The following is a 144,179-nucleotide window of genomic DNA, read 5'->3' as shown; positions in this document are numbered from 1 at the left end:
AGATCTTTTCCAAAAAAAAACTCTTTATTTCTCTTCACACTTGCATTAAATGTCTTGTCTTTGACAATCATTCACCCTCTTTTATCAGTAAGTTTATATTTTTCTAAGATTTCAGATAATTTGATAACTTCATGGACAGCTATCTTGCTCTCGTTTAATACTGAAATTTGAGCTCTAAAAATAGTGCTCAATGCAGGGCTTTTTTTCTGCTCTATTTTCAACATTAGCAAAAGTTAAAACCCACTCTAATGTGTAAACATGTCGTCGACACTATGCTAAACTACCGAATGTGAAAATTGGCTTTTTTTCAGGAGAGACAAAGCAATTTTTTCTCCACCTGACATGTGTAGTTAATTTAAAAGTCTTTATTTTATGCATAACTTGGAGTGTAAAAATATCGTTTGAAATAGTTATAACCAGTAGGTAGCCTTTTTTGAGTACTACGACAAACCATCGAATCTGGAAAACGTGATTCATGATTTTTCACTTTTGTTAATTTAGCATGGTGCCGACAATGTGCATCTAATAAATAAAACAAATACCTGAAGTTTTAGAAATATTGCAAATTTTACACATATACACCAAAAGCTGTAGTTGGGTGGAATGCCCTTCCCGGAAACATTAGGTTTATTACTGTAAAAATAATGCAAACTTAAAGCAAATTAAATATGCCCAAAAAATAAAACTGGCATAAGTAAACTAAACTGACCGTTTTGACCTAACAAAAATATCAAACCATGACATCAATCCAAGAAAAAGGTGAATTCCACCACATATTTTTTCCAACTACAGCACTGCACACACACCCACATATACATGTGTATACATATATATATATAGATAGATAGATAGAGAGAGAGAGATGTTCACTGAATTTCGAAGCCAAGGAGAAGTTCACCTTGTATTGAAGTCAGTTTTAAAAGGCTTCACAACGCGGTGAACTTCTGGTTTTTTTTTTATATATATATATATATACGAAGACATATACTGCGTTTCGAAGCCAGTTTTAAACGATTGCGCTGTATAAAGCGTTTAGAAACCAAATGAGTAAAATAATTCTGAATTATTGTTTTATAGTCAGGAGGAAATATATTGTTACATTTACAATGTTAATTTTGCTAATATTACTCACTGCGGAATCAAAACACTACATAAAGTTATACAGAGGCGCATCAGTTAATGTAATCGCTTTAATAAAATGGCACATTATTATACTCACAGAATAGACCATGCGTTGACTTTTAATTTTTTTGGTGAGGTAGTATCGAATTTGCCCGAAAAACCCGAAGACGTGTCATATTTGATAAGGTACAGTGAAATAAATTCACATGATAAATTAATACGACCCATGGTTTAATGTACAGTAAAACCCCTCCTAACGGACACTCCTCTTATGCGGACAATTTTTAATTCCCCAGTTCCACTGCAAACAACATTATTAAACCCGTCCTCGGACACAAAAAATTGTACCGTTGACAAGAAGGTTCTAATGACATCTCTTGGTTAAAATAACGAGACATTTGAGAACTAAGGAAAAATCTGCAGAACGTCAGCATAAAAAGTGGGGGGGGGGGTCAAGAAGGTTACATTTAATTGACTTTTTGCATTTATTTTCCTTTTTTTTTTTTTTTTTTTTTTTTTGATATTATTACTCGCATAAACGATGCTCTACAGCAATTACAAGAAATTGCATACAAGAAATTACAAGAAGATGGCATATTTAATTCCACAGTTCAAAATATAATGTTAATGTCATCCTTGGTCTACTTTTTTACTATTTTACCAACCATTTTTGTTAAAAACCTTTTGAAACATAAAATATATTTATAGAATTAGTTTCCTTTCAAAAGGATTGAAAAGAAAAGGTTTTTAAGCTTAAACTGTATTTAGATTCTTTTAGTTTAAATAAAGAATATTCTACGAAACATGCTTAAAAAAAGACATCAAAATTTGATTTGGGTTGGAAAAATTATATAAAAGACTGCATGAAATAAAAAATAGATGAATACATTTACTGAATTCTCATAATAGGGTAAGTTTATGGAAAACAGGAGTCTGGAAAAAAATGTCAAATTTTATAAAGTTTTGGAACATTGAATTTAAATGTGTATTTAAAATGTTAACAACTTTGAGGAGTTTGCATTTTTTTGAACTTCAGAACATTTTCTTTCTAACAAAACCTTAGACTTTAAGTATATAGAGTAGGTCAGGCCGAAAAACACTTGTTTATATCGCTACTTTAATAGTGCGGAAAACTTATTGCTGGGTAAAATATGTTTTTGATTGAATAATATGTTCTGCCCTCACATCCCATTAGAATTTTGGAAGTTATAGTCAAAAAGAAAAATTTTTTCTCAGTATTTAGGAAATAATTATTTCTTAATATTGCTATTGCAATAGTGCAGAAAAGGTTTCTACTTAGTTTTGTGGTCGTGTCCAGAGATTTGAACAGAAGTTCAAGTCAGATAAAATTTATCTCAACGTATATGAACAGTTTTTTATTCATCCAAACATATCAAAACTAGTTTCGTATGGAATTTAACAAAGACCATTGCTTTATTTTTGGGGTTTATAGCATAACGCTGCAAATACGTAATATACAGTTACACTCGAAGCATGATTTTTACCCCTAAAATTTCAAAATGCAATCATTAATTTTTGTCTGAGTGTTTCCTTGGTTTGTTTCCCCGGACTTTCAGTCGTTTCCCTTTGGGGCCTCCTTAGGAAGATGGGGGCCTAGTTGGCCTGTACAATAATCAGACCCTGCCCCCATGAAGGGAAAGAAAAGGGATATGTGTTAGCAAGTTTCTGATAAAAAGTTATACATTTAATGATTGCGCATTAAGTTAAAGTTAGATTTAAGTTTTAACCTGGCTTTACGCAGTGCTATGTAATTACTCTTCATTCCCTTTTTAATATGGGATCCTCCAAACCACTCCTCTTCCTCTTGTTAATGTTACCAAAGATCGTCTACAAACCTCGTTTTAAAAAATAACCTGTAAAAGCTTCCAGGGGAGGATCCCCCAGCTCTCATTTTCGCCAACATCATTCATGATCGGCCTGAATTTTATTTTAAACGCTTGAGCTTCAAAATGCTTCTGGGGAGAACTCCTCCCTCTCTAACACCATTGAAAGTCTTCAAGAATTATGTTTCTGGAGCTTCAATTTCGAAAAATTGTTGGTCCTCTAAAAGTTACTCATGAGTCATGGATTGCCTACATTTGCAATTTAAAGAGTTCAATTTTTAAAAAAAAGTGAGAATGGACCTCAGAATGTTTACAACCCCTAACTTTACCAAAGATAGTCTAAACTGCATTTTTAAGTCTATAAATTAGAAAAAATTCCTTGGATGGGCCTTTGAAGCTCTCCTCCCCTTAACATCAGCCTTTTTAGAGCTACAATTTTGGGGGGAGAGCTCCAAACCTCTTCTCCTCTACCATTACCAAAGATAATTAGAATGCATCTTTAGGACTGCAAATTAGAAAAATTTCTTGGTGTCGGCCCTCAAATTTTTCCTCCACATTCATCACGAAAAGATCGCACATTAAACTGCATTTTTGGCTCTATAAAGGCAAAAAAAAAAAAAGAAATCCACCAGAGAAACCCTGAACCTCCCTGTTCTTAACATTATTGGGGATAATGTTTGCATTTTTAAGGTTTCAATTTCAAAAAATGAGCTGGGGAGGAGGCGCACCCGAGCCCTTAATATTACGAAGGACAGTGAAAATGCAATTCTAAGATTACAAATCAGAAAAATTTCCTTAGATTTGCCCTCAAATCTCTCCTCCCTCAACAACATCAAAGATCGTTTAAAACTGCATTCTTAGATCTAATATTTCAAAAAATAGACGGGAGCGCCACTGAACCTCTTATCCCCTAACATTACCAAAGAACGTTTAAAACGAGTTTTTTATGACTACAAATTCGAAAATTTTCCGGCGGAGAAACCCTTAGACCCCCTTTACTTCAGAGCTTATATTCTACTTACGATTGGTTCATATCAGCTTCCTCTTAAATCAGAAATCCTATACAGTTGTCTCAGAATACAGTACTGATTACAGGAATACCACTTTGAGGCAACAATATATGCACATGTTTGTTAAGAAAAGAGTAAAATTATTGGGTAGGTTTCAACCTTCATGTGAAACTTGCATCGCCTAATGAAAATTCCTTAAAAAATGATCTAGTTAAAGGTGGGCTATATTAATATTTGTAAAATTCAAAAATTTTCCAAAGCCCTGCTTTTTTCCAAATGACCCTCCCCGAGAATTATGTCTGGATCCGCCCCTGCTATAAATGATACATAAAAATGAAGATAAACTGCCCTTTTTTTTTCAAAACGTACGTAACTACTTAAATATGCACCTTCTGCACTAGCACAACAAAGAGATACACAATGAATATTTATTGAGAAAAAAATACTGGACCATAAGAGGAAAAATATTGCAATGTACGAAAAACGGTAAAAAAATAGATTTTTGTTTAATTTCACGAAAATGAACGGTTTATTCGAGCAGAAAAAACTGTAAAGGAATGCGACCAGTTAATCATAAAGGTATGTGAAAAGAGTGTTAAATGGAAGCATTTGAGTGGTTTTAGAACAAGAATTTTAAACATTTGTATTTTCAGAAATATTTTTGGAAATTGTAATTTTTTGCCTTTTTTTCAAACTTTCAAACTCATTTCCCGGTATCTGAACCTCTTTTTCATAACTAATACTAGAAATGAATTTCTTGGGCCCAAATACAGTGCATCCTAAATGTGCAAGTCAAAGTTCAAAAAAAATTTTCAATGACATACCCTACTTGTGACGTCATAAAGACCACGCCTTGTTTGAAAAATCGGACATTTAAAAAAAATGTAAAAATTAAACTTTTTGAAAATAAAAGTTTTTCCTCGATCCATGCTATTTTTTTTTTCAGTTACTAAAAGTAGTACTTTTAACTGATAGAAACAATCACATTAAGAAAATTTACTTTTTTTGTAGAAGACACTTTTATTTAATGAAATAAAAGTCAATAACGCATTGAAAATACTATGAAAAAATGCAAAAAAAAAAAAAAGGCTCTTCTCAGGAAAAAACAAATTCCTAAAATTCCAAGATTTCAGAATAAACAAAAGCTTAGATAGCAAATTTCTATCATTAGCTAAAAATGGAACAACGTTTAAAAGCACAAAAAGGATAAGAAGTTTTTAAAAACGCAGACATGTTTCGGAGGCAATAGCCTCCTTCCTCAGTGCGAAATGAACAAGTGGATGAATCAAGGTCAAGGGAGAGTTTAAATGCGTAACCAGAAAAACATTGACCAATCAGCTATCAGGGAGTCTGAGGCAAAATATGACGTATTTAAACATGTAAGATTGAATAAGATTGGAGAAAAATGTGGAACAGCAAAAGACTCATTGCAAAGATTATTTAAGTTTTTATGAATGTAAAAGGATTCCAGAAAATCTAATTCACCTACTGTTGTAGGTCTGCAAATTATCTTGGCTTCCGAAAAGAGAAAATTGTGCCCTGTGTCCAGGGCCGGATTTGGAAGTGTAGAGCCCCGGGGCAACGAAGGAGTGGAGGCCCCTAATCAGGGTTCAAAAAGATCATCATATTTTCGAAAATATCCGATACTTTGACATGTATCCGAATACTTTGATATAGTATATGTATATATCTGATATTTGCGACCAGTGAAAGTTAGGATATTTTGTAAAAATTTTATTGTGGGGGCCCCTTTGTTGTGGAGGCCCTAGGGCAGTAGCCCTGAATGCCCTCCCTTAAATCCGGCCCTGCCTGTGTCCCAACAATGTTTAGCAATTGAAGATTTGTTCAGTTCCTGTTTTTTAACGTGGTTTTCATGTTCTTTCAAACGAAATTTAAGTGAACGCATTGTCTGTCCCACGTAACCGATATTACATTGACAAGGAATGTGATATATGCCCCACTGATCAAGTGGTTGGATTGGGTCCTACAGTTTGGAAAAAGAAAGTTTATTTATGGGTCTGTAAATTACGCAAAAGTCAAATTTACTGAGAATTCCAGAAATACGAAAAGAAATGTGTGGATAAAATGGTAAAACCACAAAAAAAACCACATTAAAAAATAGGAACCGAACAAATCTTCAATTGTTAAACATTGTTGGGACACAGGGCACAATTTTCTCTTTTCAGAAGCCAAGGTCATTTGCAGACCTACAACAGTAGGTGAATTAGATTTTCTGGAATCCTTTTACATTCATAAAAACTTAAATAATCTTTGCAATGAGTCTTTTGCTGTTCCACATTTTTCTCCAATCTTATTCAATCTTACATGTTTAAATACATCATATTTTGCCTCAGCACTCGCTGATAGCTGATTGGTCAATGTTTTTCCAGTTACGCATTTAAACTCTCCCTTGACCTTGATACATCCACTTGTTCATTTCGTACTGAGGAAGAAGGCTATTGCCTCCGAAACATGCCTGAGTTTTTAAAAACTTTTTATCCTTTTTGTGCTTTTAAACGTTGTTCCATTTTTAGCTAATTTACCTTGCACAAAGCTATCGCTTTTCAAAGTTCTATCATATTTGTAAGCAATAAAGAAAAAATAGTCAGCAATATATAGAGGGAGGGTGGTTCAAAGTGGGTAGGTTTTCGAAGAACGCTGCAAAATTGTAGTTTTTGGATTTTTATCACCACAACAATTTCGGTTTTATTTAGCAGGGTTCTTGAACTTCAAAATAAAAAGTGATTTTTGTGTTATTTCAAACCCAATGTTTATTTATTATCAAACATCACAAACACTTGAAAAACCTGCTTTGCCCTACCAGGGGGTCGGCCCAAAGCTGGTTAGCTTAACGAATTGTGATTTGGTACATTTTCCAATCAAAGATGAAGTCATAAATGATTGACTAGCTACCTGCCATTATTAAAAAAAAGTTGTACTTATTTTTTACACATTTGTTTATAAAACATGAAGAAATAACTGATTGAATTAACAGACTAAATAATTGCCATCCTAAAAAATAACTTTTTAAAGTTATACTAATCATATTGAAATAGAAAATCTAAGTCAGCACATGTGTCAAGAAATTAAAAATAAATATATGGTTAAATCCTATACCTGCTTTGCCTGAAGGCACGTTTTTTTTTTACTCCAATGATTATTACCTTAAATTTAAAAAAAAACAAAATGACAATCGTAGTTTGTAGGTGGATGGTATCAGATTAACATAATTTTATTGGAAATAAAAAAAATAAGCTGGTCTTTGACTAAACAAAAAGTTATTTTTTTTTAGAAATGTATTTTTTTTTTTTAAGCCTGGTTGCGCCATACCACTTCACTGCTGCTTCACTGGGACTGATTAAAACTCAAGGGTGTTCGGGTAAATACGACATACGTATACATCACCGCTTGCATGCCATAGGGGGAGGGGCAGACGAATTTCTACCTGCTTTGGGCTACCAACCCGCTTTGGGCCACCCCCTTCAATGTGTTTACTTAGCAACGACGAAAGTGTTCATGTAGAGATGCTATAATTCAACCTATTTAATCCAACATTATTCGTCCCATTTTATTTGCTGCAAATAGTTTTTATCAGTTTTGAATTCACATTTTGAACCACATGGACGTATGTAACCTTCTACATGTACGGTATACTTAACAGTCAACAAACCATGAAATCTATACCTTCTAAGTAGTGCTTAATGCGGGACCTAATAAAAATCTCGGAGAACATACTAGTGGATTAATGGATATTTCTATCACCGATTACTATAGTTAATGAAGACTTGAAAACAAATAATTGTGAATGTTTTGAATTGCTTGCAATCTTCCAACATATGTAATTTGTAATATTTCTCTTATTTACATTTCGTTTTCCTGATTTATTTGAAATAATACTTGTCAGTTTAGTATTTTGAAGAGAAGTTGTGGTGTTCCCAAAGGCGTTGGGCCCTGTGTGATTGTTGTGATTGTATAGTTTGCACCTCCCAACCTATGAGTCTTAAATTAGTAGCACTTTAGGGATAGTATAATCTGAACATTACTTTTTTCTTCAACAAGATGTTTTTGCTGCCAAAAGCAAATTGTATAACAATAATATAACAGTGATGTTGCCTTAAATAATAGAGACAAGTTGTTGAAATGTTTATTAAGGAATTTAATTTTCCACATTTTGAGTGTGATATTTTGAAAACATTTTGTACAAAGTAAAAATTTCAAGTTGTTTAATTTCGTACTCTCCAAAACGTTAGTATATCCCAATAATACAAATTCCTTGCTATTACATTGATTCAAACTAACTGCTCCATCTAAAAAGAATAAATAAGATGTAATTGTAACACAGTTAGCAATGTATACTAAAAATATACACGTTTTTCTTCATTTTTTCCTAGGTCAAAATTCATCAGCTGGCAGTACTGCTCAATCAGTTGATGTAAAAGAAAAAGTCAAGCAAATATAAAAAATACTTCTGCTTGTTTTGTAGAAAGCTAGTTGACCACTTTCCAAGACTAAACATAAAGAAGAAACTGACATGAAGACCATTATGTCGCTGGAGGCCAGATCCAAAGATGGAAAAGATCTTATTTCAAAACTAAGAGGAGAAGGAGCTGTCATCTATAATTCCTCACCTGAATTGAATCAAGGTAGTTTGATTGTTGCACGGAGATGGAAGCAATCTAAAACGGACGAAAGCTTAGCACCTTGCACTCGCTTAGAAAAAACTATTTGTGGTGGCATTACTGCACATGCACAGGAGAAAAGGTTCCTAGAAATTTACAAGCGATGTCCGAGGGTGTGAAAATGATTTATAATGAGAAGAAATTATGCAAAAGATTGAAACTTGAAATTTTACCAGACATGGTAAAAGATCAAGTTCATTCCCATGTAATGAAGGTTAACACAATATTAGACTATGGAAATTTTTTATGCAACAGATACAAATTAGACAAACACTTGAACAACATGATTCGAACTAAATTAAGGCAATTAGCAAAATTGACCCTTGAAATGATAAATATTGACAATGATATTATCTCTCTTATCGATGCCTTTAATGCGAAATACTACGAATACTTCATTGAAGACGTAAATGGAGAGCAATATCGCTTTCCATCACTGGTCGTCGATATTGGGAGAGCAATGAAATTAGTTGCCGATCGGCAAATCATTGAATGCAGCAAAGTAAATGACAGAGAAAGGAAACAAGAAATAGAAAATTTGGCTTCATGTTTATAAACATGATTATTATCATAACATCGGAAAAACCGCTTTAAATGCCATTCAAAAAAGAAAATGGGGTAAAACTCAGTTAGTTCCACTAATGGAAGATATTATACAATTAAACCAATATTTGGGAAAATATATAAAAGACGCCGAAGTGTTTTAATCGAAAATTTTAATCTAGAAGCGTTTAACTCATTCAACAAGGGGCTTATGTCACAAATTCAAATCTTTAATCGCAAAAGAGCGGGAGAAATATAGCTTTTTGAAACAAAAGACTGTGAAAATAGGCACAATATTCAAAAAGATTCTTTATATTATGAAACACTCATGGTTTCAGAAAAATAATAGCAGGGAAAAACATGCACGTCGAGACAAGCGGGAAATTGCGTTTAAAACCGGCATCCATGCTGTTAAGCTTAAGCAAATTGAATTAATCCAATTAGTTTTAAAGCACAGATTAGATGCTGGAGTTGAATCAACAAACAAGTACGTGTTTGGGAAAAAATGGATGTTTTAAAGCTTATGCTGCTTTAAAAGAAATAGCATATGCTTCTGATGCCGAACAACCAGATCTTCTCGGTACTCTTTTGCGAAAACACATTGCAACAACAGCAAAAGCACTAAATTTCACCGAAAATGACATGACCAATCTGGCAGCTTTTCTTGGTCACGATATAAAAACACACAGAAAGTTCTATAGATTTCCCAATGAAGCAAACCATTTAGCAAAAATTTCCAGACTGCTGATGGCAGTTGATGATGGGACAATTGACCAATTTCATGGTAAATCGCTGGATGAAATCAATGTCAACGTGGTGATGGGAGAAGATCCTGCAAGCAAAGAGGAAAATGTTGATCAAGGAGATTCTGATGAAGATTTGGATGATCCTGAAGCAACAGCTAGTATAGCAACATTTTTAAGAATATTTTGCCATCACGAGCATCAGGAGCAAGAAAAGCGAAAAAACCAAAGGAAACTTCTGTTTCATTTGATCCAAATGCTTCAAGCTGCAGTTACATTAGCACAACTCAAACATTGCCCCCTCAAACATCACACACCAGAAAGCAGAAAATAAAAAGTAATCACGAAAAAATCATGGTCCACACCAGAAAGACGTAAGGCAAGAGATATTTTTTAAAAAATATTTACAATCCAGAATGGCTCCCTGCTCCCAATGGAATGCAAAGAAGCAATTAAAAAAAAACAAAGAGGTTACAAGAAATAATCACGAATCAAGTAAAAGGATGGATACATAGTGAACGCAAAAGATTAATGAAGAAAGACAATATTTAAAAACATAGCCAATCATTTATACAAAATTTTAATCTGGTTTCTGTCTTATTTTCTGAATTCTGAAAAAGATTAGCTCCAATGCCGAAACATGGGACAATCTTTTGTAAATGTGTACATTATCTATGTTCTTATTTGTTGCCTAATATTATTCACTTAAAATTTTTGTTTATTTTTCATTTTGAATTGTTCTTAAATTTATGTATTTGTATTGTCTGTATTTCAAGGATTTACTCTTTTGTTTCTTTTAAATTATTCTATTGTTCTGCTATGTCTCAATATCATGAAAAAAAAGGTGTTTTTTTTTTTTTTTAAACATTTATTTTATATTTGATTTTAAACGTACATAATTCATTTACAATGTTCCACACACCTCTTTTTGCAACATAGGCTACTTAAAACTGCTGTTGCAATTTAAGTTTTTTTTCCTAACCTTAAACTGTACTCATTACATAAAACTACAAATAAGTTTTAATTGTGGATTTTTGTCTTGCAAAATGATATTGTGTTCCACTTCTATTTTAAAAATAACTCTTTCCTTCTGAAAAAAAATGTACTCATAAAAACATAAAAAAATGCGGTTATACATTTCTTCTTTCGGCTGGAAAAAAAAAGACAACACAAAAATTTTGTCATTATCATTAATTTATGCTTTTTTTTCCCCACTTGTGCATATACAGTAATTGTAACGGTCCTATAAATCCACTTAAAGTAAAATCTGGTATGTGTGGCCGTTTTCTGTATTATTATTTGGAAAAAGTATATGTCGTTTATTTCTCAAAATTCTAATTTTTTTCTCTGCTGGAACTAGTGCTCGTGGTTAAGAAAACTGCTTATATGCTGTTTAAGGGACCGAAATTGAAAATTTATAAAATTATAAAAACATTTTCTGAAATCAGGGAAAATTTGTAGACATTTTTTCTGACATAATTCAAAATCTTTTTTTTTTCTTTTCAGCATTGTGTAAGTTTAACAGCTGCGTCACCAATTAGAAACAGTGATCATATTGAAATACACCCCCAGCTCAGTCATTTTCAGCCGAGGACAGCAGTTTTGTGCTTATTAGCACTCACCAGCCTGGCATAGGAAAGTGACTGAGCTGGAGATGGAAAACCTCTTAAGGAAGCCAAGAGTGCAGAAACAAACTGGTAGCTAATATAGAATTAGCAGACCAGACGAGTGACCGAAGAAATGGTTCGGTTCAACTCGAAGATTGAACGCGAGACAAGGTATATTCAGTAAATTACCGCCCATTAGCCAGGGCTAAAGCAGAAATACGTGAAATACACCGCCAGCTCAGTCATTTCCAGCCGAGGACTGCAGTTTCGTCCTTGTTTGCACTCTTGGCTTCCTTAAGAGGTTTTCCATCTCCAGCTAAGTCACTTTCCTATGCCGGGCTAATGAGTGCTAATAAGCACGAAACTGCAGTCCTCGGCTGGTAATGACTGAGCTGGCGGTGTATTTCACGTATTTCTGCTTTAACCCTGGCTAATGGGCGGTAGGTAATTTACTGAAGTGATCATATTGGTTCCTTTTTGATGTTTTCATACTTTGTTAAAGATTGAATAAATAAAATTTCTTTTTATGCTTGTTAAAACAAGATTTGAGTTTCAAAACTGAATTTGTAGTTCAAACATATTTATTTTAAAAAATCAAATTTTTAATTGTTGGATTCCGCTTCGTAATACATGCATATTTCTGATCACCCAAGGAAAAAACTGCAAATGAAGAATGAAACTGAATTTCTTAAAATTTTAAAAAGTCAAAACACAAAAAAAGTTATAATGCATATTTATTGCCATTGACTGATTGTGCATGTCAAGAACATAGCATAATATTCCTTAACTGTGGAATTTTTACTAAATAAATATTTATTTATTGTTTTGCTCAAGAAGCAAAGTTCAATATCCAATTTTGAAAAATATCTGCAATTAGGCGTTTTGATGAACGTAAGGTCTCTGTAAGTCTTGAAACACATGTCTAGAAGAACCTTTTAAATTTGTTTTTTGAACGTTGCTTATAATGCTTTATTTCCTGCTTAAAGAGTTTTATTTTTGTTTATTTATTGATTTTTTTAAATGTTATTTTGAAAATTAAAAGGGTGAACTTACTTTTCTTCCTAGTCAACATTTTAATGAAATCTTGGAATAAATTTTTATTTGGTTCATCAGAGGGAACAAAGTTACGAAGTAACGGACCATTGCTATATCTTCTTCCAATTTTATAAAGACAAGTTTCTTCATTCTCTTAAACTGTTTTTGTCTATCCAAATTAAAACCGTACTAATTTTAAACTTGTATCCAAGAACAATTCTAAGTATTTTTTGCACGTGTCTTGGCATTCATATTTCGTAATAATCAAACAAACTTTTTTAATTAGCATTCTAAATTTTAATCACAAGATATCAATCTCGATTACGATACTTTAGTTTAATACCGTAAAGTAATATTTAAACTTTTATAAAATTCATCAAGTTTATTCATCAAGTTTTTTCACAAACTGCTCTTTTGAAGCTATGTACGACCTAGCTAAATTTTGAAAAACTTTAATTTGGCAATTCCGCAATATAGGATATATGTACAATTATTTTTGAAAGAATAATATTCATCTAAAAATTAAAATCGAAAAGCTTTAAAAAATACTCACTTTTGATTTCCAAATGGCATCAATCAAAGATTTTACATCTTTTTCTAATGATTGGAAAGAAGTTTTTGAATCATAAGACTGATGACGGCTACATTGTAAATTATCAAATGACACGATGAGAGTTGAAATAAGACTTGAAGTTCTTACATGAGGGGTCAGCTGAAAATTGAAAATCAATAGCTTTATCATTTTGTTGAACTGAAATAATTTTATAAATAGCAAATATTAGGTGAGAGGGGAGGGGGGCAAATGGTGAGGAAAAATAATTTTGTACAAACAATGAAACACGGCAACAACTGGGATTCATTTATATATATCTTATTTACAGGGTTATTATAATTAAAGTTCCACTTTCAAAATGCTGTAAAAAATAAAACCACTGGTCAGAATGACCTCAAATTTGAATGGAATATTATCAAAGAAGGGGGAAAACGTATGGCAGAAGAAAAATTAATAGTTGGAATTTTTAGCAATAGATGGCGCTGCAAGTGTCAGAATTCATAAATCAAAACACCTGTCATGCACACGAGTCATTGAAGTTATAAAAACGCCAAATACACGTTTGTTTTCCTCATTTTGCATCTGAGAAGTTCACTATGACTGTCACAATGAAAGACCTGGCCATCCCGATCCCTGATCTTAACCCGTGTGACTTCTGGGTATGGGGCTATCTGAAGGCTGTTGTGTTCAGTGCTCTGATTGCAAACTTTGCTGAGCTGAAGGCATGCATCGCGCAACACATTCTAACCGTGACCCGGAAACACTTCAATCAGTCGTAGAACATGCTGTTTCTCGATTTCAACTTGTTACAGAAAACGAGGTACATCACACTGAACATCTTTTGCGCTAGTCTCACGAAAATTAAAGACCGATTTGATTTTTACTGATGCTTTTTATGCGGTTTTCGGCCTCAGGACAATTAAAAACCGATTTTTCTCATCCGATGTGATATGACCTTGCCGTGTTGAATGGGCTTACTTAACTAAGTATCACACCTGTACCCTCGTGCACACTCTAAGTAGTACGGCGTTTTAACGTATAGTTTACACCTTAGGTAATATTTTATGATTTATTTGTCATTTGTAGTCGACCACTATTAAATTATGATGCTTACAGCGCCATCTGTTGCTAAAAATTTTAACTATTTATTTTCTTCTGCCATCAAGTTCCCCCCTTCTTTGATAATATTCTGTTGAAGTTTGACGTCATTCTGACCAGCGGTTTTATTTTTACAGCGTTTTGAAAGTGGAACTTTAATTATAATCACCCTGTATATATGTTTAAAAAAATTAAGTGGCTTCAAGAATTTTGAAAGTGTCAAAATGTTTGTTTAACATAAAAATTAAAAGCTTTTTTTTTATTTAACAAGCTTTTTTTAATATTTTTTACGAAGAAAAACTACCAAATACGATTCTGTTTCTCCACTGTACACTGACTCGTAGTATGATGCCAAGAATTACTATGAAGCAGAATAGAAGGCGCACTTGGGATTACTGAAATGTAAATAAGAGTTGAGGGCAGCCAACAGGATTTTTTTTTTAATGGTTTGAGGGGGGGGGGGGGGGGGCGTAAGGCAGTATTTTGCCCATGGGCATGGTTGAGTTCTCAGCGGATTTGGAGAAAGGTGGGACGAGGCATGCCGAAATGAGTCAAATTCAGCTCCTTGCGACAGCAAACATCCTGGTTCTTATGTTTCTGTAACATATTACTTGAGATAATTTTTTGTGACTCACATGTTTCATATACTGCTGTTTATTTAATCCTGAATGCTGTATTTTGGGAATTCTTTTGTATTGCTTTCTTTTATCTTACTTCTGCATATTTTTAATCTGTTTAGCCCAAAAAAAAAAGAACTACACTACTATTCCTTTTCGTTTTCTGCACTACTTGTAACTGAAAAAAAAGTTGGTGTATTGGGAAATCTATAGCTTTTTTTTTCTTTTAAACTTAAAATAGTTGCTCTTACAAAGTTAGAACAATGCTGTAAAACTGTACAATCTAGTGCTAAATTTCAGAGACTGAAAAGGACAAATGAAATGCCTTTATTTAAGGCCTTTATTTAATTGTTCTTGAGTCCTTGAAAATAATTAGATCAGTCTTTGAAATTCCTAAGCAAAGTGTACTTCAATTTTATTTGTTATCAAGTGCATAAATTATGAATTGTCCCAATGGGCAGCATGTTACTCTCTTGTTACCCCTTTTCCAAATCCGTACACCATTTCTTTTAAAGCATTTTTTACTATTGATCATTTTGTATTTAATTCATTGTTGTATTTGTGGGTGGGTTAGAGGCGTAATCAAAAACGCCTCCAACCGACTCCAAACCGACAGCCGATGTAAGCAAATAACAATGTATAATCAACTCTTCTCCCTTGCTTTTTTTCTCTGAGTACTGCTGTCATTGATTTGTCAACCCCAAAACAATTTTTAGTGTATTATCATAATTTGCAAAAGAGTATGTTTGCGTATTTTTCCTGAGAATTTTGTAGTTCCAATTATCCCTTATAAGGCTTTAAATGCAGAATTTTAAATCCATTTTATAAAAACTTCCTCCGGGGAAAACCCCCAGACTCCCTAAAATTGAAAATATTCTATACTCCACTTAAAATGGATACCATTTCCCCTTTTAAGTTAAATTCAAAAGGACAGCAAGCAACACAAAACAGAAAAAAGTAAGGCATGACCTTACGTATAGCAGGGAAAAAAAAACAATATAGAAGGGGGGGTGCTTAAAAAATATCCTTTTTTGCCACCGACAGAAAAGCTGTCTGGACTACAAAAGAGACCCAAACCTAAAATAGCTTTGGGACATGTTAAGTCTAAATCCAGCCTTGATTGCAACTAATATTACTCAAAAAAAAAAGAAAACAATCCTGCCCCCCCCCCCTCCAGAACTCAGTTTTAAATCAGCCTATGTCCAGCATCCCATGGGTGCAAGACCTTCCGTCTCAGGACGAATTTCCGTCTTGGACAAAATTTCCGAGACGGAGGTCGGGACGGAAATAAATTCGCTGACTTTCTTTAAGTTTTTACTTAAAAAAGAAAATTTGAGTGTTTGAAAAATATGCTTTAATATATTACTGGACCGTTCATAACCACGAATTTACATCGGTTCCTTTCTCTCGGTTTTCCGCCATGGGCTTGTTTTGTTTGCAACGTGCTTTTGGAGGAGTGGCTTTTCGACTGGAGCCGTTTGTCTTTTTTTAGGTATAGCTGTGTTATTTCAAACTCACTGCATTGCAGAACGAGGAGTTGCTCGCTATTCTTCCTGATTTTTCGAAATAATTGGCTCTAATTGAAAACTTAGCCTTTTCTTATGCTATTTTCGATCATCTTTTCGTTTTTTTTTTCATTTGCGCGTGTTTTTTTTTGCAAACTTTACGCGCATTTATGAAAGCTATGTACGCTCTTAAAATGTCTTAAGAGTTGAATCTAAACCACCGAATGAGAGTGATTGCTGACTAGATGAAATGTTTTCGCCACAACAAAGGGCATCCGCATACCAGATAAAACGTAAACTCAGGGATTTTTTATACTTTAATGAAATTGGGATTTTTGGAAATAATTGAGGAAAACTTTCAAGCTGGTTGGAAACACCGATGAGCAACCATTCCTGCATTTTTGACAAAGACTTGAGGAATCACTAAATTCCAATGTCATTGAATCTAATACTCGCTAGAATAGAAATATGGGGAGGGGGAGAGAAAGGAAAGGAGAAAAATAAAGGCAGCACGAGTTTGTGAAAAAAACGCTGCTCTTGCAAAGAGGGTAAGTCCGCAAATTGACCCACGATACTGAGGTCTTAAAACGTTTATATTTTGGACAATCTGAGAGGAGGGGGGGGGGGGGGCTACTCAAGGACTCCAGCATAAAATATCGAAAATGAATTGAAAACCATTTTTGAAGCTCGGAGTGGTTCGATATTTCTCCTCTGCAAAACTCTTAAAAATTTAAAAGTCAAAAAGTTTTAGGCTCTCTTTAATGATGTAAAAGTGGGGAGGGGGAAGTTTAAAAAAAAATCAAACTGGAGTCTTAAAAACACTAATTTAGGCAATCTTTGGTGAATTTATGATATAAGGTTTTGGTGTTCTAATATGAAAATGTTTTGTATCTGATGTATTAAAACTATTTGAGGCTATACTTAAATGACTTAAGTGAAAGGGCATTTGGGACTCTCTCCCTGAAAGTGTTTGTAATTGAAGTCTTAGAACTTTTAGGCTGTTTTTGGCAATGTCAAGAGGGAGGGAGGGGGCTCTCTTTGGGCGAAATTCTGAAACTGGAGTCTTAAAAGCGCAACTTTAGACCGTCTTTAGGTTCGGGGTTCCTCTTCCCCAAAAAATATTCAAAGCTGAAGTATTCGAAACTCAGCTTTAGGTAATCTTAGGAAAACTGAAGAAGAGGGAATTGGAAGCCTTTATCTCAATAAATTTATAATTTAAATTCTTAAATCCTCGGTGATGAAAAGTGGAAACCGCAAATTGAAGTCAAATTTAGTGAACTTAGGGGAAGGAGTTCGGGGGGGGGGGGGGGGTCTCTTCCCGAAAATTTCTCCGTGCTGAAGTATTGAAATGTTATTTTGGCTATTTTTGAGTGAGTTAAGAGTTAGAGAATTCAGGGGCCTTTCTCGAAACATTTTCAAAATTGAGATCTTAAAACTTTGGGTTGTCTATGGCGATGTGTGGAGGGGAGTTGCTTTCTCAATGGAAAAATAAATCTTAAACAAAAACTTACACTGCGTTTAGTAAACACAATGGAAGGGGGGGGGGGGGTATTCCGCACCCCAGCCCGAAATATTTCCATTTCTGAAATTTTTAGAGCTTTGTTTTGGGCTATGTTTGGATGACTTAAGGGGAAGGGTGTTGGAAGATTCTTTCAAAAAGTTTCCGAAATCAAAGTATTAAAACTTTTTAGGCGGTCATAAGTCATGTTTGTAGGTAAAGGGGGGGTACTATTCCTACAAAAAAAAAAAATTAGGAACTGAAGCCTTAAAAAATTGAAATTTAGGACATTTGTAGTGAACTCAGAGCGAAAATATTTTGATGCTGAAATATTTAAAGCGCCACTTTAGGCTATATTTGAGTGCCTTAAGAGGGATGCGATTCGGGGACCCTGCCTGGGGTTAGGATTCAGTTCCCCTATTACATTTTTTTAATTAATGAATATTGGAAAGGGTACCTTGTTCAAAAAATATATCTACTTCACTGAAGCTTTTTTTTATTGCTAATTTCACCACCTGGTATCTTATAAAAGAATTGTTTTTCAAATGAAGACTGTGGGGGGAATGGTGCCAGTTCATTATCATTAGTCGCCCATACCCTTCCCACACCTTTCCTTCTTTTGTGCTTTGTTGGCGCTACCTTGGGTAGACTTTCCGATCAGAACTGATTTATGTTGCAAAAGTGAAAATCTTATGTCCTAAGCGATTTTATTGCTGCAATAAAAATGTTTACGATCGATAAAAAAACTATTGGTGGGGAGCTCCGAACGCTTTTACCCCTAACATTATCCAACATCGTCTAAAATTTCGTTTTTTGAACTTCAATTTCGAAATATTGCCGAAGGAGGGTTCCTGAACTCCATCCCTTCAATAGTGCATTCAAAAGGGAGTACAAACCTTATGAAAGATGGAGTACAATTTCGTTTTTAAAGCTACAATTTCGGGGAGAGCCCAGAGCGCCTCCCCCCCTCTTTCCCCAATATTTTTTGAAGGTTGCCCAATGTTGTGATTTTCGGAGTATCAGTTTGAAATAATTGATATAAGAGTCCCTGAACCCCTCCTTTCCCGGAACTTTATCAAAATGGCCTACCATAGCGTTTTTTGGACTCAAATTTGGAAAAATGTCTGGGGGAGAGCCCCCAGACCCCCCCCCTTATTGCCGGATATTAGGTTTTTTGGAATTATGATGCCAAAACGCTTAAATACTGCAATTTAAAGGATTAAATTTTAAATCAAACACAAATTCAAAAACTGGCATTATTAAAATCTACAACATTTATACACAAATTTTTCCTTAAGCCCGCATGCGGGCGGGGGAGGGGGGTGTTGGGCTGAAAATATTTTCCGTCTTGAACACATCACCATACTTGCACCCATGCAGCACCCCCAGAGGTATCGTTTCACTTGGAGGATTTTGTGGCCACAAGCATATTTAATGTCCCCCAGTCACCATTAATGAAGATGGTTTTAAAAACAACTGATGAAGATGTAAATCCTATAAGATACGTATATAAAGAAAAAAATTTCCCCGTGTTTCAGGACTGGAGGTATAAAAACTGAGCCATATGCAGAGGGTTTATTTTTCAAATAAATTCTAACTACATTTAACGATTTAGGGACAAAAGAATTTTTCAAGTAGTAAGAAAAGAAATTTTTTACTATCTGAACTTGGAGAAAAATACAGAATTCATAAGAAAGCAAGCACTTATATCTGAACACAAGGTAGTTAAAGAAAATTATTTCACCCATTTTTCTGTATGAAAAAACTTAAGGCATAAAAATCGAAATTATTCTTGGAAGTAATGCCCTGAATAAAAACTTAGTCCACAATGTCAACTTTTAATATCATAAATTCAACACAATTACAAATCAGTAGCACAATCAAATAGAATACATGAAACCAAAAAAAAAATCCATTGAATATTTTAGGAACTTTAAACTCATGCATACATAAGGAGCAGAAATATTCTACATAAAACATCCTTCCTGTCCGCAGGGTCAAAATAATTCACCTGTGACAGTCGTAAATTACCCTTTAGTCTTACTTCCACCAGTAGTTCTTTATGATATATAGTGACCACCGCATATTTGAATAATGTTTGTCTTAAACAGTTTTGATTCAATAAAGCAAGAATGTACAAATATTTTTTAAGCATGGAATTCTACAGACAGTTTAAGCGATCCTGATTTAATTTTCAGTTAAACAAGATAATGTATCATTAAAAGCATGCTGTTTATTCAAAATGGTCATTCTTTGGTTTTCCAAAAAAATTATCGTATAACAGTACAAAAAAAGCAATGACAAAACTCAGATTTTAACTTATCTGCTTCGAGAAAATGCATCTACTATTGATAGCTAACAATGGGTAGTAAGTAAGTCAGCCCATTCTAATTTCAATGTCATAAAAAATACCTATAGTCCCCAAGAATTTGCATCTTGTTGTTTCAGTGTTTTACGCTCCAAAAACAAGACTGGAGAAGGTTCCATTGAAACTATGGTCTCTCTCCGTCTCACTGATTTTGTTCAACTTTTCCCAAGAGAATTAACCCTAAAAGTGTGTAACACCCTACTTCCCCCCCACTTTTCACTATTTACAAAAAGAAAAAAACCCTTATTTTACTTAAAGAAAGCAAAAAAAAAAAAATGCGCTGATGCACCAAGTGTTTGTGGGAAACAATTAGTCGCTTAACCGTTGATTCATTCAAGCTGCATGTTTGATTCAAATATCTAGCAGCTTTTCAATATTAAAGTTAGATTTTGTTCTGTCTTTGAGGATTTGATTCATTTAAAGCAGCTGATTCAAATAACCACTGGTTCAATTAACCCGCGCTCATTGTGTTTTAAGCAAAATCTTGTAGCCTTCTTTGGTTTGTAACAGGCTTGGAGTAATCGCCGATTACGTAATCGTAATCTGCGTAATCGATTACATTTTTGTATAATTGTAATCATAATCATAATCTGTCAATGGGACACTCGTAATCTTGTAATCGTAATTTTAATCAAGTGTTTCTTGCATATTAGTAATTGTAATCTAAGTTTAGATAATCGTAATTTTGGTACCATAATCGTGTAATCTCGACTTGCTGAAAGTGAAAACTTTCAAGTTGCGTTTCTACAATGCTATGCAGACGATAGGATCTGTACTGAGGAAAAAATAAGACTTCAATAGAAATGTACAAAGGACTAGACAGCAGAGCCTTTAGGCCCTGCTGTTAAAAGGGCTCGTTCGTGAAGGGTCATAAACATGCCGCATCTTAAATGGGTTTTTGTACCCTGTAGGTGTCATTGACAGGAACGCGTCCCCAAGTTGGATTGGTCCATCAATTTTCCTTTTCATCTGTGAATGACAGACAAACAAGCCCTCCTTGGAAAGAGAACAATATCAACAGTTGCTGTACGAACACATGTTTTTCGTTCCGACAAAGTTCTACAAAAACAGTTTTATGCCTTTGGTGTTTTTTTTTTTTTTTTTTTACCTTTCATTGGCGGAAGAGGAGGAATTTTGTCAAAAGAAGAGCGAATTTGGATTTGCACTTCAGTGCTCATTCACACGCACTATCTTAGCGGTTCTTTGATTTTTGTGATGACATCACTCTGGTAAGTGATTCTTCAAAATATTTTCACATCTAATTTAATCTTAAATTTATGCTTTATATTTCAATGCTGATACTTTTTAATAGGTATATAAGAGAAAAAAAGTTTGCATTTAAAGAATTTAAAAACATTTGTTTTAACCTTTGTAAAAACATTTGCTTTTGAAAAATATCATTATAAAATGCTTATGCATGTGGGGGAAAAAATAATGCCTCGAAAATCATAGCATAATTTATTATACTCATTTTTTACTTTTTAAAGTGCTTTACAATTATATTGCTTTAAGAGTGTTCAAGCACTATCTTGAGGACCTCCTGACCAAAAATTTGCAATACTCTAATACGACAGTAAAAAAACTGTTGTCAGCACTAACTTCTAGAATGAGTCACTATGAAGAATCGGAAGCATTTCAATTGGCTTCATTTTTAGACCCAAGGCTCAAATGCAACTGGTACGATTCAAGCACAAAAAATAAAATAAAAGAAATTATCGAGGAAGAAATAATGTCTAACAAAGACTCATAACATTTGCACTGAATCAGAAGATAAGGGACACAAAAGATGTGTCACCAAAACAGCCTGCAAAAAAAAAGGGAAATTGTTCGCATTTTTAGAAAAACCAGCCAGCACTTACAAAAATAATAATTCTTTAATACAGGAGAAAATCGAAAGCGAAATAAATGCGTATGAAACTAGCGTACCAAATGGGCATAATATTGATCCCCTATAATACTGGGGATCCAATATTCATGTATACCCATTACTGAGCAAAATTGCTCCCAAGTACTTGTCAATTTGTGCATCATCTGCACCTGTTGAGCGGTTATTCAGTATTGCCTGAAAGTTTTATACCTTACAGAGAATGAGGATGAAACATGATACATTTAAAGCATTGGTATTATTAAAATGCAATAAAAAAATTGTCTTGATTGCAGTATTTATTTTGAACATTTATTTTCCTATCATTTATTTATACTATTTGAATATATTTTAATACTATGCATGTTTTGCAAAATTAAATACATAGGGTTTTTTTTCTTTTTTTCAAAAATAGGTTGAATTAAATAATATTATAGCAAATTGTAGAGAATTAGAATGTAGAAATATAGTACATAAATTTTAGGAAACTGTATTGGTTGCATGAAAAATAATAATGAAAATTTAAATCATGTACAAAATGCATTATAATGTGGCAAGTCATTTGGATATGGGACACCTAATTACCTGTGCAGGATATATGGTCAAAATAGTTATGTAGCATTTAAAAGCACAATCAAAGATCATAATTTTTTAACTATGACATTGTTGCCGCAGAATAATAATAAGAATAATATAGTATATGTGTGCATGTATTTTCCTCTCACGAGTCTGTAATCGTAATCGGCACATCGTAATTGTAATCGATTACATTTTTGACATAATCTAATCGTTGCTGTAATCGTAATTACGTTTTGGCAGAGGATTATAATCGTAATCATAATTGTAAAATCCTATTTTTCAAGCTGGGGTAATCGATAATCGTAATCGATTACATTTTCTCGTAATCAACTCCAAGCCTGGTTTGTAACATACGAATGGTTTTCTTCATTGGTGGTTTGAAACGTCTTATTACACCCAGGTGAGCATGTTTCAAAAACATTTTACACTTATTTTTCGGATGCTAAATGTTCGTTGTCAAACGATCAGAGGTGCGGGGGCGGTAGCTAGGTATTGATAGAACGTAGAAAACTTAATTTACAAGCCAAATTAATCCAAAAAAAAAAATTTCATGGGGAAGAATTTCATACATCTTCATTTCATACATCATCATGATCCAGGACCGTCAGAGAAGTATCTCTTGTTCTTTTGAAACAGGTTTTTTAATTTTTTTATTTTTTGCCTTCCCCCCCCCCCCCCCCCCAGTAATTCTCAAACATTCTCAATACATGAGCATCAGAGCATAATTGAATCAGCTCCTCTTTTTTTTCCTAAGGGGAAGCAAGAGATTTCTCTCTTTATTTTAGTTTCTCAAAATTATAAACAAACAAGAGTTTCCAGCTTTAATTTTAAAAAATCGACATTAGAAATATTAAATATTCAATGCTAAAAAATTGAACCCTTAAAAATTTCAAGCAAATATAGCTAACACTTCAAAATTTCACTAATTTGATTACATGAACAAATACAAATACAAAAGTGACGACCAGCAACAGGCTCTGGGCCCAGCTAGACTGGTCCTAATCAATTTACAATCCCCAGTGAAGATCAATGGCCCTCTTAAAACTGTCTACTTCCTTGCTCATTACCACCTCTTCCGGTAAGTTGTTCCAAGATTCCCACTACCCCTGCTAAAATAATAATTTTTCCTAATATCCATGTTAGCCTGAGATTTAAATAGCTTAAAACAATGACCCCTTGTCCTGTTTTCAGTGCTAAACTTCAGTCCCGTAACATCTTTCGTTTTAATAAATTTAAACAGCTGAATCATGTCCTCTCGGTCTCTTCTTTGCTCAAGACTGTGCATTTTAAGCCTTCTAAGCCTGGAATCATAATCTAAGTGGGGAAGTCCACTTATTAGCGTTGTAGCCCGCCTTTGAACCCTTTCCAATACATTAATGTCTTTCTTAAGATAAGGAGACCAAAACTGAACAGCATACTCCAAGGTTTTTTGTCCTCAGAAGACGGGCATTAAAACTTTATTAGCACAAATGTTTATGGCATTAATTCTTGAGGAGTTGTGCATTTTAATGAGCCAACAACTGACGTATGCCTATACTTCTTCCCATCTAGTGAGCTATGAGGGTAAAATCCTTCGGCAACAAATACTGTGCTATCATAGTGGCAAGAAATTAGCAAAATCCTGATTACCTCACAGAGTAAAACAATGGTAATTATAGGAGTCACTTCTACTGCATACAAAACGTGGGGCACAAGTGATCCAGTCTGAGATTTGATGAATAGAAGAAGGCTTTGAGCTCCCCATTTTCAGTTTATCATAATCTTCTGCATCCTGTAAAAATGAAGTTTCAATGTATTACTCAACAGAAATTATCCATGGGAAAAACCACAAAAGGTTTTAATTTTTTATGATTGAATTTCAAAACAGATGCACTAAATACCTTGGATTTCTTCTTGATTGAACCTACAACAAATAAAATAATTAATTAACAATTTGGCATATAGTTAAGAACAATTAAAAACATAAGATTTTTAAAATAGAGCCTAGCACCATTTTATACACACAGAGATCTACTTAATGCCAAAACAACATGACATTTGGTCAGACATGTGAGAAAAAAAAAACGCTTGTAGTAACAAAATCAATCAAAAGATCTTAAAGCTTAGAAAAATATGATATTGCTAGCTCAGTTTACAATTGTTCAAATGTATTTCATTACTAATAATCAAATAATTAAAGTTACTATATTTTATAAACCAATCAAATTATTTTCTTCAGTATTATGTAATGAAAAAATTTAATTCCAATTTTAACTTGATGGAGTCTACTAGCAGATTGCATCAAAATTAGATAAAAACTCAAAACTGCATTATTACTAATGAACTTTAAAATATAGCCTAAGTACACATACTTTTATTTACATTCAGCATCTCATCTTGATCTGACAGTGCTGATGATATTGGTATAAAAAACTAGAAATAAATGGAAGAAAATTATGATTAATCTAGTTTATTTACATTGAAAAGAGCATAATAAACACAAACAATTAAATAAGAATTTATATATTTTAAAGGGATGCTAAGAAAGTATTAAGTTTTCATAAATTATAGTGAATTTCTTTAAAATTAAATAATAACTAGAGCCCCATATGTGCATATGAGGCAGTGAAAAGCAAAGGTATGTAAATGTCAAAATTAAAATTTTGGAGGTAAATCAGTCAGGGTTGTGTTTTTGACGTCAAAAACCAGTTTTTGTCATGACATGTCAAAAACCTGTCAAAAACTCAAAAACCTGACGAACACTGTCAAAAATCTGTCAAAAACTCAAATACAGCCATTGTTAACATTTTTTATAAAGGTATGAGATTCCTCGTCCTGAAACATGATTTCATCTTAATTTATTTTTCTTATCATTTAAGTAATATAAAAATTAAATTAAAAAATTTCATGAAAATAAAATTAATTCCTTAAAATTAATTTGTAAGCTGCAAAAATAGTTACAAACATTAAAACTTAAATCCAGTTTTTAAAGTGGTTCTGTTTAAACTTTTTAATAACTAACTAATTACAAGTAATTTTATCTATCTAAAAAATTTTAATGTTTTTTTTTTCTTTCGTAAATTTAGAAGTGAAAAAATATTTCTTTTGTTGAAGAAAATTAATGTCTTCCATCAAAAGGTGTGGTTCTTAAGAGAGTTTGTCTCCAGCAAAATTACGTAGATAACTATGTAATAAAAACTACTCTTAACACAAAAAATGATAGCTTTTTAAGATGAAGCTGCATCACATCCAGGAAATTAGTTCTCCGTTCAGAATGTCTCTGCAGCAATAAGGTTGGAAAGGTCTAAGAAAACCCCAATATTTTTGTCAAATTTGTGCAACTTATGGTGCGTTTCCATTCAAGCCAATGTTGTTCCGCATTTATTGAGAGAATCTTTTCCAGTTTTGGATTGATCCATTCTAAATAAACTTGGTATACAAAAGGCTACAAAACTGGTATTTTTCTACTGCATGCTCCAAGGGAAAAAATATTTAGAATGAGACTAAATTAAATTAGTGACTGTTGAATAAAGAGGTCTATTTTATTAAGTCTGTTAGTTTGAAAGTATGCTAGACAAATGAGCAATCTTCTTACAGCATTGGAAAATTAAAGGAATTACTAGTCATTAAGTTTAATTTTAGCTATTTATAATTACTTTCTATTCTATAATTATAATTGCTCTTTCGTTTATTTCTCTTTTTTTCTACAGACAAGCAGCCTGTTGAATCAAAATTATACTTGGGATTGTTTACTGCAAATTATTTTAGAGTTCTAAAACTCCAAAAATGTATTCTAGTGTCTGAAATCAAAAACTATAAAACTATGATAAATTTTTTAATGCATTTTTGTAATCAATATCAAATTTTAGCAGGTTTTGGACAGGAATGTAGGTTTTTTACAATTTTGTCAAAAACCATGTCAAAAATGGGTTTTTTACATGACGGTAAAAACTGCGGTTAAAACAGGATAAAACCTCCAACTGTCATACAAGCAATAGGAGACCAATCCTCTGTTTTGGAGCTAGAGATCTTAATGGCAATAATTTCACTATATTAAATGTCTACCCTGCATTGTAAACAAATATGTTTAAAGTTCAATTTCAATCAAAATATCAGCAACAAATAATCAGAAACCACTGACTGTCTTATTACTAAACATTTTAGAGATACTATGTGAAAAAAAGCATTTTTGTTTGCTACTTTGTTATTCCCATCATATGTTAATGTCTCACTGAAGAGTATTTTCTTTTTACAAATTTCTTCAGGAGGCAATGAGTTTTTTCTCGAAAAATTTCAATGAATTTATAACAGATATCAAAACTTGAATAAAAATTTATATCAGTACTCACCTCATCATCACTATCAACTTGCTCAGCAGGATTAGCAGTTCTTAATGCTTGAACAACAAGTATTAACTGTAACAAGTTTTCTTTTGGAAGCTGTTCAGAATTTCGACTGAAAAATAAAAATGCGAGCAGAGAACTTTATTAACTGATTTTAAAGACCTTAAATTGCAATATTTAAATATATGAGTCATACATGAAATTTTGAAAGAAAAAAATAATATGCATTGCACTTTTTTTTTCATAAAAAATTAATGAAAATACTGAATATATAAAGCAATATCTGTAAGAGTTAATCAAGTTCAAGATAAAAGACATTCTCAACTATTGGCTTGAAAATTCCTCTTTTCGCATTGTTTGTCTCACACAGAGGCATAAAAACTTTAAGATTGACAAAACTTTAAGTAAGATTTGACAGCTTACTATAATAAAATATAGAATGATACTAAGAGGGCATGTTAGCTAAGTCCATAACTAGGGGGCTCAGCTTGGAATTAGAATAGTACAGGGAATGGCTGTTGGAAAGGCAGGGGGTGGGGGTAGCAATAAAACTGACATGGGGCCCAGATTAGCTCTTGAAGGCCTTGACCGTGTACTTTAAAGGCATTAGGAAATACATCATACATTTCTGCATTATTTATCACTGTGCCAGTTTAGGAAAGTTCTTTTCGAGCATGATTACACATTTATTTATTAACTACATTTAGCTACTGCAAAAAATTTTTAAAAAATATTCGAGACTAGCAAAATTGAATGAGAAATATTAAAACTTTTGCTCAAAAGTAATGTTAGAAAAAGTACTTCAATAAAGTAAAATTTCCAGACCTATATGTTTAAAAAAAACCCTTCATAAAATTTATTTCTTGGAGTTGAAAAAAAAATAATAATAACAATGTTAGTACAGAAGTATTTTAAAGAAAGCTATCAAAATAAAAACATTTAACAATAGAAAAAGCTCTTTCTTAGAAAGCTTTCATATGTGGACCTCACACATATTTTCTCAAATTTCTGCAAAAGAAGTTCAATTAAAAAAAATATCATGGAATTCTGAACAATTACCTTGAATACAAAGCCAAAAGTTTAGTATCTACTAAAGCAAATGCATGGCTATAAGTTACACCTTTGTGAGATTGTCTTGTTCTTTCAAGAATTTCTTGAAGCAAGTTAATGCAGGATGCTGTAATATCTTGATTGATTATTAATCTTTCCCACAGCCTATGAAAAACAGTAAAACAAAGGAAGCATTTCATAAGATATCAATATATGTAGAGTCTCAAATTGTGCAATTTTAAGAGTTATTTATATTAGTAAAAAAATTATATTAGTAAAAACAATTCTTATTGAAAAGCTGAAGTTATATGCCTGTTGTCTTTGAGCCCCTTTAGATTGAATTGTCATTTTTGCTACAGTTAATTTATATAATATCTAAATTTGTACTGATTTAATCATTATTAATTTCAAATGAATTCATGTAAAAAGTAATAACAATAATAAGTTCAAATGAAAAAGATACTAAATGGTTTTCTAATCTTTAGAGTGTTTTGAAAATTATTTTTTTAGCTTATGTAACAAAATGTGAACATAATATGAAATTTATTTCCTATTCAATTCACTGTGAATTATAACTACAACTCAGAAGTTTTGTGAATGTTTTCCAATTCACAAATTTATCTCATTAGCAAATATAACAAATAGTTTTATTGACAATAATATCAGAAATTTTAGGAATTGTAAGAGCAACAAACCTGTGGGGGGCCCCTTTTGACTTGCGGAACCGAAGAATGTGCACAATAGCACATCTTTTTATCTTGGCAAAGGTTCCCATCCCCCGAGAAAAATGGTGTGCCACCCAAAAAAACTGAACCCCCCCTCCCCCCCCCCCCAAAAAAAAACATCAGTTGTGCAATTTGTACCGTTGATTTTTTTTAGGTTGACCCCATTGACATTTGCTTAGCTATACGCTGTAGTAGAGGGAAGGTGTAAATATATGTAAGTTTTGATAATGTGACTGAATAACTTAAAGTCTTTTTTTTTCTTCCCCCAAATCGGTCTTCAATTGCTTGCAAAAAGGAAAAAGTGCTTTGGGATCAGGGGAGGGGGGAAAAAATGTTTTCAAATGTCCTCAAATTATCCCTGGAAAGGAAGTTCTGAAGCTATTTAATTTTTGAATCTATGTATTTGTAAATTGGAATTTACATAAATAAACAACTACAAAAGATTCAAACATCTTGAAATATTGTAAATCAACAGAAACAAAATAAATGTCTTAAGCAGTGATAGTGAGCTCAATACTAACATGGAGTGACATCTGAGTGGTCTCATCCTAGGCTAGATGTCACTACAGATAATTTTCTCACTCTACGGAGGAGAGTTAGTTTTCCGCTGAATGCATAAACCTTGTTACAAATATAAATACAAAAGTGATGACCAGCAACAGGCTCTGTGCCCAGCTAGACTGGTCCTAGTCAATTTTCAATCCCCAGTGAAGATCAATGGCCCTCTTAAAACTATCTACTCCCTTGCTCATTACCACCTCTTCCGGTAAGCTGTTCCAAAGTTCCACTGCCCTGCTAAAAAAATGATTTCTCCTAATATCCATGTTAGCCTGAGATTTAAATAGCTTAAAACAATGACCTCTTGTCCTGTTATCAGTGCTAAACTTTAGCCCTGTAACATCTTTCATTTTAATAAACTTATACAACTGAATCGTGTCCCTTCGGTCTCTTCTTTGCTCCAGACCATACATTTTTAGTATTCTAAGCCTGGAATCGTATTATAAATGGGAAAGTTCATCTATTAGCCTTGTAGCCTGCCTTTGAACCCTTTCCAATACATTAATACCTTTCTTAAGATAAGAGGACCAAAACTGAACAGCATACTCCAAATGAGGTCTTACCAAACTTCTATATAAGGGCAGAAGAATTTTAGATTTGTTTGAAATAGATCTATTGATAAACCCAAGCCTCTTATTGGCTTTGTTACTAGGGCTGTACTGTTGGCTGAACTTGTAATCCTGACTTATTAAGACCCCCAGATCAATAACTTTGTCTGCCTGACTAATGACTGAACCTTGCAAATAATAACTTGTACACTTATTTCCATGCCCTAAATGTAGCACTTGACATTTCCCAACATTAACAGCCATACCCCGTTTATCAGCTCACTCCGTAATATGATCTAAATCCTCTTGCAGCTGATTTGCTTGTTCCTCATTTTCTACAATCCCCATAACTTTGACATCATCAGCAAAACAATTCATGTTCCCAGAAATAATTTTATAAATATCGTTCATAAAAACAATGAACAAAACTGGCCCTAACACTGATCCTTGAGGAACCCTGCTTAAAACCTCACTCCATTTCGAATAAGTTCCCCTTTGTTTCCTTCCGGTCAGCCAGTTTTTTACTCAAATGAAAATTTTCCCTCCTATTCCTATATCAGCTAATTTGCTAAGTAGAGCAACGTGGAAACTTTGTCATAGAAATGTAATAAATTAGTTGCACAAGCTTTACCTTTCCTGAAACCGTACTGAAAACTAGTCAATAGATTAATTGTTAAAACAGAGTCAGCAATAACAATTTAATTTTTGAATTTAAGCTAGGACAAAATATATATTTAGAAAGATTTTATAGTGCAAAACAAATGAAAACATTGATTATGAAAAAAAGAAGAAAATTATACCTTTTAGGGGTCCCAAAGCCCCTTCACAGGCTTGCACTTAAATCAGGCCCTGAATAATATGCTTACACAGTAGAAGACCATTATAACGCTTGCTGAGCTTTGCTTTATACAGGATTTTACATTATATAGATCATATCCCAAATTTTCAAATAAATATTCAGAATATATCTTATTTGTAATTCAGAATAAGTTTTAATTGCAATGAGTATTAAAGTACAAATTACATAACCTAATATATACGTTACCATTCACAAATAAATATGTTTCACAATCAAAAGAAAGTGAAATATCCTGAGCTTCTGCTAGCTCCATAATTTGTGTATCAACTGCATTTTCTAAAGCAATCTGGCCTTTTTTTTTTCCTGTGAATATTAACTATAATTTAAAAGCTTTGAATTAAGATAGAAAGATGAAAATTGTTTCGAAATTTAATTTGCCTAAGAGTTTTTATGTCTGCAAGGTGGAATAAAGGGCTTTTTTTTTTTAACTGCAAAACTTCTTATTTACATCTGAAAAGTTAAGTGGAGAATTGTCCTTTTTTTATGTCGGCATCATAAAGGTATTCTACTGTATTCAATTTATTATGAACAGTTTTAAGATTCTTAAAATGCAATAGACTCTGCTCATACTGCAATGTGCACCCCTGGTCCTTTAAAAAAATTAAAAATACTGTTAGGGATCTTTAACACTCAGTTTTGTAACAATGTATCATGGTTGCTAATCAGGTAAACATGATACAATGTTAACACTATAGATATTTTTGATTTCATCTTTATTGTCTGTGTTTACAAACTTTCTTGTTCTTTGCTCTACATTCCTTTGAATAATAAAGCACTTTGGCATATTAATATTAGTGCACAACACAGTCTGTTGAAAATGAACATGCACACAACAGTTCCTTCAATAGAAATAAATAGAAATTGAGAAAAAGGATTATTGAACAATGTGAATTCATTACTTAAAATGTTACAGACAAGCTTTCATTTTGTTCATTTGTATTAGCCACCACAAAAATGAAATATTTAAGAAAAATGCTATTTAGCTCCCCAACCAAGTAATCTCCATGACTATGGTGGCACGGCAAGATGAAAGTAAATAGATGCATACTTAAATAAAACGAGCTGATGTGTGCATCATATGACGGGTCTAGCCAGGATTTTTCACGGGGTCCGTTTTTTGTGAAAAATCAAATAATTTTGTAAAAATTGAATTAATTTTGTGAAAAATCAAATACTTTTACAAACAAAAAAATAAATAATTGTTAAAACAAAATTTTAGAATAAAGAGATGGCACAAACTGCACCATTTAAACTTAAAGTTGAGTGTTTTCCTCTTTTATAGTGAGAATATCATTGTGGGGTTGTTTCTAGTATTTGGCGGAGGGGGGGGGGGGCAGCATCATCGCTTTCTCAAGTATTAATATTTATCTACCATTCTACATTATGTTAAATTACACTAGAAATATTTCTGTACGGTATTTAAAATAATTTTAACAAAAAAAAATAATAATAATAAATAAATAAATAAAATTCAGACAAGAGGGGGTTAAGCATTTAACTTTTTGACCAAAAACCTGTAAAAAAACACAGAATTTCATTTAAAACTTATAAATTCCATTGATTTTAACAAAAATAAGAGGAGATTTTATTTGTTTACCTCTTAGCAAAGCGTACTAAACATCAAAAATTCGAAAAATAAGATTCTCATAGCGGACGCAAAGAGATCGCATTCTCAAAGTGAATGCATCAGAAGTATGAAAACGGCTTTTAAAAGAAACAGTTTTGATAAAATTATTTTTAAATTGCATTTCAGAGTCCTATGATAAACACATCATTAATATCTGTGGACACAGTTGAAGCAAAAAAAATAAATAAATAAACCATCGATTCAGCATTTTAATTTTTGAGTCATACAAGAAAATGGAATTTTGCTTTAAAAACTTGAAATGAGTGTTCTAACAAAAATAAAGAGACTTTTCATTTATTTGCATCTTAATAAAGCCGAGTTAGCTTGAAAAGAGAACAAAATATGATTCTCATATTGGATGTTAAAAGATTGCATTTTTCAAAATGTAGACATCTAAAGAAAAAAACAGTAGGTAAAAGAGCTTATTTAAAGTAAATCATCCTTGTTAGCATCGAAAAATCAAACCCATATAATTTTCTCCCAAAATAACAGTGAAAGCAAATATTGACAAGCTGGTAAAACGATGAGAATATTTTCTAATCAAGTCATTATAAAGGTTAAACGCCAGACAATTATATTATTATTTTTCATTAAATCATGAGCAGGGTGGGGGGGGGGGGGAGAAAAGTGCTTACCAATGCCTTTTCAGAAAAATTTACAACAACACTAAAAGTGCTTACCAACGCCTTTTCAGTAAAGTTTACAACAACACAGCTGTTAATTAGCTGTGATAAAACAAACAAACAAAATTATTTAAAACCAAACTTATTTTCAGCTGTTAGTTTCTTTCCAAGATACAAACAACAAGCATTATATTTATTTGGCAATAGCAATACACAGAAATATGCAGTTTTATACACGGAAATGTGCATTATTTTGTTTTCAGATTTGCTCTTTCAATAACAATTTGTGAAAGATCTGTTCTTGTTAATCAGAATTTTGTGAAGGGTTCGTTTTGGTTGATCGGATTTTTGTAAAGGGTCCATTAACTGATCCAAATATCTTCTGGCCAGACCCCTGCATGACTTCCTTTTACTCCATTTTAACTTCTTTAATGTCATTTTCCCATTATTGGAAATTTTAATGTGATTCAATAGTTTACTCTCTAAATATCACCAACAGTGGCCAAATTAAAACCAGATTTTTTTAAAAAATCGCCAAATTTGGAGCTGGAGATATATCTCCAAGCGTCCAACCAAATTGTAACACCACTTGAGTTTACATCAAAATTAACAATGATTTCTTCCCAAAAAGGGGCAAAAGACCCCTTTAGACAAACCCGAATGCAACCAAAAGGGAAGGTGCACAACTAGACCCCACTAGGAGTCTAGGTACCAAATTTCAACTTTCTAGGACATACCGTTCTTGAGTTATGCAACATACATACGCATATCCACACATACAGACTGTCATGAGAAAACTCGTGGTAATTAACTCGGGAATCGTCAAAATGGATATTTTGCGTGTCGATACGTTTTTAGGCACTTACCCATGGGGGGGGGGGGGGGAGGGTCGAGTTGAGAAAAACTCAGCATTAATTCGGGGATGAGCAAAATAGAAATTAAGGTTGATTTTTGAGTGAAAATTTATGTTGCGAATACAATGCTTCCTTTTTTGTAAAAGGAAATAAAAAAGACTTTATGAACCATTATCTTTAAAATAATGGAGTTTTCCCCCACTTCTTCAAATACTTTTATAGTGTCACTTAATTCCCTACTTGAAGACTGTTTGAAGCACTGCAGACTGCAGGCATATTCAATAGTTAAATGAAGGGTATCTCCCTTCCCAAAACAGGGTGTGCCCATCAAATGCAATAACAGAGCACCCCCTCTCCCCCCCCCCCAAAAAAAAAGAGAAGTCTGAGACCTCGTGAAACATTAACCTAAAAGTCTCAATGCTGTACTATGCCCCCCCCCCCCAATCTCACTTGTGGGCATTTCTGGTTAAGGTGGCAAACATTTCAAATGCTGTAATTTTTGAACAATTTTTTCCATAAAAAAAATAGATAATTAAAACTGCTAACCATATTGCATTTTTCTGCAACTTAAAAAAAAAAAACATCAATGCACATGTAATCAGCAAAAAGATGTAAAGATTTCATTTGTATATAATTGAAAGGCATACAAAACCTCCACTAAAAACATTTGCTGTTCTTTCTTCATATTTTCCCACTTAGAAATAACCTTTGAAAGTAAGAATGATCTTGAAGTTTTGACCAAGCAAGAAGGAATGTCGTTTTTAATCCTAAGAAATAAAATGCATTTTTACTGACTTAAAGTCAAAGAGGGGAACATTGGCATGATTTTACTGAAATGCCAGGGACATTTTAATAGAAAAATATCTTACATGTATACACAAGGGCCGTACAGCATCTCAAGAAAGGTAAGAAACAATGAAAGCTTCTTTTGGGTTTCTGCAAGATTTTCTTCTTTCAAGCATATGTTAATCACAATGTAATTCAAAACCTATTTTAAAACATAATAAAATACTTAAATAAATGTTACCATTCAGCTTCATAGGTATGAAATACAAATCTTTAAAAAGTCAAGACATTTTAACAGAAATACAACAATACGTATAGACAATTTCATTTTTCAATCAAAAATAACTCACTAGTTGAAGAAAAGCCTATTCGTTTTCCATGTGGTTGTTAACCACATAAAGAGAAAGTTGAAAGATTTAACTGATGAAAGTTTTAATATTTAACAAAAAATTGAAAAGATATTAATGTTAAAATACTGAAGATTGTATTTGCAATGATAACAATGTTTAATGCCAACAACAAAATATTATAAAATGAAAAAATTGAAGATTTGTTCATATGGCTAAATATTAAACACGAATATAAATATTAACAATGGCACAGAAAATATTTGGATTTACTAACTATGAAAATTTCAGTAAAATTCTACAGGATGTGTCATTTGAAATGTGGTGACAAGTGCATAGCTGACAGTAGTGCTGTAAATCATCTCTAGAACTTACGGTACTAAAAATTACTTCAGTTCAACAGATGGTAAGCAGAAATTTCAGCAGTTTCTATACTATTATAGCAATGAATAAAGCAAGTCTAAGCCCTGATTTTATGCACTATGACTTAGAGGGGGATGCATTCCACGATCCCTCACTGTGTGATAACTTTGTGCAGTGAAATAGGGTATACATTCAACTTTTTGAAATGCATAAACAATTATTTTACACTTATAAACACCTTTAAAACTTTTTAAACCATTCTCTAAATTTTTATTATCATTCCTCTCATAAAGTAATGAGTAAATAGTGCACTAAAAAAGCAAGTGTTTTCCAAAATCAAAGCTTTACAGTAGTACAAATGCACAATGATATTAACTAGAGTACTCAAACAGTTTTCAGTTACAATAATGAAATGCTGAAAATTTATAATATTGTACTGAAATAATAATCATAACTGTAAAAGATTAAGATGATGATTGGTGCAGTGCAGCTGATCAGATAGATTGAGGGTCTGATAGTGCCTGTACATCAGGCTTTCTCATGGAGATTTTCTTGGCGTATCATACTTATTTATCATGAAGGATATGACTGTTGGTTACTGTAGTTTTTTGGGGATGAAAGTAGCCAATCACGAAGCTGATACTTAATCCCTCAGTTATTTTACGAAAAATCTTACATTGCAGGAGCAGGAGAATAGTTAGGTGTTAAATCTAAAATATGCAACTGGTGAAAAACTCACATATCTGTCCTTTTTGCGAAAGAAAAATCGCATAGGAGCGAGAGTGCACTGTATATACTTTCATATTAACTTGTGATTGTAAATAAATTGTCTTGATTTGTTGAAACTAAAACATTTACTCTGTTCTTTGATAGACCTCATGTATTTTTACAGGTTGAGGTTCTCAAAACATACCTTATAATTTTAAGGATTCCAAGAAAACTAAGTTATTAGACATAAAATTACAATAAAGGAAAAATATCCAGAATTACTTCATCAAAAACTAGCAGTACTCCATCTTCAGATTCAATATATTTATATTTATTACCAAACTGAGCTTGCATTACTTTATAAGATGCTATAAGAGGAGAAAAGAGTTGCATCACAACGTTTTTCTCGACAGCTCCATCACTGGCTCTAAATGGTAGAACCTGAAAAAAAATCAAATTTAAAATCAATGAAACACATGAATTGTTGTTTCACAAAAAACATTATTCTTAGACATTAAATTATTGACACAGCCTTTTTATCATTATTATTATTTTGCAATGTAAAATAGGCTCTTTAGGTAAAAACAAAAAAATTTACACTAAAAAGGATGGCTTAGAAGTAGTGATATGCCGGATCGTTAAAAAAGTAGCTCCGCGGATACGAATAAGGATCATTAGTGTCAAGATCTGCAGATATGGATACGGATCTCAATTTTTTTTTGCCCAATTCAACCATCCAAGTTTAAAATTTATTACGGAGGTATTCCTGTCATAATAATAACACTGTTTCTTCAAAAAATGTCACCTACCGCGAAACTATAATAGAGACTATGATTTACTCTTTAAAGAAATCTCCGTTAAAATTGAGAGAGAGCGGGAAGGAATGGGTCAGCGCTGCATTAATGCTTAAATAGAATGTGAAAAATTATTTCTAGCTTGCTCGGTAGATGTAGGATACAGGAGCAAGAGTGTAAAGCTGCTACAGGATAGACTAGAAATAATTTTTCATTTTATTTTAGCATTAATGCAGCGCTGACCCATTCCATCCAGATTACTCCGACCAACAGAATAACAGAGCCAGGAACACCATTACTAATAAATAGAGAATTTTGTCTTACTTTTTTTTGAAGAATGCCGAGAAAAACAAAAATGAAGAATAACAGAAACCCCAAATCAATATCAAAAACTAATATTAAACAAAAAATTGAAAAAGAAAAAAAACATGTCTCAGAGTGCATTGGCGTCTGAAATGATACCTTATACAGTGGCTCCCAAAAGTGTTCGTACACTTTGAAATTTTTTTAATAAAACCAAAATAACTCAAAACTGAATTTGAATATGAAGTCCAATACTTTTTTACATCATTCCTATGTCATTCTAAATACAACCCATTGGTTTTTTTTTAATATTGACGAATCTTTTTTTCGAAATGGGTCAGAAAACGAAGAGACAGAGAAATAACACGCCACAAAAGTCATCGTACACTGAAATATTTTCAAATAAATTCATGATTAAAATTATCATATGTCGTTTTATTAATATTTTTGCATTGTGTTGACCCTTATAAGTCATTTGGCTTTAATTTTTTTGTTTATTTATTCCTTAATATTGTGCTTATTACTGTAAAAAGGCTGGTATTCGTAAAAAATAGCAAACACCATTCAAAATTTGAATTTTTTTTCCCACAATAGTGGTAAATTGGTTTGAAATGTCTCTAAATTAGTTAATTTATTTGTTTGTATAGTAAAGTGCTTGATAAAATGCTTTAAAGAAAGGAATCGGACCGAAAACAAGGTAAGAAAAGGTCAACCGGCAAAGTTGACAAAACGTGATCGGAGATTTAAAGTTAAAAAAATTATGAAAAATACACATTTGACTGTTGTAAAAGTTTCTGCAGAGTTAAATGAAACATCTTACATTTAATTTTCACCTAAAATTGTTCTCCAAGTTCTCTGATTAGCTGGAATAAATGGGACTTCTTCCCGCAGAAATTTTCTTGGTCGTGCGTAAAACAGAAAGCTTACGCTTTTCGTCGCAAAATCAATGATAAATAAGCCAAAATCATTTTAGAATCATGTCTTACTTACAGATAAACATTAATTTAACATTTTTGGTTAAATTGTTGTATAACTGTAAGTAGAAGAAAAAATTAGGAACTTAATCTTAAGAACTTATTTGGATCAGTTTATCAGGACAGTGGAAGTGTTCTAGCGTGAGGGTGCATATCAGCATCAGGACTTGGTAGTTTGTAATTTTTTGATGAAATAATGAATCATGCTGTTCCTTTAAATATTTTAAAAACCAATTTTGAACTCTTAGCCAAAAATTTGGTTATTGGAAACAACTTTGTTTTTTTATCAAAATAACGATAAGAAGCACACAGTTCTCAATGTTTGCGTCTAGTGCCTCGAAAATTGTCCTTAAGTTTGGAAAATACTCCCTCAATCTCCAGATTTTAACTTAATGTAACATATTTAGATATATCTGGAGGCTAGATTACGAAAATACGGCTTTGAAACGAAAATAGAGCTAGAAACAGTAAGACTCTAAGTGTAGTTGAACACTTACTCAGAAATTACGCAAAAAAATAAAAGAAAAAAGAAGGAAATCTATTCCCAGACGTTTAAAAGGTGTTATGAATACTGTATGATATTCTACTAATTAATAACTTAATCAAAAGTTAGATTATTCAATAATATATAGACATTTTATAAAGAGTACGAAGACTTTTGTGAGATAAAATTTCCGGCACTTTTCGGTTTTTGATTTTAAAAAAATTAAGTTTTAATATTTAAAAAAAAAAATTTCATGTAGTTTTGTTAAAAATTGATCAAAGATTTTATAATTAAATACCTATTCCGAAATATTAATTCTAACCAATGGATTGGGACCTATTTCGTTGAAAGTCATAGGTGTACGAAGACTTTTGGGAGCCACTGTAATTTAAATAGGGAATAAAACCTAATTTAAACGGAATTTTAAGAGTCTTTTATTCAAATATTTAAGAATTTTTAGAATAGAAAAGATACGTTTAATATCCATCAAAAAAGTTACGGATGCGGATACAGATCTTTATTTTTCCTCGGATACGGATATCCGGAACATTACTACTTAGAAGGATAGTTACGATTTGAAAATATAGATTTTACTATAGAGCTACCCTATGTATTATTATAACTAGAAGGTTTCACACTTTGATAAGCAGGGCCGGATTTAGGGGAGGGCAGGCGGGGCTACTGCCCCAGGGCCTCCACAACAAAGGGGCCCCCACAATAAAATTTTTACAAAATATCCTAACTTTCACGGGTTGAAAATATCGGATATATACATATATATCAAAATATCGGATATTTTCGAAAATATGATGATCTTTTTGAACCTTGATTGCGGCCTCCACCCCTTCATTGCCACGGGGCCCTGTTGATAAGTATACTTTCCATGTAATGAGTTTTTTTTTTCCACTCGACAAATTACAAACTCATATAAACAATCACACAATTAAGCAGAATTGGCCTCAGGCCATGGCTACGATTGCATATAATCACACAATATATGGAGTATGCTGTTTAATTTTAGCCTCCATCTCAGTAAAACTATATTATACACATAACTTTTATGTTTTTATAATGATATTAAATGTCATTACCCTGTATGTCTGGGTGCATGCTTGTATTATCATTCAATAAAATTCAGTGTTAATGTGCAAATTGAAAAATCCCCCCCCCCCCTCTCGTCCCCCCCCCAAAAAAAAAAAATTAAAAAAATAATAATCTCTAAATAAAATTTGGGCGTGTACCCTGAATGTGTTATTCTGATTTTGTTGACATTTACATTTTCTGAACAAAATTTTTCCATCAAAGCACATGTTGAGTAGTATTTTTCAATGCAGGGTAATATTTCTCATTTAAGAGTATGTACTTTAATTAATCTTTTGACATTTCAGGATATTTTTTGACATCGAGTTATTTGAATTCAGGATTAGTTTTTAAAATATAATAACAAAATTTAAAACGTCAACTTTTATTCTTTTTTTTTCTTTTTCTATTAAGGTCAGCTAGTATGTACTCCATGTTGTGGGCGAGCTAAAAACTTCCTATTACCTAATTATTAAATACTAGTGGCTGGCGCACGGCTTTGCCCGTAATAGAAAATTAAAAGGTCTTTTTGTTCGCCTGGGTGGTCATTCCAAGCTCGTCAGCTTGCGAGATCGAGATTTTCGCTCACGTGATCGGTTGTGATATAGAAATGTCACAAAGTTGCATTTTAATCTACTTGAACTTAGCTTGGGTCTAGGTTTGAGTAGAGTAGAATACTAATTTGCGACATTTCTACGTCACAACCGATCACGTGAGCGAGAATCTCGATCTCGCAAGCTGACGAGCTTGGAATGATTGTGCTGTATATTTACAAATAATGTATGGTGAATTTTCTTGCCAATTGGCTTGTGCCTATGTTACGGTTCCACGTTATGATAATTTCGTAATTTACTTGTCCATCTTATGATATTTTTGCTCTTTAAATTGGAATAGAAAAAATACCACATCGAATTTTCGAGAAATCGTTTCAAGGTGCACACCCCCATGCTACAAACTAACTTTGTGCAAAATTTTATGAAAATCGGCCGAACGGTCTAGGCGCTATGCGCGTCACAGAGATCCTGACAGACAGAGGGACTTTCAGCTTTATTATTAGTAAAGACTACAAAAATTATTTTTCTCTAAGATTTCTACAATCAAACTGAAAACTATTTCTGGCATGAGAAAAAAATAGAAAAAAAATCATGATAAAAATAAAGTGCCTATTTTTCATTTAAGAAATGTACAAATATCAATCACAACAGAAGAATATCTTACATACTGACCGTTCAAAAACAAAATATCAGATAAGTTTAAAATGCAGAATAGTAAGTATATACCTCAAGAAGGCCATCTTTTAACGCTAACTTCTGTAAATGATCAGATAATTCTTCATCGACGTCAAAAAATATTAAGTCGCTCAAATTATTAAAGATGATACTGCCTTTCATGATTACAACAAATTTCGTAAAATTATCAATCAAAACATTGCTTTTACATTAACTGAAGCAAACTTCTAAACAATGAACGATCAAAACAGAAACTGGGGCATTTGCTTTTCCCCCAAAATAAATGCCAAATTAGATGTTATGAATTAAACGTTAAAACTTTAAAAATGAATTTTACATCATTTTCAACTTTTATTAGTGATTGCGCAACTATCCCGCCAATGCAGCTCGTCTGCTAGCAAATGCAAATTACGAAACTCGTGATTTATGTTGAGTTGAGCCAAAGCTGACCATTAAAAAGTCTTTTATTCCCCTGTGTTTAATTAATGGACACTGATCTGAGAGCCCTAATTATGCAAAATGTATTTTAAACTTTTGAAAAAAAAAAGAACATTTCAAAACTAGTCCAGTTCAAATTCTTTTTCTCAGTATCAGGGTTTTTTTTTTCTTTTTAAATATTTTTATTTTTACGAAGTAGAAACTTATTAACTGAGATCGATTTGTAACCATCAAGTAAGAGAGAGTTTCCTCCTAGGAAAGGAGGGGGTTTATGTATATATGTTAAAAAAATCAATTCCTTCATATGAAATTAAAATTAATACAGGAGAGAATGACATTGAAATTAACAGATGTTAAAGTCAGTATTAATAATAAAATTATACAGATTATAAATTGTTACCGACCACCGGGGCCTATCAAAGATGATACCATTGTTTTGTTAAATAAAATTAAAGATAAAAACCAAATATATGCTGGCGACTTTAATGCAAGGCATATATCAATTGGCGACTCTGTTAGCCACCTTACAGCCCACAAAATTTACAACTGGTTTTCTGATAACGAGTTTTGCATAATTAACGACAAAACTCCAACCCGTCATAATAGAGGAAAAAGAGAAGGTATTCTGGACATTATTTGTATGAGTAATAATTTAATGTTGAATTACAAACATCATGTATGGCAGCGAATCAGGAAGCAGTGATCATTTCCCGATCTTGCTAAAACATATAGAGAACAAAATTAAGAAAGTTGTTAAAAACGAGGTATACTAACTGGGAAAAAACGAAATCGCAAATAGCAACAGAAATTTCTAATGAAAATAATTTCAATGATGACAATATGGAAAACTCCAATATCCTTAATAATTTTAATAGTATTATTTATAAATGTTCTGAAGATAACTCCAAAACCATTATCTACGAAGATAACACACAGAATCAAAAATGGTGGGATTTCAACTGTTCCACGAAAAAAAGGGAAAAAAACCAAGCTTTTAACAAAGCAACTCACAGTCAAATCTATAGAAGACTGGATTCAATACAAATTTAAGTTGGCGGTTTTCAGACGGGCTATTAAAAAGGCTAAAGTGAAATTCTGGGCTAAAATCAATAAAAACTTAATAAATACGAAGGACATCTACAAATCAGTCAACAAACTAAAAAAATGGCATACAAAGAGAGAGAATTGACAGCAATTTAGTTCTGGAAGATAATGGCATCAAAATATTAGATGGAAAAAAGCAAGCTGATATTTTCGCAGAATACTTTTTATCTAAAACTAACAACTCTTTCAATTCAAATCATCATCAATAAAAAAGATAAAAACAGATGTAATTTATCGCAACCGTTTACAAAGAATGAATTTAATACAGCATGTAAGACCCTTAAAAACACATCTCCTGGCTCTGACAATGTGTCTAATAAAATGTTAAAAAATTTGCCTGATGAAGGTAAAATTTTCCTTTTTACGAATCTTCAATAAAAGTTTAAAAACATGTGTAGTCCCGGCGCTCTGGAAAATTTCCACAATCATTCCCATCAAAAAGCCAAACAAGAACAGCAACTTTGTAGGCAATTATAGGCCGATCGCATTGACACAAAGTACTTGTAAACTTATGGAAAAGATGATTTTAGAACGACTAATCTGGTGGGAAGAAAAATTCAAAATTTTCCCCAATTTTATTTATGGCTTCAAAAAAGAAAGAGGGACAGAAGATTGCCTATTTAAAATGGCTAATACGATTTCCAATGCCCGGAGAGGGAAAACATTTCACTTATCTCATCTCGCTTGATATCAAGGGAGCGTATGACAATATTCAATACAACATCCTTATTAACAAACTCTACAAAACAAACTTGGATGAGAAAATCATCAATTGGATTAAAGATTTTTTTACACAAAGATCTTTTTGCGTTAAATGGCGAAACCAATTTTCCGAAGAAAAAATGTATAAACAAGGCCTTCCTCAAGGCTCTATTATTTCACCATTTTTATTCAATTGCTTTTTGATCGATCTTGTGGATATTCAAAATAACTTTTGCAACCTGTTTTCCTATGCAGATGATATCTCATGTGTAATTCATCACGAAAATAATGATTCGGCGATAGAATTAGTCTTAAACACGATTAACAAGATCTCGAAATGGGCAAAGAGTAATGGGCTAGAATTTTCTCCTGATAAATGTGCAGTATTAAATATGTCTCCTGGCAAATTTAAACCAACTTTCTCGATCCAAATTCATGACACCAACATTCCATGGAAAACGCATCATAAAATTCTGGGCCTAATCATAGACAACAACATGAAGTGGAAGAAACACACGGAGCTTATTGAAAAAAAAGTTACCAAAAGCATCAATGTCCTCAGAATTTTAAGTAATCAGAATACTGGAATGAATAATAATAATTTAATATCGATCATGAAGCAAATCATAATCCCACAGATCAATTATGGAAGTATAGTCAGAACCAAAGACACAAAAAGCAATAGAAGAAAATTTAATGTCCTGGAAAACAAAGCTATTAGAACTATTTTAAAGCTAAATTCCTTTGCTCCTAATGACACCATTAGACGAATGACAGAAATTGACGAATATGAAGTGAGAGTAAAATGGAATTTAATAAAATATATGTTAAAGGCAATATTTTAAAAATAATAACAATAATAAGTTTCTCTATAATCGACCAATTTATTAACTCGAAAAACGACTTAGTAAATGAAGCTATCAACTATGTAAAAGATTATAATAAAAACCTGATTGATGAGCAATATAAATTTTTTTCCAGTCAAAATATACCGCCCTGGCACGAATCTCAACTGGAGTTTGTTGTAAAAGATGAATTCTTACAATACAACAAAAATGGAGAAGTAATGAAACAAGTTTTCAAACGATTTTATGCAAGACAATACTAATGCAGATATTTTCGCTACGGATGGATCGAAAATGAACAACAAAGTAGGTTTCGGAATTGTAAAACACAGCAGTGAAATCATAAGGAAGATAAAAATTCCAGACATATGTTCTATCTTTACAGCCGAATTAACAGCTATCTATTATCTAGCTAAATTCCTAATAAGCAACATGAAATCAACCATTATATTAACAGACAGCTTAAGCGTAATTAAAGCAATTCAAAACAAAAAGAGAAAAGAAGACAATTCAATTACGGCAACTAGAAACATCCTAAATATTTTAGCAGACAAAAATAATATCAAAGTCGTATGGGTCCCCAGTCATACTGGAATTCAACTAAATGAACAAGCCGACCTACTAGCAAAAGAAGCAACAAGCCAGGACTATACCCCAAAAAATTCAAATGCTCCACGTGGAAAGACTGTCAAAACAAAATCAAAACTGACTTAAAAAATGAAAGAGAAAGCAAGTGGAAAGAAAGCAAGTATTTTCTAAAATTCAAGGAAAGACAGCTTCCCCTCAAGAATAAAATTAAATGCCGAAATAGAAGAGAAGAAATTCTGCTAAACAGACTAATCACCGATTGTTACATTACTCAAGAAAAAACTCTTTCGTATGAAAATTGAATCATCACCAATGTGTTCTCACTGCAAAGTGACAAATACAGTTAGTCATCGTATTCAACAATGCAGTAATTTTCGCAGGGCAAGAAACAATTTGCTTAACATTATCCCTCCTGAATTTTCTCATTTGACAACTGATTTTCTGGATTCGCAACTTTTATCGCTGGACGGCGTTCCGTCTGCGATTTTGTCCTTTTTTGTTTGACTTTTTTTTTTTTTTTTTGTCTCCTCCGTCACCTTAAAGCTCCACCTTTTGACGCAAATAAAAACTTTAAAGTACAGAGGCTAGGCGCTTAGCACGCAGTCCTCTTTAAAAATATGAGCTAGATGGCTCATCGAATAGGAATAGGAACCATCAAGTAAACAAAACATTCGAGCAGACCAACGCTGAGCAGACCACCGACCATTAATTTTTCTGTTTTCATTTTAAAAACATAAGGGTGAATTCTTCCTCGCTTTTTATGACTCACGAATCATTTTAAAAAATGAGTGCTCCGACATCTGCTTCTAGTGCACGAAACTTGTTTACTGAATCAAAAGCACGTTTATCAGATAGAATTCAAGTCAATGTAAACAGCACAGGTTCTTTAGCAAAGCAAATAGTTCGTGGTTCCAAATCTAATGAGGTAGTAGTTTTCTTTAAAGATTGTAGTTCTACACTTTGAGAAAATTGAGAACACCTGATAGTATCATATACTAAAATCTTGGTTTCTCTGTCAAAAAACTACACAATATATTTGAACGCATACGTATATTATTGTTTTTTTTTTATCCATTCCTAAAATAGAATACTTAATGCATTCTTCAACACTGTTGTTCTTCCTGCTGTTCAGTCTTCTATGGAATCCTGCTTTACGTAAACGAGTTTAAGTTACAGGATTGCTGTTTTCTGTGTCACTGAATCATTGAATTTGTTAATTGGAAAATTGGCGATCTTTACGTTTAGGCGTCAAGTTTTTTACACCAATGCCTGTACAAGGAATGTTTTTCTTTTGAATACATAAACAAAGAGTTGTGGGAAATATGTATTTGTAGAGGGTTACCTTAATGAAATTGTTTATGCCAAAAGTTTGATGATTGCGCCAATTTCCCAGTTATCGAATTTGAATACCCTAAAAATGCATTGAGAATTATGCTCTTGAGTGAAAAATTTGCTTGTCATGACAACTACATTCAAATTTAATAGACTACTCTCTGTGGACACCACACTCCTCGAGGGACTACAGTACATCTGAGCATTGTGACTTACCTAATGCGGAATCCTCAAAGCAACTACTTTGGCAAGGCCTGTCGTTTCTAACTTTTAGAGGGGAGGAGTAGAAGCAAAGTGTGTACAATAAACTTCTGATTTCCCAGGGTTGGTTTATCTACGGGGAGGATTATCCGTGCCCACACAAGAAAAAAAAAAGATTTTAATGATTATCTGAATAAAGATAAATTTACACATTTTACTGTAGCAAGTGTACAATTTATTTTTAGACATTCCAATTCTTTTCTTCCAATGGCATTAAGCCTTTTAAGATCTCCGAAACCTGACTAGCTAAAACCTGATTTTAAGATCAACAGGAATTGGTACTTTACATCTTCACAATGTACTGATTTTTAGATCTACACTACTTACAAACGTAAACGAGTGACCGTACAGGTCTTGAAAAAATTCTTCACACTTCCCCTTGGCTTTTTTGGTAAAACCTTGTTGCAGTTGATCTGCACGCAGGTTTTGCTCGTGTATGGATGTAATCCATTTGCAAGACTGAACAATCTTTTTCAAATTTTTTCCCATGCCCTGTTATCAAGGGGGGAAAGACACCTGTTGGCCCGGCCCGAACCTAAAGGGGGCCCAATATTTTTAAAAGTTGGTCTGAAATATAGGGGTAAAGAATATGGAGGGGGCCCGGAAAAGACTTTTGTAACGGGCCCCCAGAAATTCTGTGCACGCCCCTGTCTGTTATCATTTTAGACAATTTTAAATGTGTTATGATCTCTTTTGTGTTATTGATCTTTTAAAGCATCTTTTGCATACGTACTTAGCATCATTTTTACCTCATTTTTGGATTGTCTGTAGTTACCATGCCAACCTATTCCAAGGATAATAGGGAGTTTACTGTATACTCATGTAAATTGTACTTAAAGCAGGTAAAAAGTCTTTTGCACTAGGAAAAAAGTAAGGTGCTCTGACAAAAATTTTAAGCTGGGTTTTTAAAATTGAAGTGGAAGTAGTTTTTTTTCATATTGTTTAAACATTTTAGGTAAGTAATTATTTGGGCAAAATATTTGCATATCATGAAACGCAAAACTTATTTAACGAGCGTAATGTTAAAAGAGAGTGTTTCATTTTGTTTGCTTGTGCATGTTATCATTTTAGAAATATCGACTTTTTTTCAAAGAAAAATTAACATTAAAATATCTTAATTTCTGCTACTTAAGCAATATTCTTCTTTTTTTTAACCTGTCATTTACCAAATAGTGTGTTAATGAAGTATTCTCAATTTTAATTAAAAAAATTTATCTGGTTCTGGAAGAAAAAAGTCGGATAACGACTTTTTCTGAGGAAAGCATTATATAACATTGCCTAATATCCCTAAACTTAAAAGAAAACTGTAGAGTTGATTCGAGTATTGCCATATTTTCTATCAATGTTATAAATAGTTGCCTCACTGATATTTCAAATCAATTCTTAATCTAGCTTTCCGTTAGCCGCAGGGCTGTAGTTGGAGTGGAGGTGCAGGGGGCCCCCCCCCCAAAACATTTTTTTTCATTGTGAAAATAATGTAAATAATGAAAATTGGTTTTAAACCACCTTTTCTTTTAATTTCTCTCCCCCCCACACACACACATTTGTTTTCTTCTAATTACAGCACTGGTTCACTATGAGTTTTTGTTACGTTTAGCTCTGTTGCCTACCTGCTGTTTGAACAGTGATCTTTGTCTAGTATCTCTTTTTCTTATTTGGAAGTACGTGTTATCTTTCTATTCACGATATTTTTACGACATCAATTTGAATGTAATATATATTAAAAATTGTATATAATATTTGAAACAGAAAAATAAATGTCTTGTGTATTTAAGAGAACTGAGTCGTATATTTTTTAAGGGACGCCTGAAGAAAATAAAAGCTTGTAATAATACTATATACTCAAAGTGATCTTCCTCATAAAAATTAAGTTGTGAACACTTATAAGTTGAGACTAGTCTCTTAATTTGAATATTAGGTGTTTATTTATTAATTTTATTCCTTAGATTCTTATGCATACTGCCCGAAATTTCGCACTTCAGGAATATGCTGTTGATAATTCTGAAACAGTGAGTTCTGCTTTTTTTATGCCTTCATTGCTTTATTTTCTCTCAATTTCTGTATTGTTTTGATGTTGTGACATATTTCAGAATTTGAAAAGAATGCAGCTGCTGACAAGCCATTTAAATTTGCTGTAAGTGTAGTTTTAGTCTACTTAAAATATTTCAACAAAGCTTTATTTTGTTTCCTCAAAATAAAGCATTAGTTTTACAGTCCATATTTCTTATAAGAAAATTATGCAGTGTATCTTTTCCAAACATGTGTTACTTCCTCAGAGATTCACAACTGGGGGAATGGGGGGGGGGTATGGTGTCGACATTGCCGTTGGAGTTTTTAGAGAGTTGTAGTAGTTGAAGTACAGTAGAGTCTCAATAATTCAAGTCTTGAAAGTTCAAGGTTCCGCTTATTTCGAGGTGCTTACTTTATATTTTCATTTACAATTTTTAATTCCAAAAAAAAAAATGATTTTCATAAAAATCTGAAAATATTTTTTCCTGCCGTTACACTAATTTAACTAGACGCAGTAATTAATAAAAAAGGCATTGAGAAGTTGTTATCAACAACACTCCGTAAGTGGCACAATGTACGTGTAGTCATCGACTGCACAATATGAATTGCGAAATGCCTTGAAGATGATAACTTGATACGCGAAAGTAACATTAATTTGCCGCAAAGAACGTGTAAACATGCCTTTTGGAATATTAGAATACCTGATGATGGTCAAAAAGGAAGAATCAAAACTTGACACTTCACGAGTAATGTATATGAAAGACGAAACAGAAACCTACAACAAACCATTTTTTGGTATGCAAGATACATATGCTGGCAAGCACACAGGTACAAACGTTATTACAGAACTCATTGAAATAAATTCGGGCAGCAATTCGGTTAAAATATATGTTTGGTTGCCCACAAATTTGCGCGGGTAAATACGTACATACAGACTTCGTGGAAAACAGTCCAAATTCGTTTAGAGGTAATTAAAAATGAAATTTATGTTGAAATTTCAGTGATATTTTTTCATGACAACGATACTGATTTTCTTTGTATGAGAAGAGAAAAAGGGGCTACACCTTATGACATCGGAAAAGTGTAAAAAATTAATCTGGAAGAGTTTTCGAGATAATCCGATTTTTCAGTAATCCGAGATGACATGAGCCCCAATTACCTCAGATTTTCGAGACTCTACTGTATTAGTCTGTTGGAGTATTCAAAAGGGAGAAAATAAGCACCTTTGGCTTCCTTTAAACTTATATGAAGATGTTTTGTATTTGGTGTGTTAATTATTTATTTTTTGCTTTTACTATTTTTTTTTTAATGTAATTCCTCAAATTTATGGAGGCAAAATGTTGGGGTGCATATTCTTTTTCATTTATTAGTTACATACAATGTTTAGCTACATTGATACAAAAGTAGATTTATAAATAATCCATATGATGCTCGTAATGTGCAACATACCTCTAAAGGAAAACTTCCTTTTTTTAAAAAAAATAACGAAGGACGAGCTTAGAGTTTTAGCGGCCCTGTGCGAAATTAATTTTGATAGTCAATAAATAATCATTTTTGATATTTATTAATTCTCTCCTAAAACATCAAACGCTGTAATATATCACCCAGCTGTTTTTGTAAGTAATTACAAAATTAATGTGAAAATATATGACATAAAATATGGTACCAAAGAAAATTTTTGGAATCCGAAAGAGATGTAATTGATGAAATAGAGACTAGTATCCAAATTGCGTTATTTTCAGTTGGGGGGGAGGGGGAGTAAATACAAAATTGAAATTTTAATTTCAGCACAATGTTCGGAAAAGAATGAAATTTTTTTACCTTTTTCTGCTTTTTCACTTACTTTTACTACTAGCAAATATAGAAGAGGGATTCCACGTCAAGTGACCTAGGGGTGCCCATTTGCCCATCTCCAATTTGGATGAAATTTTATAGAGGTGTAGAGATGTGCCTTTGAGAGAAACTAACCTATGCAAAATTTCAGCTTCCTAGATCCAAATCTTGAGGGTCTAGGATCTCCGAAAAATGTGATCCAAAATGGTGGATCAGCTTTTTGTACCAAATTGCCAAGTTTAGACTAAGTTTATAAAAAAATTTATCACACTGGAAGCCTGAAATTTTAAGCGCTTAAAGTACAATGGGGTCGTTTCCAAAATTTTAGAAGTATTTTTTTCTGAAAGAGCAAGCTTAAAAACATAGAATCTGACCATTTTTTAAATAATTTCTTTAAGTTTAATATTTAAAAAAAATTACTTAAATCGGTGCTCTTTCATCTTTTAACGTTTCTGTTGATGACATCACAATTGATGAAATGCCATTCAGTGCTGCCATTCACGGTTCAAAATATTTAATTCGCATCTTTACTCACTTGTATTGGCAACAATATGGTTGATAGTAAGCGTAGAGCGCAATTGTAATTCGCTTCTTGATTATTATAACGTGGAAATGTGGTAGAATGATGCGCCATAGTGCATCATTTGTGACGTCATAAAGACCACGCCTTGTTTGAAGAATCGGACATTTAAAAAAAATAATTAAAAAATAACTATTGGAAAAATTAAAGTATTTTCTGAGTCCGTGTTTTTTTTCTTTCTCATTCTATCAATTTCAGTGACAAAAAGTACTACTTTTGACCGAAAGAAACAACAACATTGGCTGTTATACATTAAAGTATTTTTGGAAATTTGAGCTCATAAGATTTTTTATAGTACGCGTGTAAACTCGTGAAAAAGCATGTTGGGAAAATGTTTTCCTGGATTTTAGGTTATCATAAAATCTGAACAAAAATGATTCAAAAGCTCGTACATCATGATTACATAAAAAAAATACTTCTTTTTAATGGGTTATAGTTTCAGAACTTAAATATTTATTTTCTAAAAGATATTGTCATCCAGTGGATATCAAAACCATTCAAGTGAAAAATAGTTTATTTTCAAAGTGCTGTAGCTCAAGCTTTTACTTAATACCATTAGAAGGAACGGTTTTTTTTTTCTTTCAAAATAAGTTTTTCCTTCAATGGTGTTCTTTCAAATAAGGATAGAAAAATGAATTTGAAATTCTGTATCTCATAACGAATTGCCATGTTTAAGCTCAGATTACAAGAAATTTTATCACACTGGAAGCCTGAAATTTTAGGAGCTCAAAGTACTTTTGGTTTTCAATACGTTATAGTATTTTTTTGAATTTGAGTTCATTAACTTTTGTGTAGCACACAGGGCCGCAGAGAGCCAAGGCGGGCCCCTTATCAGTTATGTTGCCGGCCCCCTCCCACCTCCCAAGAAAAGAAAAGAAAAGGGGGAAAGAAAAAGGTGGGGGGGGGAGATTAAAAAAAACAAAATTTCTTACTAGATAACAATTAACTCTATTTTAAGTGCCACAAAGTAAATTTTTCTAAATCTTTACGTTTTCTCTTATTCAAATTTTTTTCTCTCTTTTTCTTCTTCCTTTCTTTTTCTTTCTTTCCTTTCCTTTCCTTCTTTCTTTCTTTGTGTCAGTGCTGCAGCCCCCCCCCCCCCCCCATGATTCGGGTCCCTAATTTCCAGCTAGACTGATATGGCTTCTCGTCGGGCCAATGTCGCAAGAAAAACGCAATGGAGAAACTTTTCCTGGATTTTAGAGTGTCATAAATTCTGAATAAAAATGATTCAAAAGCTCTTACTTCATAATTCTATTGTCAATATGCATACTTTTAATGGATTATAGTTGCGTAGCGTAAATATTGATTTTCTAAAAGATATTGGCATCCAAAAAGTGTCTGTCAAAATCGGTCACATGAAAAATTGCCAATTTTAATTGCGCTGTAGCTCAAGTGTGTCCCATTGCATCTTCTCTTTGTTGGTACCATTAAAAAGAAGATTTTTTTTTTCACACAGAAATATTTTATTCTCTTGTAATATTTTAGCGGCCCCTTAACTTCAAAATATTTTAACCGTCCTGTGCAGCAGCACAGTTTGCCACTCCCTAAACACGGCCTGAAAACAACCATCATATTTATGCCTCTTAAAGAATACAAAATTAACTAAAAGTAATTCTAACATATTTTATTAGGTTGATTTGAATGCAGTTTCGACCTTGATTACATTTAAAATGATCCCAGTTAAAATTAAAACTTGCATTGATCTCTGTTAAAGCAAAATTTTCAATATGATGGGAAAACTCTTAAAATGTTTTTGAATGAATTTTATTAGCTTCAATATTTTCTTAATGGAATATAAGTTTTAATTGCAGCTTAAATATGCATTTAAAGTGCAAAAAAGAAAGGAAAGAAATTGTAAATTAATCAGTTTACATTCTATCTCAGTATGTCAGGCACACACACACACATGCATATATATATATATATTTATTTATATATATGTATACTGAAGTTAAAGTCGGTTGTTTATATGTTTTATTGAAAGGTTTTTTTTAAAGCAAAATCCTCCATCTTTGAGTATGTTTGAATATCAGTTTGCACTAACTACCTGACATCATGAAGTGTCATGAAATCAACCGCTCGGGTTAACCAGTAGCTCTATTAGAACTTGACCCAGATTTAATGTTTTTTTTTTTTCGTTTCCAATCAATTGTATTTAAAAAAAGAACACAAATTAAAGAAATTAGAAGCTTGATAACATTTTAACTCGAGGTTAAGTATATTTTACAAGATGTTAACAACAGTTTCAAGGGAAAATGATTTTTCTCACTATTGTTTGCTCTAAAACTGCTGGAAAGGGTTACTAAACTATTGGAAAGGGTTCAAAGGCAAGCTACAAGGCTAAAAAATGGACTTTCTCACTTAGACTATGATTCCAGGCTTAGAAGGCTAAAAATGTACAGTCTTGAGCAAAGAAGAGACCGAGGGGACATGATTCAGTTGTTTAAATTTATTAAAATGAAAGATGTTACGGGGCTGAAGTTAGCACTGAAAAAAGGACAAGGTGTCATTGTTTTAAGCTATTTAAATCTCAGGCTAACATGGATGTTAGGAAAAATTATTATTTTAGCAGGGTAGTGGAACCTTGAACAATTTACCGGAAGAGGTGGTAATTAGCAAGGGAGTAGATAGTTTTAAGAGGGCCATTGATCTTCACTGGGGATTGTAAATTGACTAGGACCAGTCTAGCTGGGCCCAGAGCCTGTTGCTGGTCGTCACTTTTGTATTTGTATTTGCTAAACATGTTGTAATTAATTTAATTCAGTAATTTTTGTTATAAAAATATTGGTCTTTTTAATATAGATATTATTTTAGCAATTAGCACTTGACAATATTAAACAGCTATTTAAGCAAGGTTTGTATATATTCATGTGAAAAGGCTAAAAACATGATACCTTGTCTGCCGAAAAGAGCTAGTCAATTTGGTTCAAATTTAGCATGTTTAACCACAGTTTAAAATGTAAAGTTATTTTTTAAAAAATCAAAAATTTTGTTATTTTTATAAGTTTGAAGCATACAAATATGTTTATCTATTAGCAATGTAATTAAAACAAATTTTGTACTTATAATTTCAGGTTGGATAATATTCAGAAAAGGTATTTATGTTTTTACTGTTATGAATATTTTAAAAGGTAGCTTATCAAATGTTTTACTGTATTTTTTTCTTAACTGTGCCATAACTAAATTGATATTGTTCAAAGTGATATTGCTCAAATGTTTGATGTGTTGCTTAAATTGTAAATTCATTTGCATTTCTCTGTTTTTAAATAAGGGATGATAAAAATCATGATTTTTAAAATAGATGTAATCTTATAGAACAAAAGTACAATTTAACTGGCATATTTAAAGAAGTTGATGTAGTCAGGGGCTCTCCAAACTCAACTTTTGGGGAGCAGAGAAATTCTGGATTTGAAAAATGAAACTTCGGATTTATCCGAATAATATAACAAAATATGAGCATTCTCACATACCTACATCCAGGGGCATTGCTAAAATTTCTTTTAGGTAGAGACAAGCATAGGCAGTGGCGTAGCCAAGGAGAGGGGATAGGGGGGTTAGACCCCCCCCCCCATGAGCCCCAAAAAATAATTTTTCAGTCGAACCTGTTTTTATTTGTTTATTTATTATTATTATTATTTTAATTCTATTATCCTCTTGAGGTGAGCAGTAGCTGCAATACTGCTTGGCCAGTATTCTAGGATTTTCATTTTTTCATCATTTGAAAAAATGTAACGCCTTCCACGCTTCCATCATCTTAGTTTTCCAAAAGGAATCATAATGTTAAGAAAAAAAGAGCAACTAAAGAATAGCACCTCACCAAGCCAGGAAACAGAGCGGAAAGGCTTTTAACTTGAATGACCTTCAAATAAGAACTGGGAAAACTTGCCCCACATGTCCTATCTGTGAATTCCTCCCTCCCACCCAGTGGCGCAGCCAGAAAAATTTTCAGGGAATGGTTTTCAAAATCGAAAATCGTTGCTTTCTTTCCCATTCATTTACAATGCGTAGTTATTCAATATCTAAGAATTTCTACAGATTAGTAATTATTTAGTCAAAGTAACTGCTTAAAAAAAATTAATAATTCGCACTGATATCGCTATGAAACGAAGAAAGTGGAAAAAAGCACAGAATATTTATTATTAGTTTTACATTAATCTTATATTGATTTTTTCTGTGTTTTTCGCGAGATCATTTAAAACCTCCTCCTCAAAAACATTCATGTCTTTATGAATGTCAAATGCTAGCTAATAACGGTTTCGATCTTTCGATGAAAATTGGTTAAGAGACTCTGAAAATCTGGTGCGGTAAGCTTCCTCCGCTTAAAAGGATTTGTGCAGTGATGGAAGTGCTGAAGGACCACGATACCCTGTAGAGCTTCATTGACACCATTTTAACTATCTTATACCAGGGGGGGGGCATGGGTTGCTCATCATGAAATACAACTTTTATATTTAAGAATTGAAAAGTAATTTTTGACTGCTTCCCGATCATTAAAAGCAGTAAGATATTTTGTTGAAACCTATTCGGCTTGGAAAATCTCAAATACTCTGCTTTTTTCCCTTGATTTTAGCAAAGGAAATGAATGTGCTTGTGTTCTGGGAGGGGTTTTAACCCCAAAAGCCCTCCCGTGGCTGCGCCACTGCTCCCACCTCATTTTCCGAGTCTCTGCACTCTGCTTTTCTTCCGAGAAAAAGTGTGTGAATGACTGTCCTTTGCAACCTATTCCTGGAACGCATTTCTCCCTTTCTTCCACTGCCCCCTCAGACTTGAGTACAATGCTACTGTTTCCAAGCATTTTTTTTTTGTTTGCTTTCTGAATGAATGTATCACTCTGCACAGCGCTGTTTGTTTCGACTAAACTTCCTCAGCTACTGTAGAACTTGACCACTTGACATTGGTAGTTCTATCCATTAGAGTAGCAAGCAGTGGCGTAACTACGTACTGCAAGATTCCACAACGTGGGGGACCCAGAGTAGGAAGGGGCCCGAAATTTTTTGAACTTTTTCATTCAATTTGATTAAATTTCTCCGAAATTCAAATTAATTTTAAAAGCTTATGTATTGGCTCTGGAGCCCCCTAGAAGCCCAGAACTGATTGACCTAGGGCCCTCGATTAACTAATCGGGGGCCCTAGGCCAAACATCTCGGGCCCCTCATGTAGCACAACATTACAATTTTTGCTATTTGCTAAAATAGATTAAGCCATTTGGGGTCCCCAAATAGCAGGTGCTCTAGGTCACAACCTAGTTTGCCTATTCAGTGAACGGACCCTGAGTAGAGAGAAGGGGGCCCACGGCCCAACTTCCCTACGTGAAAACCAAACCTTGGCTAAGTGCAAAAGGTATCATATTGCCCACCGTAGGCCACCTGCCACGGAAAGAAGGGAAAATTCCTGAAAAGAAAGGAAAGGAAAATAAGGAAAAAGTCCTGACCGTACCGGAGCCCAGAAAAAGACAGCCAAGAGAAGTTTTTGAGTAGGATCTGGATTGGGAAAGGGGGAGTTGAGAAGGGGGAGAAATCGGAAGGAGCCCGAGATTTTTTTAGCTTTGTTTTCATTTAATTTTTCCATAATGCTTTTTTTATTCTGGGGATTTTATCTCTAGTGTCCCAGAACCTATTGGCTTAGGGCCCCCGATTGAGATATCAGAGGTCGTAGGTCTAACACTTTTTCAGTGCCCTCTTGTGCCCAATATTACAATTTTTGCTGTTAACTAAAACAATTTTCGCCATTTGGTGGCCCCCAAATAGCAGGGTCTCTAGGCCACGGCCTATTCAGTAAACAGGCAATAAATGCAATAGCTAATTTAAACTTTTTTTGGGTGAGGGGGGGGAGGAGGGTACAATTGCTAATTTTTACCTACTAAGTTTTCTACATTTTTTTCCAAAACAAATAAAAAATAGGGACTTAGCCAAGAAAGTGGGAAAGAAGGGATCCTAAAACTAAAGATAGTTTCCTATTGCTTCACCAAAGATTGCCTATTGTGTTTTTAAACTTCAATTTCGGAAACATTCAAGTTAAAAGCCATTTCACTCTGTTATCTGGATTAGTACTGTTCTTTGGTTGCTCTCTTTCTTAAAATTGTGATTCCTTAGAAAACCGAAATGATAGGAGTAAAAAGAAAGTATAAGATTTTTTCAAGTGATGAAAAAAGGAAAATCGTAGAATATTGGCCAAGTTAGATTTGCAGCAATTGCTAACCTCAAAAGGACAAATAATGAATCAAAAAAAAAAAAAAAATCAGGGATAAAAAATAAATAAAAGACTTTTTCTTGAAAAAGATATGCTTAAAGTTTCTTTTACCGTCAAAATGATTCCTTAAACTTGCAATAAAGCACTTAATAATGTAATGTTAAAATAAATACCTAACAAAACTAATACAGAGGAATTTTAATCAAGAGCCCACATTGTCTTTAGTATCGATTTCAAATTTTCACCATCATATTCCAAATTTCTATAAAGTTTCTCAAAGCCCCCGTATCTCAAAACCTCTTTATCTCGATTTTTTTCTACCCTGTGAAATTCGAAGTATATAGATTCGACTGAATGCAATATTCCCACTGCGCCACTCATAAAATTAAACATATTTAGCAATTTGCAGAATCGATGACGAAGAAAGGCTGCATGTACGTGGATTTAACAAATCAATCTCATTTCTAAAGCGAAGTGTCAAATTTCAGTCAATTATCAAAAAATTGTCGCAGTAGAGGGAGGCGTCTTTATGCTTGAGGAGCAGATTTTCAATGGCATTGGGGGGGGGGGGGGGCGAAGTGACTTTTTGACCCTTGTTACTCAGAAAAAAGTCATTTTGATTTTTTTTTCTTTTTCTTCTTTTTTTTCTCTTTTCTTTTTCTCTTTTTTTTTTGAGACAAACGTTTGGGGTGGGGGGGGGGGTTGTCCCCCAAACCCCCCCTTAGCTATGCCCCTGGGAAGGAGCACTGAAAAAGAGAAGATTTCGTATGATGAGGAAATCGTTCCACCTTCAGCCTCATCAGAAACACATTTCCATGGAAAAATCACTTCTTATCCTGAGAATGACATTGGTTTGTTCATTGGAAATAACCAAAATGCACTCAATACGGAGAAAAGAATTGAACTGTTAAAAAATGCGTGGATGCCGAGTGCAGATGAAGCATTCCCCTCTCAAGGAAAAAGAAATTTGAGATTTCAGCATAAATGGTTACTTTGTTGGAAGTGGTTAGTTTACAGCAAGGCTCAAAATGGTGCATTCTGTAAAGTTTGTGCATTGTTTGCCCCTGATGGAGCTGGAGTCGGATGTCAGACTCTTCAGAGAATGGTTAAAACTTCATTTAATAAATATAAAGATGCTGTTCAAGTATTTAACAGTCACGACAGCACCACTTACCACAAAAACTGCGTGCTGCAAGCTGAAGAGTTATTTGATGAAACAAGAATGAAAGTGGAGCCTATACATTTTCAACTCGATTCAGCCGCTAAAAAGAAAAAACAAGAAAATCGCCAGAAAATGAAACCAATAATCAAAACTATAATTTTATGTGGCAGGCAGGGATTGGCACTCCGTGACCACAGAGACTCAGGTCCATTGGATGTTATTACAGACCCTGAGTTTAATGATGGCAATTTCAGAGCTCTTTTGATATACAGAGCAAGAGATGGTGATGAAAATTTAAATGAACATTTAAAAACTTGTGGGCAAAATTATACCTACATTAGCCCAGAATTTCAGAACGAAGTTATAGAGTGCTGTGGCAGCCACATTGAGAAGAAGCTAGTGGAAAAAATAAATGCAGCACATTGTTTTTCAGTAACTGCAGACGAAACAACTGACATTTCAGGGGTGGAGCAGCTTTCTATTTGCGCCAGGTACTTTGATGTGTCCGCGAAGATTTTATGGGATTTATCCCATTCACGGCTGTACAAGGAAAAACATAGCTCTTGTTATTTTAGAAACCTGGAAAAACATGGGTATCAATTTAGATTATTTGAGAGGACAAGGCTACGATGGTGCAGGCGTAATGAGTGGCCATTTTAATGGCATGCAAACTTATATTTCTAGTCTATATCCTTTGGCTCCTTATGTATTGCTCCACACACAGGTTAAATCTTGCTATATCAGATGCTTGCTCTGAGAAAGCAATTCAAAACTGTACTGGTACAGTTAGTGCAGTTTACAAATTTTTAAACACACCTAAACGAAGAGACGCTTTGCTAGCTGCAATTAACAGAATATCACCTGAGTCCAGTAAAAAAAGATTGAAACAGCTAAATCCGACGCGTTGTATCGAAAGACACGACTCTTATATTGTCTTTTTAGATCCTTTTCTACCAGTAACTGATGCTTTAGAAAATATATCTCAATGGGCAGATAGAGATGCTGCTGTGATGGCCAGTCAGCTTGGATGGGCTATCAAAAGATCAGAATTCCTTGTTAACTTACACGTTTTAGTCAGATCTTTTGCGATAACTTTATCTCTTAGCAAATTCTTGCAAAAAGAAGACTCAGACTTGGGCAATGGAACTAGCGTCAGAAACACTAGATGCTCTGGGCAAGATGAGAAACAATGATACCGAGACATTTGGAGATATATATGAAGCAGGGCAAAAAGTTGGCCAAGACCTAGATGTTGAAATTGTTATGCCTAGAGTACGATGTAATGTATAAACCACTAACTTGGAAGACTACTTTCGTATTGCTGTTTTCCTGCCTTTTTTGGATCACTTAATCAGTGAAATAATTGAGCGTTTATTAAAGCACAAATTGCTGATTGAAAGCTTTATGTGCCTTCTTCCTCAGGATAGCATTCTCCAAGTGAACGGCAGGGTAAAGGAAAAAATAAATAATCTAGTGCAAAAGTACCACACAGACGAAAGTTGCAGTGAACTTGTAGCCCTAGGAGCGTTTGAATTGTGGTACAAGAGAGTGGCTTCCTTGGAGAAACCTTTAAAGTCTGCCGTTGAAGCATTAAATTTGTGCAGCTACGAACAGTTTCCAACATTGAGGAAACTGTTACAAATCTTCGCTACTCTTCCAATATCAACCGCTTCAAATGAGAGAACATTTTCTTCCCTCCGGTTATTGAAGACGTATTTAAAAAAACGAACAGGACAGGATAGATTAAATGGTCTCGCACTTATGTATATACACCGAGATGTTTCTGTAAATGTGGAAGACATTTTAAATCTACTTAGTCAAAAAAAAAAAGACGATTGCCCATTAATTTGTAACATGTAACTATAAGTTTCATTTCAGGAACATGTCCAGCCAATGCAATAAATATTTTCCATTTTAATGACCATCATATTTTCATTCAAAAGTTCTGAATGTCCAATTTTCTAATTGTGTTCTAAATATATAATTTCAATATTGCTTCTTCTGTAACTACAGCAAAACACTCAGAATAGCTTAACTGTTATTGATAGAATATTATTTTTCTTAAAACGGGCAGTACCTTTGCATTATATTTATCACTTAATATATCTCATGAAACAAACGGTCGAAAAGTTTTAAAAGAGCGAAAAAATACCCACTTTATTAACTATGCATACATTGTGGTAAAATACCTGTTGATTAATAGCATTCCTTTGCAAAGATACAAAACTAAGAAGTCTTAGAACAACAGATTTGACCTTAAACTTTTTTTAGCAACTTATCTTAAATAACATCCCTAGAAGTCAATAAAATTATCTGACGTCATTTGTGTACACATCCATTATTCTGCCATCATAAGTCAAAAGGCCCTAAATCCAAATTTTGCTGCAGTTCATTTTTAGATTTTTTCTTGTTTGTTCAAAGATTGATCAAATTAATTTAAAATTTCCTTCCTGAAGGGTTCTGTTTATGAGCTAAAAGATTTTTATTTAATATAATAGCTTTAATGTCAGTAAAAAGCTTATGTCTTCCTGTTTTGTGCAACATTTTTTCCCTTGGAAACAGGACATTCTTATAACGGCAGTATTGATCAAGGTTGTTTAATTGATAAAAAGTAATATATATATATATATATATATATATATATATATATATATATATATATATATATATATATATATATATATATATATATGGTGTGTGTTCATGTATAAACTCGAGGTCATAGCTTTACTTCAAACTTCAGAAAAAATTACCCCCCCCCCCCCCCAAGGATTTTTTCTCGCTACGCCACTGAGCATAGGCACAACAATATTGTGATTTTTAGGTGTATAAGTTTTTTACGTGCAACTATGAAATTGATCGTATTTTTTAAAAATAAATATTACAATTAATTTTAAGTTTAAAAAGATGATTTTTATATAACTTCCTCTTGTTCAAAAAAAATTATTTCTTGTTTTAGTGTGATGCATATTCAAGAAGTTAAAGAGCAATTGCATCAGATTTTGTCTTGATACTACCTGTTCTGTTAATGCTAACTTTTTTCTTATATTCCTGATTGTTTTTAATTGAATTTATTGGTAAAATTCATCATTTTGAATGAGTTATTTTGATTTTTTGTCTTACTTATGTAATTCAGCTGTTTACTCTGATTTACTGCATATCAATTGTGATTAAACTGTAAATATTTCTTAATCAATAAACCTTTCCTATGTTTGTTCTCACTCGATTGATTATTGAGTTTGTTGAATCTATTCTTTTATTGGAAATTCAGTGTAAAATAATACCTAGTATATGTATTGAATTTCCAATTTTGTTGATATTCAATGCATTGTGGCACCCAAAGTTGAAGCAAGACATTTCCTAGGTTGTGTTGCAAATAGTTTTTGTTAAAGCTTTTCTTTCTAGGGAACCAGATTAATTCTATAATAATAATAATAATAAAAAAGAGTTGAAAGAGGTTACAAGCGAAAGATCACATCAAGAAATTTTTTGACGCAAAAATTGTTTCCTTGATGTCGATATCATATTCAACATCCATTTTATGGTAAAGAGTTTTCCATTGTTAGTTGTCTGAAGAAGTTGACTTCCATTGGTAAGTTAATAGTCCTTTGTTTTCCCCCATCAGTTAAATATGTAAAATATTGAGCAGTGGCGGCTCATGCCTTGAAAAAGTTGGAGGGCCAGATCATGGGTACACGCACCCCCTCCTCCACCCCCGTCGGGTTTTGAAAGCAAAAAAGATTTGTTTTTTAAATGTTCTTTTAATATTTAAATTTTCTCAAAATAGTTATTTGTGTTAAATTAATAAAGTTAAAGCATTTTTAAACTAGAAACAAGGTACAAAATATTTAAACTACTAAGTAAATCACGAAATATATTAGTCTCATATTTATGTCCATGATCGCCGCCAGGGTGGTGCACTTTCACTCCCTGACTTTCAAAATTAAAATTTAAAAACCATATTGGGAAAAGCTACAAAATACATCACGAAAATTATTAATCTCACGTTTAAATCCAGTACACTTACCGGCACTGCAGTACGTCTCCCCCTGTAGGACCGGTAAGGGGCTGCAGGGGAGGCTTTTTATGATAAATAAATTTTAAAAAGCAATATTAATCTAATATTTTTAATAGTAATGTTATGTTTAATCTTTTAATAACTAATTATTTTGAATAAGTAAAAATAATTTTATTTTAAGCAAGACCAATTTACAAAAGTGCAAAAATGTTGTCATCAGAGAAATATGAAAAATTATAAATTAAAACCCTTTAACAAAGATGAAAATGGATCTCAGCATTCGCTTTAACATAAATAAGGTAAAAATAGATAAACTAAATTTTTATAAAGAAAAAATAAATAAATTAAGAAGCTAGGTAGTAAAAAAAATTCTGAGCGATTCTCATGCGAGTGTACTTTTCTGCATATTATTCCATGTGTCAGATACAGAATTTTTCTGCAGACAAAGAAAAAATATCGAATACTTTTATTTTCTTCAAATTATTGATTAACTTCTCACATTTTCTTTAAAATTACATGAGCAGTAACTTAAAACAAGTAATCATTTCTGTGTAATAATGGGAGAACGTTTTTTTTTTTTTTTTTGAATTAAAAAAAGAATATTTTGACAATATTTGCACTCATGTACATACAACACAGCACACAGCAGTGGGGCAACTAGAAAATAGTTTTTAGATTGGGGAGGGGCATAATAGGAAAACAATCTCATCAATTTGATTGATTTGATTTTCTCATCAAATCTCTCAATGTTGAAACTTTTAGTAGTTTTAAAAATGCAATTTTAGACTGTCTTTGGTGATGTTAGGGGAAAGAACACTACAGAGGACTCCGCGGAAATTTGTAGAAATCGAAGCCTTAAAACGCGGTTTTAGACCATATTTATTGACCTTATACTAAGGGATGGAGCTTCGAGACTCTCCCGAATCTTTTTTTTTTTTTCCCTTCTTTTTTGTGAAAAATAAATAGAAATTAATTCCACCTCCTCCCTCCAGTTTTTCGAAATTGCAGTTCCAAAAATACAATTGTAGACAAAACTTTCAAGATTTTTACGAAGAGAGGTATTGACGCTCTCCCCTGGAATTCTTTTCAAAATTGAAGTCCTAAAAACTTAAGCACGAGATTCTATGGTAATATGAGGAGGAGAGACTATTCCACTGAAATTTTTTGTAAGTTGCTGTTTAAAAAACCTATGTTTTGATGATATTAAAGGAAGGCGGTTTGGGGGCCCTTGCACGAATCTTTTCAGAAAATAAAGGTTTAAAAACGCGATGGTAGGACCATAATTGGTAACGTTAGGGACAGCAATCTTTTGAAACTGAAGCTCCAAAAACTCAATTTTAAGCGATTTTCGAACGTAATTTTAAGCGTTGTTGTAAGGTATTCAGAGACTTTCCCTGGAAATGTTGCGAAATTGAAAATCTGGAAATAAAAGTTGTGATGTTTCGTAATGTTTTTGGCGGGAAAAGGGAGGGAGGGATTTGGAGAGACTTTTATTTTCAGACAAAAAATGAGGGAAAGAAATAATACGGGTCGGGAAGGGGGGTCAACTAGCTGTAACTATTGAAAATTTTAAATTCAAATTTTAATTTCCCTCTTGAAGGAAAAGTTGAGAATATTAGGAGGAATGATTTCAATTCTGGGGGAAAATGCAACAAAATATCAAAAAATATATTTCCTGGACCCCGCCCCTTTTTCCTCCCACACATACATTCCTTTTTTTTTTTTTAATTTCAAACACGCACGCACCAAAGAAAATAGGGAAAATAAATAAAAAGTTATGAATTATTGTCTGAAAAAAAGTGAGGGGGCCCGCGCTCCCTCCCACGAGCCGCCACTGATACTGAGCATTCTCTTTAAGCACACAGTAAAAGAAAAATTAAATGCAATTGTTAAATTGCAGAAAAATTTAAATCTGAATCATGTCTCTTAGACATTTTTCGAAAAATATATTTTTATAACGGTTACCACTCATTTGGGAGGAAACCTGGAAAACAGGGAATTTTTAAATACCACTGGAAAACTCAGGAAAATTTGTGATTGACTCTGCAAATTACGACAAGCAACTTATCAGCTTTTGCGGAAAACGTCGTCACATGATTTTCCACTAATTGGCTTTTTGTATGCTGCACAGGGAAATTTTGTTTTATACTTCCATATCGATGTACTCACTTAAAAGTTCAATCCTTCTACTTTCAGAGAAAAAAAAATAGTTGGGATTTGTTTTTGTTTTTTTCAATTGAAATTTTGCCCTGCCAATATTGCATTAAAAAAAGTTATTAGATTGTTGACTAGGAAAATTTATTTAAGGCGAAGGTAGGGTTTTACAGTTTAAAAAAAGTGATTTTTTTTTTCTTCTTTTTTTATTTCGTCTTGTAGTTAAACATATCAAATATATATTCCCAAAATTTCAAGTCGTTTCAAGCGAAATTCTCAAAGTTATAGAGTATTCGATCTCCGTTCCTTCAAACTGTAACTCCAACAGTTGCCGAAGAATGCAAAAAGTTTTTTTACCTTACTTTTTTTTAATATACTAGGGGGCTCTCCCCCTAGTATATTATAAAAAAAATATCACCAACCCCCGAAGATTGCTTCGCAAATCTTTTTTGATTCGCAAAGATTTAAATCGTCAATTAAAAAAAACCCGATTAAAAAAAAATTATGAGCTAGCTCCCTTTGGAAGAAAAAGCACCTCTTCCCTAAGTTTCAAAATATTTTGTACCAACTTGCAGAGCGATAAGGGCTAGGAGGCTCCTGATCATTGCGAAACTACATTTGTGGACGTTTGAAAAGTCGCTTTCACATTCGTGGTCTCTAGTAATATATTTTGCTCTTTATCTCGGAGCTTGAATTGAGTTGAGCCTAAGATTTTCCGTTAAAATCGAAACCCTTAAAATTTATGAAGAAGAAAGAGAATTAAACGAATCGAAAAGACGTAACTATGGCAACGCCAAATAAAACATCAATAATTTGAATGGAAATGAGATTTTTCGAACTTGATTAAAACTGCTTGTAACACTTTTTTTTTCTTTGGAGATAGAAGCAAATTTTTTCTACCATAGATTGAGTTAGATCTGGAGTTAAAAAAAAAAAAAAAGCCGTTCTTTCCAGTGGTGTCAAAAAGAAAACTGTGGAACAATTCCAATTCCTTCACTATTTACTGATTGATTTAATGAAAAAAGTAATGCCTAAATTCAGTGGAGTAGCTAGAAAGGGTCGGTCCGCCCCAAGTGGCACACTTTTGGGGAGGCAGTTTAACACCTTTGATGTGGAAAAAAATCCAAACAAATTAATCATACTTTACATCTATAAAAAGAGGCAAATAAAAAAAATCTTCGAAATGTAAGATTTTGGTTTGATTACGAGAAGAAAAGTTCTACGACTCAAAATATGTGTTGTTCTTATGAGCAGAAGACAGCGTAATTCCTTATTTTTCTCTCCTTTTACCTTAAGTTACAGATTGAATGGACGGCAGTGAGAACTCAAGGGACTAAGTTATTTTTAATGAGGAAGTTACTACAGATATCCAAATTGGGTTGTCTATCAGTGCTAGATCAAGAGAGGGGGGCAAAATGGGCTCCGGTCTCGAGCAGCAACTTCTACACGCATCAAATTTAAGTGAGGAGCCAAAGTGGAGAAGAGGCCTGTGACCCAGACCTACCTAAAGGTATCCAAAGAGAGCCAAAATCTGTGTTTTTTGGGCCTTTAACTTCGGAAAGCTTCTGAGAGAGAGCCCTCGATCCCCAGTCTTTCTTAATGTCACCAAAGGTAAGTAAATATTGCAGTTTTAGGACTTCAATTTCTGAAATTTTCAGGACAGAGAACCGTTTAGCTGGCTCATCTCCTTAACTTGATCAACATGACCTAAAAGTGTGGTTTTTGGGGAGGAGAGTTCATTTTCAAACGATGTTCCGCTGGGAACTTTCAATCTTCCTTTTTTAATAAAAGATAAGATTTAAAATGCTTTTAGACGGGAGAGCTCTCGAGTCTCCCACTTCTTTCCCTGTTTAATCAACGAAGATAGCTTTAAAACTCCTTTTAGATGGCAAAACAAAAAAAAAAAAAAAATTACTGACGGAGCTTCCAAATTATTCCTTCTCTTAACGTCTCCAAACATTGGTTAGACAACAAAACTCCAAACGTTTTTAGACCTTCAATTTCGGAAAAACTACTGAGAGATAGCATCCACACCCTCTTGGAACATCTCACCATATAGCTTAAATTGTGCCATTAAAGCTTTAATATCAAAAAAATTCTGAGGAGAGAACTCGAACACTAAAACCTATCTTTTCCCCTAAAACATGATTAAAGATAGCCTAAAATGTGTTTTTAGAACTTCAATTTCGAACATCCCTAAGGAAGATCCTTAAAACACCTAACTGACCTTAGCTATTCAAATATAGCCAAAAATTTTGTTTTTAAAACTTTACTTTCGAAAAGAGAGACCAGGAAGCTTCCCCGTTACCTTAACTAACGTAGCCAAAAAGATAGTCTAAAATTTATTTAAATTTAAAAAATATTTCGAATGGGAAACCCGAGCCTTCCTTTCTTCCCTAACACTATCAAAGAGAGCCTTCAAATGTCGAAATACTTTCGTATCGAGCACTTAAACCTTCCTCATTCTTCTAACGTCCTCAACTAAAATTGTTACTTTAGAAACTTTAATATTGGAAAATATTCTGGAGAAGCCCCTGATCTCCTAACATCCCCAAAGGATGAAATTGACTTCAGTTTTGAAGAAGTTTCTGCCCCAACCCCCCTTTAATGGCGATTTTTGACATAAAATTAGAAATTTCTCCGAAAGAGGGCCCTGACCCTCCATGTTTTTGTAGGAAGAATACGGATTTTTTTTCACCCCCTTAAATAAAGTTTCCAGTGTCAATAATTTTCTATGGTTTAAAGTATTAGTTATGTCTGAGCAGCAAATAGAGGAACCGCTCCGGTAGGCAGAAAGTGTAGCTACTACGTCATTGCCTAAATTTTAGCTAAACCTAAAAAAATTCGAGCTAAAAACGCAAATAACTCCCGCCGTTTTTAAGTCAGAGCATTGAAACAAATTGCGTAGAACGCGGAAAATTCTACCCTTTCTTAAGATATGTAATATTAATATGTGCAAATAAATTTTCATCCCTTTAATAGGAAATTTACGCGAAATTTGAGCTTAAAAAATTAATTACAAAAAAGAATAATTCAAATTTATACGAGCTGATGTGTGTGCATCACATGACTTCCTTTTGCGCCATTTTAATGTGATTTTCTCATTATTGGCAGTTTTAATGTGATTCAAAAGTTTACTCTCTAAATATCACCAACAGTGGCCAAATTGAAACCAGATTTAAAAAATAATAATAATTTGAATTTTGGCATCTTGAGTTCAAATTATGTTTTTCGCAATCACGTGTGTATCTGTGTGTGTATGTAGGCGTGTGTTTTTAGGTGTGTGTGTGTATGTTATGTATGTGTTTGTGTCTGTTTACAGGCATGATTGTGTGATTGTGTGGGTATGTGTGAGTGCGTATTTGTGTGTGTATGTTATCAATGGGGTCTCCTGGACGCAGGCTCGCCACTGACTTTCTTCCAGAATTTCTTTGAAACCTTACTTTTTACTTCCTTTTACAAAAAAGGAAGTATTGTAATCGCAAAAAAATTTTCACTCAAAAATCGACCGTAATTTCCATTTTGCTCCCCCTCGAATGAATGTTGAGTTTTTTTTTTTCGACGCGAACATACGTGGATAAGTGCCTAAGAACGTATAGACACGCGAAATGTCCATTTTGACGATCCCCGAGTTAATTACAACAAGTTTTCTCGTCACGTCTGTATGTACGTATGTATGAGCATGCGTGCGTGTGCGTATGTATGTTGCATAACTCAAGAACGGTATGTCCTAGAAAGTTGAAATTTGGTGCGTAGACTCCTAGTGGGGTCTAGTTGTACACCTACCCTTTTGGTTGCATTCGGGTGTTTCTAAAGGGGTCTTTTTCCCCTTTTCGATATAAACTCAAGTGGTGTTATAATTTGTCGGACACTTGGCGATATATCGCCAGTCTTTTGGTCGCCAAGTTTTGTCGCCAACTGGGCGACAAATGTGGCGATTTCTTCTTCTTCTTTTTAAAAATTTGGTTTCAATTTGGTCACTGTTGGTGATATTTAGAGAGTAAACTATTGAATCACATTAAAATTGCCACATTAATAATGGGGAAATGATATTAAATTGGAGTAAAAGGAAGTCATGCGATGCACACACATCAGCTCGTTTTTAATATGAAGAGAAAGAGAAAACTGCAGGGAACTGAGATTATGATTATCTTCGTTTTTCTCAAGGATAATTTTTCTTCAACAGTTTTCTTCATCCATAATTTCATATTTAAAGCACACATGTAATATTTATAAATGATACTCAAATGTTGAAATCAGTTTATTTAAAAAATTATAAAATTTATAAATATTTCTTTATTTAAAAGAGTCTTTTTTGCATCCGCTCTTTTCTTTGAGCGCTGTATTTTTTGTATAATGATATTATTACAATAAGTATGACTGCAATGCCTCCAATATAAATGGCCTTCTTTAATAGTGAAGTCGATTGACCTCCGTCATCAATAATTTCTTCTGTGCCACTTGGTTCTTTGGTTTCTGGTCCTTCTTCCACAACTTCCTTGAGCGGTTCTAAAATAGAAAAATATAATATTTTATTTCTGGTAAATATTTTTTAGATGTTCGATTAAAAATTAATGCTGTGGCTGAAGTATTGATGTTTGTAGTGAAGAAAAGCTTCTTAAATTCTACGGGATATATCAGATCCAGTGGCGTACATAGCAACCCTCCCCCTGAGACCCGTGGGCGGGGAGCGCAAGCTGTATAAGGGCGCACCCTCTGAAAAAATAGCACTATGTTAAAATATCTATAAAAAAAATCTTATGAAGAGCGCTGTTATGAATCTTGTGAGGGGTACACCAAAATCTATGTACGCTACTGATCTTTACATAGTATAAAATGAAGTCTCCAAAAGGTTCCCACACAACATAAACTGGTGGAATAGACGTTGAAAAGTCGTCGAATCTGGTCTAAACACTCGTCTATAACTGATCTAAAAACCGCCTGTAACTCGTCGAAATGTCCCCTTAGAACAGTCGAAAGTCGTCTTGTACACGTCTAAAAGACGACTACAATGGATGAAAAATGGTGGAATTAGATCAATAATAGACGATATCCATAGCGCTAGATAACGTTACCAAGAGCAGTTATAGATGATCTAAAAAACGTCTTCTAGGTGCGCTTATTAACGCAGCACACCTTTTTTCAATTCTGGACTCTGAATTGTAATGTTTATACGACACATTACATTTTCCTTAACTTTTTAACATTCATACATTTTTGTCTAATCTGCCAGTTCAATTTTTTAGTACTTATTGCAATTACACTATTAAACTTAAAACCTTATTTTCAATTTTTCATGTGTGTAAGCTTATTTTTTTATACAACAGTCTTATTTCCATATATCATTTTGAAACAGAAATCATCAACAAGATGAATAAGCTTACCGAAATCAATAACGCGCTATAAAACAGACGCTAAAATATCAGAAGTAAAAAGCGGCGGTGCTGCTCAACGTACGTTGAAGCACGTGCTTCAACACTAACAACATAGCAACAAGTGTTGCCAATTATGTCAATAAATTATAAATATCATCATTGTCATTAATATTTTTTTTAATGAAGTTTAGCCCTTTAACCGTTGTTACATGAACTAATGAACTATTTTTTAATTCACTTTTTTTGCAGCATTTAGCACCACCGCAATCCGCTTTCACCCCCCGCTGTTTGTGTTGATTCTACTGGACACTTTTATTCGAGGTTTAGTAGACGACCCTTGTGGATGATCTAATTTACGTCTGTAAAGGATAACTAATAGACGTCCAATTATAGACGTTTAATAGAACATCTAGAAATGACGTTTATTAGTCGTAGAATAGATATCACCTTTAGATGTAGATGAGTATAGATGAGTTTCGACGAGAAATAGTCGTTTTATAGACGAGTGTGCTGTGTGGGATTGTTGTGAATAAAAGTGTGTTTGAACTCGCAAAACTCAAGAACGACTCGGTCGATTTCGCTGAAATTTTCACAGTTTGTTTCTTTAAGTCCTGAAAAGGTTTGCAGATGAGTTCGAAACAAAATCGCTGAAAAGTTCTTTTTTTTTTCAATTTAGGCCCAATTTTTACATAAATTCCTAAATATGGGGATGAAAAATTACTTGCACATATTAATGTTATATATCGTTGGAAAGAGTAGAGTTTTCCGCGTTCTACGCAATTTGTTTCAATGCTCAAACTTTATTACGGCCGGAGTAATTTACGTTTTCAGCACGAATTTGTTTAAGCTTAGCTGAAATTTAGGCACTACTTTCTTCATTAAATCTATCAATAAAAAGTGAAGGAATTGTCCCACAGTTTTCTTTTTGTCACCATTGGAAAAAACGACATTTTTTACTCTAGATCTATCTCGACCTTTGGTCGAAAAACTAAGCTTCTATTTCCAAAGGAAAAAAAAGTTACAAGCGTTTTTGAATCAAGTTCGAAAAATGTCATCTTTATTCAAGTTTTTAACCATTTTATTTTTGCGTTACCAAGTTTACTTTTTTGAATCCATTGTTTCTTTACTTATTTTGCATTTAATTTCTTCAACTTATTTTATTTCGTGTTTCCATGGTTACGCTTTTAAAACCCATCTTTCGCATTTTAATTTCGTAAAAGTATTTGAATATCTGTCGTCATTGTTTGGAAGGGAAATTTTGTATGATCTTTTTTTTTTTTTTATCCTTCTTTTATTTAAGCCTGTTTGTTGAATATACGTCACTTGAGACAATTTTTATTCTCAAGTAGACCGGGCGACGCAGCTAGTCAAATCTAAAAGAAAAAAATATAGCGTAGGAATGTGTAATAAGTTCAGCCATGTTTAATAGGCAAAGATACAGTGCTATATTCAAAAACGTGCACATAAAAGAGAACACTGACAAACAAGATTTTTCAGAGATTTATCAAGAGGGGGGGGGGGGGTATTTTGTAAAAAAAAATGGGAGTAATAATGATGGTAATAATAAATGAATAATAATAATTATCAAATCAAAAAGGATTTTATTAAAATTTCAAAATCAACTAAATTCATTAGATGTGTTGACTGATTCTATATCTTTGTGAATATCTCTGACAATATCTGTGCATAGATATACGAGGTCTGTCCGAAAAATACGCATAAAAGTTGAATAATAACTTTATTTTAAAATTATTCAGGTATTACAATATTGTCTCCTTCAAAGTACTCTCCCTGAGACAAGATGCACTTCTGCCAACGCCGTTTCCACTGTTGATAACAGTTCTGAAAGTCTTCAGTTGTGATGCTGTTCAGTCCCGGTGTCGTTTCTGCCTTGATGGCTTCCACATCTCTCAAGTGCCCCCTTCAAAGCACCATTTTGCATTTCAGGAACAATAAGAAGTTACAAGGGGCTAAATCGGGTGGATAATGCGGCTGGTCTGTCACGGTGATTGAGCTTCGGTAAGAATTTTGACGCACAATTTCTTCATTTCAAGTTTTTGCATCAAAATTTCGGGAACGATTGTTTTGGGGATTGACAGCTCGTCAGCTATCTGTCAATCTACGGTCTTTAAGAACACAAGCCTGAATACGTTCAACATTTTCATCAGAACTCAATGTCTAGGGGCGTATTGGCCGAGGATCTCCTTTCACCTCTTCACGGCCTTCCCGGTAACTTTTTAACCACTTGTTGACGGTTGGTTCCATCATAGAATTGCCTCCGTGAACTTGTTTCAAACACTCAAAAATATCACGGACATTCCTACCTAGCTTTGCAAGAAATTTAATGTTGATGCGCTGTTCCTCAATCAGAGAGAGCTCCATGCCGACGGCAGGTGTAAAAAGGGTAACTTTCAACAAGCAGCTGCACACTCCTACTTACACGCAGAGCGCTCTGAGTCGAACTAAAGGTGGTGCCACCTGGCAGCGCCTTCTCGACGCCGTGATACGTCACCCTGACTTATTTATACGTATTTTCCGGACAAACCTCGTATTGCTCAATTATTGTCGTATTTTAGTATTGAGTTTTTTTTTCTGTTTTCAAAATGAAATTTACTAATAAATCCTTAACATGAACTTGAACATTAAAAAATATGTTATTTTTAACTACTGTTGTTTAACAAGCACTTCTCAACCGGCATAATTTGAAATTAATTCCGAAAACAAAAGTTTTACTGTGAATCATTTTTGCTTAATTAGGTTTTAAGATAAATAAATAGTATATATATATACTTACTTATTGGAACCTCAATAAATTCAGCTAGTGGAATAACATTGCTTCTATCAACGTATGGCTGTGGAAATGAAAACAAAGTTTAATTTTATATGATGAAAAGTATTAATTGCAATATTTTCAAAATTAATTGTGTCTGTAACCAAGTTACCATAAAGTGCAATGATATGCATTTCAACAAATTTGGCATACATCTTTAACATAGAGTAAACAGTGCTTTGGTTGAAGGGGGAGGGGGACGCCGTCCTCCAAAATATTTTTTTTTTTTTAATGATAAAAATATTACAAAATGTAATGCCAGGGGGTTTCAAACGACATTTTCTTTTAGTGAGCACCCCCGGAACCCAAAGTGAGCTCCCCCAAATATATATTTGGCACCACAGCACTGAGGGTAAATACATGTACTAGTACAGCGTTTCTCAACCTTTTTTGACCCGCGGACCTTTAAAATATTTCAAAAAAAAAAAAAAAATCCTGAACCGGTGAGGTTCTTTCTTTTTTTTTATGTTAAGAAAAAGACTCGCACATTTTTGAAAAGAACAAAATCAGACCGGTAAAATCCCCCCCCCCTCACAATTTTTTTAAAGTAAAAAAATTGACTAACTTTTGATCGCGGAACGTTGTGGGAAAAGTTAGCCGACCAGGAAGGTTTTTTTTTTCCTTTTTACAAAATAAACAAACGTATAATAAAACTTTACTTAATATAAAAGAACTATCATAAAACATATAGATGAAAAGATAGTTAATTATGGTAATAACAATTCATAAGTAGGTACAAATTTGAGAAAAATCATAATCATAAACAAATTTGAAAATTAATCTCAAAATTCAAGCAGAAAATGTATAAAATATTATGTTTCTTTCCCTCCCCTTCCCTCCTTTTATTATTTTTTTTCAGAAAGAAAAAAAAAATCAGTAAGAATCTTTTCTTTATCGTGAAGGAGCAAAAATTTCCGAGAACCGGTAAAATTTTTCTAAGTATCGGTGCCGGTCCGTTGGACTACTGGTTGAAACTGATTGAGAATTGCTGTACTAGTATATTGCACCAGCTACTACCCACCAGTCATGCTATTGAATATAGATATACAAACTCTGCTTCATCTGCTAAAAAGATAACGTTGTCAAATAAAATTATACATAAGGATTTATTTCAAAAAAAGTTTACTTACTTTATCTGGAGAATCTAAGTTCAAACTGGTGACGGAGATAACATCGTGGTTATCTGTAAAAAAAATAGTTTAAATTAGTTTAGGAGCAAAGGATAAACATTATTTCAAAAAGAATGTACAGAGATAGAGGTAGAACTTACATAAAACTTTGGAGGAAAATGCCTATAGAAACCGTTGTATAATTAGTTGGTAATGCAACATAATTAGGTAGCAGATTATTGTTGACTAACAGTATATAATTAGTTCACAGACTATTGTTTGCCAACTTTGTGTAATTAGCAGACTATATATCTTCGGTTTAGAGGTAAAAATCATCAAGTGCATTTTAAGTCAATCTTGAGGTGTTAGCACATTTGGTTACTAAAAGCTGGGATGATTAGTCCAAAATTACAATAATGCCGGCTTAAAACAAAGCTTGAACATCAAGAAAAAAGTTACAACAAAAAATCGCCCATAGTGTTATTTTTATAACTATTTTTTATGTTTTTCCCACATTTCCAGAAATTAATCAAAGTGCACTTAGTGAATTTTTCCCTTTAACTGACGATTTAATTATTTACCAGAATTATTAAAAGTTGTTTGAAAAAAAAAACTGTCAATCATTCCTTCAACTTAATTTAAATAATTAATAGTGGATTTAAAAACTGAGTAAAACTATGATCGCAGTTTGCAGCTAAGATCTCTAAAAGTGACCGGTTTTTAATGTTCTAATTTTGAGCATTTTACGCTAATACCAAACACTTACGGTCAATATCGATCCCGAACTTAAAAACAAATTTGCTTCAAACAAATTTTTTTGGAAAAAGATCTTTATGAGGAACATGTATAGATTTTTTGATTTAACATTCTTTCGGGTATTTTTTGAAAAAATTCAAAAAAATTTAACATTAGCGACAGCACGAAAAACTTTTTTTCGGCATCAAAATTTTTTTTAAAAAATTTGCAGATTCTGAATATACAAGTATTTTCAGTTTTTGGTTTTAAAAAAAGTTTTTTTTTTTTTTTTTTTTTTGCAAAATTTAAAATGCCATATACTGTTGACTGAACATTGACGCAAGTCAAAAATAAGTGACTGAATCAAAATGAAATGAATTCAAAGCGCAAATGTTTTTGCCGGAACTACGGAGTCCGCGGGTAAACAACCAATTCCCGATTCCGGCTCCTAGAATCTTGGGGACTCAGACGCCGACTTTCGTACCCCAAAATCAGTCTGGGTCCGAATCCGCAGCCTTGGCAGATATACCGACTTGGAAAAGACCAATTCCGACTCTTGCAAATTTTAATCTTTCCACTCCCGACTCCGGTTCCTTTACCCCAAATCAGCCCAATTCCACAGCCCTGGACTTGACTGTGAAAAAATCATTGTTGAGATGATTTGTTTTTATTTTCGTTCTGAAGTTTTCATTTATTTATTGCATTTTTGGTAAATATAAAATCAAGGAAATTTGGTGTGCTTTATTTTTGAACAGAACGAAAGGGCTGTGCAGACGATTTTATTTTTGACGAAAACTACGAATTTACGAGGACGTTTTATTATTTGTTTATAAATTAAGTTTTTTTTTTTAATTTTTGGCAACAGGGGAAAAACGAAACCCGACGCGCTTTATTTTTACCTGAGAGTGTAGCATATATATATATATATATATATATATATATATATATATATATATATATATATATATATATATATATATATATATATATATATATATATATATATATATATATATAGTAAAGTATGTAGTTTCACATACACGGGTAGCACAGAAATAAGTGTATGTAACAACGAAGATAAACAACAATAACAACAACAAAAATGAACATGGAACGTTAAAAAATAAACTAGGAACATTGAAAACAAGAATTGATTAAATCATGGGTATTAAACTGCTGCTACGTTAACGAAGAGCTGGAGCAGCTGGCATATTAAATATTCTGCAAGGTTTCTGTACGGGTCAGTATCATACATGCAGCAAAATTAATTAGAAGTAAAAGTATATGTATTTGAATTAACGAACTTATATGTGTAGCTACTTATAAGGCTTAATATAGTAAGTAGGAAAATTATGAACGTTATATATGCTTATTTTTTGGATAAATGCAATAAATTTTACATATATAAATAGTATGCTTATTAGTAATATGCTGTCATGTATTACCAACCCCCCAGCTCTGACCTGCAAAATTAATTTTGCTGCATGTATGATACTGACCCGTACAGAAACCTTGCAGAATATTTAATATGCCAGCTGCTCCAGCTCTTCGTAAACGTAGCAGCAGTTTAATACCCATGATTTCATCAATTCTTGTTTTCAATGTTCCTAGTTTATTTTTTAACGTTCCATGTTCATTTTTGTTGTTGTTATTGTTGTTTATCTTCGTTGTTACATACACTTATTTCTGTGCTACCCGTGTATGTGAAACTACATACTTTACTATATTTTCAATACATTTAACTACTTTAGCTGCAACATTGCGCTGTTTAAATGTAGAATATTTTACATCAATTTTGATCATTATATATATATATATATATATATATATATATATATATATATATATATATATATATATATTTTAGGGTGGTCCTTATTTATATGGGAAATTTTTTTTTTCGGAATTCAACAAGTGACGCCCCCTAGTTTTGTGACACTATAATAAAAAGTAATCGGTGCAAAATTTGAACTTGATCGGTCAATAATAACACGTGCCCCTAGGACGTTGAACTTGAACACTTTTGATAATTTTCTCACAGATCTTCGAGTTTTTACTTCAGACCCCGTACATCGTTTCTCTTATGTTTGTAAAATATTTTTACAGCGAGGTAGCACTAAAATTAATCTTTTTAATTACTTCATATCGTCTAAAGATTTTACATTGAATAAGAATGAAATAGTGCTTCAGAAACGTTACCTTAATCGTACGCTTTTCTCAATGGATCTCAATCGTGTGCATTTTTTTCCCGATAGTCTTGGACGTCTGTAAAATACCAAATTGCTTTTGTGACTCATATTTGGTAAATTGATTGTGAAATTCTTCGATTAATTGTGCTTCTCTTTCAGTTGTATCATTCACAACTTTCAGCATTTTAACGATATCTCTTCCCTTTAAATAGCTTCGTTCATTTTGCCATGAATCAGGATCAAATAGGAAAACATGTTTTGGTGTTTGTAACTTATCAAACATTATATAGTTTTATTGACTTGTAATTGATTCTATAAAGAGGAAGATCTTTACTAGGAAAGTATTCCAAATCATCTACTGTTATCTGAAATTTTTTATACCGTCATCAGACACGTCTTCTTATTCAGCAAGCATTTTTTGAAGTAGTCTTTTCCTATCTTCAAAATTAATTCCTTCATCCAATACGGACGAAGCTACTAGTTCATCCCCTAAGTACCATAAGTGATTTATAAATTTTTCAATCACTGCTTCTGCTGCATGTTTGTCTTCATTTTGTACGCTGCAGGTTTTTAGACACTAGACTTTATATTAATTTAAAAGGTCTAGAATGGGTTGCTGCGAAAAACTATATCTTCATAAAACATTTAACTGTAAAACAGTATTTACGGGCATTTTCTTCATGTAAGGTCAATTTAAATTGTTTCCTAAATATATAAATATTCAAACAATAAATTCCTTTTGCCACCCATCTGAGTCACAAATAAGCTCCAGGTTGCCGAAAACATATCCCTGTAGGAGGGAGGACTTCACCAAGAAATATTATTACACGTTATGAGAATTCTCTGTAATATTTCTTAATTCTGCTTTCTACGAACAATAATATGTCATCAAATTCTTCTTTTAGAATTTAAGTGGTATGTGTACTTTTTGAATTTTGAAGCGCGTAAATAATGGAATATCGAGTCTAGAAGTAAGAAAGGCAAGAACTTCTTTAAAGACACTCTGCAGTACGATTTCAAGTGTCTGATGATAGCAATACAAATGCAATATATCACCGTTCAGCTTTTGCTCTAAAAAATTACAAGCGCAATTTATACGGCCTGGTATTGTAAGCCGCCGTATAAAACACTACAGCTTGAACAGTTAGCAATAAAGAGCAATCATCTAAGATATCATATACAACTGAAGAAATATCTCAGAAATTCTGAGTAACTGTTCAACATTGGGACCTGAAGCTATCATGGTAAGCCTATCGGCGTTTTTTTCCAGTTACATCTGGATGTAGCTTTGTATCCCAGGGAATAACTAAAAAATCTAAATTTAAATTCATGAAATCTGATTTTACCTCTCGAAGATTTTCTCTTGCTCTCTTAAGGGATGTACGATTGATCATAAGGTTATTTGGATTTAAATTTAATGCATCTACATAGGCTGTTAATAAATGAGCAGCATCTTTGCCCCTAATATGGCATTTGTCTAACATTGATGAAATGCGAGCAGATATCAATAGTTGTCAAGCTTTTTTGAGTTGTGGTAGATCAGATATAGAAAAAAGGTTCAACTGGTTAGGATAGATAGCCATTTCGGTTTCTAAATCTTGTGAATTGCAAGAGCAATTTGATGATGATAAAGGACTATGTACTGAAATAGAAGACAGTTTAAACTATAGATTTTTACATTATTCCGATCTGGAGTTTTTTTAAATTTATATTTTAGATATGGGAAAAAGAGTTTATTTTTATGGTCGGGTAATCGAGGATTTTTCAAAATTTAAATTATAAGAATGCATAAACATTTAAGTATATAACTAAAGAACAGCGAACTAAAATATAATTGTCATTACTTATATTTATAGCATGGAAACCTAGTGACCCTTTTTGCCACACCTTATAACATAAGCAGAAAATTTTCTAAATCAACACCCCCAAAGCATAGGGGAGGCAATTTGTTGCTGTCAAAAATCATTCATTAATGGCCTTTAGAATCACTTGTGTTCATCTTGGTGAAAAGAAATGTTCCCCTGCCGCTTGGTTTGAAACGAGCGCGAATAGCGTTATGCCTGTCCCCAGGCCATTGGTGTACATGTACCCTATGTAATATGTAAAATTTTACAGAATAAAAGTGAGAGAATAGCTGGTCTGGAAATAGCAACATCTATTTAGGTTCAAAATTACTTTAAATATGAAACCTAGGAATATTTTTTACATAAAAATGAGAAAATCTGCAATTTTTTCTTCGAAACTCAAAAAAGGGGGCCCTAGGGGCACGTGTTAATATTCATGGATTGGCTTAAAATTTTGCATGGATCATTTATTTGTATAATGGAACAAATTGAGGGGGCGTCGTGTAAAATATCTACAACTTCAAAAATAAGGAACACCCTAATATATATATATATATATATATATATATATATATATATATATATATATATATATATATATATATATATATATATATATATATATATATATATATATTTAGTTTGATATTCTTTTAGATATGGCTTTTTTTTAAAATTATTATTTTAAAAAAGAAATATATTAGCTGCCTTGTTTATTAAAAGGTGCCATTCTCTTATTTGCTCGGGGAAATGTTAAAAAGATATGTTTGACATAATTTGCAATCTTAGCTAAGAAGTGAATGTAGACCAGATGCTAGAAAGTCGATGTTGGTTGGTATACGCGAAAGTAGGCTCGTTTAATTCTGGACGGAACTTCTTGTGAAATAAAAGAGATAAAGTTTGTTACGAGACTGTTATTTTAATCTAAAAAATGTATATCTGGATACCAGGGGCGCTCACAATAGCCGCATACTGCGCCATTGAAATTTTGAGTGTGTGTGAGGGGTTTTTAAAGAGTTTTTGATCTCGTTTTGGGGGATGCTCCGAAGAATTTGAGGAGTGTGCGCCATTGCCTTAGTAGGAATGGGCATCCCGGGAATAATTTGGAGCCAAATCAAATCAGAGAGAGAAAGGGAGAGAGAGAGAGAGAGTAAGAGATACCCGGTGATGCGAAATAAAAGCTGGTATTAGAGAAACCTTTTTAGCTGCAAACAAACTTCTTATGTTTGTTTAGAATTAGTGTAAGGTTTTTTTTTTTCTTTTGCTCAGAACTGGATGGATTAGTTCCTGCATTTAATACTGCAGTCTTTTCATCTACTCATTTCAGGTAATTTGAAACATTATTTTTATTTCGGTAGAATTCTTTAGTTAATGTCTCAAATTTATCACACATTATTTCAAAAAATATGAAATTTTTTTTCTTTTAATTTAATTCATTCTTAAAAAAAAAATTCATGAGACAAGTAAAGATAATGAAATATTTGTTTTATTTATAGAATATCTACTACTTGCTTCCATTCATTTTTTTAAAATTTCATTCATAGTTTTATTACATATTTATTTATTTTGGTAACGTATAAAATTCCTTAAAAAGTGAAAAAAGTTTGTTTAAAATTTGTTTTTAACGTCTATTGTAGAGTAAAGTCTGCCAAGACATAATCTTGTTTAATAATGTTATATACTCATAATACCTAATAAAGATTGAAAATTTCAAGTTCTCTATGTGTTATAGTTCAAAATGCTATATAAAAATATGCCTTACCCGAATATTGCCCTGTACTGGCTGAAATTCCAAAGTGGTATCCAGATGGTAAATGAACTCCAACAGCCCTGAAACAAGGTTTCCACTGGCCTAGTCCTTCTGCATCAAAGAAAACCTGGAAATATTTTCATTGAAACTTATACAAGTGCAAAAATCACGCACCCCTTTAATTTATTTAGATAATGGTACTTGTTAGTTTGTTAACGATATAGGGGGATCCCGGCTAAAGTGGATACCCTGGGCAAAGCGAATTTTGCCAATAACTCCCAAATAATTAGTTGGTCGGCAGCCGTGTTGTCATAGAAACGGTCGCCTGTTGCCGCTCCGTGTGCGGCGTACACCGCGGGACGAGTTCACGTCACGCGATGCCAGTTACCGAACAAAGTATGTTTTGGGGAAAACAATATTAGTTTACAGAGGTTACTGTTTCATTCATAACTTTAATACTATTTGTGGCATGTTCTTTGTTATGAGTAGGATTTGATGTACGATTATAAGCTTTGAACTATCCGTAGACGACGAGTTTAGATGCTCTGGGTTTTTAGTAATTTTTAGTAACCTCAAAAATACCTGAAGGGCAAAACGGATTGGTCAAAGTGGATACCATATTCACTATGCCCGGTCATGACAAGTCACTTCATCCAAACCTGGAAGTCCTTTAATTTTAAGATCTCAAGACAATGCTAGCATTGAAGACCATCCTTATACTCCCTTGGGTTCTGAAACAACAGAATAAGTCCAAGGCAATCATGTTCCCACCGCTTCACCCAAACCTGGATGTTCTAAGAACTACTATAGTCTTTCAGTTTTACGACCTATTCCTCAACTTGTTAAACCAAGAACAACACGCAAACGAAAGTCACAGAGATCTACTCCTAACAAGTACTCCAGTCAAGGACAATCAGAAAAAAAAAAAATTAAAAAAAAAAAACTGTCATGAAGTAACTAGATGACGTTTCGACTAAAGCTTCTCAGAAGACTTAAAAAGACCACTACCAAAAAGACTAAATCAAAAATCTCTGCTACAAAACATAGGACTGCATAAGAGAATGATACGAAGAAGGAAGTAAAGAAATTTAATGATGTAAGGTGCATTTTCTGTGATGAAATGTTCATTGAAGATGATCAGCCAAAGGAAAACTGGATACAATGTCGTATTTGTACTCAATGGTGTCATAAAGAGTGTTCAGTATTCGAAAATGGTAATGATTTTGTTTGAGATAACTGTAATGATTAGTATTGTAGCAGAAAAATGTTTTTTTAAATATACTCCTAAACTTTGGATGTTGACCTTTTTTAGTTTAATTTCTTTGTTTTTTATAATTAATACTGCAATAATTAGTACTGTAAAAATGTTTTTTAATATGAGCCTGTAATTTTCGATGTTTATTTTATTTTTAAGTTCAATTTCTTTGTTTGTAATAACTACAATAATTAGCATTGCAGCAAAAGTTTTTAAATATGTTCCTTTAACTTTCGACGTTTATTTTATTTTAAATTCAATTTCTTTGTTTGTAATAAATATAATGATTAGCACTGTAGCAATAAAATGTTTTCTGGATATGTTCCTTTAATTTTCGATGGTTATTTTATTTTTAATGTATAGTTTCATGACAAATAATGTTGTTGTTCGCTTTCCCCTAGTACCGAATCCACTTTACCCGGGGTGTTGGGCAAAGTGGATATTCATGCCATTGTTGAAACTGGTCTTATATCTAATAGTGTAATTAATATTAAGGACAACTGTTATTGCATTACGTAAGTTCATTAAATGAAGACTGGTTATAAATTTGACTGGTTTCAATTTCCAAAGTTATAACTAAACGACAATAATAAAGGAAAGCTTAAGGTATTCACGTTGCCCGGGTTTCCCCTACTATACTTTTCCGTATGATACACAATTTTTATTTTCAGGTAAATTACTAAGAAACTAGCTCCAAACGCCCTTTTGAAGTTAGAAAAAACTTACTACAACTATACTTATAACTAAACTTACTATAACTATACTTAACTTCTTAACTTACTCTTCCCATTTAAAGCCAGTCGTGTCTGCGGAACTTCAGAGTAATTTTAGGTAGTGATAATCTAACACCTTGGCAACATCCTGATGAATCAAGACAGTTGCAAAAGCAGTATTGCAAAAATGGCCAAAGCTAAGACGGAATTGCAAGTATTAAGCATATCGCTTGATTGCAATTCTTGCAAAGCTACGTAATCCATACTTATTTGCTCCCTTTGGGAGTTTAATCAGCATGGACGAGCCGTAATCGAACGGAAGCCGATACACCTTATAAATACTCTTAGTTAATCTTTAAACTGGGAGCTAAAAATATTTTTTACAACAGAGAGAACGCTGCATTTGGACAACTTGTAGCAATTCAGGAAACTTTTTGACAATGATACTTGATATTTCCAGGATGTGGGGAAAAACTATTGAAATCCCGAAACGTTACACGAAAACACTCAGGAACGTTTCGGAAATTTTGTACAGTGTGTACTTAACTATATTTTTCCGTATGACACCGTTCCGTAATTTTTATTTTCATACTAGCAGCGTCGCTCGGCTTTGCACGGTCACCACGAAAATAAAAGTTATGTCAAGTGACGCGTGTTCAACAATTAGGCTTAAATAATAGATTTAAGAAAAAAATACTCTAAAAATTCTGTCAAAATAATGACCACAATACCTTATTCCCCATTAAAATCCCTAAACCCAGTTAAAATTTGGACATTAGTTTCCAAAACCCCCCGAAAGAGTAAGGGTTATAAGTTTTCGAATAATATCAACTCAAAAAATACCTATAGATAGGTAAACCAGCTCCAAACGCCCTTTCGAAGTTAGAAAAAAATTCCAAACAGCATCAACATTCTTTTTTTTTAACCCGTCATATTTAGAAGAATAGCATCAAAAACGTCTCTTTTGAATATTCTAATATCTTTAAAGTATTGTCATGAGAAAAAGTGAAGCTTCTTTCCTTTCAAATTTTACTTATAGGCCCTTGCGGTCAACGTTTAAGGTCGGTAATACATGGTACCTAAATATATGACCATTTTGCTCCAAAAGCAATGTGTGACCCAAGCCATTTTTACTTCCTTTTACAAAAGAGGAAGTATTGTATTCGCGAAAAAAATTTCACTCAAAAATCGGCCTTAATTTCCATTTTGCTCACCCCCGAATGAATGTTAAGTTTTTTTTTTCGACCCGACCACACGTGGATATATGCCTAGGAACGTACAGACACCCGAAATATCCATTTTGACGATCCCCGAGTTAATTACAACGAGTTTTCTCGTGACGTCCGTATGTATGTGCGTATGTGTGTATCTACGATGTACGTGTGTGCATATGTATCTCGCATAACTCAAAAACGGATGTCCTAGAAAGTTGAAATTAGGTACGTAGGCTCCTAGTGGGATCTAGTTGTGCACCTTCTCTTTTGGTTGCATTCGGACGTTTCTAAGGGGGTCTTTTACACCTTTCTGGGGGGAAATCATTGTTAATTTCAATGCTGACTCAAGTGATGTTATAATTTGTCAAACACTTGGCAATATATCGTTAAGCTTTTGGCCGGCAAGTTTTTTGCCAATTTGGCGAAAATTTGGCGCTTTTTTTAAAAAAATTTTAAGTCTGGTTTTAATTTGGCTAATGTTGGTGATATTCAAGTACTTATTTAATGTTGGTGATATTTTAATCACTGAATCACATTAAAATTGCCAATAATGAAGAAATAAATCTGTGTAAAACGTTTTTTTGCTTCCGTTCGCAAGAAACTAGGGGTGAAAATATTTAGTGTTTCCTTGCTTATTCCAAGGCGCTATTATCATTAAACTGGCGTAAAAGGAAGTCATGTGATGCACACATTGGCTTGTTTTAAAAAATGGATACTACTTGATACTATAGTTGGGGCAAACCTATCCTGGCAGCGTCATAATGCTGTGATTGGTATCTGCGTAGCCTTCACAATGCTGCCAGGTTAGATTTTCCAAAACTATAGGTGCATGCTAGCATAAATTATTCGGTGGCTCACTTTGGCTTTGGAAGAAATGTCAATTGAAAATGTCATTTTCGTTCCTTTTATTTATTTGTTTATTTATTTATTTTGACTTGCTTGTGTCCGTCCGGATATCTGCTGAAGCCTTGAGTGACCCTAACAAGTATAGGATGAATTATTCACCATAGTATAGTACTCAGAAAAACAGAAAATAACATGGGTTACTTTTTGTATTAGTAGTCATAAATGGTCTCAAAGTTGATGATTTGAAAAAGAGAAAAAAAAAGTCAAGTTTCAGGGTCAATAACTCTGAGCGCGACGAGTCAATAACTTTGCTATACAGCTGTGGTTTTTGACCATATGGTGTAGTTTAAGGTCCAGGCTAGAAACTCATGGGATCTAATCAACTTTTTAAATTACACGATCTCAAAGTTGATAATTTGAAACAATAAGAACGAAAGTTTTACGTCAATCGCTCTAAAATGCCAGAGTCAAAAACTTTGAGCAAGAGCTGTAATTATGCTATAGGTGGTGTAGTTTTTGACTCATGTCAGACATCCACTAGTGTTTTATAAAGCAGGGTTGTTTTGTTTAAACCACGTTGGTTTAAACCACGGTTTACAGCAAGTAGTTTAAAAAAAACCATGTGATTTTATTTTTCATTTTTTTTTTTAATTTCATTGTTTCCCCCCAAATGTTTTCGTAAATTTTACATATTATTGTAAACAGTAAAATCTAATTAATGCAAAGTAACTAGCAAAGCTTTATAGATAAATTACAAATTTAATAAATTTAGAAATTTATATTTTCTTACGTAATGCGAGTTTGCTAAATAGTTTTTTTTTTTTTTTTTTCTTTTTTTAAATCTATGCAGTTTTTCTATTTGGTACATAAATATACAAGGCAAACCAACTAAGTTTTTCTAAAATTATATGAAAAAAAATCCAAGTAGCTCTTTTATAATTTTTAATTATCATTATTTTACAGTCTTGCATTTCGAAATAGTCCAAAAAGTATATTTCAACCAGAACTTCATATACTACCTAATTTGTCTGATTACTTAAGATTTATTGCGATAGATTATGTACCAATGAAGCGATGCATAGTGTAAAAATATCTTAACACTAGAATATTTAAATGATAAAAGAAAAAAAAAATTACTAAAGAAGTCCAAGAGCACTTAGAGTAGGCATAAAATTGCGCATATACCTACACACTTTTTGAACACCCATAGACGATGCAGTCAGTGCAAGAAAAGAAAATGTACAAAACTATGAAAACAGAAAACATCCATGTGTAACTCTGTGCTTTTATAATAAAAAAAGAAATAATGCCTAATTTTGAAAAAAGTCACATGTTTTGAATGGTGAAAGAATCAATAAACATTAATTTTTATGACAGTCTTCATTATTAAAATACGTTTAAAAAGTATTTTCTTTTAAGTTTGTACTGAGGCTTATAATTAAAATAATTTTTTTTACTTTGATAAAAAAAAATGTATTCCTATGGATTAAACCAGGAGAAATAATGTTTACAATGGAAAACAATGATTTTCTTAAAACCTAAAACTTGTCCTGTTTCTATAATTGTTGTCGCTGATACATTAGGTAAATCAATTAAATGATTTCTAACTTTTTTAAAAATCATCAAACAAAATATGCGTTGATCTTTCGATTTTTAAAGTTGTATAATGTACATAAGCCTAATGATTCATTTGTATGTACAGCAAAATACTTTCCATGTTTAAGAATGCATGATTTTAATTTTACTTTTATTTTTTTATTTATACTAGATAGCTATGGTTATGCAGAAATTAATTTGCAAGAATTTATTCTTGGTTATTTGTAATTAATAATGTCTGAACTATCACAGTAAATTATTTCTTTGATCATTTATACCAAGACCCATTTACGTATTATATTTTTCATAATAGTTAAAGATTTTCAAACAATATTCTCCTATAGAAATCTCTAAGTATGAGGAAATGAAATTATAAGATTTTACTCTTAATTATTTGATTAACTACGAAGAAATTAGGTACAGTAAAACCTGTAAAGTTGACCACCCTTGTAAGTTGACTACTTGTCTAAGTTGACCACCTTTTTCAGGCACGGAATTAGCCTTTATCGTATAAATCAACCTCTGTAAGTTGACCTCCTGTTTAAGTTGACCACTAAATTAGTGCATCGCAAGTGGTCAACTTATACAGGTTTCACTGTACAAGTATAAATATAAAACATTCCTTAACAATTAATTCAAAAAATCTTCATGATTTTCCTAAAATAAAATAGTTTTTCTTTCAAAATTGTAATAAAAACCAAATAAACCTGGTTTAAACAAAAAAAAAAACGCTTTTTGGGTTTTTTTTCTTCAAAAAACCGGTTTTTATACCAACCTTGTTTTAAAGTCGTGAGACTTTCAACAAATTACTGTTGTATTTGAATAACTTACCGTTAAAGCATCATTCATATATGAAACGGCAACCTTGACTGTATGCTCCAAATTTCTAACAGGGATATGGCAGGCTCCAATTTGACCTTGAGTTCCATGTTCGTCGTGATCATAAGGAAAAGATCCATCATTAACCACTGCAGATATGTAAGGATGACGATGCTAAAATGCAAAGAGAACAACATTAAAACGTTTTTATAAGAAATGTCTTGAATAAACCTTCCTGAAAACTTATGCGTCACACTGTCAGAGACAATTTATCTGAAAGTCAAAATGAAGTATTATTGTGCTGACTTCGACGGCGATAGAAAAATTCTTCGTCGTTCTCTTTCATCGCATGTCATTCGTTCCGCATAAATTAACTATTTCCGTATTACCGATCGCTTAATCATATGCTGTCATCTATTCCACCGTTAAAAATTATTTTAACTCATAGAACCAGTATGGAGAATGGGTAAATCCTCACAGTTGGCGTCATACCCGTAGAAACATTATTTAGCTGCCCCCGCAATTGACGTGAAATCAGAATTCCTCTACAAGCGACTGTTTTAGTTTGAAAATAAAAAAATTAAAAGCAGTATTTTGAACATTCATTTAATCATCCACGGAGGTCAAAAGAAGATTACTGTGAGATGATCTCATTCCAATGCAGTGGAGGCTTATTTTTTTCAAATACTGAAGCAGGCCCGGCTCCAGGGGTAGGCAACCTAGGCTTCCGCTTAGGGCGGCAGATTTGAAGGGTGGCAAATTTCGAAATTGAAACTTAAAAAAAAAAGTTTTAATATATGTTTCAGCGCCATAAGATATACAGCTATAATGTTAAAAAAATGATTTAAAGTGTGTACCAGTGCTTAAATATGCAAAACATCTGTTTTCAGACAAAGGAAGGTACTAAAATTGATTACGCATCTGCACAAACTCTGGTGCGGGAAATATCTTCGCGGTCTAGTCATGGAACCGGTTCATTTACGGCAACCTTCCCCTACATAAAAAGAGTATTGTAATCACTCTTTAAATGGTGCATTTTCAACAGTTATGGAATTCTTAAAAGACTTCTTAAATGACTTGTTTTTCATGGAGGAAAAAGATGACAAAGAGTAAAAAAGTGTTAGCAGTTCCGTTTGTTCCAGAAAAAAAAATCATTTACTATTTCCCTCTTTTCATATTACTTCATTACCGCATTGATTTTTTCTTTTTTTTTAATATGCAGTGTGCATAACTTTTTTCACCCAAAACACGAAGAAAAGCCCCGTAAGAAATATTCAAAAAATAAAATAAATTATCTCAACAAAATACTATGTAAAAACAAAATTTTTGAAAGTGGGAAATGTTTGTATGTGTTACCCTTTAACTAGTTTACAAAAAAAAAAAAAAATGTGTGTGTGTATAATTCTTTCCAAATATTTTGCTAACTCTACCATAAGAACTTCTTTCCAAGCTCTTTGTTCCCTTCAAATATTTTTTGTAAAGTTTAAAACAGTTTATAGAAGTTTGAAAGTTTACAGGATATTCTTCAAATACCGTATAAATCTACAACTAATGACTGGAGTAACTTTACCCGGAAAAACGTTGAATGTAAAACTTGCAAAATTTTTTATTGAATTTTTTAAGGTTACTTTTCAACAGATAAAAGATATCTAACATTATCATTCACAAGAATTTGAAATAAATCAAACCGAAAGTTTTGAATTTTTCGACTTTTCTTTTAAAATCGACAATTTGAAGTATCACATTTGATCTACTCTAGTATTTACAAGATCAACTGCAAATGCAGATTTTTCCATGCTTGGCAAATTAAACACGCTCTCGTTATTTTCTTGATTTTACCAACACACACACACACACACGTACTTAACTCCGTAGTATATTTGTCACTGGAAATGACATAAATAGGAAAATCAACATTCACGGATGACTCTTCAAAACACTTCGACCTTTTGCCGATATCTTTGCTATGTGAATATTGATATTCACCAAAGAATATCGACATTTTCCAGGTTTTGGTCTTCACACAGTATCATAATTCATATATTAGAGGAGGGGGTTAAAGGAAGATTTAGTACTCATAAGGGGGCCACAAGTCAAAAAATGTTAAGAGACGATGGGTTTGATAACAGTGCAATCTACCTGTCTAACCCCTCATTGAATTCTGTAAGTTTGTTTACTTTACAACATGTCTCTTGATGCAGTGAAGTTAGTGAAACTGTACACATAGATCTCGACATAGAACCGAAAGTTCTTTAAAGACACAGAAAATTTAAAAACGGAAAAAGAGATGAACGGAAAATTTAAAAACGGAAAAATAGATCAACGGAAAGAAGAGAAATGGAATTTTCGATAAATCACGGAAAATTTATAAACTGAAGAACAGAACTAAACGGAAAAATGAGAAATGAAACTTCTATTAAGTCACGGAAAATAATTTAACGGAAACGTAATATTTACGGCAACTTTGCTGCCGGTACTTTATCCGTTATTTTCAAGAATTTTTTTTAACAGTGCAGCCCTATACAGTATATATAGGGGCCTTAGTCTAAGCAAATATATTTCAACTAGTGGCTTTGCCCGTAATAGAAAAATTAAAAGGTCTTTTGGTTCGCCTGTATATTTACAAATAATGTATAGTGAATTTTCGCGCCAATTGGCTTGTACCCATGTTTCGGTTCCACGTTATGATAATTTCGTATCTCGCCAATTGGCTTGTGCCCATGTTACGGTTCCACGTTATGATAATTTCGTAATTTACTCGTCCATCTTATGATATTTTCGTTCTAAAAATTGAAATAGAAAAAGAACCTCATCGAATTTTTGAAAAATCGCTTCGAGGTGCACACCCCCATGCTAAAACTAACTTTGTGCCAAATTTCATGAAAATCGGCAGAACGGTCTAGGCGCTATGTGCGTCACAGACATCCTACAGACATCCTCCGGACAGAGAGAGACTTTCAGCTTTATTATTAGTAAAGATTATGCTGCAGCAATAGCTCTCGTTTTCACGAAAATTAGAAAAAAAAAACTACAGTAGAAAGAAATAAAAAAATCCGGTTTAGCCTTGATGCACATCAAAAATACAACAAGGCTAAAACAGGTAGAACAGCAACACAAACCTCCTGGCTCATCCACATTTTGCATTGGTTTAGTTTATTTGTTTGGTGGATTTTCTTTCATTTTATAATGTAGTCAAACCTATTAAATCTCGAATTTCATGGGACGGAAGAAAAACTCGAGGTAAGAATGGCCTTGAGTAACATATGTTTTGATAAAGTTATTATGATAACCAATTGGAACAAAGTAAGATTTTACAGATTCTTTTACATTGATGTTGTTGAACATTTTAGTGTATGACTTGTGAGAACACTTTTTTTTTATTTTAATGATTATATCGATAGTATGTTTTTACATACCCTCTTTATCTTTTAATAACTGTCGTTAAAAATGTTAAAAGTTTTACTTTTTCCTCAGCCTACACAATTTACACATTGAAAGCTATAAAACCAGAGAACACCACAAAATGACTGTCCTCAATAACTCAAAAGTAAAACTCACGAAGCTTTTACACTATTCAACAATACACCCAGTTTTCAAGGAATTTCTAGAAACTTGCTCCTGTTACATAGTTTTCCCTGTGTTACTTGTCACACAATACTAGGCTACTAATATTAGAAAAAAATGCTTTTTGCCCCCAAGTTCTGTTGTTGATAACGATTGCTGTATATCAAATTCGAAAATGACTGTGTAGCCAAAATTTGAGACATGGAGGTTTTCGGGAAAATGTATTCGAGATAAACATACTGGAAAACTTTGAATTTATGCTATAAATGCGTAGAAAACGAAAAATTTCGACATAGAGAGGTTTATGAGAGAGATAGGTTAGAGATAAATTGCTTCAACTGCATTAGTCTTTTTAAAAGATTGCTTTACTAAAATACCAAACACAAAATTTTAAGTTTCAGCAATATTGATTTGGGCAACGTTTGACGAGCAAATAAGTTGTTTTAACCAGTTTACACACAAGTAAAATTTTTTTTTCTACTGAAATTTATCCTTTCACCGTAGTACGATAAAACTTGCGAAATCAAAACTTTAAAAATATTTATGTGATACGATACATTAAGGATTTTGGTTTTAAAAGTTTTTTCAATAGCTTATTTTTTAATCACTGAAGTATTCATTATTTCGCGCAAACGGTAAATGGTGCAGCTGCGTACCGAGGCGGAGATTCTTATGCAGTCTACCAGTTTAAAACCCACATTGAAGCCTGTAAATTTGTTTACATAGCAATGTCCTTTTTGATGCAGAGAAAATAGCGAAACTGCACTCATAGAACTGAAGATTTCGAAGCTTTTTTTTTTTTTTTTTAACGAGGAGCTGCCTTGGGCACGACGACGTGTTAGTTTACCAAACAATAATTGACCCCCACAAGAGCTGGTAAAGAGAACAAGAATGGAGCCAGGGGCAAGATTAAAATTTGTTTTACATTTACATTTCTAAACTTAGCAAAATTGGAACGGGCGTCGCATAACTTAAAAAGTGATCCCTGTAATAAATGCGGAGTTCATGCATGCAGTTCACCGAATTCAATCCTGTAAATTTGTTTACTTTACAATAACACTCCTACTGCAGAGAAAGAAGCACTTGACCATAGAAAGCTTACTTTTTTTTTTTTTTTTTTTTTTTTTTGAGGGAACAATCAAAATCGAAAATGTTCAAATAAATAAAAATGACGGCATGAACGCGCAGACAACACAGAATAATTATTTCAACCTCAAAAATCCCCCCCCCCTTTTTTTTGTCGTACTTAAGAGAGATTTATTTTATCAAAAAAAATATTTTTCTTAGAAAGTTTTTAAGTTTTTTAACATTTGACTTGAGTTTGAAAAGCTCATTTAAATTGCAGACTGCACCGTGAGACAAAGTTAATTCAGAATCTTGGGGGGGGGGGGAGGACCTTTTAAAAAAGGTCATTTTGTTGCTAAAACTAGTTAAATAAAGCTATTTTCTTCGACCAAAAGCACTTTTTGACTGTAGATAATTGTTCTGAAAAAGTTTTTGCTCATTTCCGAAATTGGTTAGAAAAAACTTTCTAAATTGATCTTTTTGATATCAGCCGAGTTACTTTCCAGTTTTTCCACACCAAAAAATAAATGAATAAAAAAAATTATCTGAAAAATGTATTACTTATTTTAGGAGTTGTTTTTATTTTAGTTTGATTTTTAAAAAGTTTGATTAATATTTCTTTTCAAAAGCATTATATGTTTGTTTTCTTTTTGCTGTGGTAGAAATGGTTCTGCATGCAATCTTTGCCTGTTCTTTTCGCCAATTTATCAAATTCTAACACTAAGTTTTTTCGTAAAGAAGAAAAAAAAAACTTAAAAAGTACAAACCCTTTCTAGTCGATTGTGGTAGAATGTCAAAAACCAAGGACTCAAAACTGCTTGAATTTGTTTTACTAACATAATTGCGAAAGAAGAGATAGATTCGGTAAAATTTTTCAAGTACTTCCCAGTAACATTTACATTAGTTGAAATTTTATTTTCATCGTTGTGATATTAAGTCAGGGGTTCCCAACCTGTGGGTCGCTAAAGCGTTTGTTAGGGGGGGGGGGTTCTCCACCTTTAAAAATATCTCATTGCATAGTTAAAAAATAATATTACATAGGGAAGAATTGCATTTTTTTAGAGTAGCATCAATACTTGAGCGCAATGACGAATTCAGGAGAAGGATTATGAGGCTACAGTAACCCCCTCCCCATCTCATGTGCAGAGCACCTGATATCCGAATGTGTTCTAAGATTATCATAAACTTTGGTTTAGGGATTTCAATCTCTACAAATTTCCGCGAAGAGTCCCAAATTTACTTTCCTCAACATTCTTCAAAATCGTCAAAAAATTTTGTTTTTGGAACTTCAGTTTCGAATAAATTCTGTGAGAGATTCTCTAAATCAGCAAATAATAGGGTAAGATAAAATGCCCTTACCCTGAAAGGCATCCTGTATATTGTATTTTTAAGACCTAATTTTGGAAATATTCCGGGGAAGAGCCCCAAACCCCTTCCAATCCCTTAAGGGGTCTAAGGACCTTTAAACTTCAAAATTTTCGATTTTCTGGAAAAAATATATGTTATGCACAGTTTAATTCTGAACAATTTGATACCTTATTTATTACCATACGCCAAAAACTTTTCGAGTTATTGTAAAAATGCGTAAGCTTTCATCGTAGGGATTTATGTTAACAGCAGCTGTTTAAGCCTCTTTTTCTCAGGTGCCGATTTCTTCAGTTTTCTCGTTTTGCGCACATGATATTTCAGAAAGTTTCTTATAAATTTCCGTAAAACTTTTCATGCATATTTGTCTGATACATCTTAACGATCTGAACCTAAATTTCAACTAAAACATTAAAGTTGATATTTAGAAATAAATATTTTTTTACCCAAAATTTTGGAAATTTTCGATATTAACTTACCAAATTTCAAAAAAATAAATAAATAATTTAAAAAAATAAATAAATTTAGGTTCAGGTCATAAATATAAACCAGATAAACATACATTAAAAGTTTTACGGACATATATAAGAAACTTTCTGAGATATCATGCGCGCAAAACGAGAAAACCGAAGAAACCGGCACCTGAGAAAAAGAGGCTTAAACAGCTACTGTTAACATAAATCTCTACGGGGAAAGTTTACGCATTTTTACAATAACTCGAAAAGTTTTTGGCGTATGGTAATAAATACGGTATCAAATTGTTCAGAATTAAACTGTGCAAAACATATATTTTTTCCAGAAAATCGAAAATTTTGAAGTTTAAAGGTCCTTAGACCCCTTAACAGCCAGAACAGTCAATAAATGAGTTTTTGGGATTTTAATTTTGAAAAAAATTTCAGAGGAGTGCCTGCTGTCCCCCTTTATAGTTAAAGATCATATAATATCTCGTTTAGAGGGCTTAAACTTCAAAAAAAATTCCGGGGGAGTTTTTTCGTACCCTTTGTTATCAAAGATAGCCTACTATTCTGTATTTTGGACTTAAATTTCGAAAGCTTCCCTGGGAGTAGCCGAAATCCTCTTTCCCCCCACATCATTGAAACACTTCTAAAATTTCGTTTTTGGAACTTCAACTCCGAAAAGGTTCTGGCAGAGTGGCTCTGAATCTAAACCTTTTGCTTAACGTTTACAAAGCTGGCCTATAATTGAGTTTTTAGAACCTCAAATTCAAACATTTTCTGGGGAAAGGTCGCCCGAACATCTTCTCTTCCCTTCCATTCAACATAGGTGGTCTACAACTGAGCTTATTTAGGACATATAATTTTCACGAAAATCAGAGAGCATCCCCGATTCACCTCACCCCTCTACTATGGTTAAAAATTGTCTTGGTTAAAAAGAGTCTCCGAGCTTGAACCATTCCTAAGAGTCCTTGAACCTCTCCTCCGAACATCACCAGAGATCGCGCAAACTGCAATTTTAAAACTACAATTTCGAACAATTTCCGACGGCAGCCCTTCGTGAATGTTTGACTTACAATGGTAGATTCATATTATTAAGGTCACACACATACGGACTGACACGGACACACACACAGAGACAGACAGACATTTTCCAAAATTGTTCGAAATGAACTCAGCACACCGCAAAACGTTCAAATCCGGTCAAAATTCGAAAATTTGCACGAAACCAATATTTTCTTCTATACATTAAATATAGAAGAAAGAAAAAAGAAATGTCGTGATCTTCATTTATTTATAAGCAATGAAAAATCCTTACTTGATGAGGCGTTGCTGCATTGTCAAAAGTGTCAACGAATAAGCCAAGTCCGCTAAAGTAATCTTTCGATCCAAAAATCGGGCCTGAAAAATTCCAAATGTTCTTTGCTTAAAAATTTAAATACATTGATGAACACTTATGACTTCGGGGGCTGTCAACAAATGACGTCATGCTTTGAGGGGGTACTGGGTTCGCAGTGCTGGATCGTGAGGGGAGCAAGCTGGAACCCTTGCACAGGGCAACAACTTCTGACAGGGCGACAAATTCACTATTTCTGTGGTCTTTTAAAACTTGACATAAAAACATGAAGGAAGATGGGTAAGGGCGTCAGTTTAAAGTTTTTGCCCTGGCTCGGAAAATTGTAGATCTGAAATGTTGGTCCGTGAAATAGTGACAGTTTGTGACAAGGATGAGAGAGATGACACAAGACGCGTAATATCACACATTTTTAATTAGAATACTAGCTTCATCGTCCGGCTTTGCTCGCCTAGCTCGAAAATAAAAGTTGTCAAGTGACGCGTGTTCAACACTCAGGCTTGAACCAAAAAAAAATCAGTAAAATTTTTCGGCAGATTGCGGAAAAATAACCAAAAAGTAAACATTTTAAATTCCCAGATTACAGGAAAAGCCTTTAAAACAAAAGAAGAAATTTTACTTCTTTATATTCGACTAAAAAAAAAAAAGTCAAAAGATTTTTCGTCTCAATGATTTTTTTCACGCTACAAATTTTAATAAAAGCATTATTGTGGAACGTTGAGATGAAGCACTGAATAATAATTTGAATGGTGGAAAGCCTTCGATAAATAGGGATTTAATGTCGAAATCTAAGTGTCCTAATTAATAGTTTTTAATTGATATATCCGCTAACTATTAACGGAGGATTATGTTGAATAGCCAAATATGAAAGAAAATTACGAATCCATCGATACCCGGTTCGATCGTCAGTTTACTGTCGTTCGAGAGAAGAACTTGGACAGACTACGTAGTTACATATACATAGTTGCATACGTAGGTACATACGCTCAGTTTTTAATTACATATCATGTTTAGAAAAAATTGCATGACATGTGACAAGGGAAGGGAGGGGGGTAATGTACTTTGTGGTAAAGAGGGTAGGAGACCAAAAATATTGAAAAAAAGTATGACATCATTTATAGACTGCCCCAAAGTTATTTTAAGCAGTGAGAAGCAAAAAGATGCAAGTACCGAAATTAAAAATTTAGGTATAACCATTACAAATGGTAAGTGAACCCTTCCTTTGTCTTAGGGCAAGATATAGTACTAATAACTCTGGTAGGTGCTGCTATACAACATGATTTAGAAAAAAATTCCATTAAAGCTTACCGAGCCCCGCAACTTTAAACGCGTTTTAATCAAAACTTGAAAATGTCCACTTACATTCCTTTGCTTCTGACTGCCTCAATTGTGCTAAATTAAAACTCCATTTAAAAGGATGTTTCAATTTATTGAAAATGTACGATACATCCTTTATGTTTCTAGTAAAAGAAGGTCCTAACCACTCCCAATTCTGATTCCGGAAAGAATTTTGTTAAAACAATACTACATACAATGACACCGTTATAAAAGAGTTACTCCATGTCAAGCCAACAATGTACTCAACCTGAACATCTCCGATTTTAATGGAACTTTCAGTTATCTTGCCCTTTGGCATCTTAAATGTATACGAATACTTTTTTTTTTTTTTTTTGAAACTAATCATTAATAACTGATGAGAAATTAATTTTTGAAATTCCTTAAAAAGCGCTTTTTTTACTTGCCAGCCGTGCTGAAAAATGTTATTACTCAAGTTTTGTGAGAGCTACAGAGTTGTAATGGGATCGTTTCCAAAATTTAAAAGTATTTTTTTCTGAAAGAGCATGTTTAAAAACATAGGATCTGACTATTTTTTTAAGTAATTTATTTAAGTTTATTATTTTTTTTTAATTACTTAAATCGGTGCGCTTTCATTGTTTGCACTTCTGTCGTGTGACATCACAAATGATGAAATGTGCCATTCAATGTTGCCATTCACAGAACAAAATATTTAATTCGCATCATTACTCACGTGTATTGGCAACGATATGGTTGATAGCAAGCGTAGAGCGCAATTTTAATTCGCTGCTTGATTATCATAACTTGGAAACGTAGTAGAAAAATGCGGCAAAGTGCATCATTTGTGACGTCATCAAGACCACGCCTTGTTTGAAAAATCGCACATTTTAAGAAATTAATTTTAAAAAAAACTGTTGGGAAAATGAAAGTATTTTCTGGGTTCATGTTTTTTTTTTTTTTTTGCTCATTCTATCCATTTCAATAACTAATAGTAGTATTTTGACTGAAGGAAACCACACCATCCGCTTAAAAATGAGCTGTTAGGCAGCTGTGTAGCTTCCATAAAATTTGAGTTACATTATTTTAAAGGACTGCCGGCAAGTAAATAAAAAAGGTGTTTTTTTTAATGAATTTCAATAATAAATTTCTCATCAATTATGAATGGTTGATTTTTTTTAAACCAATAATTTATAAATTTGAAATGTAGTAAGATTTGGGAAAGTTTCCTAAAAATCTGCGAGGATACAGTATAGATTTTATTTATTTATTTATTCAATTGATTTGACATCGTATGACCCAAAAAAGACCTACATACCATATTAGTAATGTAAAATGTTAAACAAAGTTTTAGATTCATGCTTTATTCTCTATATAGTCAGGGGTTCCCAAAGTGGGTGCCGTGACGTGTCCACGGTTTCAACAATAGAAATAGGCTGGGATGCCGCGAGAAAAAAACTTAATTCTTCAAATAAGTGCCGCAAACCGGAATAGTTTGGGAACCGCTGGTATACAAAAAACCCTTCTTTAGATTATGACTTGGCCTTGAAGAATTCCGAAATGTAGCATCTAAACTGATTAATATTTTTTCTTTGAACTATCATGAAACAAGATCGAGTTTGATTTAAAAAAAAATATGTAAAATAGTATCTAACCTGAATGTAGCGCATCTCGCACGTACCAGATAGCCAGTCCATCTCCGTTCAAATGGACTCCTTTGCCATGGATTTGAAACTGTACTTGGAACTCCCAATCTTTGCTCAACACAGGCTAGAACGCAAAAAAAAATCATATTTGCTTTGTTGGTGTTATTAAATTATAATTAATTGGATTCATTTGGTTTTTGTTGTACATTTTTTACTATCCACAAAACGGAACAAAGCAGTAAACTACACTGTCGTAAAGCAAAATACAAATAACAATAACAGTATCCACATCCATAGCGACAGCGACAAAATTTGGTTGTCGTAATCGACTGTTGCTGTAGTTATAAAACTAACAACTGGGATTTATATGCTAAAACTGACGTCATGGCGCAATCAATAAGTTATGACTTGTTAACGTTTGTTGATGAAATTCTGTTGGAAACAACCAAATTGTTTTGAATTGTTTAAATATTTCTTTTAAATTGACTATATTTAAATATAACCTTTATTATTTGAATAACTTTAATTGTTGTTAATTTGTACTTTTGGAACTAATTTCAAAGACTACAGCTTCTGTTTAATTATTCTATTGTTAATAATTGATATGCATTACTTATTCACAGCTCTAAACCTTGAATTCACCACCTTCTGGTGATTAAGGAAATTAGCTAAAGAGGTTAAAACATGTCAATTTTTCACAGATAATGCAGATGTCTCATTGGACAGATCATATTATATGAAAATGTCTTTGTTTTTACTTCTTTCAACAGCCATGGGTCAGAGATTGAAGCGCCTCCTATAGATTATTTGAATTGCAACTATTATTTGAATTGCAACTTAGTATCGAAAATTGCTTTTTTGCTTCACAGGCGATTTTTTTTATTGCGCTTTAGAACGAAATTTGTTTTAGTTACAAATAATTTCCTAGGTAAACTCAGATGATGAAAACGTTCATTATCCGTGGCAAAAGTTTATTTTAAGCAATCTGAACACTTAATCGTGCTTTTACCTGAGATTATTCTACAATTGTTGACGAAAACAAAGCAAAAAATTTGTAAATTCCCTTATAAGCATAAATAGACGACTGATGTGACATAGTATCCTAAGAAGTTAGAATTATAACAATAGTAGAAAGACCTCTCTCATAACAGGAACCAATAACATTTTCAGTGAAATTTAGGTAAGTCAAATTTCTGAATTAATTAAGGCAAAACCACCAGAAGTTGACGTTATACTAGTAGTGGAATCATATTTAAAAAATCAACAGGAAAAAGTATTCGCAACTCCAATAAACTATAGGGGGCGCTCCAGCCACTGTCTAATGGCGGATGAAAAAGGTAAAACAAACAAATGCCGTAACTTGTAACTTGCTTTGACGCTTAATGAATGACAGTAATTGCTCATCTAGTTTGTGGGAAGCTCTTTTTTCTATTCTTCCGAAATTACATTACACCACAAACTGTCTAAAGCCTGTAATTTCCCCAAAGAAAACATGTGGAATGGAATGTTTTACCTTTTCCTTTAGTATTGTTGATCACTGCAAGTTAGCGTGTTCGAGCTCTGGAGTTGCGAATAAAACTGCACAAAAATATAAATATTATTGAACGTTGCAATGCTTATCGTTCAGCTTCTTTTTTTTTTTTTTTTTTTTTGGCCTGTGTTTCTATTGCTAATTTAGTTTTTCTTTATAAGTGTCAACTACTATTGCATCTTTAATGCTGAATGTTTTATCTTACAGGTGGTTTTTTCATAAAAGTTAATATGTAGATCTATAAATTTTTCCGTCCTGTAGAGCGGGATCTAGTTGTGAAATGATTAGTAAAAACAGTTTATTTAATTTTCATTTTGGGTAGGGGGAGGTGGCGTACGTTGGATCGTGGGTCACTTTGGATCGATCTCAATTATTTTAATAGTATTAATATTTTTGAGCAATCACGATTGCTTCTTGTTCTCACTTGACTGTTTTTGGCGTGCTATCATTTTATTTTCCCATCGCCACCCTCCGCACCATCAGAGGGCTCCTCGACCGGCTCCTCACGATGCTGCTCCTATAGCGAAAGCCGTCTAAAGGTTGCATCCATGTCCTACACACACGCGCATACATACACAACTACAGACACACACAAACACATACACACACATACACCTACACACATACACATACACACACGTATACACACAGACACCTACACATACACACACAAAAACATACACACACATACACACAACTAGCCACACATTCATGCCTGCACACAGGCACAAACACATATGCCTACACACACATACACATACCCCCTGCACACAAACACACATACCCCCCACACACAAACACACACGCCTACATACACACAGTCGTGATTGCGAAAAACATAATTTGAAATCAAAATGTCAAAATTCAAATTAATTTTTCTTTTTTATTTTATTTTATGACCAACAAATAGCACCTATGGTCCTACAAATCCTATAATGAAATCACAGGGTACAGTTATATTGAACAAATTTTATTCCAAAAAGTGTTATTTCAGTAGTCCTGAGTAATTTTCGGAAAACTGTAACTTTTTTTTTTAATGCTTTTCATCAAGATTGCGGAGAAAAAATTGAATTCCTTTCTTGAAGTAAGTTCTTTTAGTTCACAATAATAGACAATTTTTTCATTTTTTGTCAAAAAGAAAACAATTATGACACCACTTTTTCAGACCAAGAAGGTGGGGTAGGTTGGTGCACTCTTTGTGGGGCTTCGTTGGACCAGACCAAACTACGACACATAATTTAAAAACTATTTTTTTCTCTTAAATCTCAGGAATTATAACAATATTTTAAGTTTCTGTATATATTATACATTCATTTCATTTCATGTTACACATGTTTCGAAATAATAATAAAAACTTAGAGCAAAAAAAACATAGATAATTATTTAATAAAAATTATACTAAATTAATTTTACCAAAACGATTCATTTCATATCTGCACTTTTTTCAAATTTATATTTTCAAATATACTGTGGCTCACAAAAGTGTTCGTACACTTTGAAATTTTTTAGTAAAACCAAAATAACGCGAAACTGATTTCGAATATGAAGTCCAATATTTTTTCACGTCATTCCTATGCCATTCTAAATAAATCCCTGTAATTTTTTTTTTAAATATTTACGGATTTTTTTTTTTTTTTTTTTTGAAATGTGTCGAAAAACAACGAAGAGACAGAGAAATAGTACGCCACAAAAGCCATCGTACACTCAAATATTTTCGAATAAATTCATGATTAAAATTATCATATGTTGTTTTTTTAATTATTTTTGCACTACGTTGAGCCCTAAAAGTCATTTGGCTTTAATTTTTTGTTTATTTATTCCTTAATATTGTGCTTATTACTTTAAAATGGTGGTATTCGTAAAAAACCACAAACATTATTTGAAATTTGATTTTTTCCTCACAGTAGCAGTAAATTGATTTGAAATGTCTCTAAATTAGTTAATTTATTCCATTCTATAGAAAAGTGCTTGATAAAATGCTTTAAAGAAAAGAATCGGACCCAAAACAAGGTAAGAAAAGGTCAGCCGGTAAAGTCGATAAAGCGTGATCGGAGATTTAAGTTAAAAAATTCATGAAAAATACACATTTGAGTGCTGTAAAAGTCTCTGCAGAGTTAAATGAAAGTTTTTGTATTTAATTTTCCCCTAAAATACTTCTCCAAGTTTTCTGATTAGCTGGATTAAATGGGGCCTCTTCCCGCAGAAATTTTCTTGGCCGTGCGAAAAATAGAAAGCTTATGCTTTTCGTCGCAAAATCAATGATAAATAAGCTCAAAACGTTTTGATATTACGCCTTACTTACAGATAAAAATGAATTCAACATTTTTGATTGAATTGTTGTATTATTGTAAATAGAAGAAAAAATCAGGAACTTAATCTTAAGAACTTAGTTGGACCAGTTAATCAGGATGGTGAATGTGTTCTTGTATGAGGATGCATATCAGCATTAGGACTTGGTAGTTTGGAATTTTTTGATGAAATAATGAATCATGCTGTTAATTTAAATATTTTAAAAACCAATTTCAAACACTTAGCCAAAAATTTGGTTATAGGAAACGACTTTGTTTTTTATCAAGAAAATGATAAGAAGAACACGGTTTTCTAAACTTATGCGTTTAGTGCTTCGAAAATTGTTCAAAAGTTTAGAAAATACCCCTTCAGTCTCCCAGATTTGAAATTAATGTAACATTTTTAAAGATACCTGGAGGATAGATTACGAAAATACGACTATGAAACGAAAGTAGAGCTAGAAACAGTAAGACTCGAAATGTGGTTGAACGCGTACCCAGAAAATACGCAAAAAAAAGGAAGAAAAAAGAAGGAAATCTATTTTCAGACGTTTAACAGGTGTTGTTGATGCTGCATGATATTCTACTAAATGATAACTTAATAAAAAGTTAGATTATTCAAAAATATATAGACATTTTTTAAAGTGTACAAAGACTTTTGTAAGATAAAATCTCCGGCACTTTTTGGTTTTTGATTTTTAAAAAATTAAGTTTTAATATTAAAAAAAAATTCATGTAGTTTTGTTGAAAATTGATCATAGATCTTATAATTAAATACCTATTTCGGAATATTAATTCTAACCAATGGATAGGGTCCTTTTTCATTGAAAGTTGTAGGTGTAAGAACACTTTTTTGGGAGCCACTGTACTTCTAAATTTTTCCAGACAATTGTTTTCTAAGTGTAAAATATACGATACATGTATACATGCTATAATGATGTTCCTGTATAAAACTTTTTTTTTGTTGCTAAACAAACACTCTACATACAAACAAAATAAAACAAATAATTGATTAAAGGAATAAAAAAGTACACTTTACTTAAGATTATCCTATTTATTTTTTATATTTGATTTTAAAATGCAAAGATATGCTAACTTAAAGATGTCAATTTTATTGTACTTTTTCTTTGAAATATATGGGATTAGTATAACAGGATTCTTTTCATTTTGGAATTGTTTCATGCTGGAAAAAAAGAGCTCCCCCCCCCTAGCAAATAGTGATGTAACTTTGCATAAAAGTAACATATGACTTATCCCTCAGAAATCCAGTCCAATAAAAGTACTACTTCCAAAGCTCTGGAAGTAGCACTTTTATATTCCCAGATATCACTTAACACATCTTTAGTTAGTTAACTTCTATACTGTCTCATGAATATTCAATAATTGATTTTTCTTTTGATTTTTAAAAAATAATTGTGTATTAATAGTGAATAATTATTACTGTTTTCAATTAAAAATGATTTATCAATTAAAATCAATTTAATATGTTATACTGATCTTTAAACTTAATATTTTTCACTCTACACACAGAAGATAATAAGGTAGTTACAACGTTTGATAGTATATATCACTAAAATTATAACAAATGCTGTTTGAGAGTATGCGGACCAACGTACTCACACCCGTGGGGCACGTTGATCAACTTTACAAGGTTTCGGTTAAAAATTAATGTAAAGAAAGTTTATCAGTTCAACATTTTTAAAAAAAAATCTGTGGTATTGAGAAGTGCTTAGTGAAGCTTATTGTAGAAAACCGAGCTGCTCATTAAATTTTTTGATGAGATAAAAAATGATAAGTAAAATAGCGGACTAACGTGCGCCACCTCCTCTTAAATTATTTTATAAGTCATATTCAATACATTATACCATACTAGAAGCCTGTAAATCCAGATATTGTAATGGTTTGATACCACTAGTAGTTGTTTATTATATAACGTAGCCAAAAGTATAATATACCAAGAGCTAATTTTTTTTTTCTTTTTTACTTACGAAATTGTTCCATATTGCTCCATGTTTGTTTGGCTCATCTGTAGTCAAACGAATATATTTTTCACCAAGCTGTGCATTTCCGGTTAAATCCCAATACTGAAGATTTTCGGCCCGACCTTGAAAAATTTAAAATTACGTCATAATATGAAAAAATTAAATTCTAAAATTTATTTATTTCAATGCTACTACACTTTTATTTCTTCCCGTGTATCATTTTTTAAACAGATAAGTTATATTTGTGGAAAGTAATGCATTTTAGACATATTTTGCTCACCGTTATGACAAAAAAAAATAATTAACTAATAATAATAAAAATTTAGACACATATTACAATTTGTGATAGTGAGATAGTTGAAGCACAGAAATAGAGATCATGAACGACTTTTCTATTGATGTTTTGAAAAGAAATAAATAGTTGGATCAACAAAAATAAAATTGCTAAAAACTGAGATTGCCCTTAAAATTTTCCATTTTTCATTTTCTTTTTCTTTGCGAAATTCAAAATTCTTCGGTGTGTGTGTTTGTGCTTTTATTTGAACAGATATAATGCATTACTACTGTTTATGAAGTAATAACGTACGAGGAAAACATTTAACCCTTAAAACATTTTGTCCTTTGTTACTAGAATTAGTTTAAATTGTTTAGTTACTTTAACTATTAGTGTTATTTTTCTAAAAGTTTCTATAATATGCATTTAAACTTTATAACGCTTTAATGCTCACTTTAACTGATTACGTGATTTGCATGGAACTGAATATTCCAATTTTGCACGAATCAAAGAAATCAATGTCCCAGAACATCCTTCCGTTACACACTTTTGAAACACAAAATTTTTTTAAATAATTTTGAGTGTCAAATAGAGCTACGTCTACAAGCAGGGGCGGATCCAGACAGAATTCTCGGAGGGGGCCCTTTGGAAAAATATGATGCTTTGGAAATTTTTGAATATTACAAATATCAATATAGCCCACCTTTAACCAGAGCATGTTTTAAGGAATTTTCACTAGGCGACACAAGTTTAACATAAAGGCAGTAACCGTCCCAATAATTTTCCTCTTTTCTTAACAAACGTGTGCATATATCGTCGCCTCAAAGTGGCATTCCTGTAATCAGTACTGTTTGTTTCTGAGGCGACTGCATAGGACTTCTGATTTAAGAGGAAGCCGATATGAACCAACCTCAAGTATAATATTATCGACGAAGTAAAGGGGTCCCGGGGGTTTCTCCCCCGGAAAGTTTTTGAATTTGTAATCTTTAAAGCGCATTTTAGACGCTCTTTGCTAATGTTAGAGGAGAAGAGTATCGGTGGCGCTCCCCTGTCTATTTTTCAACATTGTAGCTCTAAGAATGCTATTTTAGACGATCTTTGATGATGTTAGAGGAAGGAGAAATTTGAGGGCCCATCTAAGGAAATTTTTCGGATTTGTAATCTTAGAAATTCATTTTAATTGTCTTTTGTAATATTAAGGACTCGGGTGCGACTCCATCCCCCGAGACCCATTTTTTGAAATTAAAACTTTAAAAACGCAAAAATTATCTCCAATAATGTTAAGAAGAGGTAGATTTTTTTTTTTTTTTTTTTTTTGCAATTGTACAGCAAAAAACGTACTTTATTACGATCTTTTCGTGATGATACAGGGAGAAGAGATTCGAGGACCCATACCAAGAAAATTTTCCTAATTTACAATTACAGTTCTGAAGATAATTATTTTTCGAAGAGGGTTGGAGCGTCGAAGCACTCCCCCGGAAATTGCTAGAAATTGTAGCTTTAAAAAGGCTGATTTAGAAAATTTTTGGTGAGGGAAGGAAAGATTAAAAGTCCCATCCTAGGAAAATTTTCTAATTCATAGATTTTAAAATGCATTTTAGACTATCTTTGGTAAGGTTTGGGTTTGAAGTGTTTCGGAGGTCCACTTAGAATGAAAAAACAATAATTCGATTTTTTTTCAATTTAAGCTAGGAAAGAGGGTTTTAAAAAACTACTTGAAACTTACTCTGTGTGGGTTTATGACTCCTCGGCATTGTTTTTATATTCATGTTAGACTTCGAGGAATAATAGGATTTTTTTAATATTTAGCTTTAAAAAAGGTTTTTAACTAGAAGCACCGTTTATACGTTTTTGAAAGGACTGTACGAAAAAAAGCGTACAAATGAGAAAACGTATAATAGAATTATGTGTATTAGATTCTGAATTAATAGGTTAATGTGTATTAGATTCTGCAGGGACCAATTTTAAAAACGTACAATTGATAAAAACGCATAAAAGAGAAACGTATAAACGATGCTTCACTGTATTTTTGAAACTTTCTCAGGGTGACCATGGCCCCCTTCTCATTGTTTTCCTTATTATTATACTTTGTATGCATTATATGGGAATTTTTTTACATTTTTGCTCAAAAAAGGGGGATTTCAACTATTCTTGAAATTTTCTCGGAGGGGGCCATGGCCCCCATGGCCCCCTCCCTGGATCCGCCTATGTCTACAAGTTAGCTGGATAGGGGAATGTGGAGCAAAGTGAAATAGCGGGCCTAAGTGAAATGGTGAAACACTTACTCTATTTTTAACGCCACTTTTCCGGTTATATTTTAAGTATGTAGTAACACATGTAGTCTATTCCAGTCAGAAGAAAGTTACCTTTGAAGATCAAATCACAGGATAATACTAACAATTTTAAAAATCATATTGTAATATTTTGTTGTAAGTCAAAAAACATTCTTGTTATAAAATGATAACATTCTTGTTATTAACATCTTAAATACTAATTGAGACCAACTAATAGTCGATGCAGTATTTATTTAATATTTAGTTTATTTGCCTGTTAAAGGCTTTGTACGGTTAGTCAAGTACAAACGAAGCAAAGTAGATGGAACAAAGAGAAATAGTTCATTTCCTTTACTTATTCAATCATTTATTTAATTATATACGTATTCATTTATTAGCTAATTCATTTACCTTCCTTCATTCACTAAGTCACTTATATTTATCCATTCCTTCACTCATTTTCTTATTCGTTCATTCATTTACTTTTTTCTCATGTATTCAATGTATCAATTTCTCATGTATCAATTTATTTATTTATTTCTTCGTTTGTTGTTTCATTATATTTTCCTTTATTCATTCATTATTTTTTTTACTCATTTATTTGATCAAAAATATGTTTTAAGGTCGAACAGAAAGTATTTCATTTAAAACATGTTTTAATTTTCAATTTGTCTCTTGAAAAAGAAAGTGAAAAATTTTCCCTTATTGCCAAAAATAGAAAATAATGCTTCAATGCAAGTTTTTTTTTTCTTTTTTAAAAATACATTTTTCTTTCTTTATGTACTATAAGTTTCAAAACAAATTTCCAATTTCTTTCTTTATGTAAAGTAAATTTCAAAACAAGTTTCCAATGTGCTCATTTTCAAAAAGTTAAGTTATCTTAACTATTTCACTTAGCCCCACATTCCCCCACTGTTATTATATCAGGATATAAGTTAATTTCTGTTTGAATTATATCTCCTTCCCACACTTCTGGTAATACGCTGTTTCCTTCCCCACTGTTCTCTTTTCAGAACAACTGATGTCTTTCTTACTTCACAGAACGCCTAACATTATACTGAAGCACTTACATGAAAGGAACAAATTTTATTCAGGCTTTTTATCGATCCCCAGTTTCTTCCATATAAATTACATTGCTGCCAGTTATGAAAGAGTGAGGTCAGGTCGTGAGGAGGAACATTTTTATAGTACATGATGTTTTAGCTCCGAGTTCGGTTCCAGGTGCCGCGTTATTTGCTCAGGTAGGCAAAAGTCAATTACAGCTCCTATGCTAAATCGATTCGATTTATTTTAATAGAAGAGCTAACGCAGCTGGTTCGAAATTCTTTGAAGCTGGATGTTTTTACGCATTTTTAATTGATTATTGAACTAGCTATTGCTAGGAACAGACTAGTCTGTAAAATGATTTTGTTTTTTTCAGTTCTTGGAGTGATCTCTCGTATATACTCCACAAGCTCGAATATTAGAAGTTGGCGTTAGTTCCACCTTTCACAGGAGTCATCAGCTAACGTATGCAAGCGACAATTTACTAGTTGGGAAACGAATACCATATACCCATACACTTTGCATCCCGTTAGAACCCCCCCCCCCCACACTCACACATGCAATTCACAACTTTCGATTTTCAAAAGATTATTCTTTTCTGTTGTGATTTTTAGATAGTTTCGGTTTTGCTCGTGCTGAGTTTATTCTTAGATGGGCTGTAAATAGTTAGTTTAAATCAGTGTTTTGGACTTAGTGTCATGCAAGAAATGTAAAATTTTAGTATCGTGTTTGCTCTAAACCTCGTCACACGAGGGTTTCCGAAATTAGCCTTCGTATTAGACGGAAACTGTGCTGAAAAAAGCAGCGTTCGTTAGAAAAAGGACTACCTGTAACCAAAATAAAGAAGCGTTCGGTTGACAAAACATGGATGTCTTTTTTGGGAAATTAAAAAACTGATGAACCCAAAACCGATAGAAACATATCCGGAGTTCGTGTATCAGACTCTGAGACTGCGACGTCTTCATTTGCCTCTGATTTTTCGACAATTGAAAAGAATCGGTGAGTATTCATCAATGTCCGAATTACATTCAAAAAATATTTAATTTTAAAAGAAGATTTTCGCCGCATTTTTTAATAGTATTTAGTAAAGTTTTTTGTATTTTTCTGCATACAAGATGGATGTCTGTCCTGTTTCAAATATTGTGCAAATGTTTAATCAATATCTAAATAATATATAAAACATTTAATTTTTATTAGATTTTCATAGTATTTATTTATAGTATTGCGTTGACTGGTGTAAATACTGCCCTCCACCCTTAACAAGTTATAATACAACTTAACTAGGTCATTTTAATGTATTGATTAATATTAATTAAGTTTAATTAATAATAATTTAAGTATTTAATTTATAATAATTAAAATTAATTAAGTTTTCAACCAACTAATGGCCGATTTTGTGCTTTTGTTGACACCTAAAGAAACCTAAGTTCAAGAAAATTGCCATACGTAAGACTACATTCTTGAGCATGACACCCCCTAAAATGAAATCCTGTATCCGCCCCTGAATGTGAGGCAAAGTGAAATAGTTGAGATTACTTATACTTTTTTCAAAATGAACAAATTGGAGATTTGTTTAGAAAATTACAGTACATGAAGAAAGAATAATATATTTCATAATAAAACTTGGCATTGAAATATTATTTTTTTCTTTTTGACAGTAAATTTGTACCTTCAAGAAAAGGTTTGAAAAATTCCCTTCTTTTTTCATGGGACAAAGTGAAAAATAAAATATATTTCTGCTGAAATATTTTCTGTCCGATTGTTAAAAACATTTTTGATCAAATAAATAAGTAAATAAAAGAATGAATAAATAAATGAAGATAATATGAAACAATAAACGAATAAATAAACTGATAAATAAGTTTTAAAATGGAGAAAAAAAAAATAAATAAACGAATAAAATAGTAAATGAATAAGAAAATAAGCGAATGAATGAATAAAAAATTGGAGTTTTTAAATGAAAGAATGTAAATGAAACAACTGATTAATGAATACGTATAAGGAATTTTACAAAAGATTGAATAAGTAAATTAAATGGACTTTCACTTTGCCCCGCATGCACTTGACTAACTGTACAAAGCATTTGAAACACAAATAAGCTTAATATTAAAGAAATAAATCCTGCACCGTATATTAGTAGATCTTAATTATAATATTAAAAATATTAATAACAATATCTTTATCATTTAATAATAACAAAAATAATTTTTGACTTACAGCAAAATATTACAATATGAGAATCAATATTTTTGAAAATTGCTTGTATTAACCGTTTAACCGCCGAACTATTGACGGAAGATCAAATTTGAGTAATTTTTTGAAATCATGTCTATTTATGTCTAGTAAATACAGAAATAAAATAAAATTTCCAGAAAAAAATTTTTGACTATGTTTTTCAGTGTGTTCCATTTTTGGAACATTGGCGCTTTGCATGAAGTTTTTTTTCTTCTTTTTTTTTCAGAGATTTTTTTTTAAACTGAGAGGTTTTGAATGCATTTTTTATCTTAGCATACTTTATTACGGAAAAAATAATATTTTTAATTGCATTTATGTACATACCAGAATTCAGAAAATCCAATACAGAAATATCTAATGACCATGATATGAAAGGAAGCATTGCTGGTGAAGTCATTTGTCGCAATGGAAACATTTTTTAGTAGTATTTTTTTTTTTTTTTTTGCACACCGCACAACGTCCTTGGGATGCAGATACAATATAATGTCCGTCAGACATTCTTGATTGTTTATGTAAATGACAACGAGGCCCTGGATGACTTTCCACTCGTACTTTTCTTCTTAGGAGGTGAGTTGTTATTTCTCTTCGGAACTCTAAATGCTTCATCTTGACTTCGTGTAACTCACAATGAAGTAACCAACTAGCTACAACTGAAATATTCAGAGCATTACTAAAAAGATTCCACCGCCATTTTTTACTTCACAAATGAGGTCTGTAGCTCCCTAAAAGTGTATCTAAGACGTCCACACCCCCCATTCCTTCATTGTATCTCTTGATAAGATGAGGTTGTGGCACATCTATCTTGCATTTCTGCATTTTTGCGTCTTCTAGAATGTCTCCTTCCTCAGTGATATTGCCTGATTCATCAGGGGGTAATTGGCATATATCTACATCTGGCAAATTTGAATCTGACAATGTCTCTAAATAAGCCACAGCTTGTTCTACAGTAAGAAATCTTGTAGACATTTTTTAACAGTTATGAACAGTTGGTATACGTCAAACAGAATTTTGTTTCGCTCGAAAACAAAGCTAGCGAACTATTGAACTGCATTTATAATATGAAGAATAAAACTTTCACTAATATTATTTTTTATTATCACGTGACAATGCAGCTGTCCGAGCTGGTGTGGATTCGGAACCATATAGTCTGTCAAACAGCAGACTGTTATTATTTTCTTTGCTAACGAAACGTCATATCCTTTCAAAATATAAACTTACTTGGTTTTGCCAACACCTACATCAGAGTACATTCAAAATGAGAAGAAAAAAGAAACATATATTACGAAAAATGAAATTTCCCCTTTGAAGTCGAACGATTTACTTCTTGGAAATTTGACTCCCTAAAAGCGCCAATGTTCCAAAATTGGAACATGCTATTTTCAAGGGGTACATCTTTTGGAAATATCATTGTACATTTCTACAAGCATTTTAAAATCATACACTGAAGTATTTTTCACAACTATAATAAATATCATCACATTTTCTGAAAAAGCCAATTTTTGGTAAATTTTATAAGAAAAAGTTGCAAAAAGCTAAAAAAACACTCATCTTTGAAAAATCGCAATAAATAATTGAAAATATATAAACAATTAATTAGGAAATCAAAAAATACTTTGAAATAAGATTAAACTGTGTTTAAAAAAACTTTTTTATTTTAACGTTATTTCTTGGGAAAATTTTCAGTTAAATATGATGTTCCATTTTTGGAACATTGGCGGGTAAACGGTTAACATATTGTTCAATTTTCAGAGCTACTTTTTCTTGACTGGAATAGACTACATGTATTACTACATATCTAAAATATTATTAGGCAGGTGGCGTTAAAAGCAGAGTAAATATTTCATACCATTTTATTTTGCGCCGCTATTTCACTTTGACCCACATTCTCCTATATGTTTAACATTGCAAGAAAACTGCAAACTTTTATTTTCCGTAATTACATCTACAAACTATATTTGTTATGATTTTAGAGCTATTTTAAATAACTCTTCATTGTAGTTCAAACTTACTTCTTTATGACCCTCCTTATATTCTGCTATGTATTTTGGAGAAGTTTTTCAAAGAAGACTGTCCGAGCAGAATAAATAAACTTACATAAAATTTAATAACTTCCCGTGTTCAATTTAAATTTATTTACATGATGTCAACTCAACATAATAAACTGAACCTCACATAAACAGATAAATATTTCTTATACCTATTTCATGTAGAGTCACCATTGTGCACACTAATTTCTTACTACAGTTTGTTAACTTAAAACTATTTTTCTTATCAATTGTGTGCTACTCCTACTAAAGAGAGGCTTTGGTATTTGTATAATAATGATTCAAATTGTACAAATATAAAATCCACATATATTAATTTAATATTTTGAATTTCTATTTACATTCCAATAAAATGTTAACTAGAGACAATTTTTGCATTATAATTAAAACACCTGTGTACACACAGCTCACAACTCGACTGTACAATAAAAAATGTGTACAGTAGCAAAAATATTTTTGAAGAGTACGCGATTAAAGTAAAATGACCCCCGTGGATGTAATTCTGTTCGTTACGAAACATAAGCTGGTAGTAAAACTTGATTTAAATTTAAACGTCTGCTCTGAAAAGAACTTTAATTCAAATTTAGAATCAAGAGACTTAGATTTTTGAATAATTAAATGTATTAATCCATCTGATATTAATCTTAAATTATTTCAAGGGTCTAGAAAAATTATTTTATTTTATTTATTTATTTTTCAGTATTCTTCATATGATCCTTTTAGAGAGTTTTCTATTCTCTTTTCATTGGAGAATATATTTAGCTCTTTCATTTTTTCTTAATAAGTAATCATAGAATTTACAATGGAACCGGAGGAACCAAATGGAACTAAATTAACTTTTTTCTCAACAATTCTAAAAAGCTAGCTGCAACTTTAACTTAAAAGTGATTTCCATCTCCTATACATCATGTCGCTATGCCAAATTGTTGATATGATATAGTACCAACTGCATCTTATTGATGATTCATTCACTAAAATGTATAGGGACTATTTTATACTCTTAGAGAGCACGTGGTCTTACAGATGATGCGATTAAAAAATTTATTTTCGCTGTCACATTGAGAAAAGGGTTAAAAAATATAGGTTTTCTCACAAAAGGATTTTAAGCTGCCGATTTATTAAACATGAAACATGTAGACTGAAATACTCAATCGAAAATACATCACATCTCCTCGTGTTGATCGCAAATCTTCTCAAAGTATTTAATAATTGGAAAGAAACTGTTTTACCTTCATACGGTCCGTTTAGAGAGTTTTCTTTTTTCACGACTACTGCGTGTACGATGCATGAGAACAGGATGCAAATGCTGCCCACGGCAAGAAATTTCGACGTGATCCACATTGTTAGGCGTCTTTTCGAATATCGGCAATCTAAGAAAGTGAAACGTGTACCAGACGAAGAGAATTACTCCAAAATGAAATCATAGGACCGGAGGAGATACACGTGTTTCCTCCGCTGTGTATTCAGCTGTGAGCCGCGTAGAGCATCTTGTTGCCATAACTGTAGTGTCACCTTCAGAAATGTTGGACATGGTACTTTATTTTAATTTGATTGGTTGATGGATGAAATTATATATGAAAATTATATTACATAATTAATTTTGCATTTTTGTTTTCTAAAATAGAAATATTTCGGTGGAATTTTTTTAAAAACAATTTTAGACAAAGTTACTGCTGTTCACTTCTACGGTTAACTGACTGACATTTTAAAAATAAAACAATTAGAGTATTGTAACATTGATCGCAAAACGTGCACTATACAGAAGAACTTTTCTCCTGAGTGATTGTATTTTTTCAACTGAGCTGAATGGAAAAATGAATTTCTAAAATACATTTTGAATGATTTTAAAAAAAAAATTAAAAAATGGTATTTGACTGACAATAATGAAAGTAACACCTATCAGTTACCATGTTTTCAAAAAAAAAAAAAAAAAATGATAGTCATTCAAAACGCATTTTGGAAATTCAATTGTACCATTCAATTCAGTTTAGAAATGCAATAATCCGGGGGGGGGGGATCTTTTTTACAGTGTATATTTTCCGTTGAGTGTTACAAAATACTTACTTTTTTTTATTAAAAATGTCAGTCAGTTACTCGTAAAAGTGTCTTGTTACTAACTAAAACTACAAACCTGCATCTGTTATCAATATATGTGTGTTCAAGTCTATATTCCAGCCTTGCTTCTGTTAAATTTTTACCATATATTTTAAGTGTGAGGTATAATCTACTGGGGTTTTTTTGGGGGGGGGGGGGGGGGGAGGGGAGTAAAAGAAAAATGCTGTCTTAAAATGTTGAAATATAAATCGAGATTTGCATATGGATGCGGCTTAGGTATTTACAAAAAATAATGCGTATGCAAAATTGTACGGGTTTTTTAAAAAATATATTTTAAGTGTTTGTATGATTTGCTCACATATTTTTTGTGAAAGAATACATAAAGGTATAAGTTAATTATTTATTTATGTAATAAATATTTTATCTAATTTCAAATATGTATATAACAGATACCTTATGTTTTCTTTGGGCTTCCAAATTTGAATATTTTTTTCTAAAAATTAACTACCTCTAACATTATTCTTAAATTGATCAGAATGACCATTAGGGCATTTAAGCAAAATGACATAAGGAAAACTGTGGCGAAAAATTTGATGAGAATTGTATATTAGATTTTTTTAATCAAAATTTTAGTTGCCACTTCATATAGTGAAGTAATAAAAGTAACACATAAGAAATGCGTTTGAAGGAACATATATAAAATTGAAAGAAGAAAAAGTGCAGCATAATAGCAGAAAATAAATTTTATTGCACAAATGGAACAAATACTCTAAAATTAAAACACAGTACAATATATAAATTGGCACATCAATTATTTGAGGTTCGGATTTGAACTTAATATCGTAAGGCATTCGATAGTTTTTTATGCATATGAAGCATAAAAATCGACCATGACAATGCATCCGCTCAAAATTTAGGAACATTCTTTAGTGTAGTTTCACAGTTAAAGTATCCATTTCTATGAAGCAGTTTATAAATGACGAAGTTATAAACATTGATTTGATGCTATAACTTACTCACAGACTATAACTAATAGCAATAATTTGCAGGCCATTACTACCTAAATAACATAACTATTTTTTCTAAAGCACCAATAAAATATTTGAGCTCTACCGTTTTATTTTTCAATGCAGAACAATTGAAAACTTAATCATTTCAATAAAATTTTGTTTCTGAACTAAAAGGTATACTACTCTGTTTTGTAAAATGCACTAATGATTACGAATCTAGCAATTCGCTTGAACTACTGCAACAAACAACAGACGTTTTCGTTTTTGCAGTTTAAACTATCATTGAAAGTCATTTTTAAAGAAATTCTTATTTGCATTGTTGAAGAATGAAACATCACTTCGGGACACGTAAAGTTGATAATATTATTCTAACATGCACATCCTACAAGTAAAAGAAAATCTTTCTCTCACCAAAGATGGTTTGTAGAAGATTAAGCTTAAAATTTTAAAGTCTTTTGATACATTATTTTAATATTTCATTACTTTAAAATGTTATGCACTTCCTTTAATTATTTGAATGAAGCAATGACTAACATTAAAATGTTCTTCAAAGTAGAACTTGTTGTTTAAAGTCCTACTCAAAAGTATAACCAATGCAATGAGTTCAGTTTCTAGCAAAATGCACTTTCTTCGAGATATAAACTGGCTTTACCACCCGAAAGGAATGAGAGTTTGAGATCGATTCGTCTTTTATACTATCCTACCAACAACTTTACAGCATGGTTCAATGTTCATTTCTTTTTTATTTCTTGAAAAAATGAAGTTATTAGTTAATTGTGGAAAATTCACCCTCATAATTTTTACTCCCCGACGAAAGCATTTTCCATCATCTGAAACAAGTTCGATGGAAGTGTCCGTAGATGGTAGTTAATATGTGTGTTTTCAAGTATTTTCCGATAAAACATTTTTTATCACTTCATATCAATAACTTCACATCAGCAAGGTTCAATGTTAATTTGTCCCTCTTTTCATTTCTTTAAAATAAAAATTACATGAATCGACTGTGAAACTTTACTCGCATTATGTTTGTCTTTGACAAAAACGTTTCCTGGCATCAAAAATTAGCTTGAATGCTACGCTGCGTCGACTACTTCACAATGAAACTTTTCACCAGCACAAACAGTTCTGCATATAACTATCCATTGAGGAAATCCACTTCAGCTTTAACGCATCTCCCGGTGAGGACATCCATGGCGCTGACTTTCAATTCCGTGTCGCCGAAGATCATGATGGTCTGAATCTCCCTCTTCCCGGTTTGCTGAGCTTCCAGCTTCTCGTCCTCCAGGTCTAGCACCAATGTACCACATCTTTTAACCCCTGGGTCGGTGATGAACTGGACACCTTCCCTCTCGCTGCAGTAAATGTGGATGACGCTGCATGTCTGACCACTTCTCGCAGGTGTGTAACGACGGATAACTGTGTCCCCAACACATACGGATTGATCTGCTAGAACGAATTTATCGAAGACATCGGCGCACCATTCCACGCCGTCCTTGATGACTAGCTTCTCTTGCGGATGAACGCCGTTGATGAACCTGTGGAAAGAAAATTGCATTTACTTATATACTCAAGAACAGAAAATTAAAAATTTAATGTGGAGACCATGTAATTAGGGGCGGATACAAGGGGAGGGTCATAGGGGTCATGACTTCCCCTATACCTTCAAAAATACAATATTAAAAGCCCACATTGTGTTCAAGCACTTTGTGAATAAAATGTAAACGACTTCTGTAATCTTTTCAATTCATTTTTTTTAAAGTTACTACTTCTTTTCATAGCAGATAAAATTGATTAGTAATGTTTGTGCCTTATTAGGTGTCTGATTCCTGGCCAATTCGGTGTTTTTTATTGACACCCAAGCAGTCTCAGAATTTTTTTGTTCTTAAAATTGTAGGTTCGTTCATGGGGTGGGGGAGGAAAGGAGGGTCATTCTTCCCTTACCACGACCCACCAAAAATAGTAATATGTATCCGTCCTTGTAACGTAACTAGGTGCTGTTACCCTCATAACTTTTTGGGAGAGAGGGAATCTCAACTAACTGAATGAAACAACTAATTTTACCGAATGATAAAATAAGAACATGAACAGTGCGCAGATACCTACCTACGTTTAATGAGAAGTAACATTAGGAATTATTATAAGAAGCATTTTAAAAATATGCCCTGTTGTATCCTAATTTTCCGAATTATCGAACAAAACTTGCCGAATAAGATTTTTTGGGAGAATATGATTCAAATATGATCACCGAATTTCATTCGCTAGCAAATAACCACATAGCCAAACTTTTCATGAGCAGGCGCTGTCAAGGAGTGTAGTTTTCAATGAAATGTATAAAATTTTATCTTTCAGTTTATCTAAAAGGAGGAGAAAGATCTAAACTTAAAACATTGAAGTTTTGTTTTCATTTACTCCTACTGACCCTATTTATTATCGATTTGCCACTTTTAGAATCGTACTATTATTATCGATATGCTACTTTTAGAATCATACAATTGTTATCGATATGCCACTTTTAGAGTCATACAGCTACTATCGATGTGCCACTTTTAGAATTATGCAATTATTATCGATATGCCACTTTTAAAATCATACAATCATTATCGATATGCCACTTTTAAAATCATACAATTATTATCGATGTGCCACTTTTAGAATCATACAATTGTTATCGATATTTCGACATTCCACCTTTAGAATCACCCAACTGTTATCGATATGCCTATTTTAGAATCACACAATTTTTATCAACATATGGCTTTTAAAAAATTACAATAATTATTTGCACTGAAGTTCAGACAAAGTGTAAAAAATCAGTAACGGTAACGTTTGGCAAAACTTTTATATTTGCACTACTATTTGAAAATTCTCGTGACATCACTCATAGTGTGTTGCTTTTCCATCTTGTAGCAAAAAAATATTAAGCAGTGACATATTTTATTGTATTAAAAAACTATCCGCGAAACAATTATACAATTCAACAATGCTTTATTTTTTTTTTATTTCACCCTTTCGCGATATAAAAGAACCTAACGATTTGTCAAGCTTGATGATAAGAGTTCTCATGGCGTGATATCAAGATTATGGAAATTAAGCCTTTGTTTAATATCAACTGACTGCTTACACAAAAGAGTTTAGTGAATCTGTTCATTATTCAGTCGTAACCCAAGTTTTCACACCTGCGCATATTTTCCAAAATTTGTTTATGGGGACTTAAATTTTTTTTGCGGGTAACGTTTTATTTATTTTAATTTTCTGAGTAATCTATTTCTAGCAGAATTGTATGATGCAGTAAGTTTATTTTTAACGAGTTTTTCATTGGAATAAAAGATAAAAAAAAATAATTAGAAAAGTTGTTGTAATACCACATTTCAAAATTATAACCACTCTCGATAAATATTTCTGAGCAAGCAGGACTTTTAAAGAACAGCTAAATGCGTAGAGACATTTTCACTGATGAATATCATGCAACCATTAATCTTTTTTATTCCTTATGCATTCACAACAGTGATTTGTTTTAACCTACTGAAAATATTGTTACAATCATAATCAATCGTAATGTTTAAACTATAATTTCATTACTTTCAAGTTGCGCGGAGCCCATATAATACTTCTCTTACATTTTCATTGTTGAAGTGATAACTTCTTATGGGAGGGTAAACCGATTTGTGACATAACGCGCGTAACGGGGTAAATTTAATTATAATATAGAATGCTAGGAACGCCGGATATGCGTAGCCACGGTGGATCGACCTGAAGTTAAAAAAAAAAAAAAACATGTTTTAAAGCACCGGATTGAGATTTTCGGTTAATTTTATAATTTAACTTTCGCCGAGACTGACAGAGCTGAATGGCTCGATCGGCAAAGCGTTCGAGTGGTAACCAGAAGAATGAGTGTTCGAGCCCAGCCCGGACTATCTATATCGAAAAACCAGATTAATAATGCATTACATGAACACTTAAAATACAATAAATAACACGAGTCAGGCAATAAAATAAATGAGAATGAAATGCTCCTTGCTGTTACGAAAACTTGATGCAACCTGTAGCTAAATTGTTTCTTAATTGTAAGGATTTTTTTCTCTTCTGATTTTGAAACTTAGAACTCCGATCAGAAAACTAAAGCATAATATAAGCGAAAATAAAAGTATCAGGTTTAAGATTTCAAACTACAATAGAATAATTTTTGATCAGAAAACAAAATCATATACTGAAATGTAAATTCTTCTGATGGCAGTTTTTGACCCTTTGTACAAATAAAATAATTACTACCCCAAATTGAAATTACGCTTTTAATTTAGTTAACCTATGAATATTTATTAGAACACGAATCAAAACATTAAAATTACAAACAACTCGATGGGCAAATTATTATTTTTTTTTCTCTTTCGGAAAAAACAAATAGCCAGTCACATTTTTACTACATTCAAAAAGCTAAAACGAACTTAGTTCAACTGATTTTGTAGTTAACCGTGCGGTTAAATGATAAACACGTGTTGCCATCAAGGCCAATACAGTTCAAGCAGCCTACGATAACAAATGATATAAATTTTCAAAAATAAAAACATTTCTCTTCAATATCTTATCTTAGATATTATTTCTGTGGATTATTTTTCTATCTGTATGCGAGATCTTTCTTCTTTCTTGAAGAAATTCGCCCTCATATTAAAGCTTACCGGGCCGGCTAATGACGAAAAATAGACCTACGGTCTGAAAATCAATTTTCCGGAAACGCCCTTTGCTGCAGCAAAACCTTAACCGAAGGGTGTTCTTTCTTTTTTTTAAAGTTCTTACTTCGTTCAGATAACTAAGCATAATCTATCTATACTAATAATATAAAGCAGTAGAGTTTGTTTGTTTGAACGCGCTAATCTCGGGAACTACTGGTTCAAATTGAAAAATTATTTTTGTGTTGAATAATCCATTCATTGAGGAAGGTTATCTATATGAATAATATAAAGCAGTAGAGTTTGTTTGTTTGAACGCGCTAATCTCGGGAACTATGGTTTCGAATTGAAATATTCTTTTTCAGTTGAATAGTCCATTCATTGAGGAAGGCTATAGGTTATATAACATCATGCTATAACTAATAGGAGTGGAGCAGCAATAAAAAATGTTATGAAAGCGGGAAAATTTATATTATAAAATAAAATGTTTGGAACGCAAAATGTGAGTAGCCATGGTGGCTTGATCTGAAAGTGTGGACTTTGCAATCCAGTGGGTGTAGGTTCGAGTTAGCCATGAAGCAATTCTCGAGAGTAGTTTTCAGAGAGAATCCTAAACGATGCTAAAAATGGTTCGTAAAAAATATTATATACGTATCATTGTCTTATTTTTCTTAATAATTAACTAATAATATAAAGCTGAAGAGTTTGTTTGAAAGCGCTAATCTCAGGAATTACTAGTTCGAATTGAAAAATTCTTTTTGTGTTAAATAGTCCATTTATTGAGGAAGGATATAGGCTAATTTTTGAGTGATAACTTCTTATGGGAGGGTAAACCGATTTGTGACATAACGCGCGTAACGGCGCAACTCTCGTCTGGCATTCCTTTCGTTCGCGCATGCGACAGAAGCGTGCAAGGTCACAGATATTTTGTTTCTTTACTCTTTGGGTCAGCTTTAAGCGTTAAGTGATAGTAGAAAAAATAATGAAACTAGCAGAAGATGGATGATCATCGCAACATAACTCAATCTCCTAACGAAAGGTGAGTTTAATACAATATAATATCAATAACATTGTAAACAATATATATTCAAAACAGCATTTAATCTTTAAATTTATTTTCTAAACAAAAACATTTTTGCGATTAGTTATACTAAAAATATCGCGCTTCATTTAGGGTTTTGAACTGTGATAAGGTGTACATATTTTAAACGAACTTCATCTCCACAGACTCCGCAACGCGGGAGTTGGGGGACGGCCGAGAAAACAAAAAATAATAAATAAACATTTAATTTGTGCATCACAGAATAAAATCTAAACTGACTTTAACTTTAAAACAATCACTCATTAAAAAGTTAGTTATTCGGGGGGGGGGGGGATCCAACAAAGTGTGTGGTTAGGGTCCCTGGTCATTTTTTCAGGGGAGGCAAAAATGATGATACTAAAATTATCCCATCTTTTAAACGTATTGTACAATTAAAGCGTCGAAATATAAGAGCAGTAGGCGCAGCAGTTTATCAGAATGATCTTAATTGCATAAATATTGTCACTCCAAATATAGGATTACATGTTAATAATGCTACAAGCTTTAATGCGGCACACAAAACGATATTGGGTCTAGTGGAATGTCTCTATGAAGCAAAGAAACAAATTATTATTGCCAACATATATATATATATATATATATATATATATATATATATATATATATACAAACAAAAGTATTTATTCAAGTATTATTCAATTTTTTCATAAACAGCTTTTAAAGTATACACAAGACGGTTCTGCTTTAGTTAATGAAGATTATTATACAATTCCTTTAGTTTTAACCGGAGATTTTAATGTTAATTTTGTTTCTGATCGAGCTAAAAATTTACTATCGTTTCTTACAATCCAAATTACAATGACAAATTATTAATAAGCCAGAAGAAGCCAGTACAAGTCACGGAACTGTGCTTGATGCAGTCTTTGCAAGATTTTTAGATAGCATATAATGCAAAAATTTCGTTGCTTATTATAGCTATTTTTGTACTTGATTTCATCGTACTATTTTTGTAGCATATTTTTGGACTTACTACTTCCGGAAAAGACAGAGAGAGAGAGACAAGCTATGGCATTTGGGAATGACAATATTATTTGAATCAAGTATAATTGAAGACTAATGTTCGCATTCTTAGTCAGATAAATTAAAAAAAGACAATTAGTATTATTTAAGGACGTCCATTAAGAAGATAAAATAGCATATGATATCACCAAACAAGTAGTTTCTATGCATCTTTGACTAACATGACGACAATGAACAAAATAAAAAATTATCGCCAAGATTTAAACTGAGTCAAGTGACGTACCTTGGAAAAGTATCTAGTTCTTTATGCTTAACTATACTTTCATGTGTAGGAAAATGTCTAAAAAGCTGTTCAATTAAGAGAAATGACTTCTAATGCGCGCTTCTAATAAGTGCTTCTAATAAGCGCGTAAGGCTTCTAATGCGCGTACATAGGTACTCGCGGTCATTATTTTGAGTTAGTAAAATCCATCTATCATTTAATAAATGTAAAAGGGAGTAATGTGGTTTCCGCATCAGGTTTTTTTCATTTCTTAGTCTGTTTAGATTTTCTTTTCTGTTTGTTATTGTGCAATTGTCACTTTTATTCAGAAACTTGCACCTAATATCACTAGTCAAAAAAAAAAAAAAAAAAGAACTTTTTGTCAGCATCCTGCTTTTAAATGGTCAATTCCTACTGGTTTTGGGTCGAGAAAAACGAACACGGTAGAGGATGTTTTTTATTAGCTCTTGTTTTCAAGATACATAAAATCCCACTGGAGAAAGATATACAGCAACCGCACATTGATTTAAAGGTAATGTTAAGAAAAAAAAAATCCTGTTCAATAAATGTTATTAAATAGGTCCTATTTTATATTATAATGCTTATTTATTGGAGAACAGCTGTTCCTTTTGGCTTGTTGCTGTAAACGCTTCATTTTCGATTATTTTTTGTACATCAAAGAAAGACCGTGACTTGTAATAGCTCAGCAGCATTTGGTGAGCTTTAAATCAGCCAAATGACCCTGCTGCTTGAGTTCCATTGTAAAGATATTTTGGTGAAACCTTTCCTCATGCTCAGTGCTCATAGCTTTAGTTTTTAAACAACATATCCTGGATGGCGTGAACAAAATAGAGTTTCATAGACACAATCATTCATCAAGGGTCACAGAACTTCGGTAGTGATTGTTTGACCAACTATTTTTAGTTCTCGTCTTCTCTGCTGCTTAGAAATACATATGATATACTCTTAAAGGCTTCTTGGGTGTTTTTTTTTTCTCCCCTCGCATTTTTTTTCCAAAGAACACTAGTTTTCATAATTGGGCTTATTTGGAGGGCCGTTAAAAATTTTCTCCTTAACCTTAGATTCAATATATCTTGGGAATTTCCCCTAATGCATTGGAAAATTGTCTTTGTTCACATCTTTCACGAAGTTCTTCATTATTCGCGGCAGAATGTGCATGAGTGGAAGCAGAAATGGGTGGATCTACCTAGAACCCCAAATTTTGTCTGATTTTGGAAGAATTCAAATTCCCAGAATTCAAATTTTTTGTCCATTTCGGTTTTCATGCAGTGAGAGTTTCTATCCCAACCAAGGGTCGAAGTTTTGAGGACAGTCAGCCCCTTGCGGTGTTTCTATCCGCAGGAAAAAAGAGCATTAGTGAGAATTCACTATCTTAGTTGGCATTGAAAACTACAGCTAATATCAAATTTTCATGGTGATTTTCGTGTCAAACGAGGCAAAATATTTCGGAAATAGCTATTTTTGAGCCGGATGCATTTTTGATGTTGACTAGTGTATCCACTGCTGAGTATTAGGCTTTTATAATTATATTCAAAACAATAAAAATACTAGTCCTGGTTTCAATTAAGCTCTTTTGAAATTCTGACTTTATGCAAATATAAATTGGTGCCATTTCTCCTCCATTAGAATTTACACTACGGCATCCAAGAGTTTGGTTTATTTTTTCTGATGCTCAATACAAAAAATGAATCATTTTGTCTGTATTATATTTATAAACTGAACACAGTTTAAGTTTTGACTTGAAATTCAGCTGAAATATCATACCTGTTGAGAACGCCAACACCATAAGTCAATCTAGATCTTCTAGAACTGACAACTGTGGGATCTACTCCAAAGAGGACTGCCCCTTTCAATATGGCCAAACTGACATCTTGAGGAATGATGACCTTGAGTCGGCTAGAAAAGGCATCTCGAATGCACTTCTGGAGAATAGCTGATTCGGCAAAGCCGCCAACAAGGAACAGGTAGGATATGTTGCTGCTTCCACAGTTTTCTAAGACGTTGGATACGTGCAATCGTATGGCATCGAGTGTGGGTTGGAAAAGCGTCAGCATGGCAGCGGGTTCTAATCGTAGCATGCCTTGTGAGGACCACTTAATTTCTTTGCTTCCAAATTTTTTGACGGCGGCATCAATCTGTAAAATAAATTATGAATTATGAAACTTAGAAATTTTATGCAGAAAAATATGCGAGATATTTTGTGTCGTAACAGAAGGCAAAATTAAAAGAAAAAATGATGATGATGATTAATCAATTGATTTAAATACAGCTTTTCCTCTTCGAAAAACTTACTCCTTGCACAGATAGTTCAAAGACATAATTAAAGTTACGATTCAAAGAATTGAGTCTCCCGCAAACTGAAGTAACTTTATTCGCTATTTAATTGGTAATGAACTTGAAAGTCAGTTATGAAAAACGACTTTGGTATAAATAGTTTGTATTAAAGTCTATCACAATTCGACTTAAATCTAATCATGAATCGATAGCTCAAAGACATAATCGACCTTACTTACGATTTCATTCGAAATTGCGAACTATGTTTCCTGCAACAGAAATTTGTTATTTATTATTTGGGAGAATCAACTTGAAAATCGATTTTAAATGACATTCATATTTTTTAAAAGAGAGCCAACTTGAACATTGTCAAATTTTAAGAGCAGAATTTAATATGAACACTAGCTGCGTGCCCGGCGTTGCACGGGCTACTTAAAAAATGAAAGAGATGTCCAATTGATGTTTTTTAATTACTCTGACATCAATTTCTAAAGCGCTAAGGAGTAAATAAATACGCGTAATGCAAGGTTTGCAAAACACCAGTAGAGCATATTTTTGTCAAAAATCTCTTTAACGTTAATCATAGTTATCAATGATACAATTTATGAGTAATTTCAATTAGCACAAAAGATGAAAATATATGCATGATCAACTATAATCTGTGCTCACGTTAAAATGAATTACATCTGATAGACTATATCTGAACTATTTATGTACAATTACAATCATACAATCAGCATTTTACATAGTATGACACATACTTTTTGGTTGATTATGTGAAACTAAAGCACCAAGACTAAATAACTACCAATAAGCATTAATTTAATACCAAGTCATCAGATTCCAATTTAGCTTTAGTTAAAATCCTTAAAAACAATCTTTTTTGTTTCACAAAGAAATCCAAACACTCTTAATTTAACATGTTCTTTTAACGATATAAACTGTATTTTAAAAATAGAAACAGGAAGGAAAAAGAGAGTTATTTCAATTCGAAAACTCACCCACTTGACGGGAAAAAGTCCAACAAAATAAACATAATTAGTCGCACATCTAAGTGTACCAAAATATGAGGCCGGTGAATGATAAACTTACACTACAATCAATAAACATAGCTAAAGAAACAACTTTCATATGATGAAAAGAGATAAGAACGTTGAATGTAAAAAATAAAAAAAGGACAGACGATAAAATAAAGGCTATGTCCGAATAGGGCAACCAATTTTAAACTAATTTAAAATGAAATTCTAGATGGAAACGTTGTTTTAAGATTTGGACAGCAGCCAAAAAAATCTCTTTTGAAACAATTATTAGAATTTTACTTGCTCACGCGTATGCAAAATGGCAACAGGAAAGAAATAAAAATTCCTGAATAACGTTATGTTGATTAACGTTTTAATTAATATCTCCGCTAATTAAAGTCGCACAATTACGAGATTGGTCCTGTTGTTTTCTTTGGAAAATTTCGAATTGATCGGTATTTCGTTTGACTCTCGATTCGCAGCGGTTCTCGAGAAGATCGATCTTCAGACAAACAGACAGACAGACAGACGGACGCGAACAGATTTTAATATTATAGTAGATAATTTATACTATAAAGTCTACAAATGTTCATACTAAATCTAATTATGAATGGATTGTTCATACACATAAATGAAACTGACCTGATTAGAAATCAAGAATCACGTTTACTGCAACTGAAAATATTGTTATTTATGATTTGACAGGCAATGAGCGTGAAATTCAGTTATAAGAGTCAATGATTGAATATGAATAGATTTTTTTCAAATTGAACAGAACCCGATTTAGAAAAGTTCTGGTCAGTATGCCCCGCGCAGTCGTAGAGATGAAACCGCACACTTTTTTTTTTTGTCCTTTCATGTGCTACAATAGGCAGAGTGGAAGAGACACCAAGGTTAATTACCAAAGAGAAAAATTAGTAAAAATAGTTGTTTTCCTCTTAAAGGCCACATTACTATATTATTGGTTTCAAACATCATGATAAATTTAAATGATATTTCATTATAGTTTTCTGGATCTACAATTTTTTGAGGTTTCTAGAGATTCCTAAGCCGCGCCGAATGAGAAATGAAGCCCTGCTTATGAATTGAAATTTTCTATTGTATTTATCACGTTAAAACGTGTACTCAAACTCAAAAATAAATAAAAGAACATCCATTATTCGGCTCACCGATCCAATTTTAGTCCTCTTGAAATCATCGATGAAAGGGAAATTAAGAGCAATGTTGATTGGCGTAATCTTGAAAGGACTTGCATTCCGCTTTCTTGCTTCGAAAGCCACCATCAGCTCGACGAAAGCTACTGGTCTCCTTGCTTTGAATTGTTCTACGAAATCTACTCCAAATATCCTTCCCAACAGCTTCTCAAATTCTATGTCCACTCCAATTGATCCGTAAGGTCCACCTGTTGCCTTGTGCAGTTCCTTAATAGTCCCATTCTCGTCTATGATTTCATGTACTGTGATGTCCACAGTTCCTCCTCCACAATCAACTACCATATATTTTGTGCCTGTGTGAAGAATATTAAGAATAAATTCATTGTTACTTGGGGCACAATTTCATGACGGTTCTAACAGATAACTGGAATATCAAATCAAATTTCGATTTCTAGGTTTCTAAGTAACAGCTGTGAATGAAGTTTACCAAAATGTTTTTAAGAATTAAATAAATAAACAAAAAATTGAACATCATGAGAGACTTCTGTGCGCATTACCATCAAATTTTTTAAAAAATATATCAAGACAACATTTCATTAATCCTTGATTTTTTTTTCTTTTACGATGTCTGAGTACTCATTACTTTAACTATGAGGTCCATCAAACGAATGTTTATAATGTTGAATTTTCTGGCACTTCTGCTTTGCGACAGTATTTTATATTAAACTGTATGCATTTTTAATTTAAAATCTAAAGTACTACGGGCGAAAAATACTTACGAAATCAACTTCATCTAGCCTATACAATGGTTGAGGTGCTTAAGCCAATTAGCATTACATAATTAAACAAATAACGAGAAACCACTAATTATGTAAATATTCAATGTTTGATAGTTTAATTGGGAGTCCTTGAATCAGTAAATTCTTATATATTAAAAAATTTCGAAAACTTTTACTTCTTTTAGTCACACTTTGCTCATTAGGATAGTTTTACTATATATCAAAAATATTAACAGTTATCCGCAACTCAGCGCATTAATATCAAATATAGAAGCGTGAATTTTTCATGTAAAAGAAAAGTTTGAAGTTAATGATAGTAAGCATCGAAATGAATCAATCACTAGTTTTCCTGTTATTAAAAAATAATAAGTATATATACCATTACAAATCTAAAGGGGGGGGGGTGAAAGAGAACATACAACGGTTAAAAAGGAAAGAGAACTGTTTTGATGATTGAACTTTGCAAACTAAATTACTTATCACGTTAAAATTTAAATTCATCACTTTCGATGGATCAAAAATTGTTATCAGTATTGAAAGAATCAAATGACGTTTCAGGTCTTAAGATTACCGGCGTTTTCTATCACGGCGGGTTCTTGACTGGATTCGGTGTCTTCTTTGATGTTAGGCATCAGCAGTCTTTGCGGACTTGAAATCAGGGGAATCAATTGATGTGACCTCAGACGTCGACAAAATATGGATGCTGCTTCAGGCTCCAAAGCAACCAGCAGTTGCTCCGGATTATCAGGAGATGCTATACCGGCCTAGGGAAAATAATAAATCTTTGACTTTTTGACTTCAATTTTCTCACAGATGTCGTGATAAACTTTATAGAATCAGACTCACCTCATAGGCCGCGTTTCGCATGAACTGCTTGGCAGGTTGCCTCCATATGGCGGGAACTGTCACAACCCACCGGACATCGTCATTCAAGATGGCTGTGGCGGATTGATCGCTTAGTTCTTGTAAGGCATGTTCTTTGAAATAGCGAAGTGCATGGGCGAACACAGTTAGGGCCGGTATCCCTTTTCCATTTGCAGCATGAATTAAAGTCTCTCGACTTAAATGCTACGAAACGAAAGAAAAAAACATCATTTTTACTATGCACCAGATAAGCTCGGACTATATTGCCGTGGGAAGGTAATGGACAGTATCTGCAAATTTTTGTCATCTATTGTACTGAGCTTTGTTGAACAAGCTTACTTATTTCGTTCCAGCTGAAACTAAAGCACGATTTAAAAAAAAAGCACAGAATTCCAACATGTTCCTATCGTTAGTATGGAATCCAAAACAGTGCTTCTTCAAATATCTCAAGAACTCATTTCTGCCGATACTGCCATTTACCTTCCCACGACAATGTAATACAACACTATCTGTAGGGATAGGAACCAACATAAGGCGTATTATGACCTCGTGACTAAACTTGCTAAGTTCACAGTGCCTAAAACCAGGACTGTATTGGAGGGTATACGGAGTATAACGCAATATACCCTCAATACAGTTTTAGTTTCTGTTTCTTTCGAAATGTAGCGCCCGACGTTTATGATATTTGATATTTTATTTTAGTCATTTTTTTTAATACAGCAGTTAGAAATATCGCCCAGCAATATCATATGCATACACATCTGCTTTTCTGATTGAATTTTCATCATGTATTTTTCATAGCTTATAGAAGAATATGCATTTCTCCCTGCTATATATAACGTGGTTTTGGAAAAGTAAAAACCTTTAGTACTTGTTTTCTAGAATTTAAACTAAGTTATCTATCCTTTTCTTCCTAAAGCTTCAATGTATACCCTCTTATTTTTTGACTAGTCACCTTCAAGACTTAACATATTGCCCTACAACGGGGAGCGATTGAATCAGCGTTAAACTCACTTGAAAGAAAATAATATGAGAGCAGTGCCGGATCTAGGAAGCTTCCGAGGTGGGGCAAAACTTCAAAATGCCGCCCCCCCCCCCCCACACACACTCTTCCATTTTGCTTTAAATCTTTCTATCAAGATGTATTTTAGTAATTTTAATAAACTGTAGAGTACGAAAGGGTTTGATATAAATTCACTTTATATTAAGCATGTCAGTATGATTTCTTTTCCGTTAAAATAGAGATATACCGTAACACAAATTGCAATTAAAAACACTCTCCCCTTTTTTTCCGAAAATGAGTTCAATATATTCAGATACGGTTTCTTTTACACTTCCTACCGATTTTCGCCTCTTAGTCCAGGATCTGACAATCTGACAGCACGCGTGTAGAAAAATTTGAGTAGGGTTTTGAACTTTGAGCTTTGGGTAAACATCTGCCATTTGGTACATTTTCTAGACTGACCGTCATCAAAGATGGCGGCAGTCCGCTCTCATAAATGCTCGTACATTAATACTTAACCGATTTGGTCAGTATGTTGCAATTAGTGTTTTTAAGGTGGATTGCAATGCGTTTTAACCAGTGGTGGATACAAGGGAGGGAGTCATGCCCCCCTCCCCCCTCCAAACCGTGGGGAAAATTTTGAATGTTTGTTTGAAAAAATATAAAAAAATGTCCAAACCATGAGAAAAAGTAAATATCTTTTTGAATTCAATTTTTTTTTTTTTTGGGGGGGGGGCATTACATGAAGTGGTGGATACAAAGATTTTAATTTTTGACTTGCAGATAATTTTTGACTTGCAACAAAATATTACAATATGAGTATCAATTTTTGAAAATTATCTGTATTATCAGATGCCTTAATCTTTGGTGGAATTTTTTCCTTACTGGAATAGATTATATGTGCTAACTATATAGTGAAAATATTTCCAGATAGGTGACGCTAAAAGCACAGTAATAATTCACCATTTCACTTTACCCCGCTATTTCACTTTGCCCTACATTTCCCTGCTAATAAATAGCTGTGGTTATCGCAAAACAATATGAATCCGCTTACGCCCTGTACAGAATAGAGAAAATTCTTACCTCTGTTTTATGAAGAGTCATTTTGAATTTTTCAAAATAGAGCCATTTTTTTGCTTCTTCTGGATCAACGTCATGATAATTGTCCCTTGCAGCATATCCAAAAGAATGGAATTTCTCATTGGGATCTAGTAGAAGAGTGGTTGGTGTTTTTTGGTTAACCACTCCGGGGTCTCCACCTTTTGAAACATTAAAAAGTGTTTTTTTTTTTTTTTGGATCATTTGTATGTTTTTAAAATTTAAATATATGTTTTATTGTGCATTAAATAAAATTTCAAAATCATAGCTCACGAAATAAGGTAAGAGTACATAATAATGATAAATGAAAAATAAATTTGTTTCCTGTTAAAGGGAAGTATCCTAAAAAAATACAAGATGATTTCAAAATGTCTCGAGAAAGACTCTACTTGGTTGCTAAAAATAATGATAGATAACGAGATGATAAGATAACTGTACAATATAAGAACTATATCAGACCTAATTAGACAAATCGATACCTGTATGCTCTAAAAATACTGCAATATAAGAATCGTATCGAACACAAGTCATGTGTCAATGGTACCGTATGGTCTTGTGGCTATGGTTACTGTCTTTCACTTAGACGACCCGGGCTCAATGGAATAACCTGCCAATTCTTCCGTGCTGTATTTAAATCCTAAAGTTTCTCAAGTTTGGGACTATTAGCAAAAAGTCATTTCTCAATGACGAAATAAGTTGTCAAAATGGCAACCAAGTTATTTGGTTTCTAAACTCTTTCTAATTTATTACTCAAAAAATAGGGTTTTTTTTTTTTTCATATTATAAAATTTATTCACAGGTCCTTCTTGTAAAAACAATCATAAATTTGGGCAATAAATACTTTTATTGAGTTCATTTGATGCATTGTATTTGTACTTCTATGATTACATTTTTGTGCTACACATGTGTACATATTGCTGTTTAAAATATTTACTGCTGTAAACCTCAACTACTGTATGCAAGTTGTGAAATACATGTGAATTTTTCCATGTCCAATAAAACATAACATTTATGGGTAGTTCAAGTTTAAAAGTGAAAAAAGAAAAAAAAGCCTTTTCAGTTTAAAGTAGTTCAATGATACCAGAACACCAAGGATGAAAATTTATTGGTCTGAAATAAGAACAACTATGTAGGAGTTCATTAGTTCATTGAGATTAAATGAATGTGCTGCATCTTAGGGAAGAGAGGGCTACAGATTAAGCAATAACATTTTTTTTTTTTTTTTTGACTCTGTAAAAGTTAGGAAAGACACTTTTTCAAAACCTAATTTTTAAATTTCGATTCGTCAACTTAATTTTATGAAAGTTTTAATTGAAAAATTCATAATTGAAAGAGACTACAAGTTTCCTTTAAAAACGGCACACATAACGTTGGAAAGGATTGAAACACTAAACCAAGAACCAAAGTACTCTCACAGTCGTATTCGCCAGACGATTCCACCCGCCGCGGTCAGACACAGGAATCACCGATTGAAGCCTTTCTATTGGTCTAAGAAGGCTTCGAGCGGCAGGCTGGCTGTCTGACCGATGGTCGAGTTGTCTGTTGAATACGGGGCTAATCTTGGATGTTTAGTCAGTCATATCATTTGAGAAATCATTTACATACAGTACGAACTAACTCTGACGAACTATGATGAAGGTTTATTTCAGTGTAATTTACTGAATATGCCTTCGCCTCGCATTCAATCTTCGAGTTGAACCGAACCATTGCTTCGGACACTCGTCTGGTCTGCTAATTCTATATTCGCTACCAGTTTGTTTCGCACTCTTGGCTTCCTTAAGAGGTTTTCCATCTCCAGCTCAGTCACTTTCCTATGCCGGGGCTGATGAGTGCTATATAAGCACGAAACTGCAGTCCTCGGCTGGAAATGACTGAGCTGGCGGTGTATTTCACGTATGATGAAGGTTAGATTTTAGTTTTTTTCCCTCTCTCTTTCTGTCTCTCTCTGTCTGTCTTTTTTTTCCTCTGAGTTTTTCAAGCTTCAAAGTCATTTTTATCCTTTTTCTTTTAAAGTTCTAGGCATTGCAAAGTATAAGACATTCAAATGAAACTCGGTCACTAGTGTAAAATAACGGTGACACTTTTATTAACTCAAAAATAACTGCTAAAAGTGTTGGCATATTTGTTCCTTTGCAGCAATAGTCGGTCGATTCCGTCTTTGATGAAGCTAGTGGGCTGCTGACGGATCCAGGCCTGGACCTAGTCACACACTTCGTTGTCCGTTGTGAACCGATGTTCGCAAATAGCTTGTTTCAGAGGTCCAAAAACATCTGACCTCTGAAACATTTGGCCCATGACAGTCACACGGTGAAAGGTCTGGACTGAACTGTGAATCCCAGCGTTTCCCACCGAGACTGTAGCAATGTCGTCTTCACCGCATTGGCCGTGTGGGCACCTTTGGACAACATGCCTGGCTGTTTCGACTTAATTGCCCTTTTAATTTTCTGTAAAGTGGCTTGATTACATTGGGCGTTGATGGCGATTCCCTGTTCCAGGAACTCTACAAGCAGTGGGCCCTGGTGGTCAAAAACAAAGACATGTTCTGTAGTGGACGATATCTTGTGTGACCACCTTCTCTTCGGTGTGACCCTACATTGTCGCTGTGCAACATCAAACGTTGTCCAAGCATCAGTCTCTTTACCAAAAGATGGTGCCTCCATATACGCAGTTACGTGACACCATCTAACGTCTAATGTGAAGTTATACGCACTGACCGAGTTTCATTTGAATGAACCTTATACTTCAACGTAAACCAAAATAAAATTTTGCACAATTACTAATCCATAACACAAACATAAATACCTTCCCATTTTCGCATCATATGAATGTTCTCTGGATCTTGCGTAAACGTAAATGCGTAGCCGCTGTACGTCGTACCAAAATCGATGGCAACGACCACGAAGTAATTCTGCTGGGGCGAGTTGCTGCAGTGACTGATGGCATAATTTGCAGCATCTGGAGAATGTCCGTTTCTGAGGGGATGTATTCCGGAGAACACGGCATCTTAAAAAGAAGATAATACACTCAAGAGCAACTGCAGAAATGCTTTAGGGTAATGGATTTTTCTACTTTAAGTAAAAATGAAATATTTTATCTATAATGATTATTGTATTAAGGTATCCGACTACGTTGAAAAGGCGATTTTCGACCAAAATTCACTTTTTCTCAAAATAGTTTTATTCAACAGCACCATTCCTTAAGATTATGAAACATTTTGGTTTTATAATCTACGCGAATTAGAACTCACGTTATAAGCATTTGAATACTAAGTGTCTGCAGTATAACGCGTGTTAAGTCTGATCTTTACTTAAGTTTTTTGAAGAATGCAATTATTTCTCGATACTAGCTACGGAAAACATGATTTTGCAAATTCTATTCAGTATTCAAGCATGAAATTTGGCATGCGTGTCTTGTAAGTACTTGTGAGTGGAATAGACCACAGAATATGTAAACGATGAAATATTTTTGGATTTATAGCTTTTTTACCGAAAAAAGGTGACAAATTTTTGAGAAGTTTCTGGATAAAGTCACGTAATTTGTCATAAACCTTAAAATTCTTGAAATATTTCTTAACCTGCGGTCTGTTTCATGTGTAGTATTTATACATGTGAAAAAATCTAAGCAAATTGTTTACAGCTAGTTAATTTTTCTTAATACAGTGTTTCTCCTAATTGGTAATTTTCAGTCAATTTTGACAAAAAATCACCCATTTGAAAAACGTTATTGATATTATGGTTTATTTTTAAGCAAAATACATGTTTTAAGATCATTCTGCTTCTAAAAAAACATTAATATTATTTCATAATACTGTTTAAAAAAAAAACTGCTCCGAACCTAGTCGGATACCTTAACCATTTCTCAACGGCCGGCAGACAGACAAAAAAGTTGCTAAGTTACATAGCTTGAAATAAAGCCTATAATTATAAAATATGCGCACGATGTTTCGGAAGTTTTTTTATTTTTTCTGTAAAAAAATACTTTTTGCATCAGTGGTGCCGGATTCTGAAAAACCAAAGAGCAATTTTAAGTTCGGAGTCAAAAAACGGAGGAACAAAGGGCTTCTAAATGCGGGGAGAATTCGGGGCATAGACTGCGCCATTGAAATCTTTAGGGGGGCTTGTTACGACATTCTTTTTCTCTTTTGATGTGCTCTCGTTCTTTAAGGGAGAGGGGCTCCGTTGTATTTGAGGGGGAACGCCATCGCTCTCGGAAGGATAAACAACTCTGCCAAATGAGTATAACATAATGTATTTATAAATGCCGATATATCTCGTTCTCTTATATTTATTTTAAGCAATAAAAATTTGGGTAAAGAAATAACACTAACTTCAAAACGAGGGGAATAAAGCAAATAAAAAAATATAACTTTCTTTCGGTACTTTTATTGAAAAATTTGTTTCTTAACATATTAAATCATGCTTTAAAACTGTTTTATAAAGTGATATTTTATTAGTTTTCGTTAAGTACTTCGTTAAGTATAGGGGTACGGCATCAATGTCGATGTTTTCAAAATATCGATGTGATTCTTTTTTCTTTTTTGTATCATTCTTTTATTAATTGAACCAAAAATATAAAAAACCAAAAAATCCTGTAGTGACTATAACTGTGATCATTGTCTCTTTCTTGTTCTTTTAAGAAGTACACTCCGCTGGGGGAAAAGTTAGCAATCCTTTTTTTTTCCAGCACTAAGCGTTAATTAGAATATTGAGCGTTATTATAGTTTTCCCACAATAAATCATTGTATAAATTATTAAATTATAACTTTAATTTAAATATGTAACATACTGATAGAAGTACATATTTTATATCACTAAAAATCTAATCTTTGAATTTATTTTGTGTTTTAAATATATTTTGCTCGATTCTTCTTAGTAATTCAATTGGAAACAAGTCAATACAAAAATCAAGCATTTTAAATGATTCATCATTATTATTAGCATTACTTTTTTTATTAGTAGTAGTGGTAATGTAGCTTGTGAGCCCGATGCTTCCATAAAAAGCATTTTCATAGTAGTTCATTATGTACAATTACATGTATTAAAAAGTTTGATGCTTCAAAACACCAATGTTTTTTGGTTGATTCATCGATGTTTTGAAACATCGATGCTTTTTCATCAATGTCGCACCTATAGTATGAACAGACAAAAATATGTGAAAATAATGTATGATAAATATTTAAAACATTTAAGTAAAATTTAAGTTTTTGGAATAAATTTTGAAATCGAATCTGTAATACGAAATACAAGAAGGCAAAAAGATTTGTGTAAGGTTTTGATATTTTTAGTTTCTTTTTCTTTAGAAATTGACAACGGAGATCTGGCGAAAATGAATAATTTATAACTTTTTTTTAAGTTTAGACAACTCGTTCTACAAATTACATTGTTTTTGCGCCTAGTGAATGTCGATCCATTGAAATTTGCCACAGTAAAAGCAAATTTCAACAGATTGTTGTAAATATTTTCAAAACAGGCATTTTTTGAACGATTTCAGAAAAATCAGCCCCCCTTCCCTCCGCCTATTTTACACTTACCGTAAAATGCTTCACCATCCGATGCTTTGAACCCTCTTGGCAAAGAATCATAATTTCTTGGCGGTTTTGGCGGCGCCGGACTTTCTCGGCGAGTGGAAGAGCCGCGAGATTTTTGATCAGTTTTCAAAGACATGAAACGCCTCGACTCGATTGTTTCTTCGTCTCTTCCTTGATATTTCTCTCCGAAAAACATTTTCCCTCCTGTTGTTAATATTTTCTGGAATTTCCGATCACTGAGCAAAACTTCCTCCACCAGATTGTCGGACTGAAGTCCATTATCTCTGGAAAAAAAAACATAAGATATACAATTGTGAATAATTATATTTCCGAGGTAGATCTTCGCATGCTTGAATCATGTATTCAAAGCGACTTAAATCTACAGCAAGAAGAGGTTTTATTCAACATTCACTCGTTTCAACTGTAACAAATTGTGTTGGTTAATGGAAGCTCACACAGCAAGCCAAAAGCTATAAACACCTTAAATTAATTTTTTAATGTCTCATATTCATTTTCATAAATTTATGACAAAACCCTAAAATGAAAGATTTTGAAAAGTGACATTAGAAAAAATTTTAGTACCACATTTTAATGCATTTGAAATACTTCTCCTTAAAAGTCAAAGGGAAAGGATGAGGCAATTCAAAATCATTCAAAAAACGCGCTTTATTATGTTTTCCACTTCCGCTAGAAACGGGATATCAGCCAGTGACATGGCGTTAAAAATAAGTGAAGGGAAGAGCGAAAAAGTCAAAAGGAAAAACTAGCTACCAGTTAATTTCCAAGGAAGAATGGAGAGGGAAAAAATTTTTAATTAATATCTCCGCTTTTTTTTTAATTTTTTATTCGTATAATTATGCAACCTAGTCAAACACATAGCCTAAAATATTATGAATGTATCGATACCTATTCGATGGTCAGTTCCCTGTCATTCACCAGGAGTAAAGAAACGGTGACTCTGACATACATACATAGATTATAAATGCATACTAAGTTCATACACTGGCTTTTATATATTTATAATAAATATATATTTATAAGATGCACCTTGTAATTCCCCACCTACTTAATGACCACATTCACTAACCTCAGTCAGACACTCGAACAGCTGATTAAAGCTTTCTGATAGGTTGACATCAACGTTCCTGTGTCTGACTGAAGTTCAACTCGACTTGTGAATTAGGCTGTAAAACAATTTTGATTGAAGTACTCACTATTTATTTTCATTAGTTAGTATCTCAAAATTTAAATTAATTATTTTCATTAGTATCTTAAATTTTAAATTATTTTTTTTACTTGGCTTTGTGATCTGCGATTTGATCGTCAATGATGACGCCCTGGCGCTTATCGACAACTTCAGACGTTGGGAAATCCGACAAGCTCTTGTCGAAGGCATCGATGACTTTCATGGCTTCTCTCTCCACCGAGAAATCGGGATCGTCCTCGTCTGAGAAGGTGTCTGCCACCTGAGGATCTCTCCCGCTGGGATACGAAGACATTCGCTTCAGAACTTCCTTCACTAGTTTTGGACTTCTCAGAGGTGTTGCTTGCTTGGATTTTTGAGGTGGTGAATCGTCGTTACTGCCTCGGGAATTCTCCTCAGGATGCACGACCTAAAGGACAAAAATAATCTAATCATTATCTTATAACTGATTGATGTACTTTCGTCATCAGAAAGCCATACTTTTGTGTAACAATGGAAAAAAAATAATGAAGGAGCCATTGAAAGAGCTTAGCGAAATATTTTGAAGCACAAATCATTTACGCTCGTCCCCCCCCCCTCTATCGAAATAAAAGGTCTTAAAGTAAGGCGGCATTTAAAAATGTCGTCAAATTTTGGCTACAAATTGACACTTAAACAGTGGCTATAGCTTCGTTGACATTCAAAGATATCATTATTATGATCACCGCTTCCAGAACCGTCTACTGTCCGCCTCTGGCAAGTTGGGCTCCGCTAGCCGGCCAATTAAACGATTCCATTTGTTGAAATAGCGGTGAGGAAAAATGGCTGAAGGTCAAAAGACTTATTCCTCTTTTAACTGATTGCTCTCCCTCGGAAGAAATGGACTTACTAAAGGCCATAGCTCAACTTCTCGGAATTGGACAGCATGTCTTGTTAAATTTGGCGTCTTTTCTTAAAATGTCACCGAATTTAAGACCTTATATTGCGATAACGGGGAAACGAGAGCAAATGGTTTATGTGTCAAAGAACATGGATCACTATATGCAATTAGCCTTGGATTAAGGATGGTATTGCATTTGCATTATATAGGGTATTGTTCTCATAATTTTTCTAAGCCTGAATAGTTTACAACGCGTAACCATGTGAAATAAATGTTATTATGCTTCGTTTAGGAAGGTGATGCAATTATCCAATTTACCTTTGTTTTTTGCAACATGTCGCCTAGATTTTCAGTCAGGTTTACTACACGTTAATTTAAGCCTAACAGAGAACGGCGTAAGCCGCTTCTAAATAGCTTTGCAACAACAAAGTTGAAAATATTTTAATTTTCATTAACCAGAAACCTTGGTGACAAATTATGTAATTTAGAAAACGAAATGGCGCGAAAAGGTCGGGGCAAGCAGTTAATTAACGAGGGAGGGGAAAAAGTCACAGAAGGGGAAACCGGTTAGTGAATTTTACCGTGACAACAAATACAGAGACAGGAATGTCGCACATAATTAACAAAAATTAAAATATAATCAATTTTGTTGTTACAAGATTCATATGCTTATTCCTTGCCCTCACCAAAAATAATTCGTCTCATACCATCACACAGTAACTTATGAGCGATCTGATGGTTAAAAAAAAATAATAATAATAATTGCAGCACAGCTGAGGCAGTGCAAAGGGATGTAAGTGACTTTTTAAAGTTTCAAGTTAAACGCGTTTTTCAGATCCTTGGTAGGATTTCATTGATATTTTTTTCTAAATTATGACCCACCATAGCTGCTAGTACCATCTCGTCCTAAAACAGAAAAGAAGTTATCCTACCATTTGTTCTGACTTTCTCCGAATTTTTAATTTTTTCACTTACATTCTTTTGCTTTTCACTGCCTCATTTGTTTTTATGAACGGAAATACTTTTGAAAATGTGTTTCTACATTCATTAAGGAAACATCCGTCGCTGACAAAATAAACATACAACCGATGACTTTACCTGAATTTTGAGAAACTATAATCTATTCATTTTTACGACGCAAATCCACTTTGGGTTAATTTCCCCAGCAAAAATTAAAATTCTCCTAACTATAAATTTTGCACTTACCGATTCAATTGTATTAGTTTCCTGCAATTCTGTCATTCGACCGTTGCTTTGAAGATGCACATTATTGATTTCGTTTGACGGTTCGGGCGTTTTCACTGACAGCATGGTCCGGCAGAAGTCCTGCAAGCCGGACACAACTATCTCCCTGGATGGCCTACGTTCGGTGTAGCCGCAGCTGAAGCGGCGCAACCGAGGGTCACCGAAGTACACGGGCTTGTACCGAAGTTCAGGAGTGTAGTGGAATGTCTTGCTGGGATCAAAATCGGGGGTTGGCGGAGTCGATGACGGTGGAGTGTTGCTGAAAGTCGAATGCGAAGGAAGAGATGACCTTTCCCAACGATTTTCGGCACCTGCAACAATTAAACAATAAGTAAGAAATGAATTAATACCTTTCTGAAACAAAGTAGCAGCAAGAAAAACTGCGCTCATTTGAAACAAACTGCACAATTGTACTTCGGGATGTCAAATAACCTCTTTTTCAACTCAGAAAAGTGATAGTTTGTGCACGTAAAGTCATCCTACAAAAGGGATCTTGTACATTCATAAAAAGAGTCTGATTTTTAATGCAAATGTGCTGATTTATAATGTTATTTTCCTTTATTGAAAGAATTAGTATTTTGATGCTTGAACAGTAATTGGATAGAAATAGTACTTAGTAAATATTTATTTTTCTGGTGACTGCGCAACTGAAGAGGTTCGATGAAGTAAGGCATAAATCGGAGATTAGTTTTTCAAACACGTGTTCACACAGAATTTCAAACCCAAATCGTTTTTCTTTTACTCCTAAAAAGCAAGGCTGTGGAGTCTGAGGGAAAAATGATTAACTCTGGTTCCAACTCCGGGAATTTTAGAGCCTTCGATTCCGACTCAACAAGCGCTAGTAGAGTTGCGGACGTATAGGTAAAATAACCGACTCCGACTCCTTTATCATAAAATCAGCCCGACACCGACTCCGCAGCCCTCCTAAAAAGTAGGGGAATGTGGGGCAAAGTAAAATAGTTAATATGACTGAGCTTTTTCAAAATGAACATGTTGGAAATTTGTTTTGAAAATTACAGAACATAACGAAAGAACATTGCATTTAGTAATAAAACATACATTGAAATGATATTTTTCATTTTTGGCAATAAAATTTCGCTTTAAAAAATGGAAAGTTTTCACTTTTTTTTTATGGGGCAAAGTGAAAAATGAAACATTTTTGCAATGAAATATTTTCTGTTCGATTAAAAAAATATAATTTGGATCAAATGAATTAGTAAATAAAAGGTTGAATGAATAAATGAAAAGATACTGAAAAAAAATTAACGAATAATTAAGTGAAGAAATTAATTAATGTATGAGGACAGATAAATGAGTGAGAAAAAGAGTGAATGAATAAGAAAATAAATGAATGAATTAATTAATAACGTAATTTTAAAGAATACGTAAGAGATTAATTAAATGACTGAATAATTACATGAAATTAACGAAATTCAATGCCCCATCAACTTTGCCCTGCAAGTACTTGTTTAATTGTTCAAAATATTTAAAATACAAATAAGCTTAATATTAATTAAATAAATATTGCATCGAATAATTAGAAGGTCTGAATTAATATTTTAAATGTCAATTACACAAACTTTACCATTTATACCAAAAATAATTTTCTACTTATAACAAAAATAACAATACGCGTATCAGTTTTTGAAAATTGCTCGTATTTTCATATTCTGTTTTTCATACGTAATTTTTTCTTGACTGGAATAGACTACATGTGTTACTACATAGTTAAAGTATTACTAGATAGGTGGTGCTAAAAGCAGAGTATATATTTCACCATTTCAATTTGTCCGCTATTTCACTCTGCCCCACATTCCCCTACATGTGTACTAATTTGTTTCTCACGACGTTGAAACTTTTATATTTGTATCAATTCAGATCTACCATTATGATAATTAGCTTACTGTGATAGTTTTGCTGCGATTGCACTTCTAGGCTTCTTCCTGCATCTGGAGTATGATAGAGACCGAACACAGTACCTCCAGAACACTCTTGGCAAACCAATGAACGCGGCGGTTGGGGTCTCTCCTCGGAGGTCCGAGGGAGATTTACCCGATGGGCGTAACCTGCAAAAGAAAATGCGAAACCTAAGTTCTAGTTAAGTTACTAAAAGAATGTTAAAAGGTTTCTTCAAAAACATGATGATATGCACAGTGGCATATCCGAGAAGTAGATTGGGGAGGTATACCCCCCTCCGAAACTCAGAAATGTTCCTTTAAAAAAAAAGACTTAATTCTGACCATTTGCCCTCCGAAAGTTTTTACTGGCTACACCACTGCACATGCAAGTAAAATGCCTCGTGGGGCAAAAACACTTCAATGCTCAAAAATCAATTTACGAGAAGAAAAAAAATGACGGAAGTCGAAACTGAATTATTTTCGGGGCGGATACATACTAGCGTTTAAGGGATTAGGGAGGCTCAGGGTGAAAAATATAGAGTTTTGGGTACGAAAATTTTCTGGAACTGTTTGGGTGTCAATCAAAAGCACCAAATCGGCTGAGTATAGAGCGCGTACTAGGGTATAAGCAATATTAATTAATTTCAGAAGCAATGAAAGGAATTATTATTTCGGATATTTGCTAAATCAAGCAGTTAATGAAGTGAAAAGTTTATTGAAAGCATTTAACACAACGTGTAATAAAATATTTGTATGGTGTTCTACGTACATTTCAATTGTTAAATTATGATCTCATAAAATTATGATTCATGGGAAAGTTTAGGTTTTTAAGGGGGGGTCATGAACCCTGTCAACCCCCCGTTGAACTTCCGTTAACTTACACCAGATGTTACTGGTGTAAAACAAGAACATTCCTGCACCAGATTTCACTTAAAGTGGTTTTAGAGAACGTAGGCTCTGAGGAGGTTTACAAGCCAACATGACTCAAGTCAAATTAATTGCAGATATTGTAATATAACTGTATAAATTCAATCTAGAATTATGAAAATAAACACTAAAAAGGAGATAAAGGAGCCTCATCATCGTCCATGACTCTGACACGTGACATGATGACAAAAAGTGATAGAAAACAATGTACGATTGTACTAAGATAGAAAAGTAGTTAGGAAGATTTTACAACCCCCATAGCCCTTCCCTCGTATCTGCCCCTGTAACTTATTTCTTCGGGTTCACTTTATAACCCCTACATATGTATGACTGTGGGTCTGCTTGTGGTTTAGCACACACACACAAAAAAAAAAAAAAAAAAACCTCAAATATTATGCACGGTGCCTTAGAAAGATCTTCTCCATTATAAACTGTAATAACAAAAATATTAACAAGTGAAATGGAACGCAGGTAGCTGCAAAATAAAGAAAAACTGAAGTTTATTTCTGGTATTAATTGCATGAAGTAGGGCTCGCTAGTTGCTTACCGATTCAGCAATGAAAATAAAATGGTGACTTCAAAGGAAAAAGCGCAATGTTTGTTGTTTTTAGCCGAAGGAAAATCACCGATAACCGTGCAAAGAAACTTCCGGCTGTACAGATCCACTAAATGTGACTTTTTGTATGTCTTTGTGGTACATGTGAGGGAAATTTCTTTAAGGTTTCAGGGTTTTTCGGCTAACCATGAAACACACTGCGCTTTCTCCAATGCAATCGCCATTTTCTTTTTCTTTCTTTTTTTTGGCCTTATTAACTAGCAACTGGAGCCATTTACTTCAGGAAATTTATGCTGAAAAAACCTTTCAGAGTTTATCATTCCTTTCCATCAAAATGGGTTTTATTTCAGCTGTTAGTGTTTTTGTTTTTAATGTTTAAAATATGGACACCCAGTATTGATAACAATCGAAAAAAGTGACTTTTTAATTTTCTAAAACGGGCAAAAGCGTGCCGGTTCCGCTAATTTTTTTATAATGCAGAACGGCTTGTATCTCCGTAGAATAAAAGAAGAAAAAAAAAAACGATGCAGCAAAAAAGACGTAGTTATAGCAACAAAGCAAAGTTTTAATTTTAGTTGCGAAAATGAATTTTATTCATCTTTGATTTTTATTTTATTCTCGAGCTCATTCATGTAGAATCGTTTGGCTTGCTTGAGGTAAGCCTCGGATTCTGGTTTTCTAAACACAATTCTCACTTCTCTCCTAATAGAATAGAATCTTTGAACAAACTTAAGTAGAAATTTTCAAGCTTTCAAATGACTTAAAATTTAAAAATATGCATGAAATATTTATCCCTCATACTATCAAATTTATGCGAAAAATGAGCTAAAACTGGAATAGAAAAAAAAAATCGAATTTTCGATATACGCTTCTAGGTGCTCACTCCCATGATGCAAACTAATTTTGTGCCAAATTTCATGAAAATCGACCGAACAGTCTTGGTCTTAAGCGCGTAACAGAGAGACAGACATCCAGAAAACCTTTATGCTTTATAATGAGTAGGGAATTATTTGATGCTAGCTGTACCATAAAAATATTTCCTAAATCTCTGTTGTCATAAGCCTGCATGTTAAAATTCAATCTAAACTTCTTTGGAACATCATTCATATCAGATGCAAAGTGCTATAATTCACGACCTTACCGTCACAGTCCAAGGTTAAAGGCAATTAATAATTGAAATATGATAAACCACCTCTAACACGTGTCAGAAATTTATTGGGCAGCACGCACGTTCATCAATAACCACTGCACGCAAATCATGTTGCTTCAGGCCAGTTTATATCGAACCGTGTCACGTGCACGTGTGGAGTGTATATTAAACTCTGGTAACCTCTGCTGGGAATGTGTGGCATTGGGTTTTTCTGTCACATGGCACATTTGGCCACGGTAGGGCAAGCACGGATCCTTTGCAGATATGAGTCTCGAGGAGAACCAATTGAACCGTGGATGGTAATCGGTTGGTTAATGGCTCTCTAGAAGGGATTTACGGACATCAAACAGATGTGAGGCGTGTTACGAGTTTTTTTTTTTTTTTTTTTTTTTCTTGACCATAAATCTTCAGGCATAAATCTCTAGCTTACATGATTTGAAATAAGTTGTAGAAATAGAAAGATTTTTGCTACAACAATCTTTTTTTCTTTTCGATCTCAGAACTTTAAAGCAAAATTTTAATGTACTTTCAAAAAATATCTGCAACAAATATGGCAGTAACTGAGATTTAGCGACCTCCTATGTCAGGCGAGGGGAAAATAATGAAGATTAATTTTGCGAGATGCTCAGTAAAGTATTTTCCTGTAGTCAGTTAATTTCGAAAGTCAACTAAGCTGTGAGTGTGTGTGGTGTGCGTTCACATTATTTTTCTTTCTTTCCCTCCCTCAAACATTTTGTACCACTAACTAACTTTTCGCTTCTTAACCTTAATCCGCTTTATAATCAATGAAAGAGGTTTCCTCAAACTTCTTGCATAAACAAAATCACACTTTTAAAAATCGACATAGGAGACACTTTACTAATATGACAATCACATTTTTGACTGAATGAGCTTGCTTCTATGTCGACATGCTGCTTTGAATTTGTAGCACTCCCCAAATTAAATCAAATAAACGTCTCCAGATCGTTAAAAAATATCGGTTTTTATTCATCAAACCATTAGGATTAGTTGCTTACGATTAAGTCATCTCAGTCAAACCATTGTTAAAACAAACAGGTTCAAATGTCCCCCTAACCGGTAGGTTTGTCTAGAATCAACATTGCACATGCAATAATTATACATTTAAACACAATTAAATTTTTTTTCCTACGATACATAGATGAACCTTATGAAAACTTTAAGCTGTAAATTGTTTTCTATATTCACTGGTGTTTATCAAATTACAATATTTAAGAACTTATTTTGTAAAGTACAAAATATTCACGTTTATGCATGATATTTCACAACAGTACCAAGAGCAAACATTATAATCTATAGCTATTCAATTAAAAACTCTAAACATGAAAATGCGATGCAACCAAGAAACAATGACCAGTTGAAGTTCTTTTGCACATTGAACAATAAAGATGAACGCTTCAGTCAGGACGTTTAGTAAACCTTAACACGTTTTCAAAACTCTTCCTCCTTTAGATTTCAATGATTAAAAGCCTCTTAATTCGTTTACTATCTATAATATTTGTAAGGTTTCTTGATAATGCTTGGAATTGCTAGGAAAATCCTATTAATAATTGAAAATACTTCAAAGCATACATAGAATGCTTTTATGCAAATTAAAATTATTCTGCTAATATTTTTCACTTTATTAACTTATGGCGAGTGAGTGGTATCTTGATATCAACAAATTTTTGATATTCAAAAACTTTTTTGCACAAATAATAAAATGTTATTAATAATTGGGAAA

The 144,179-nt window shown here is 33.0% G+C and overlaps 4 protein-coding genes across 4 annotated transcripts in view; 1 reads left to right on the top strand and 3 right to left on the bottom strand.

Moving 5' to 3' along the window:
• Positions 1–41,246, bottom strand: part of LOC129223903 (BLOC-3 complex member HPS1-like) — a 63,001-nt gene extending 21,755 nt beyond the window's left edge. Inside the window, exons 1-10 of the mRNA XM_054858318.1 lie at positions 40,951–41,246; positions 36,318–36,476; positions 34,701–34,819; positions 34,479–34,598; positions 28,047–28,202; positions 26,994–27,099; positions 25,017–25,077; positions 24,539–24,568; positions 24,295–24,401; positions 13,137–13,295 (exon numbers count right to left, since the gene is read on the bottom strand). Of these exons, the coding sequence (XP_054714293.1) occupies positions 13,137–13,295; positions 24,295–24,401; positions 24,539–24,568; positions 25,017–25,077; positions 26,994–27,099; positions 28,047–28,202; positions 34,479–34,598; positions 34,701–34,819; positions 36,318–36,476; positions 40,951–41,061 (1,128 nt within the window). The 5' untranslated portion in view covers positions 41,062–41,246. The remainder of the gene's footprint in view (positions 1–13,136; positions 13,296–24,294; positions 24,402–24,538; positions 24,569–25,016; positions 25,078–26,993; positions 27,100–28,046; positions 28,203–34,478; positions 34,599–34,700; positions 34,820–36,317; positions 36,477–40,950) is intronic.
• A 3,972-nt stretch (positions 41,247–45,218) lies between these two features.
• LOC129234635 (BLOC-1-related complex subunit 7-like) lies at positions 45,219–61,157 on the top strand. Its single transcript, XM_054868668.1, has 5 exons — positions 45,219–45,501; positions 48,116–48,178; positions 48,260–48,303; positions 53,670–53,690; positions 60,906–61,157. Exons 1-5 carry the CDS (start codon positions 45,361–45,363, stop codon positions 60,955–60,957), a joined length of 321 nt encoding a protein of 106 aa, XP_054724643.1. The 5' UTR covers positions 45,219–45,360; the 3' UTR covers positions 60,958–61,157.
• Positions 61,158–68,361: 7,204 nt separating this feature from the next.
• Positions 68,362–112,220, bottom strand: LOC129230277 (VIP36-like protein). Its single transcript, XM_054864680.1, has 9 exons — positions 112,037–112,220; positions 102,943–103,058; positions 97,145–97,259; positions 94,161–94,243; positions 86,406–86,567; positions 79,963–80,077; positions 73,454–73,506; positions 72,288–72,345; positions 68,362–68,627 (listed from the first exon to the last, which is right to left on the bottom strand). The coding sequence occupies exons 1-9, from the start codon at positions 112,146–112,148 to the stop codon at positions 68,419–68,421; spliced, it is 1,023 nt and encodes a 340-aa protein (XP_054720655.1). The 5' UTR covers positions 112,149–112,220; the 3' UTR covers positions 68,362–68,418.
• A 1,378-nt stretch (positions 112,221–113,598) lies between these two features.
• Positions 113,599–131,908, bottom strand: LOC129234634 (heat shock 70 kDa protein 12A-like). Its single transcript, XM_054868667.1, is given in 7 exon segments — positions 113,599–115,407; positions 122,646–123,016; positions 125,344–125,741; positions 126,679–126,871; positions 126,954–127,175; positions 129,058–129,233; positions 131,875–131,908. Coding segments are annotated over 7 exon segments (1,779 nt in total). The 5' UTR covers positions 131,894–131,908; the 3' UTR covers positions 113,599–115,007.
• Positions 131,909–144,179: the final 12,271 nt, after the last annotated feature.

Source organism: Uloborus diversus, chromosome 1 (assembly GCF_026930045.1).
Source record: "Uloborus diversus isolate 005 chromosome 1, Udiv.v.3.1, whole genome shotgun sequence".
Taxonomy (NCBI): Eukaryota; Metazoa; Arthropoda; class Arachnida; order Araneae; family Uloboridae; genus Uloborus; species Uloborus diversus.
The sequence above is the reverse complement of the archived record's forward strand: the minus strand, read 5'-3'. Positions and strand labels throughout refer to the sequence as shown.

What these genes read in the sequence shown, in the direction of transcription:
- LOC129234635 (XM_054868668.1), top strand. Translation starts at nt 45,361, where the DNA reads ATGAGTGCTCCGACATCTGCTTCTAGTGCACGAAACTTGTTTACTGAA. An exon ending in GTGGTTCCAAATCTAATGAG is followed by an intron (nt 45,502 to 48,115) that starts GTAGTAGTTTTC and finishes TTTATTCCTTAG; the next exon opens with ATTCTTATGCATACTGCCCG. An exon ending in CTGTTGATAATTCTGAAACA is followed by an intron (nt 48,179 to 48,259) that starts GTGAGTTCTGCT and finishes GACATATTTCAG; the next exon opens with AATTTGAAAAGAATGCAGCT.
- LOC129230277 (XM_054864680.1), bottom strand. Translation starts at nt 112,148, where the DNA reads ATGTGGATCACGTCGAAATTTCTTGCCGTGGGCAGCATTTGCATCCTG. An exon ending in ATATGAATGATGCTTTAACG is followed by an intron (nt 80,078 to 86,405) that starts GTAAGTTATTCA and finishes AAATATTTCCAG; the next exon opens with GTTTTCTTTGATGCAGAAGG. An exon ending in ATTTATTGAGGTTCCAATAA is followed by an intron (nt 68,628 to 72,287) that starts GTAAGTATATAT and finishes TTTCTATTTTAG; the next exon opens with AACCGCTCAAGGAAGTTGTG.